The following is a 144,179-nucleotide window of genomic DNA, read 5'->3' on the forward strand; positions in this document are numbered from 1 at the left end:
GTTACACTCCAAGGTGTTCCCCAGGTTGCCTTTCCTGAGCTTCGATCTTCCGGCTCTCGTTTAGTAGTTGTTGGAAACTACGCTGCATTAGGCCTTCAAATTGGGTATGGGGTGTAGCGAGAGGGTGTGTTACACTCCAAGGTGTTCCCCAGGTTGCCTTTCCTGAGCTTCGATCTTCCGGCTCTCGTTTAGTAGTTCTTGGAAACTACACTGCATTAGACCTTCAAATTGGGTATGGGGTGTAGAGAGAGGGTGTGTTACACTCTAAGGTGTTCCCCAGGTTTCCTTGCCATTGCTTCGGTCTTCCGACTCTCGTTTAGTAGTTGTAGAAAAGTACACTGCATTAGGCCATACAAAATGGGTATGGGGTGGAGAGAGATGGTGTGTTACACTCCAAGGTGTTCCCCAGGTTGCCTTTCCTGAGCTTCTATCTTCAGGCTCTCATTAAATTGTGGTTAAATGGAACAACTGCATTTGGCGTACTAGTTGGTTTGGGGCCTACTATCGGTGTCTGCCACTCCTTGCTGTTCTCCTCCACTGAACAAAGCTGTGCCGCCTGTTTACTACGGTTGCCAATTTTGAACTGCATTTCGACTACTTACTGATTTGGCCCTACTCTCTGTGTCAGCCTCTCATTCCAGTTGTCCTCCACTGCAATGCCCCCTGGTTATTCCTGTGTTACCAATTTTGAACTGCATTTAGCCCACTTTCTTCTTTGGGCCTATATCTGTGTTTCCACTTCATCGTGCCCATTGCCCAGCCAGTGATAGATGAGTCTGCTGGTACATTGACCCATAACGCAACATTCCCCGTGCACGCTACACAACAACATTGTGACCCTGCTGAAAGTCAGGTTGCTCTTCCCGCATACCATACCACCTTACACGGGGACAAAGAGGAAGGTGCAGATGAAAGTGCAGGTTCCTTCATCAGGTGGGGGGAGGAATACTAGTTGGCGACGTCACTGGCACAGGGCCTCTCATAGTACGCAAAAGTGTTGCTGCCGGTGGGAGGCGCCCCCGCCGTGCAAACACACCGCTGTACTTTGAGGGGCCCTGTGCCAGTGCCAATGCCAACGAGTGGGCCCCCCCTGCTTGCTCAGGTTCACAGCACTTGCAAAGTTGAAATACTTACCTCTCCCTGCTCCACTGCCGTGACGTGGTCCAGATTTCCTGGGCCCACTAATTACTTGAACCAGCCCTACCCCCCACAACTTTAGCCAAATGACCCCCAATTTCAAATGCCTTCCAATTATTATAAGGTAAATTACGCTTGACAAGCTTCATTAAGAAGAATGGATGGTTTTGACATTAAAATGGCCACTCTAGGTGTTTTCCTGGCCCCCACTCACTGCCGACTATGCTGCCCCATTGACTTGCATTGGGTTTCGTGTTTCGGTCGATCCCGACTTTACGTCATAATCGGCCGATTTCACTCGACCCGACTTTGGACATAGTCGGGTTTCGCAAAACCCGGCTCGACTCTAAAAAGGTCAAGGTCGCTCAACTCTAGCGGCGGGGGCATGTCAGAATAATTGTTAGAAAATATATTAAGAAATATAAATACAGAAAAAATAATATATATAATATAATAAATGATATCATAATTGTCAAAATTAATAATAACATATAATAAATGTCACATGACTGGAATGAAAAACTATTTAAAAATATATATTAAACAGTAAAAATCCACTACATATTTCATATAAAGATAAAAATGCAAATGACAATAGTACATTAAAGGTATATATTAACAGCCAAATATGTTCAGCGCTCCATATAAAAAAACAAAAACCAATCTTTAGCGTATAATGATAAATATAACCAAAAGAGGAAAGTGAATAATGCTATGAAAAAATGGTATTACGCAAAATAGGGTGTATTACTGTGCAGAGAAGATAACAACATATTAAAGTGCAATGGCAATAGTGCAATAAAGGTATAAATTGGCAGCCAAAAACATTCAGTATTCCATATATAGACAAAATCCAATCTAAAAAGTTCAATTGAAAAAAATAAAAATAAAAGTAGTGCTGTGCAAAAAGTAATAATAAACAAAAAAATAATACTGTGAAATTTATATATAAATATTACAGGAGTAAATGTGATAGATTATAAACAATACATATAATACCATTTTTTCATAGCATTATTCAGTTTCCTCTTTTGGTTATCATTATACGCTAAAGATTTTTTTTTGTTTTTTTATATGGAGCACTGAATATATTTGGCTGTTAATATATACCTTTATTGTACTATTGTCATTTGCATTTGTATCTTTATATGAAATATTTAGTGGATTTTTACTGTTTAATATATATTTTTAAATATTTTTTCATTCCAGTCATGTGACATTTATTATATTTTATTATTAATTTTGACAGTTATTATATCATTTACTATATTATATATATTATTTTTTCTGTATTTATATTTCTTAATATATTTTCTACCAATTATACTGAGGTGGCCCGCCCCCCACATACTGAATTTATTCCATTGTTATTAAATTTTATATTTTTAATAAAATATTGTTTTTCAATTTGTGTATTGTGTCATATTGGCCTTTTATGTTAATAAAGTAATATAATATAATTGATTGATTCATTTATTTAGTAAATTTTTTGGGGGTATATATTTATTGGTAATATTTACTATTGGTTATTTATTAAATATTATTTGGTATTTCTTTTCTATATAGGATTTTTTTTCGATTTAGAGAAATGGCTGTCTCAACTGAATCTGGAGCCAAGGATGGCTGTGTTTGATAACATGGCAAATCTGGAGGTGGTCCTACGCCGGGGCAACATCAGACATGTGCCGTGCATGGCTCACATCCTCAACCTAGTAGTATAGCAATTTCTCCCGGCCACTGTGTATGCTCACTTCAGACAATCGCACCCCGCAGGTTATCAACTTGCATCGCTATAGAGGTTTTACGGCCTACCGGTTAACCGTTTGATTTGCGATGGTATGATTCGTGTGTGATAGCAAAAGACTTTAAGATACATCTAAAAGTGACCAATGATTAATTATGTAGGATTGGAAGTTGCTTTCTCATTTTCTTCTACTAATATTTAATCTTCTTGGTTTATTTGGCTTCAGCGGATTGTCAGGCCATTGATGTTAGGAGTTAAATTCCCGCCACTGCACAGGGGGAATCTCGAACCATGTCTGCTGCAGTCTCTCATTCTGCATCAGCTGCAGTGGAGCCTGCTCAGTGGCGACGTGTGTCCCAGCGTCTTGCTCTATTTGATTTTGTGCAAAGGGTTACTGCTGACTTTCCAGGCTCTGCCATTGTAGCTTGTACTAATCAGCGGCGAGCAGACGTCTCTGGGACTAAGTCCTGTTTTTCCACTTCTGAGCATGCCCAAAGGAAGACCTCTCAGTGGAGGTCTGGGGTCACATGCTCAGGTACTGCAGTAGCTCCTGTTGGTCCTCTAGGAAGGTCCTGAAGTTGCGTAGTTCCTGTAGCAGTTCTCATTGGTCCTCTAGGAAGGTCCTGAACTTGCTGCAGCTATAAAAGGTTTGTATGGCCGCACGGCCATGCGCTAGTATACACTTGTTTATGTGTGTCTGTTGTGAGTGAAAGTCGATGTTAATCATCCCCTCCCTTGTGTTTGTATGCTCGCATTAGGATGATGATTGTAATCTAGCGCCCGACTTGTTACCAACACTGGTACACAAACAGCATCTATTACCGTGGCCGCCAGTGCTGCGCCGTGCGCTATCACCGCACTTTCCAAACCCAGGTCTGGGTGGTTAGTGGCATCCGCCAGTGCGGCACCGCATGCACTCTCATGCTACTTAATTCTTATTTCTGTCACGTGCGGTACTGCAGCCCTGTGACGCAACAGGGTTCACTTCTTTCACACAGGGAGAAGCTAACCCGTGTGTGTATCCTCATTGTACCGCTATATAGTCCGTCATTGCTTAGCAGCAGGTTCCATCTCTGCACGGTGGACCCCGGGCTGCGAACGCACCTTATTCCTTTTCTCTAATTATTTGGTGCATTCTGCTTGTTAGGGACTGGCGGAACGCACCAAGTATAAGAAGATATGAAACTAGGTGCGTTCGCAGTCCGAGGTCCACCGTGCAGGTAAAAACCCTGCTGCTAGTATAGACGGACTATATGGCGGTACTATAAGAATACACACATGGGTTAACCTCACCCTGTGTGAAGGAAGCGACCCTGTTGCATCACAGGACCGCGGTACCGCACATAGAGCGCAAGCAAGAAGTCAGCGAACACAACCCCAAGACTCAGGATTGAAGTCCGATTAGACCACTTGCTGGCACAACACCGCAACTGGGTGTATAAGGTAACTATAATAAATAATATAAAGGCACAAGAGTGCGTGCGGTGCCGCACTGACGGACGCCACTAACCACCCAGACTTGGGTCAGGAAAGCGCAGAGCAAGCGCACGGCGCCGTACTGGCGGACACAGCAACTGGTAGCTGTAATGTGTGTTACGTGCTGTTGGATAAGTCGGGCGCTAGATAGCAAACAAACACCTTCCGCGAACAGTCATCCAGTAGGGAGGGTTATTTAAAGAGTGACTTTCACTCACAACACACACACATATTTACAAGACAATACTAGCGCATTGCCGTGCGGCCATGCGAGGCTTAAATAGTTGTAGCATGTTTAGGACCTTCCAAAGAAGGAACAATGGAGTGCTGCAGCACCTGAGCATGTGACCCTGGATCTCCACTGAGAGATCTCGCCCTGGGCATGCTCAGAGTGCAAAGCAGGATTTAGTCCTAGCAGCTACAAGGACCTTAGCTGCAGTATCTGATCATGTGACCCTCGATCTCCACTGAGAGATCTTACTCTGGGCATGCTCAGAATGTGAAAAGCAGGACTTAGCCCCAGAAACGTCCGCTCGCCGCTGCCCAGCACTGACTTCAATGGGAGAAGCAGGAAACGCAGCAGTAACTCTAAGCACAGAGTCAGACTGAGCGAGACGCTAGGATCGACGTCTCTGCTGAGCAAGCTCCACTGCGGCAGGAGAAGAATTGGAGACCGCAGCGGAGATGGCCCGAGATTCCCCCTGTGCAGAGGCAGGAACTCGACCTCTAACATTACCCCCCCCCTAGGGCCCCCCCTCCTTGGGCCTCACTACGTTCGAAGGCAGCAATGAGCTGCGGAGCCCGAATGTGCTCAGCAGGCTCCCAGGACCTGTCCTCAGGGCCATAACCCTTCCAATCCACCAAATAGAATTTTTTACCACGTACCACCTTGTACCCCAAAATAGCGTTCACCTCGTAATCATCCGTAGACGAACCCGATGTCCCGGCAGATGACTCAGAAAACCGGGACATGTATACGGGCTTAAGGAGGGACACATGAAAGGTGTCGGTGATACCAAGGCGTGGAGGAAGGGCCAGACGGTAGACCACAGGATTAACCTGTTCGAGGACCTTGAAGGGACCCAAGTAGCGAGGTGCAAACTTAGAGGACTCTACACGCAGCCTGATGTTACGGGCGGAGAGCCACACTAAATCGCCAGGAGCAAAGGTCGGGGCACGGCGCCGATGTGCATCGGCGGAGGACCTCATTCTCTCCTTTGAGGCCCGAATGGCATCCTGAGTGCGGTCCCAAATATCCCGTGCCTCCACTGCCCAGTCTGCCACCCTGGAGTCAGCAGAGGACACGGGCATAGGCACAGGAACCCTCGGATGCTGGCCGTAATTAAGGAGGAAAGGTGTCTGACCAGTGGAGTCGGCTACAGCGTTATTAAGGGCGAACTCTGCCCATGGTAATAAAGATGCCCAGTCATCCTGCCTGGCAGAAACAACATGTCGTAGATATGTGACCAGAGTCTGATTAGCCCTCTCTACCAACCCATTCGTCTCGGGATGATATGCGGAAGAGAGATTTAACTCAATGCTGAGAAGACGACAAAGCTCTCTCCAGAACCGAGACGCAAACTGGGGACCCCGGTCACTGACAATTTTGTCTGGCATGCCGTGTAGGCGGAAGATGTGTCTTATGAACAACGCTGCCAAGGCCCGTGCAGAAGGTAACCATGGTAGCGGCACCAAATGCACCATTTTCGAGAAATGATCGGTAATGACCCAAATGACGGTACAGCTGCGATACTTGAGCAAACCCACTACAAAGTCCATCCCGACCATCTCCCAGGGCCTGTCTGCCACCGGCAAGGGATAGAGTAACCCAGACGGCCGTTGTCGAGGAGACTTATTTTTGGCGCATGAGACACATGCCAGAACGTAATCTCTGACATCTTGGAGCATATGCGGCCACCAGTACGTCCTCGCCAGCAGCTCAGATGTCCTTTTTGTCCCAAAGTGTCCACCCACCCTGGAGGAATGAGCCCAAGAGAGAACCTCCGGTCGCAAATTTATGGGCACAAAAGTCTTGCTCGGAGGCACAGACTCAAGCGACATCGGAGCCACGGTTCTCAAGCTCTTAGAAGGAACAATAAGCCGAGGCTCTCCTTCCTCCTCCTTAGATGACACAACAGAGCGAGAAAGGGCATCAGCTCGAATATTTGTCTCCCCAGCGAGATAATGGAGGGTGAAGTGGAATCGGGAGAAGAATAAGGACCATCTGGCCTGGCGAGAATTTAGCCGCTGGGCTGTTTGCAAATATAGCAAATTTTTGTGGTCCGTGAAAACTTGAAAGGGAAAACGAGCCTCCTCCAAGAGATGTCTCCACTCTGAGAAAGCCAATTTCATCGCTAGCAACTCCCTGTCCCCGATGGAATAATTCCTCTCCGCTGGTGTGAAGGTCTTGGAGAAGAAGAAGCACGGATGCTTCCGACCTTGAGCATCCTTTTGGAAGAGGACTGCTCCAGCACCAACGGAAGAGGCATCCACCTCCATTATAAACGGCTTATCGACATCGGGACGATGTAGGATGGGAGCGCTAGCAAAATGAGACTTAGTAGAAGAAAAGGCCCTGGAGACCTCTTCAGACCACACTTTGGGATTTGCTCCCTTCTTGGTGAGGGCTACCAAGGGAGCTACCAGAGTTGAGAAGTGGGGAATGAACTGGCGGTAATAATTAATGAACCCCATAAAGCGCTGCACCGCCTTAAGAGAATGGGGCTCTTGCCAGTCCATCACAGCCTGTAGTTTGGCAGGATCCATAGCCAATCCCTGGGCGGAGATGATATAGCCCAGGAACGGTAAAGACTCCTGCTCAAACATACACTTCTCCAACTTTGCATAAATAGAGTTTGCCCGTAGGAGGTTGAAGACTCTGCCAACATCTCTCCGGTGGGAGTCAATATCTGGAGAAAAGATGAGAATATCATCCAGATAGACTACAACCGAGGTGGAAAGCATATCCCGGAAGATGTCGTTGACAAAGTCTTGGAAAACGGCTGGGGCATTACAGAGCCCGAAGGGCATCACCAGATACTCATAGTGCCCATCTCTGGTGTTAAACACCGTTTTCCATTCGTCCCCCTCACGGATGCGAATCAGGTTGTAAGCACCCCGCAGATCTAGTTTGGTAAACACCCTTGCTCCCCGAAGCCTATCGAAAAGCTCAGATATCAAGGGCAAAGGATACTTGTTCTTAACGGTGATGGCGTTAAGACCCCTGTAGTCTATGCATGGACGTAGTTCCCCATTCTTCTTCTGCACGAAAAAGAACCCTGCCCCAGTAGGTGAATTTGACTTCCTGATGAACCCTCTTGCCAGATTCTCTTGAATGTACTGAGACATTGCCTCCATCTCCAGGAGAGATAATGGATAGACTCGACCCCGGGGAGGCTCAGCACCAGGCAAGAGATCAATAGGACAGTCATAGGGGCGATGGGGCGGAAGGGTCTCCGCCGCCTTTTTGGAGAACACGTCTGCATACGACCAATATTGCTTGGGGAGAGAGGATAGATCTGCGGGTACCTCTGTAGTAGCAACCTGAACACACTCTCGGTGACACCTACCCCCACATGATTCACCCCATCCCAGAATTCTGCCTGAGGACCACTCGATGTGAGGAGAGTGGTACCGTAACCAAGGTATCCCCAACAGGACCTCATCAATCCCCTCAGGAATGATGAGCAGAGATATAATCTCCTGATGGGATGGTGACATGGACAAAGTAAAAGGAATAGTCTGATGTGTTATCTGTGCGGGCAGTGTCGACCCATTCACCACTCGTACCGTTACTGGTTGAGGTAGCATAACCAGGGGTATTGCGTGACGTTGGGCGAAGGCAGAAGACATAAAATTGCCCTCCGCCCCAGAATCCACGCAGAGGTCTACCGAGTGGGAGGATGAGCCTAATGTTATTGTCCCCTTAAAGGACAATTTGGAGGCAAACGTCGCCGTGTCTAGTGCACCTCCACCTACTACCACTAGACGCTGACGTCTCCTCGACCGCTGGAGACATCTGGTGGCAAGATGTCCTGACTGTTGGCAAACATGACAAACCTGGAGTGCACGAGCGGTCCGGGACTTAGATCCCGCTCGTGACACTACCATAGGCTCATGGAACTCAGGAGCCTGGACTGGAGATTCCAAAGGTTTGGCGAAGGTGGGAGCCAGCCGAAACCTCTGCCTACACTGGGCTCGCTCTAACCTCCGCTCGTGAAAACGGAGGTCAGTACGAGTGGATACTGGTTTTAATTCCTCCAGTGTGGCGGGAATCTCCCTAGTGGCCAGGGCGTCCTTAACGTGGTCAGCCAGCCCCCTCCAAAATATAGGAATAAGGGCCTTATCCGACCACTCCAGCTCAGATGCTAGGGTGCGGAAGTGGATGGCAAACTGGCTGACCAAGGACGAGCCCTGAGTCAATGCCAACAGTTGGAGCGCCGTATCATGGGTGACACGAGGTCCTAAAAAGACCTGTTTCAGAGTGCTCAAGAATAACGGAGCACTCTGCACCACATGATCGCCACGCTCCCACAGCGGCGTAGCCCACTGCAACGCCCTGTCCGACAATAAAGATACGATAAAGCCCACCTTAGCCCGCTCTGTAGGGAAACGAGAGGCCAGAAGCTCGAGATGTATTGAGCACTGACTCACGAAACCCCTACAGGACTTACTGTCACCAGAAAATTTCTCTGGTAGCGGGAGGCGAGATAGCGTCGGTACAGGGGCGGCAGTGGACAAGGTAGCTGCAGCCACACTTGCAGCCTGAACAGCGACAGCAGTAACATCCACAGCTGAGGTTGAACGCTCAAGAGCCGCCAACCTTCCCTCCAGCTGCTGGATGTACCGCTGTAAACGCTGATCGTCCGTCATTACTAGCCAGACCTTGGCGCTAGTATTATGTTAGGGACTGGCGGAACGCACCAAGTATAAGAAGATATGAAACTAGGTGCGTTCGCAGTCCGAGGTCCACCATGCAGGTAAAAACCCTGCTGCTAGTATAGACGGACTATATGGCGGTACTATAAGAATACACACATGGGTTAACCTCACCCTGTGTGAAGGAAGCGACCCTGTTGCATCACAGGACCGCGGTACCGCACATAGAGCGCAAGCAAGAAGTCAGCGAACACAACCCCAACACAGGATTGAAGTCCGATTAGACCACTTGCTGGCACAACACCGCAACTGGGTGTAGAAGGTAACTATAATAAATAATATAAAGGCACAAGAGTGCGTGCGGTGCCGCACTGACGGACGCCACTAACCACCCAGACTTGGGTCAGGAAAGCGCAGAGCAAGCGCACGGCACCGTACTGGCGGACACAGCAACTGGTAGCTGTAATGTGTGTTACGTGCTGTTGGATAAGTCGGGCGCTAGATAGCAAACATACACCTTCCGCGAACAGTCATCCAGTAGGGAGGGTTATTTAAAGAGCGACTTTCACTCACAACACACACACATATTTACAAGACAATACTAGCGCATGGCCATGCGGCCATGCGAGGCTTAAATAGTTGCAGCATGTTTAGGACCTTCCAAAGAAGGACCAATGGAGTGCTGCAGCACCTGAGCATGTGACCCTGGATCTCCACTGAGAGATCTCGCCCTGGGCATGCTCAGAGTGCATAGCAGGATTTAGTCCTAGCAGCTACAAGGACCTTAGCTGCAGTATCTGATCATGTGACCCTCGATCTCCACTGAGAGATCTTACTCTGGGCATGCTCAGAATGTGAAAAGCAGGACTTAGCCCCAGAAACGTCCGCTCACTGCTGCCCAGCACTGACTTCAATGGGAGAAGCAGGAAACGCAGCAGTAACTCTAAGCACAGAGTTAGACTGAGTGAGACGCTGGGATCGACGTCTCTGCTGAGCAAGCTCCACTGCGGCAGGAGAAGAATGGGAGACCGCAGCGGAGATGGCCCAAGATTCCCCCTGTGCAGAGGCAGGAACTTGACCCCTAACAATTGGTATAAGTCTGCAGACATGATAATCCTCACAGTGCAGTGTGCGTGCTGTCAGGATTTTTTGCTGCCAGCACTGGGAACTGGCCATCATGCATTGTGATTTGCAGTCATGTAGTAGATGTGAGCGGACTAACTCAGTACAAGTGAATTGAGCAAGGCCAGATACGTCTAGTTGAAATGTGACTAGAAGTATGCAAATCTATTACTTGTGGTCACATGACTGCCTGCTCCCAAGTCAGCACAAGAGAATTCTGACAGTGTGCACAATGCCCACCGTGAGAATTGACAAGTTTGCAGTCACATTAAATGTGCTTGATTGGTCAACAAACTTTTCTGACCTTAACTCCATAGAGAATACATGGGGTATTGTCACGAGGAAGATGAGTGACACCAGACCCCAAAATGAAGACGAACTGAGGGCTTTACAGAGAAAATTGCGCGGGAACCTGGCTTTACTACTCTGGCGGAGAAAACTGCGCGGGAGCCCACGCCAATTTTTTCAGCGATTTAACCCTTAAATTGCCTTTAACCCTTAAATTTGATAGCTTTCAGCAATTTAAGGGTTAAATCGCTGAAAAAATTGGCGTGGGCTCCCGCGCAGTTTTCTCCACCAGAGTAGTAAAGCCAGTGACTGAGGGCAGATATTAATAGCCTAGAGAGGATCCACGGTTTTTGTCCCCCCCTGGCTAAAAACATCTGCCCCCAGCCACCCCAGAAAAGGCACATCTGGAAGATGCGCCTATTTTGGCACTTGGCCACTCTCTTCCCATTCCCGTGTAGCGGTGGGATATGGGGTAATGAAGGGTTAATGTCACCTTGCTATTGTAAGGTGACATTAAGCCAGATTAATAATGGAGAGGCGTCAATTCTGACACCTATCCATTATTAATCCATTTGCATTAAATGGTTAAAAAACACACACACACATTATTAAAAAGTATTTTAATGAAATAAAAACACAGGTTGTTTTAATATTTTATTGTACGCTCAATCCACTCGCTGAAGACCCTCGCTCTGTAACAAATAAAAAATAATAAACCAACAATATCCATACCTTCCGTAGATCTGCAACGTCCCACGTTGTAAATCCATCTGAAGGGGTTAAAATATTTTACAGCCACAAGCTCTGCTAATGCAGCTGTGCTTGTGGCTTTAAACCCCATGTAGGTCAATGACCTGTAGTTACCTTCATTCGCGGTGATGTGCCCCCTGCTGGATGTCGTCATATGACCTCGAGCCTGGGAACTTTTCCCACTCTCCAGGGACATCCAGCAGGGGGCGCATCACCGCGAATGAAGGTAACTACAGGTCATTGCCTACATTACCTTCATTCGCTGGGGTTTACAGCCACGAGCAGCGCTGCATTAGCAGAGCTCCTGGCTGTAAAATATTTTAACCCATTCAGATGGATTTACAACGTGGGACGTTACAGATCTACGGAAGGTATGGATATTGTTGGTTTATTATTTTTTATTTGTTACAGAGCGAGGGTCTTCAGCCAGTGGATTGAGTGTGCAATAAAATATTACAACAAACGGTGTGTTTATTTCATTAAAATACTTTTTAATATCGTGTGTGTGTTTTTTTAACTCTTTCATACAATTGGATTAATAATGGATAGGTGTCATAATTGATGCCTCTCCATTATTAATCTGGCTTAATGTCACCTTACAATAGCAAGGTGGCATTAACCCTTTATTACCCCATATCCCACCGCTACACGGGAATGGTAAGAGAGTGGCCAAGTGCCAGAATAGGCGCATCTTCCAGATGTGCCTTTTCTGGGGTGGCTGGGGGCAGATGTTTTTAGCCAGGGGGGGGGCCAATAACCGTGGACCCTCTCCAGGCTATTAATATCTGCCCTCAGTCACTGGCTTTACTTCTCTGGCGGAGAAAATTGCGCGGGAGCCCACGCCAATTCTTTCTGCAATTTAACCCTTAAATTTAAGTGCTAGAGCGCTGAAATTTTGCACATACACACTACTAACATTAGTAGTGTGGAATATGCAAAAAAAAGTGGATATGACATGGTTTACTGTGTATAAACCATGTCTCAAATCATGTCGGGTTTTGGCAGGAGAAATGTAAAGCCGGTAATTGAATTACCGGCTTTTCTGCTATATCGCGCTGAAGTTAATATATATATATATATATATAAAACGAAACCTGACTTTTAAGTAGAGATCGCCGACCGCCGACCCGATCCCAGAGTGGGATCGGGTCGGGTTTCACGAAACCCGACTTTGCTAAAAGTCAGCGACTTTTGAAAAGTGCCGATCTGTTTCGCTCAACCCTAGTTTGCAGCCTTCTTAAGGTATATCAAGGTGCAGAAATTTCAGGTTGCTTGTAGGTAAAATTTTATTCAAACTGATAATAGCTATATACACAACATTTTTCGGCTATTTGCAGCCTTCTTCAGGTATATCAGGTGTCTTCCTCATCACATTTGCCCATCTAATTTGGATCTTCATTGCCTATTAGCAGCGCGGATAAACCACATTTGACTCCTTTTTTTTCTCTTTCCTGGTTGGAAGACCCATGGGTCTTCAGCAGTGGTTTTAATGCGTATTCATGGTTGTTGTGTCACACAACCTTATCTGGTTAGCATATCCTTTATTTGCATAATTTTCATTCTCCGAGAAGACCCTATCTGTGCTTTTTTGCTCCTAGTTTCTACTATATATCATAGAAGGTGGAAATACCATGCAGAGAAAAACCTCTGTGCTAGACAAATGTATCAGAAAAGTCATTAAGTGTCAAACAAGAAAAGCGAAAAAAAAAAAACCATATACAGTACCTAAGGAAAACAAGGAGACAGCCATATACAGCTCTAGCAAAAATTAAGATACCACTGCAAAATGTTCAGTTTGTCTGATTTTTCTCTTTTTATGTATATTTTTGAGTAAGATGTAAATTTTTCATTTATTCTATAAACTTCTGACAACATGTCTTCGAATTTCAAAGCAATAAATTTTGTTGTTTTTTTCTGAAAAGGAGAAATGGTCAAAATTAAAAAAAAGTGCTTTCAGATCTCAAATAATGCAAAGAAAACAAGTTCATAATCATTTAGAAACAACAATACTAATGTTTTAGAAATCAACATTTTGTGGAATAACCATGATTTTTAATCACAGCTTTCATGTGTCTTGGCATGCATTCCACCAGCTTTTGGGTGACCTTATGCCACTCCTGGTACAAAAATGTAAGCAGTTCTTTTTGATGGCTTGTGACTATCCATCATCCTCTTGATTACATTCCAGAGATTTTCAATGGGGTTCAGGTCTGGAGATTGGGCTGCCCATGACAGGGATTTGATGTGGTGGTCTCTTAATTTTTGTCAGCGCTGTACACGTACTATAACTCAAAAGTTACATGGATGAAAACCAAGGTCCAACCAAGAGACCTTTAAATGATTAAGGCACGTTTAAGATATTTATTTTATTTTTCTAAACGAGTTGTCTAAGTTAGAACTATTTGACATATGCACAGAATTGGTAATAAATGTGGATCTTGGAACTTCCGGATGATGCGACCCCCTTTTGCTGTCAGAAAAGAGGTGGTCAGAGACATGCATCTCCGTCTTTTAATTTTGTGCTTGTCAAAAACTCTACAATCTATCAAAGATAACATTTTGTAATGTAAATCTGAAATTTCATTTTAAGACCAATTGTTTCCACAAGTTAATAAATAATAATTTCAAAGCAAATTAACTTACAGTACCTACAATTTTTCAAAAACTTTTGCATTTTTTACAATTTGAATTTGAATTCTCTGCGTTTTGATTTCCTTGAATCCAGTAAAGTTGCAGTCCACATTTTTTTTATCAAAAATTCAAAAGGGCCAGGAAAAATTAAAATAAATAAATAAAAAACTCATTGGACCTTCAAATATCTTTCTTGGTCTGGTCACTAGTGTTGAGCGATACCGTCCGATATTTGAAAGTATCGGTATCGGATGGGATCAGCCGATATCCGAAAAATATCGGATATCGCCGATACCGATATCCGATACCAATACAAGTCAATGGGACACAAATATCGGAAGGTATCCTCTATGGTTCCCAGGGTCTGAAGGAGAGGAAACTCTCCTTCAGGCCCTGGGATCCATATTCATGTGTAAAATAAAGAATAAAAATAAAAAATATTGATATACTTACCCTCGGACGCGCCCTGGTTGTAACCGCTGCAACCCCCATGATTCCCTTCCTAAGAATGAGCGCGTAAAGGACCTTCGATGACGTCGCGGCTTGTGATTGGTCGCGTGACCGCTCATGTGACCGCTCACGCGACCAATCACAAGCCGCGACGTCATCGAAGGTCCTTCACGCGCTCATTCTTAGGAACAGAAGCATGGCGGTTGCAGCGGTTACAACCAGGGCGCGTCCGAGGGTAAGTATATCAATATTTTTTATTTTTATTCTTTATTTTACACATCAATCTTCATCCCGATACCGATTCCCGATATCATAAAAATATCGGAACTCGGTATCGGAATTCCGATACCGCAAATATCGGCCGATACTTGCGGTATCGGAGTGCTCAACACTACTGGTCACCAGTGTGATCTTTACTGAGTTATCTTTGTCACCTGCCCTAGTCTATGGTGCATGCCATGCAATGTCATGATGTGCATCACATGCCTTCAGAACATCATGGCCTAGTCAGCGTAGGAGACACTGAAGATGCTGAGTCTTTAAGAAGATGCTAAAGATGGTCCATTGAAGACTGTATCGGTGACTGGACAGAAGAATATGACATGAGTAATGACCAAAATATGTTTGTGCAGCAGTACAGATAAGAGTCTGGTGACCGTAAATTTTTTTTATCTCTTTTCTTTACATATGTATATTACGCTCTGGGGTCTGGATCCTTATAACATAACAATTTATAGGACAATTGATTCAAATTGAAAAAAATTAACGCAAATGGAATTTTCAGGTCAAATTCAAGCTGAATTCAAATTTTATCAAATTTTCAGATTTTCTCATCACTACCACTTGTGCCTGGCATAGAGAGAATTATTAATAGTGATGATGAGATTACACTTATATTTTATTTTGAAGTCTGAAAATGATTTATTAGCTTTTCTTTTAAAAATGTTACTATGAAGGATGGCACTGGAGAGATCACACAAAATCCCACCTCTGCCACGACATGTGAGGAACCCGTACCTTGCCACCCCGCCTGATGTCACCATTACGTCCGAGGAATCATGTAGTACACCCTCATCACTTGTACCAAGTGACGGTCCACACTCCTTGGGAACACATAAGGTGAGCTTGGCTCAGTTTTACCCAGACACCTCTCTGTTCACAAGAGCCCAGGAAGGCACAGGGATTGAGAGAATGTGGCCCATCACATGATAACACACTAGCTCACAACCTTGACAGGTCCATTTCACTTGCACCAGGGAAACAGTGCCTGGTCAGCCTGATAGGACTGCCACCAGTTCCTCATTATATATAGGCCTGGTCTGTTAATGGGATTATATAGGGCCAGAAACCAGCCCCGGTAGTATGTAAGGTAAGTCAAAATCATGGACCTATGAATTCGTGGATCGAGCTGAAAGAGCAACCCAAGGTTAAATTATATATTTAATCGCCTTAAGGGCACACTAGACAAAACACTATGCACACAATGGTCATATAGTACATATACAGTGGTCAGATATGCAATTAAAATAGTGGCTGGACAAAGTATGTGGAATATAAGAGTAAGCTACCAGTCAGATAAAAGGCCTGGTTTGCGGAGCTGGGGATGTCACATGGGAGGTTGGTGGTCCCCTCTGTTCCTTGACTTCTCCCCACATGATATGTCATTGTGCCCAGAGAAAAGCAATAGGCCATGCTTTATATCAGCATTTAACCCCTTTGGGTGACTCCCCTCCTCCCCCTGGGCTAAACCCCCTTGCAGCAAAAAACTCTAAAATCTAAGATGGGTCATAACTCCTTAAGGGAAGTGGTTTGGCATCATTGGATCTGGCTGGACACCTGCAATGCGTTGAGACCAAACACAGCTTTGCTTCCCACTCTGGGGTTCTAAAACAGATCAAGACCGTGGAAGGCGATCAACCTGTTCCAGAGATATGATATCAAAAATTTAACTGGTGTGTGGCTTGGATGTACAATAAGTCCATATTCTCCTTATGAAATTCTAGCTGTCTGAACAAAGCAGACACACTGCATGGACTTCATAATGCAAACAAGTCTTTTCTCCTGAGCTTAGCTGTGTGAGATCTATCACTCACAGTTTTTTTTAGGCTTGACCACCTGTAGAGCTAGGTGTCCTGTTACAACTGTACAAATGAAGTAGGTTTATAATCCCATGCCAAATAGGATACAAATGATTGACATGAAATTATATCTCTGATATTCTTCACAGTTTATTCTGCACTAGACAGTATGAATCCCTTGCTATAAAGCATGCTATGCCAACTTCATCCTAATGTGATTCATAGGAATGTCATCTATTACAGGACACATTTCCATCTCTTCTCATCCTCTGGAGTCCGGACTGATGACAGTTGCATAGACGATATGTTCTTCCTGATTTTGGTATGAAGCTGGATTTCTTGATTGCAGCTTGGTCTTGTTTAGTTCAGTATAGAGAATGTTCTCCTAGGAGGAAAAGTTCATATATGTTTATATTTCTACTAAACAGTAATAAATCAAGAAAATAAAGAAATATGCCCACGCACATTCTTATGAATGTTAAAATGTAGCAATCAGTTCACATGTCCAGGTGCACTGCAAAATAGTCGAGTAATAGCAACAGTCTAAATGATACCCGGCACTCACATTTTCTTAAAAGAATTGCCTTATTAATCCAGTTGCATAAAAGGCATGAAAATGGTTGAGCATAGCAGGACAATAATTAAAAAGTCAGAAAATAAATATCTGCTGTGCTCCCAGGTAAAATGTTTCAGACCTACTTGGTCCTTTGTCAAGCCTTACAAAGGACTATGTAGGTCTGAAACATGTTGCCTGGGAGCACAGCAGATCTTTTTCTTTTCTGCCTTTTTAATTTTTGGGCTGTTGTGTTCAACCATTTTTTGTGCCTTTTATACAACTGGGTTATTAAAGCAATTCTTCTAAGAAGATGTAAGTGCTGGCTATCATTTAGACTGTTGACATTCTTATAAATGTATTGTTTGTCTTTTTTAAGCTAAAGCTATATTTTTAGGAACTTAAAAGAGGCAGGAGAGCACTGCAAGTAGGAAGCTGGAAGACAGAATATTATAAGTAACATAAATATTATAAATAATATAAAACAGAGCTATTCAGAAGCAATACATTTATACCAATATACCATTATCTACATAAATCATATAAGAATTGATATTCTCCTAATATTTTCTCTAAAAAAAAGAAACATCTTGGAGACTTTAAACCATTTGCTAAAGTATGAAATGGTGATAAGAAAGGAAAACTGAATTGGAAGCTAATTTAAGTATAAAAAACAAGCACAAAATTTACTTACACTAGTTATATACATGTAAGGGGGTTACCTTCTCTGCTCCGTGCCTGGAACCACTTAGCTGTGCAGCAGGTTTCCCTGGGGGCAGACTTAGTCTACGTTCACATTAGCGTTGCGTGCCGGTGCGTCGGCGACGCAACGGCGACGCAACGCACGATGCACAAAAAACGCGCGCAAACGCACGCAAAAACGCTGCATTTTGCGACGCGTGCGTCGTTTTTTGACGAAAATCGGACGCAAGAAAAATGCAACTTGTTGCATTTTCTTGCGTCCGACGCTAGCGTCAAAAACGACGCACGTGTCGGAAAACGCAACGCGAAAAACGCATGCGTCCCCCATGTTAAACATAGGGGCGAATGACGCGTGCGTCGCCGCTGCGTTTCCCGACGCAGCATCGGGAAACGCTAATGTGAACGTAGCCTTAGAGGCCGGGACAGGAAGGAAGCCGGGCTGAGAGAGAAAAGAGGCGCACTTTCCAGGGCTAGAGCAGCGTGCACAGCAGGGAGAGCAGAGTGTGCAGCAGAGAGAGCAGAGAGAGAGCTCCCGGTCGGAGGACTGAGACAGGAAGATTGTCCATAAAGACTGCATCTTGTGAGTACATGAAAGCTGACTCTGATGTGACTGAAGAGGTGCGCCCTGACGCTCGTGCAAAGACATTGACCCGTGCAAAGACAGTGACCCGTGCCGAGACAGTGGCCCCTAGCACCCATGGCATTAGTGCAGATCCCCTGATTCCTGTTGGTAGACCCAATAATAGACTGAGCATCGTTCTACTGAGATAGGCTGCACTGTTGAGGCAGAAGACTCAGAGCACAGGGGACCCCGTTTGCTAGCTTCGCCTCTGCTCACCACAGTAACCCCTCAAACCCCAGGTTGCGGGTTCCCAGAGACTACACAGCACACGGATGACAGAGGGACAAGTGCCACTGTTTCCCGGTGCCTACGTTGGAGAAGACGACCCTACAAGCAAGTCCTCATCAGACTGATAAGTTTTTTTTCCAAGAACTTCCGTTTACTTCTGTTATACTGCCTCCCATATATTTTGCACCATTATTTCTGCAGTTTATATTCTACTGTTTTCTCCCTGCGAGGAGAAAATCGCCCCTGTTACTAAACCCCCCTCAACAGTTGGTCTGTCTTTTCCGTGGTGACATAGTCTACCCTGCACTCTATTACACATCGGCAGGATGTCACACGGTAGCGCAGATAGGGAAGACCAAGCAGTTGGGGAAGCTCCCAGGTCTAGCATTTCCCTGGGAGCCATGTTGAATAATTTGTCAAAGTTCACTGGGAGCAATGTGATGCTGTGGAGCTGAACGGAGCGTATCCGTGGAAGGATGCAGATGCACCCCATGACACCTGCCCTGGAGACAGAATTGCATTGATGGCCCTGGAGGTGGAGGCGGGGGATTCTGTCTTGCATAGGTCTCCACAGGAGAGAGATACCCTAGACAAAGTGCTGCGCATACTGGAGGAGACGCATGGGGACCCCACTGTGATGTAGGGGAACATCACATGCGATTGTTTCACCGGGTACAAAGAGAGGGGGAGACCATGACCCAATTCATGAATGCCCTACAAGAGCTCCACACTGCTATTAGATGGAAAGACGGTGTAGGTGTAGGGCCAGTTGATGTGGTGCTTAGGGATCAGCTGGTGACGGGACTGCGTGACACAATGATGAAACAGGGGCTGCGAGAGCGCATGCGGGTGAAGCCAGACATGACTTTCTCCAAAGTTGGCAGCGAAGCACGTGTGCAAGAACAAGAGCAGGGAGTAACAGGGCCAGTGGGGAGGGTACGGAGCGGGGAGGTAACCACCACCGCAGACAATATCCCTCAAAGGGTGGAGGACCTGAGAATGGAGATTAAGCAGGTCCATGAAGAAATGGCAGCCTCAAGAAGAACTCTGGCAGTAGGGTCTGGCCCATTGGTGCGAGGCGGAGAAGCTGCCCCCCGAAAGGAGGGTGAAGCTACCAGGAGGAGAAGCCCTCTTACATGCTACACCTGTGGAGAGCCCGGCCACACCGCCCAGTGGTGTCCCCGCCGGAGCCGACCATCCCGCACCCTCCTTTAAACTAGGTGGCTCCGAGCTTGAGGGATGTCGCTCGGAGTGTGGAGAACAGAAGAGAAGTAGTAAAAGTCCCCCCAGCCTTGTTTCCACGTGCTCCCTGGTCTGGGTAGAAATCAATGGAAGAGCAGTGCGGTGCCTAGTGGACACAGGCTCACAAGTGACCACCATGCCTGAGGGATATTTCCGCCGTCACTTCAAGGAGGCGCTACGGCCCGAATGGGGCCTTGTGATCAAACTCATGACGGCCAATCACTTGCCCATCCCGATCGCAGGGGTGGTATGGATATTTCCGCCGTCACTTCACGGAGGCACTACGGCCCGAATGGGGTCTTGTGATCAAACTCATGATGGCCAATCACTTGCCCATCCGGATCGCAGGGGTGGTATGGATGAACATAGAGGTCTGTGGTAAAGATGTTGGGAGAAGAGGAGTAGTATTGGTGGATGGAGAAGTAGCTAAAGACCATACCATGACCCTTAGCATGAATGTATTAAAAGACTTCAGGAGCCTTCTTTTCAATGAGTCCCTGGAACAGTTCCTACAACAATGGAGCGACCAAACACCCCAGAAAAGGGTTTTTCAACAGCTGATATGGACAGCCCAGGTCTGGGAAGCCTACAGCTATGGAAAGAAACTCGGCAAAGTCATCATCCCCGCCTCTGTCAATCGAGTGTTGCCCCCTGGACAGATGGTCCTTCCCCTGCCTATACGAACTGGTATCCCGCTAGAAGGGGTGGAAGTCCAGATTGAAACAAAAAGAGAAATCCAGCTCACCATAGTGAAGATCCCAGGAGGCTCGGGGCACGGAAACGCTGTGTCAAGGCGTGAGAGAACCAGAAAATGAAAAGGAATTCCTGCTCAACGAGACAGTGAAAAGTAAAAACTTGGTACTTTATTCACTTCATATAGGAAGCAGAGGATAAAACATCAGCACAATGAAGATAAAAAACACACTATCTACGCGTTTCAGGTGACAAGGCACCCTTAGTCATGATATCTATCAGCACAATGAAGATAAAAAACACACTATCTACGCGTTTCAGGTGACAAGGCACCCTTAGTCATGATATCTAGCTAGATATCATGATGACTAAGGGTGCCTTGTTACCTGAAACGCGTAGATAGTGTGTTTTTTATCTTCATTGTGCTGATGTTTTATCCTCTGCTTCCTATATGAAGTGAATAAAGTACCAAGTTTTTACTTTTCACGGCCTCGTTGAGCTGGAATTCCTTTTCATTTTCAAGTCCAGATTGAGCCCAGCAGAGTCGACTAGCTGCCGTCAGGAATATTGGTCGCGCGGTCCTTGGCTACCGTGCGGAACGGTACTGTCCTTGTGTGCTGCATGAATTTGGGGGAGACAGATGCAACTTTACCCCCCAGGAGTGAAGTCACCCAAGTCCTGGGCCTCCCAGACGAGCTGGTCCCATCAGAAATGGTGCAGCTGACCGCTAGGCCAGAAGATCCATGGCTGGTGACGGTCAAAGTGGAGGCAGCTCTGGACCCCAGACTGCTGAAAGAAGGGAAACAGATATGGGAATGCTTGAGGGTGGAGCTGTGGAACTTACCCCACAGCAGGTACCTAAGGTGGAAGCCTTATTGGGGAAATATTGGGAGGTGTTCGCCAGAGACGAAGATGACTTTGGACGTACCCCGGCCATCACCCATGAGATACCCACTGGGGATGCTGCCCTAATCTGGGACCTGTACCGCCAAATACCCCCACAGATGTACCAGGAGGTGAAGGGAATGCTGTCACATATGTTGAAGAAGGGAGTCATACGTGAGAGTCAGAGCCTGTGGGCTGCCCCTATAGTCTTGGTGAGGAAGAAGGACGGGTCCTTGCGGTTCTGTGTGGACTATCGCCAGCTCAATGCTTGCACTGTGCGGGACTCATGCCCACTGCCCAGGATAGAGGAGTCCCTGTTGGCACTTGGGAATGCCAGGTATTTCTCCACGTAAGACTTGGCCAGCGGCTACTGGCAAGTGCCCATGTCCAAGCGAGACCGAGCCAAGACGGCTTTCATTCTTACGATGGGACCATATGCGTTTGACCGGATGCCCTTTGGCCTAGCCAACGCCCCTGGAACATTTCAGCGACTCATGGAGAGATGTCTGGGAGACTTGAACTTTGAAGCCACTTTGATTTACTTGGATGATATCATCGTCTTTGCCCCCACCTTTGAGGAGCATCTACCGAGACTGGGGCAAATTCTGAGTCAGCTACAGAAGTATGGCTTGAAAGTGAAACCCCAGAAATGTCACCTCTTCCGGACTGAGATTGAATTCCTGGGGCACATTGTCTCCGCTGAGGGGGTGAGGCCTTCCCAGGAGAAGATTGCTGTGGTACAAGAGTGGCCAACTCCAAAAACTGTGAAAGATGTGCGTGCGTTCCTGGGACTCACAGGATACTTCAGACGCTTCGTAAAAGACTTTGCTCGCCTTGCTAATCCACTCCAGGAGTTGTTGAGGGGAGTGCCCTCCTGCGCCAAAAACAGGAACATACAGTGGTGGAAGCATCAGGAAGAGGCATTCTTGGATCTGAAGAAGGCTTTGACGGAGGCCCCTGTGCTGGCCTACGCCTACTTCATGCAGTCATCCATCTTGCACACTGATGGGAGCCTGCAGGTCCTTGGGGCAGTACTATGGCAGATGCAGGACAGAAAAGAGCACGTCATCGCATACGCCAGTCGGTCTTTGCATGACTCGGAAAGGATTCCCGAAAACTACAGTTTGGTTAAGCTGGAGTTGTTGGCGCTGGTGTGGGCAATGATTGAGAAGTTCACGGAATATCTTGCTGGCTCAGAAGTTCATGTAGGTGTAGTGTAGTGACGTTCACACGGGACCAGACTGCCGAATCTGCTGCTCACGCAATCTGCAAAAACTTCATACAGGTGTACGGGTGACCAAAGCGCATCCATTCTGATCAGGGGGCCTGCTTCCTCAGAAGAGTGATTGAGGAACTGCATCAGCTGTACAAGATCGATAAGCCACGGACCACTTCTTACCATCCGCAGGGGAATGGGGCTTGTGAAAGATTTAACCGCACTCTGATTCAAATGTTGAGGACACTGGAAGAGAACCAGAAGGCGAGGTGGACGAAGTCCGTCCCTGAATTGGTGTGGGTGTATAACAATCGGAAACACAGCACCACCGGATTCACTCCCTACTCTTTGTTCTTTGGCCGACCCGGGAAGGGGCTGGCAGAGCTGGAGCTGGAGCCTGAGGAGGACTGCCCATGGATGGGGGTGTACTTCTGGGTTCAAGAACACCGTCGTCAGCTGCGGACCATTCAATGGCTAGTGCAGAACCATCTACAAGAATTGGAACACCCCCAGGTAGCTCCTCAAAGGACGACAACCATGCGGCCTGGAGACCGAGTCTTAGTGAGGGAAAAGTGCCAACACAACAAATTGGGGTACCAGTGGGAGAAGAGGCCATACTGAGTAAAGTGGTGGCTCAGGAGCGGGAGTCCCGTTTATGAGGTTCAGCCCGAAACAGAAGAGGGGATCCCAACCCGCACACTTCACAGGTATATGTTGTGTCCATGTTTGACTCGAAATCCTGAATTGGTTCAATTGGCCCCAGCACCCTCACCGTCTGCGCCAGTGATCAATATTGATGTGGAAGACTAGGAAGACCCCAATTTCTCCCATGGAACCCGGAAACAGAGCTGGTTCCTGGAATTACCAATGTATCAGAGGAGACATTGACCCCCACTCCTCCTACAGCAGTTGACATCACCGCCCCTGCTGATTTGAGATGCTCTGAAGGTTCAACCGCTGGTGTACCCCCATTTCGCTACAATCAGGACGAGTTCATCTGGCAGCAGATTGTGCAAGGACTGGAAGATTGCCAACTGGAAATTCGGGAACTCTTGCCCATGGAATGGCGAGAAAAAAGAGGGGGGAATGGAAGGGGGTTACCTTCTCTGCTCCGCGCCTGGAACAATTTAGCTGTGCAGCAGGTTTCCCTGGGGGCAGACTTAGAAGACAGGACAGGAAGGAAGCCGGGCTGAGGGAGAAAAGAGGCGCGCTTTCCAGGGCTAGAGCAGCGTGCACAGCAGGGAGAGCAGCGTGTGCAGCAGAGAGAGCAGCGTGTGCAGCAGAGAGAGCAGCGGATACAGCGGACAGAACAGCATGCAGCTGCGCTTCGGGGAGGAGAGAGAGAGGGCTCCCGGTCGGAGGACTGAGACAGGAAGATTTTCCAGAAAGACTGCATCTTGTGAGTACGTGAAAGTGGACTCTGCTGTGACTGGGACTAGAGAGGTGCACCCTGACGCTCATGTAATGATATTGACCCATGCAAAGACAGTGACCCGTGCAAAGACAGTGGCCCCTAGCATCCATGGCATTAGTGCAGAGCCCCTGATTCCTGTTGGGAGACCCAATAATAAAATGAGCATCGTTCTCCCGAGATAGGCTGCACTGTTGAGGCAGAAGACTCAGAGCACAGGGGATCCCATTTGCCTAGCCTCCCCTCTGCTCACCACAGTAACCCCTCAAACCCCAGGTTGCAGGTTCCCAGAGACTACACAGCTCACGGATAACAGAGGGAAGACAAGTCCCACTGTTTCCCGGTGCCTACGTTGGAGAAGACAACCCTACAAGCAAGTCCGCATCAGACTGATAAGTGTTTTTCATATTTTGCACCGTTATTTCTGCAGTTTATATTCTACTGTTTTTTCCCTGCGAGAATATCGCCCCTGCTAATAAACCCCCCTCAACAGTTGGTCTGTCTGTTCCGTGGTGACATAGTCTACCCTGCACTCTATTACATACATTGACCCTTTTTCCTGGTTATTCAGAATTACTTGTTACTCCACAGCCAACTCCCAACACGTAAAACATTTGTAGATCTATGCTAAACTCAGACATCTGTGAAACAGTCTGAGTACAGACTCATGTACAGATTGGCCGTGGATATTCTGTAACTAGACAGCTTCATCACTGTTAAATTTGGGTTAGGAGACCTGCATTTTATCCCTAATAAAATGAATGAATGAATGAATGCAACAATGGATGGAATACTAATGCACCTGTGTTTTAACCCCTTAATGACAATTGATGTAAGTTTACGATCAGGAGGCGATTCCCACAAAATGATACAAATTTTATATCAAGGCGATCATGCGGACACAGGTGCTGGGTCCGCACACAATTGCCGCCCCATGTTACTTATAGCCAAGCTCTGGCTGTCACGGACATAAGCATGCATGCACTGCCACAGTCCATTTAATCCTGTAAATGCCATGATTAATAGCCACCATACAGCTCCATCAGCAGAGAAATAAAAAAGGTATAACTCTCAGAATATAGCACTGCAAAAACAATTCTTGGCTTTTGTTCATTCTGCCTGTCAAAGCTCAAAATGAAAAGAAAAAAAAAAAGATATGTGTTCGAAAGAGGTACCAATAAAAACATCAACTCGTCCCGCAAAAAACAAGCTCTCACATGACTATCAGCAGAAATATGTTAAAATGATAGCTCTCAGAATATGGCGATTTAAAAACTGTTTTTTTGCAAACAAAAGGAATTTAGTGTATAAAAGCAGCCAAACATTCATTTGGCATCGCTCCAATCGCACCGACCTGAAGAATAAAGCTGTCTAATCACTTACACATCATCAGGAATGGTGTAAAAATAAATAAAACTAATTATTGACCTGCTGTTGATTTGTTCTTTCTGCCTCTCAAAAATCATAGAAAGGCTCAGTGTACATTTATCCCGTGCTCTACGCTGAGCGCTTACACCATGGTTTCTGTGTAAATCTCTGAAATACGTGATTCCGACAGAACCCCCGACTGAAGATACCCTATAATGAGGCAGATTGATCTGGCAGTGTATGTTTTATTAAGCATGCAAAAATAGCGCGGGCCGCCACAGTTTTAAGCACCTTTGAAAAATAGTACAACACTGAATAATGGCCAGATGGATTCCATAGTTTCTCTGCTGACTTATTATAGTGAATGGACCTTTCAAGGGTTTCATCTGAATCATATCATTTGGGTACTTAGAAGGAAGTGCTCAGCTTGGAGCACAGAATAAATGTGATCCAAAATGTTATGTAACATGTTCCCAATAAAAGCTTTCACTCAATTCACTAAAAAAGCAAGTCACTACTCTGGTTGGTCATTTGTCAATGGAAATATGTGGGGGTTCCACTTTACTGGTAGTACAAAAGCATGGGAAAAGAAAAATGGCTCCTTGCAGCCAAAATCTACTGATGCTTGTTTCTGGAAGACATGCATGGAGTCAAAATCATGACTTAGCTAAATTCCCAGAGGGGTGTAAATTAAAAATGGGGTTACACGAGGAAAGATTCTGCTGTTTGGGCACTTAAGGGCACTTTATATGGAGTCCGCAAACTATTCTAGGAAAATCTGTGCTCCAGGAGGCAAATAGTGCTCCGTCCCTCCCGAGTCTTGCCATATGGCTAAGCAGTACTGCACAGCCACATAAGGGGTATTACCTTGTTTAGCAGAAATTGTGGGACAAATTTTGGTGCCATTTTTACCCACTTGCTAATGTGAAAATGTAATACAATATTTGGTATAGTGTAAAATGAGGTTATTTAAAGAGGATTTATGCTTCTGGCACCTCAGGGGCTATCCCAGTGGGTCATGGCACCTGCAAACCACAACAGCAAAGTGTCCACTGTAATCTGGCGCTCCTTGCCTTCTGAGCTTAACACTGTGCCTGAAAATTAATTCCTGATTACATGTAGGGTATGGGGTATTGCAGAACAAACTACTTAGGTCCATTACATTTTTGTTTTTTTGTTTGTTTCTTTTATATCTCCTGTACCTTACGTTTTGTATTTATCAGTCCACAAAGCCATACGAGGGCTTTTTTTTGCAGAATGACTGGTTGTATTGAATGACATCATTCATTTTACCATATAATGTACTAGAAAATGGGAATAAAAATCCAAGTGTGATGAAACGGTAAAAAATTAGAATTATAGCCATTCATTTTATGGTAAAAACAATCTGCCAACATGATTTTCCAGGTCTGTACGATTATAGTGACACCAAACTTGTCCATTTAAAAAAAAAAAAAAAATTCTTTTAAGTAGTAACATTTTCTGGGAAATTTCTAAAAACAATTATTTTAGGCTAGGTTCACATTCCGTTAACAGCAGCCCGTTCAACACATGCGTTAACAGGCTGCTGTTAACGCAAGTGCCGACATGACAGTGACGGACCTGGAAACGCTGCATCCCGCGTCTCGGGTTCGTCACTCAATGACGGCACATCGCTAGCGCACGCCCATTGTGGGCGTGCGCTAGCGATGCGTCTGACACTGGACTTAATGGCGGCGTTAACGGAATGTGTTACTCTGTGTTATGCCGCGGTGTAACGTAGTCCATCTAACGGACGCCTAAAATGCAGTATGAACCCAGCCTTATTTGGTTTGTGTCGCCATTTTTTGTGGGACCTGAGCTTTTTCCATTTTCCAGTGATTAAGCTGTGTGGGGGCTTGTGTTTGTGGGGTAAGCTGATTTGTTTAATGGTGGAGTATATGTGTTGTTTTGATTACTTTATATTTATTTTTTATTTTGCAGAGGTCCAACAACTAAAAAAAGGCAGTTATTGCAATAATTTATATTTTGTGTATGGCATTAATTGCATGACTTAACATAGATTGTATTTTGATAGATCAGACATTTACGGACAACGAGATAACAAATATTACCATTGTTACCCTGAAATCACACCGTGGAGGGCCAAGAAGCTCAACTCTCTTCGCTTCTGTTAAGGTACCGTCACATTTAGCAACGCTGCAGCGATCTAGACAACGATCCCGATCGCTGCAGCGTCGCTGTGTGGTCGCTGGAGAGCTGTCACACAGACCGCTCTCCAGCGACCAACGATGCCGAAGTCCCCTGGTAACCAGGGTAAACATCGGGTTACTAAGCGCAGGGCCCGATGTTAACCCTGGTTACCAGCGTAAACGTAAATAAAACCCAAACACTACATACTTACATTCCGGTGTCTGTCCCCCGGCGCTGTGCTTCTCTGCACTGACTGTGAGCGCCAGCCGGAAAGCACAGCGGTGACGTCACCGCTGTGCTCTGCTTTACGGCTGGCCGGCGCTCACAGTGCAGAGAAGCACAGCGCTGGGGGACAGACACCGGAATGTAAGTATGTAGTGTTTTTTTTTTTTTTTCCGTTTACGCTGGTAACCAGGGTAAACGTCAGGTTACTAAGCGCGGCCCTGCGCTTAGGAACCCGATGTTTACCCTGGTTACCAGTGAAGACATCGCTGAATCGGCGTCACACACGATTCAGCAATGTCTGCGGGAGATCCAGCGACGAAATAAAGTTCAGGACTTTCTGTTCCGACCAACGATGTCACAGCAGGATCCAGATCGCTGCTGCATGTCAAACACAACGATATCGCTATCCAGGATGCTGCAACGTCACGGATCGCTAGCGATATCGTTCAGTGTCACGGTACCTTTACTGGCAGGTTCTGGGTGTATTACAATACTCAAAGCAAATTGCTCTTCTCCAGGTATAGTGATCAAACACAGCATAATTATCTGTATATGAAGAATTAGAGGAGTGGACCTGTAGACAGGTCCATTGTAGACTCAATCTGCTGCTACTTACAGTTTCTTCCTCATCTACTTCTCTTTCCATCTCCTTTTCCTTTGCACTCTCTTTGACCTCCTCTGCTTGGCTATATTTTGTGTTCTAAAAATGAATGAAATGAATTATATCTGCCCTCCTCAACATTGAAATTGCAGCACAAAGAAAGGAAAGTGGTGGAATTATGGAAATCACAGGAAGGATAGACATGTTAATGATATGCAAGTGATGAAAAAATGGAAACTAAATTTTTCAAAACAAATCGATGTATTGAGTGCAGAAATCTTGGCACTTACAGCCTCAGCTACTATCGATGAGGTTAATAGTGGTCATCAGAGGAAGGTTCTGCTATGTTGTATGAACGTGAACACACAAATCATCAAGATCCACTGCCGGCAGCACCCTATACAATTGTTGACCAATTACAGGTCCTTCTCAAAAAATTAGCATATAGTGTTAAATTTCATTATTTACCATAATGTAATGATTACAATTAAACTTTCATATATTATAGATTCATTATCCACCAACTGAAATTTGTCAGGTCTTTTATTGTTTTAATACTGATGATTTTGGCATACAACTCCTGATAACCCAAAAAACCTGTCTCAATAAATTAGCATATCAAGAAAAGGTTCTCTAAACGACCTATTACCCTAATCTTCTGAATCAACTAATTAACTCTAAACACATGCAAAAGATACCTGAGGCTTTTATAAACTCCCTGCCTGGTTCATTACTCAAAACCCCCATCATGGGTAAGACTAGCGACCTGACAGATGTCAAGAAGGCCATCATTGACACCCTCAAGCAAGAGGGTAAGACCCGGAAAGAAATTTCTCAACAAATAGGCTGTTCCCAGAGTGCTGTATCAAGGCACCTCAATGGTAAGTCTGTTGGAAGGAAACAATGTGGCAGAAAACGCTGTACAACGAGAAGAGGAGACCGGACCCTGAGGAAGATTGTGGAGAAGGACCGATTCCAGACCTTGGGGAACCTGAGGAAGCAGTGGACTGAGTCTGGTGTGGAAACATCCAGAGCCACCGTGCACAGGCGTGTGCAGGAAATGGGCTACAGGTGCCGCATTCCCCAGGTAAAGCCACTTTTGAACCATAAACAGCGGCAGAGGCGCCTGACCTGGGCTACAGAGAAGCAGCACTGGACTGATGCTAAGTGGTCCCAAGTACTTTTTTCTGATGAAAGCAAATTTTGCATGTCATTCGGAAATCAAAGTGCCAGAGTCTGGAGGAAGACTGGGGAGAAGGAAATGCCAAAATGCCTGAAGTCCAGTGTCAAGTACCCACAGTCAGTGATGGTGTGGGGTGCCATGTCAGCTGCTGGTGTTGGTCCACTGTGTTTCATCAAGGGCAGGGTCAATGCAGCTAGCTATCAGGAGATTTTGGAGCACTTCATGCTTCCATCGGCTGAAATGCTTTATGGAGATGAAGATTTCATTTTTCAGCACGACCTGGCACCTGCTCACAGTGCCAAAACCACTGGTAAATGGTTTACTGACCATGGTATTACTGTGCTCAATTGGCCTGCCAACTCTCCTGACCTGAACCCCATAGAGAATCTGTGGGATATTGTGAAGAGAAAGTTGAGAGACGCAAGACCCAACACTCTGGATGAGCTTAAGGCCGCTATTGAAGCATCCTGGGCCTCCATAACATCTCAGCAGTGTCACAGGCTGATTGCCTCCATGCCACGCCGCATTGAAGCAGTCATTTCTGCCAAAGGATTCCCGACCAAGTATTGAGTGCATAACTGAACATTATTATTTGTTGGTTTTTTTGTTTGTTATTAAAAAACACTTTTATTTGATTGGATGGGTGAAATATGCTAATTTATTGAGACAGGTTTTTTGGGTTATCAGGAGTTGTATGCCAAAATCATCAGTATTAAAACAATAAAAGACCTGACAAATTTCAGTTGGTGGATAATGAATCTATAATATATGAAAGTTTAATTGTAATCATTACATTATGGTAAATAATGAAATTTAACACTAAATGCTAATTTTTTGAGAAGGACCTGTATATCCCAGATGTGATAATGGGAAATAAGTCTGGAGATGCTGCCGCTGCCATTCTCCATGTAATGACTAGGGTTGAGCGAAACGGGTCGTTCATTTTCAAAAGTCGCCGACTTTTGGCAAAGTCGGGTTTCATGAAACCCGATCCGACCCCTGTGCGGGGTCGGCCATGCGGTACGCGACTTTCGCATCAAAGTCGCGTTTCAATGACACGAAAAGCGCCATTTCTCAGCCAATGAAGGTAAACGCAGAGTGTGGGCAGCGTGATGACATAGGTCCTGGTCCCCACCATCTTAGAGAAGGGCATTGCAGTGATTGGCTTGCTGTCTGCGGCGTCACAGGGGCTATAAAGGGGCGTTCCCGCCGACCGCCATCTTACTGCTGCTGATCTGAGCTTAGGGAGAGGTTGCTGCCGCTTCGTCAGAAGCAGGGATAGCGTTAGGCAGGGTCCATTAACCACCAAACCGCTTGTGCTGTAGCGATTTCCACTGCCCAACACCACCTTCGGTGTGCAGGGACAGTGGAAGCTACATTTTTTTTTTTTTCCCCCTCAGCGCTGTAGCTCATTGGGCTGCCCTAGAAGGCTCCCTGATAGCTGCATTGCTGTGTGTACGCCGCTGTGCAAACCAACTGCTTATTTCAAAGCACAAATCCTCTTGTTCCTTCCTTTCTGCACAGCTACCTTGTTTGTTTGTCCACACTTTTTATTTAATTTGTGCATCAGTCCACTCCTTATTGCTGCCTGCCATACCTGGCTGAGATTACTGCAGGGAGATAGTAATTGAAGGACAGTTCCTTTTTTTTTTTTTTGTGGGAGATTAAGATTGACATTTCTGCTAGAGTGCCATCCCTGTCTGTGTCATCTCTCACTCAGTGGGCCATAGAAAGCCTATTTATTTTTTTGCTTGATTTGGGTTCCAAAATCTACCTGAAAAAATCACAACATCAATCAGTGGGAGAAAAATATTGGCCTCAGGGCTTGTGTGCCACTCCTTACTCCTGTGTGTGCCATCTCTCACTCAGTGGGCCATAGAAAGCCTATTAATTTTTTTGCTTGATTTGGGTTCTAAATTCTACCTGAAAAAATCAATAAATCAATCAGTGGGAGATTAATATTGGCCTTTGGGCTTGTGTGCCAGTCCTAAGCGTGCCATCTCTCTCTCTCAGATAGTGGGCCATAGAAAGCCTATTTATTATTTTTTTTATTGGGTTTATAAATTTTCCCTGGAAAAAAAAAAAAAAGTGGGAGATTAATATTGGCCTCTGGGCTTGTGTGCCAGTCCTGAGCGTGCCGTCTCTCTCACAAATAGTGGGCCATAGAAAGCCTATTTATTTTTTGGGTTGATTTGGGTTCTAAATTCTACCTGAAAAAATCAATAAATCAATCAGTGGGAGATAAATATTGGCCTCTGGGCTTGTGTGCCACTCCTGACTCCTGTGTGCGTCCTCTTTCACTCAGTGGGCCCTACAAAGCCTATTTTTTGTTTTATTTGTTTTCTAAATTCTCCCTGAAAAAATCATTTTATTTTATTTGGTTTCTAAATTATTCCTGAAAAAATCATTTTTTTTTTTTTTTTTTTCTAAAGTCTCCCTGAAAAAAAAAAAAAAAATCAAATCAGTGGGAGATTAATATTGCCCTTTCTGCTTGTGTGCCAGTCTTGACTCCTGGGTGTGCCATCTCTCTCTCTCTCTCCAATTGTGGGCCATAGAAAGCCTATTTATTTTTTTGCTTGATTTGGGTTCCAAAATCTACCTGAAAAAATCACTAAATCAATCAGTGGGAGATAAATATTGGCCTCTGGGCTTGTGTGCCACTCCTGACTCCTGTGTGCGTCCTCTCTCACTCAGTGGGCCCTACAAAGCCTATTTTTTTTTTTTATTTGTTTTCTAAATTCTCCCTGAAACAATCATTTTATTTTATTTTGTTTCTAAATTCTTCCTGAAAAATTCATTTTTTTGTATTTTTTTTTTCTAAAGTCTCCCTGAAAAAAAAAAAAAAATCAAATCAGTGGGAGATTAATATTGCCCTTTCTGCTTGTGTGCCAGTCTTGACTCCTGGGTGTGCCATCTCTCTCTCTCCAATTGTGGGCCATAGAAAGCCTATTTATTTTTTTGCTTGATTTGGGTTCCAAAATCTACCTGAAAAAATCACTAAATCAATCAGTGGGAGATAAATATTGGCCTCTGGGCTTGTGTGCCACTCCTGACTCCTGTGTGCGTCCTCTCTCACTCAGTGGGCCATAGAAAGCCTATTTTTTTTTTATTTGTTTTCTGAATTCTCCCTGAAACAATCATTTCATTTTATTTGGTTTATAAATTCTTCCTTAAAAAAATCATTTTTTTTAATTATTTTTTTTTTCTAAAGTCTCCCTGTTAAAAAAACAAAAACAAATCAGTGGGAGATTAATATTTACATTTGCGCTTCAGTGACAGTCCTGCGTGTGTGGCATCTCTCTCATTTGTTGCCACCAACAACAGAGTGTGTAACATTGTGCCTGATTTTCGTTGTGGTCTCACCCACCTGTAAAGGGGTAGCTAAATCATACTGAAGTTATAGCTCACCGTGTAAGTTGTGTGACAGCAACAAATACCGTTAGTTTGGTAACGTTTTTAAAACAATGAGGAAGTCTGGTGGAAGAGGTCGTGGCCGGGGGCGTTCATTGTCAGCTGGTAATGAGGGTAGTGGTAGTGGTGGAGCATCAGGTGGTCGTGGGAAAAAAAATATTGCACCTAAGTCTGGAGCTGTGGAGCCAGGTTCGTCGTCTGGCTACACAAGGCCTCGAACGCTCCCTTTTCTGGGAGTAGGAAAACCGCTTTTAAAGCCGGAGCAGCAAGAGCAAGTTTTGGCTTATCTTGCTGACTCAGCCTCTAGCTCTTTTGCCTCCTCTCGTGAAACTGGTAAAAGTAAAAGCAGCGCGTCGTTAGTGGATGTTCACGGTCAGGGACAAGTCGCTTCCTTGTCCTCTTCAGCAAAAACAACAACAGAGAAGAATGCAGCAGGCGACACAACGGGTTACTCCATGGAGCTCTTTACACATACCGTCCCTGGCTTAGAAAGTGAAGCAGTTAACAGTCCATGCCCATTACAAGTTGAATCTGACATGGAGTGCACTGATGCACAGCCACAGCCAGACTACTATGCTGGTCCTTTGACTCAGACCACAACATTGCCCTCGCAGGGTGCTGATCAAGAATCAGACCCTGATGAGACTATGTTGCCCCATCACGAACGCTATACCACCGACCGACACGGTGACACAGACGAAGTTGCACACGAGCTACAAGAAGAGGTAATAGATGACCCAGTTCTTGACCCCGATTGGCAGCCATTGGGGGAACAGGGTGCAGGCGGCAGCAGTTCTGAAGCGGAGGAGGAGGGGCCGCAGCAGGCATCAACATCGCAACAGGTTCCATCTGCCGGGCCCGTATCTTGCCCAAAACGCGTGGCAAAGTCAAAACCTGTTGGAGTACAGCGTGGCCATCCGGTTAAAGCTCAGTCTGCAATGCCTGAAAAGGTATCCGATGCTAGAAAGAGTGCAGTCTGGCATTTTTTTAAACAACATCCAATTGATCAGCGCAAAGTCATCTGTCAAAAATGTTCAACTACCTTAAGCAGATGGCAGAATCTGAAAAGTCTCAATACAAGTTGCATGCATAGACATTTAACCACCATGCATTTGCAAGCTTGGACTAACTACCAAACGTCCCTTAAGGTTGTAGCACCCTCGGCCAATGAAGCTAGTCATCAACGCAACATCCCTTACGGCAGTGTAGGGCCACCATTTTCTGCACCACCTGCAGTATCTGTGCAGGTTTCTTTGCCAGGCCAAAGCAGTCAGGGTCAGGGAATCACCAGTTTCGTAGTAGGAAACACTGCATCTAGGGCACCGGCGGCAACAATACCATCTCCCACCGTCTCTCAGTCTGCCATGTCCACCGGCACCCCCGCTAGTTCCACGATCTCCAGCTCTCCAGTCCAGCTCACCCTACATGAGACTATGGTTAGAAAAAGGAAGTACTTAGCCTCGCATCCACGTACACAGGGTTTGAACGCCCACATAGCTAGACTAATCTCGTTAGAGATGATGCCCTACCGGTTAGTTGAAAGCGAAGCTTTCAAAGCCCTGATGGACTACGCTGTACCACGCTACGAGCTACCCAGTCAACACTTTTTTTCCAGAAAAGCCATCCCAGCCCTCCACCAGCATGTTAAAGAGCGCATCGTCCATGCACTCAGGCAATCTGTGAGCACAAAGGTGCACCTGACAACAGATGCATGGACCAGTAGGCATGGCCAGGGACGTTACGTGTCCATCACGGCACACTGGGTAAATGTGGTGGATGCAGGGTCCACAGGGGACAGCAAGTTTGGGACAGTTCTGCCTAGCCCACGGTCTAGGAAACAGTTGGCTGTAGCCGTTCGCACCCCCTCCTCCTCCTCCTCGTCCTCCTGCAGAAGCGAGACCTCGTCCACAGACCGCAGTCGCACAACCACTCCATCCGCAGCTGCCACTGTTGCACACCAGGTCTCCCATTATGGGGCAGCTACTGGCAAACGTCAGCAGGCTGTATTGGCTATGAAGTGTTTGGGCGACAACAGACACACCGCTGAAGTTCTGTCCGAGTTCTTGCAGAAAGAAACGCAGTCGTGGCTGGGCACTGTAGATCTTGAGGCAGGCAAGGTAGTGAGTGATAACGGAAGGAATTTCATGGCTGCCATCTCCCTTTCCCAACTGAAACACATTCCTTGCCTGGCTCACACCTTAAACCTGGTGGTGCAGTGCTTCCTGAAAAGTTATCCGGGGTTATCCGACCTGCTCCTCAAAGTGCGTGGACTTTGCTCACATATCCGCCGTTCGCCCGTACACTCCAGCCGTATGCAGACCTATCAGCGTTCTTTGAACCTTCCCCAGCATCGCCTAATCATAGACGTTGCAACAAGGTGGAACTCAACACTGCACATGCTTCAGAGACTGTGCGAACAGAGGCGGGCTGTTATGTTTTTGTGGGAGGATACACATACACGGGCAGGCAGTAGGATGGCAGACATGGAGTTGTCAGGTGTGCAGTGGTCGAAGATTCAAGACATGTGTCAAGTCCTTCAGTGTTTTGAGGAATGCACACGGCTGGTTAGTGCAGACAACGCCATAATAAGCATGAGCATCCCCCTAATGCGTCTGCTGATGCAAAGTTTGACGCACATAAAGGATCAGGCGTCTGCAGCTGAGGAAGAGGAAAGCCTTGATGACAGTCAGCCATTGTCTGGCCAGGGCAGTGTACAGGACGAGGTAGCGGGCGAACAGGAGGAGGAGGACGAGGAGGATGATGGGGATGATTATATTTTTAATGAGGAAGCTTTTCCGGGGCCAGTGGAAATTGTTGGCGCGGCAAGGCCGGGTTCTGGTTTTTGGAGGGACACAAGTGACGTGGATTTGCCTGAAACTGCCCCTCAACCAAGCACAACCACAGATTTGAGAACTGGAACTTTGGGCCACCTGGCGGATTATGCCTTACGTATCCTCAAAAGGGACACACGCATAACAAAAATGATGAACAATAACGATTACTGGTTGGCCTGCCTCCTTGATCCTCGCTATAAAGGCAAATTGCAAAATATAATGCCACATGAGAACTTGGAACTAATATTAGTAACCAAACAATCAACTCTTGTTGACCATTTGCTTCAGGCATTCCCAGCACACAGCGCCCGTGATCGTTCTCACACGAGCTGCAGGGGCCAGCAGACCAGAGGTGTTAGAGGGGCAGAAATCAGAAGTGGCGTTGGCCAGAGGGGTTTTCTGACCAGGTTGTGGAGTGATTTTGCTATGACCGCAGACAGGACAGGTACTGCAGCATCAATTCAAAGTGACAGGAGACAACATTTGTCCAGTATGGTTACTAACTATTTTTCATCCCTTATCGACGTTCTCCCTCAACCGTCATTCCCATTTGATTACTGGGCATCAAAATTAGACACCTGGCCAGAATTGGCAGAATATGCATTGCAGGAGCTTGCTTGCCCGGCAGCTAGTGTCCTATCAGAAAGAGTATTCAGTGCTGCAGGTTCAATACTAACAGAAAAAAGGACTCGTCTGGCTACCCAAAATGTAGATGATCTAACCTTCATTAAAATGAACCACAACTGGATATCGAAATCTTTTGCCCCACCTTGCCCGGCTGACACCTAGCTTTCCTATGTAAAGGTCTTGCCTGTGGACTATTCTGAACGACTTTTCCAATCTCGTAATTTGCAGCACCTGATTGTCCAGCATCCGACATGTTAACACCTCCCTAAATGGCCAAAGTCCCCACAGGGGGCCGTGGTATCGCCACTTGGCGCCAGCACCTTTGAGAGTACTGTTTGTCTGAAGAGGTGTGTGTGCCCGCTTTTGGTCGACGGCACTGCCACTAGGTCCCTCATAGTACAATAAAGTGTCTGGCGGTGGTGGTGCGCACCCAACGTCAGACACACCGTTGTAATATGAGGGGCCCTGGGCCTGTACCGCCGGCCACAAGACAGTCCCCCCCCCAGGTCAAACAGTGCTCTACCACTTGCAAAATTTTCTCTCACAGCTCCACCAATGTTTAGTCTATGCGCTGACATCCTTCAATGCCTGGCACTGTCAATACCATTGTATTGACATTTTTCTTATGTTAGGCCTTCGAAGCCTGTCTGCGGTCACTCCTTCCACTAGGCCTCCACTGACCTGTCTACTGCTGCCCGGGTTCCCCTGGAACCAATTTTAAATTGCCTACAGCCAGCCCAATTTATTATGTTAGGGCTTCAAAGCCTGTCTGCGGTCCCTCCTTCCACTAGGCCTCCACTGACCTGTCTACTGCTGTCCGTGTTCCCCTGGAACCAATTGTAAATTGCCTACATCCCAATTTTTGTTATGTTAGGCCTTCGAAGCCTGTCTGCGGCCCATTCTTTCCACTACTACTACACTGACCAGGCCACTGCTGCCCGTGTTCCCCTGGAACCAATTTTAAATTGCCTACAGCCAGCCCAATTTATTATGTTAGGGCTTCGAAGCCTGTCTGCGGTCCCTCCTTCCACTAGGCCTCCACTGACCTGTCTACTGCCGCCCGTGTTCCCCTGGAACCAATTTTAAATTGCCTACAGCCAGCCCAATTTATTATGTTAGGGCTTCGAAGCCTGTCTGCGGTCCCTCCTTCCACTAGGCCTCCACTGACCTGTCTACTGCTGCCCGGGTTCCCCTGGAACCAATTTTAAATTGCCTACAGCCAGCCCAATTTATTATGTTAGGGCTTCGAAGCCTGTCTGCGGTCCCTCCTTCCACTAGGCCTCCACTGACCTGTCTACTGCTGTCCGTGTTCCCCTGGAACCAATTGTAAATTGCCTACATCCCAATTTTTGTTATGTTAGGCCTTCGAAGCCTGTCTGCGGCCCGTTCTTTCCACTACTACTACACTGACCAGGCCACTGCTGCCCGTGTTCCCCTGGAACCAATTTTAAATTGCCTACAGCCAGCCCAATTTATTATGTTAGGCCTTCAAAGCCTGTCTGCGGTCCCTCCTTCCACTAGGCCTCCACTGACCTGTCTACTGCTGCCCGTGTTCCCCTGGAACCAATTTTAAATTGCCTACAGCCAGCCCAATTTATTATGTTAGGGCTTCGAAGCCTGTCTGTGGTCCCTCCTTCCACTAGGCCTCCACTGACCTGTCTACTGCCGCCCGAGTTCCCCTGGAACCAATTTTAAATTGCCTACAGCCAGCCCAATTTATTATGTTAGGGCTTCGAAGCCTGTCTGCGGTCCCTCCTTCCACTAGGCCTCCACTGACCTGTCTACTGCTGTCCGTGTTCCCCTGGAACCAATTGTAAATTGCCTACATCCCAATTTTTGTTATGTTAGGCCTTCGAAGCCTGTCTGCGGCCCGTTCTTTCCACTACTACTACACTGACCAGGCCACTGCTGCCCGTGTTCCCCTGGAACCAATTTTAAATTGCCTACAGCCAGCCCAATTTATTATGTTAGGCCTTCAAAGCCTGTCTGCGGTCCCTCCTTCCACTAGGCCTCCACTGACCTGTCTACTGCTGCCCGTGTTCCCCTGGAACCAATTTTAAATTGCCTACAGCCAGCCCAATTTATTATGTTAGGGCTTCGTAGCCTGTCTGCGGTCCCTCCTTCCACTAGGCCTCCACTGACCTGTCTACTGCTGCCCGTGTACCCCTTGAACCAACATCAGAAAATATAAAAATAAGTATTTTGCTTATAAAAAAGAAAATACTGGAGAGATATCAAATGCAGACATTTTAACATTAAAAACAAACACATACAACAAAAATCTGGTACAGTACTAAAAATGGCCACCAGCTACAATAACTTTCTCCTGCAAGTAGTTAACTGAAAGTTTTTTTCAATTTAAAACACAGATATGGCATCCACCGAGTGTTGTCCTGTCGCGTCTTCTTTATATTATTGCCAAGAAGATGCAAAACAATGAAAATAATAAAATCATTATTTACCAAAAAAATAGAGTAAGTCAAAACCACATTGCAAATAAACATTCATTACAAATAAAGAAGCAGGGCGCGTCCGAGGGTGAGTATATACCTAATAAGAATATAATCACCCTCGGACGCGCCTTGCTTCTTTCCGACAGCCTTCCTTCCTAAGAATCAGCCCTTCCGTGGTGTAGAGAGAGGGTGTGTTACACTCCAAGGTGTTCCCCAGGTTGCCTTTCCTGAGCTTCGATCTTCATGCTCTCGTTTAGTAGTTGTCGGAAAGTTGGCTGCATTAGGCCTACAAATTGGGTATGGGGTGGAGAGAGATGGTGTGTTACACTCCAAGGTGTTCCCCAGGTTTCCTTGCCATTGCTTTGGTCTTCCGACTCTCGTTTAGTAGTTGTAGAAAACTACACTGCATTAGGCCTACAAAATGGGTATCGGGTGGAGAGAGATGGTGTGTTACACTCCAAGGTGTTCCCCAGGTTTCCTTGCCATTGCTTCGGTCTTCCGACTCTCGTTTAGTAGTTGTAGAAAACTACACTGCATTAGGCCTACAAAATGGGTATCGGGTGGAGAGAGATGGTGTGTTACACTCCAAGGTGTTCCCCAGGTTTCCTTGCCATTGCTTCGGTCTTCCGACTCTCGTTTAGTAGTTGTAGAAAACTACACTGCATTAGGCCTATAAATTGGGTATCGGGTGGAGAGAGATGGTGTGTTACACTCCAAGGTGTTCCCCAGATTTCCTTGCCATTGCTTCGGTCTTCCGACTCTCGTTTAGTAGTTGTAGAAAACTACACTGCATTAGGCCTACAAAATGGGTATCGGGTGGAGAGAGATGGTGTGTTACACTCCAAGGTGTTCCCCAGGTTTCCTTGCCATTGCTTCGGGCTTCCGACTCTCGTTTAGTAGTTGTAGAAAACTACACTGCATTAGGCCTACAAATTGGGTATCGGGTGGAGAGAGATGGTGTGTTACACTCCAAGGTGTTCCCCAGGTTTCCTTGCCATTGCTTCGGTCTTCCGACTCTCGTCTAGTAGTTGTAGAAAACTACACTGCATTAGGCCTACAAAATGGGTATCGGGTGGAGAGAGATGGTGTGTTACACTCCAAGGTGTTCCCCAGGTTTCTTTGCCATTGCTTCGGTCTTCCGACTCTCGTTTAGTAGTTGTAGAAAACTACACTGCATTAGGCCTACAAATTGGGTATCGGGTGGAGAGAGATGGTGTGTTACACTCCAAGGTGTTCCCCAGGTTTCCTTGCCATTGCTTCGGTCTTCCGACTCTCGTTTAGTAGTTGTAGAAAACTACACTGCATTAGGCCTACAAAATGGGTATCGGGTGGAGAGAGATGGTGTGTTACACTCCAAGGTGTTCCCCAGGTTTCCTTGCCATTGCTTCGGTCTTCCGACTCTCGTTTAGTAGTTGTAGAAAACTACACTGCATTAGGCCTACAAATTGGGTATCGGGTGGAGAGAGATGGTGTGTTACACTCCAAGGTGTTCCCCAGGTTTCCTTGCCATTGCTTCAGTCTTCCGACTCTCGTTTAGTAGTTGTAGAAAACTACACTGCATTAGGCCTACAAAATGGGTATCGGGTGGAGAGAGATGGTGTGTTACGCTCCAAGGTGTTCCCCAGGTTTCCTTGCCATTGCTTCGGTCTTCCGACTCTCGTTTAGTAGTTGTAGAAAGCTACACTGCATTAGGCCTACAAATTGGGTATCGGGTGGAGAGAGATGGTGTGTTACACTCCAAGGTGTTCCCCAGGTTTCCTTGCCATTGCTTCGGTCTTCCGACTCTCGTTTAGTAGTTGTAGAAAACTACACTGCATTAGGCCTACAAAATGGGTATCGGGTGGAGAGAGATGGTGTGTTACACTCCAAGGTGTTCCCCAGGTTTCCTTGCCATTGCTTCGGTCTTCCGACTCTCGTTTAGTAGTTGTAGAAAACTACACTGCATTAGGCCTACAAATTGGGTATCGGGTGGAGAGAGATGGTGTGTTACACTCCAAGGTGTTCCCCAGGTTTCCTTGCCATTGCTTCGGTCTTCAGACTCTCGTTTAGTAGTTGTAGAAAACTACACTGCATTAGGCCTACAAAATGGGTATCGGGTGGAGAGAGATGGTGTGTTACACTCCAAGGTGTTCCCCAGGTTTCCTTGCCATTGCTTCGGTCTTCCGACTCTCGTTTAGTAGTTGTAGAAAACTACACTGCATTAGGCCTACAAATTGGGTATCGGGTGGAGAGAGATGGTGTGTTACACTCCAAGGTGTTCCCCAGGTTTCCTTGCCATTGCTTCGGTCTTCCGACTCTCGTTTAGTAGTTGTAGAAAACTACACTGCATTAGGCCTACAAATTGGGTATCGGGTGGAGAGAGATGGTGTGTTACACTCCAAGGTGTTCCCCAGGTTTCCTTGCCATTGCTTCGGTCTTCCGACTCTCGTTTAGTAGTTGTAGAAAACTACACTGCATTAGGCCTACAAAATGGGTATGGGGTGGAGAGAGATGGTGTGTTCCACTCCAAGGTGTTCTCCAGGTTGCCTTTCCTGAGCTTCTATCTTCAGGCTCTCGTTAAATTGTGGTTAAATGGAACAACTGCATTTGGCGTACTAGTTGGTTTGGGGCCTACTAACAGTGTCTGCCGCTCCTTGCTGTTCTCCTGGTTTCCTGTCCTGAAATTCCGTTTTCAGGCGCTCATTAAGTAGTTGTTAATGTTAGACTGCATTTGGCCTACTAGTTGGGTTGGGGCCTACTATCGGTGTCTGCCACTCCTTGCTGTTCTCCTCCACTGAACAAAGCTGTGCCGCCTGTTTACTACAGTTGCCAATTTTGAACTGCATTTCGACTACTTACTGATTTGGGCCTACTCTCTGTGTCAGCCTCTCATTCCAGTTGTCCTCCACTGCAATGCCCCCTGGTTATTCCTGTGTTACCAATTTTGAACTGCATTTAGCCAACTTTATTCTTTGGGCCTATATCTGTGTTTCCTCCTCATCCTGCCCATTGCCCAGCCAGTGATAGATGAGTCTGCTGGTACATTGACCCATAATGCAACATTCCCCGTGCACGCTACACAACAACATTGTGACCCTGCTGAAAGTCAGGTTGCTCTTCCCGCATACCATACCACCTTACACGGGGACAAACAGGAAGGTGCAGATGAAAGTGCAGGTTCCTTCATCAGGTGGGGGGAGGAATACTAGTTGGCGACGTCACTGGCACAGGGCCTCTCATGGTACGCAAAAGTGTTGCTGCCGGTGGGAGGCGCCCCCGCCGTGCAAACACACCGCTGTACTTTGAGGGGCCCTGTGCCAGTGCCAATGCCAACGAGTGGCCCCCCCTGCTTGCTCAGGTTCACAGCACTTGCAAAGTTGAAATACTTACCTCTCCCTGCTCCACTGCCGTGACGTGGTCCAGATTTCCTGGGCCCACTAATTACTTGAACCAGCCCTACCCACCACAACTTTAGCCAAATGACCCCCAATTTCAAATGCCTTTCAATTATTATAAGGTAAATTACGCTTGACAAGCTTCATTAAGAAGAATGGATGGTTTTGACATTAAAATGGGCACTCTAGGTGTTTTCCTGGCCCCCACTCACTGCCGACTATGCTGCCCCATTGACTTGCATTGGGTTTCGTGTTTGGGTCGATCCCGACTTTACGTCATAATCGGCCGATTTCACTCGACCCGACTTTTGAGATAGTCGGGTTTCGCGAAACCCGGCTCGACTCTAAAAAGGTCAAGGTCGCTCAACTCTAGTAATGACTCATTGTCTTTTGTTGGGGATCTACATGAAAAAGCATTTGACCAATTTTTTTTGTGGATCATTTATGTAATTGAACAAATTAATCATGTCCCCCGCCTTAGACATCTTGTCTCATGACTAATTGTGTTTATTTTAATCTATCCAAATAGCTAAGATCATCCATGTACCTTATCAGTTTTCTGACTCCTCTTTTTAACTTTTCTAACTCCAGGGCCTCCTTTCTATGAACTGGTGCCCAGAACTTATCTGCATATTTCAACGCTTTGTAGAGTAATAGTATTACGTTCCTGTCCAGTGAGTCCATACTGTACCTAATTTAGTATATGACAATATCCTGTTGCCTTTAGAAGTGTCTTATTGACATTCTATGCTGTTACTTAGTTTGTAATCTACAAGAGCACCCAGATCCTTCCCTACAAGTGACTCTCCCAGTTTTACTCCCCGTAGAACATATAGTGCCCATGTGCATAGTTTTACAATTTTTCATTCCCAAGCTCATCTGCCAAGTCGATGCCTAAACACTTAGTTTCTCCAAAGTCAGGTTCTAACTTACTAAGATCCTCCTTAGACTACATTATATATTTTAGTGTCATCTGCAAAAATAAAAACACCACTATGAATACCATTTTATATATCAATAATAAATTGAACAAAATTGGACCAGAACTTAACCTTGTGGTCACCACTTATAATTAATTCACATCTAATACAATTCCAAGCTGAATTTCAGTGATTGTGACACAATCCAATTTTGCCATATTCGCACAACCTTTCTGAAACCTAGATACAAATAAACCCCTGCGAAAACCAAAGAGTGCCAGAATCCCAAAATTCATAACAGATTCTTCAAATGTAGGCAGTCACAGAATCTAAAAGATCTGTCGCCTACTTTTTCGTATATAAGCTTTGGCCACCGGCATCAGGGGCTTATCTACAGCATTCTGTAATGCTGTAGATAAGCCCCCGATGTATCCTGAAAGATAAGAAAAGCAAGTTATATTATACTCACCCAGGGGCGGTCCGGGTCCGATGGGCGTTGCGGGTCCGGGTCCAGCACCTCCCATCTTCATTGAATGCCGTCCTCTTCCTTGCTTCCTGTCGCGGCTCCAGCACAGACATACTTTATCTGCCCTGTTGAGGGCAGCATAAAGTACTGCAGTGCGCAGGCGCCGGGAAAGGTCTGAGAAGCCCAGCGCCTGCGCATTGCAGTACTTTGCGCTGCCCTCAACAGGGCAGATAAAGTACGCCTGTGCTGGAGCCGCGACAGGAAGCAAGGAAGAGGACGGCATTCAATGAAGATAGATGGGAGGCGCCGGACCGCGACGCCCATCAGACCAGACCGCACTCCCCTTCCCCAGGTGAGTGTCATCTAACCTCTTTTTCTCAGCTTTCAGATGACATCGGGGGCTTATATACAGCATTACAGAATGTTGTCGATAAGCCCCTGATGGTGGTGGCAGCTGCTTATATACGAAAAAGTAGGTGATAGATTCCCTTTAACTTATTTAGGGTAATTGAGATTCTCACCATTGTAGAAATTTCACAATATGGCCTTTCTTCCAAAGGTAACTCTTCTGGAAATTAAACGAAAGCAGAAATTTAGTTATGTAAGAAAAAAAATCCTGAAATAGAAACAAATGCAATCCGTAATATTTAAGTAAAAGGCTGAAGTTTCAGCCTCAGTTCTTTATGACTCTATTCTCACCCAAAAACATTTCACTTTAACTTTCAACTGCATTGTTCAAATTACGGGAGACATTAAAGGTGGAAAATGTTCTAAAATTATTTTATATTCATTACTGTAATGAGCGGTACCATGTGACCGCTCACTACAGGAAGAAGATGCAGTGCTGGAAGAAGCAGGGACCTGCAGGGACCGCGCCAGGAGTAGGTGAGTATAATTAGACAGGCCCCGCTCCCCCTCCCTTGCCGACCCCCGAGTATGACTCGAGTATAAGCCAAGAGGGGGACTTTCAGCCCCCAAAAATGGGCTGAAAATCTCTGCTTATACTCGAGTATATACGGTATATGTATATTGCAGCTATTGTTTTACGACAACACTCTGACCTAAGTGTATGTATTTCCTTGGACAGTCACTGTTCTTGGACAGGTTATCTACTTGTGAAACAAGATGAAAAGCAAAACATTATTATGAATTCTAGAAATGAATGTGTTTATTCTTTTTATGTTTTTTTGGAGGTTGGCATTTTCTGCCTAACACAACCTTAGAGAGTTTCCGTTCTGAAAACTCAGCGAAAAACCCCTCAGAGTGGACACACCTAAGGCTATTTGCAAAAGGCGTGGTTTAGACTCCAGCGCTACTGCCGAGTTTTGCCAGGCAAAGCCACTTCAAGAAAACACTGTCCTACGTTGGCTTTCTCAGAAGTTTTGCCATCGCTCTTGTGGTGGCTCTCGCTCTACACTGAGAGGTATGAAGAATGGAAGCCGCCCAAAGAATGAGCATGTCATGTTTACTGCATCTTATGGGGTACCTTTGTAATGCTTGGTCAGGCAGATTCTGCACGAAATCTGCCTGAAAAGAAGTGTTCACAATTAGAAAACTGGGGAGCGTTTCCATAAATCTATAATTGAAAACTAGAACTTTGCCTATAGAAACATCGTATTGTTTGAGAACACATTATCAATTGTTATCTCTACGAAGTATTTCAAACAGTTTAAGAGAATTTGATTTTATTTCAGATTTTTAATAAAAAAAAGTAATCTTCAAAAGGTAACGGTCATACATGTCACATTTATAATTACCCTCTTCTGCATTCTCCATGGTCTTCATTTGCCTAGGTATATGAAAAAAAATTGAAAAATTTAATGTGCGAGCAGGCCAATTTCTTCTTGTGCATTACCATATACGGGAGTGATCTGGCCACATGAGTGGTCATTCTTTCAAGAGAATCGGATGGATTATGCTCATGACACCTAGTGTCAGCTTAGTGTGGTCCGATTTTTTGGATGAGAAATTGGGGAGCAAAATTTCTCCATCTACTCCATTCTCTGAGTCCACGGAAATCGGACAGCACACAGATGTTATCCGAGTGAAGTCTGATGATTTCCACACACCCATAGACTTGAATAGCCAAGCGCGATCTGATTTAGCCTGCAGTTTTTTTTCCTCATGCTGAATCGGTATGAGAGAAAAACGTAAATCTGTAGCAATTCCTAGAAAACAGCCCCTGGGCAGGGTCAGTGAGGAGGAGTGAGTTGGAGGTTAGGTGTGAGGACAGTAAGCTCAAGTGATATCATGAATTAATCTTAATGAAAAGTGACAGATTTGATTGAATAGTCACAGCAAGGGGAGACAAAAACTACTGGTGCCACAGTATTAAACCAAAGAACAAAAAGGGAGCTGGTTCAGCCATGAGAAGAGACAAGAGTTGGACAGATAACAGTTTGGGTTAGTGGGGACCCTGAGACCGCAAAGAGAAGCAAGGACAGTTTAGTCAATTCGTAGAAATTTTGGTGACGAAATACCGGGCTTGTCATGCTGGATTACTTAGATACTGTACTGAAGCTGGGTCATGGAAAGCAAAGAAAGTATAAGAAGACTGAATGGACCAAGTGTACGGTGTATTAAAAATATAATGGTAAACTCAAGTATTATACTACCACCGAAAACCAACAAAGCTTGAAGATCTGGTAACGGCGGTAAATGTATTCACTGTGTTGTTCCTGTTGGCATCTGAAATGTTAATCAACTTCTATAATCAGGAAATATTTATTGTTATAATCTAGGGTCTCCATGTTCCTAAGGTAAATGAGGGGTCCCAAGTTTTATGTCAGTTGGAAGAATTCAGCCGCTAAGGAAACAACCTGTTTCCACTGTTTTTTTGGGGTCACTGATGTGATCCTTGGCCATTGCAACCCTTAGAATCAGGTATTTTTTATTTTTTTAGAAGATGGGTTATTATAGGGTTTTGCCACCCACTACACAGGTAACCCCTTCTTAGAAAACACAATCCTCAATGTAAAATAAAAACACATTATACTCACCTTCCATGCTAGCACCATTCCAGCAATGTGTGCACATGGTCTCCCGAGCCTCCCACGACAATGTTATATCATGTGAGTCCTGCAGTCAATCAGTGGCTGCTATTGAGCTGCTTGGCCCTCATTTTCTCTGAACAAACCTTGGACGTCAAGTGAAAGTGTGAGTGCAGCCACCTATTAAACATTACTGATTGGCTGATTGGCCTCATGCATGACCCCATGACTGAAAACCGTTGGCTCCTGGGAGGAAATAAATTCATTTTCTGCCGATAAAGGCACTCTCAGTAAGGAGGCCGGGCAGCGTTGTAGTGCTGTGTACCTGCAGATTACTCATACATTCCTATTTCCAAGATGAGATGTTGCCTTTAATGAAGACTATTTAGAAATTTACATAGCTTTATATTTAAGAAGCAAATGAACAATGAAATAATATGTGCAAAGTTGTGCATAACCCTAAGTTAGGAGCAATATTATATGAATATTTATGTTTTTATTTCAGTGAATAAAATGATGTGGCCAATGCCCTTGTGCTGAAGGGAACAATCGGTACTAGATATTTATTGCTTAGGATGGGATCGTGATACTTACACATTTTTCTTTTTACAAATGACTCCTAAAAAATATAAGCAGAATTAGCCAAAAGAATAGATTTCTACATCTAGTTTTGTATTATGTCTGGCACTGAAAGTAAATACAGAGTAAAGTAAATGAACCCAACAGCAAAAAGATGGGTTCTTGGCAAGGGCAGAACAAACCATACACTGTTGTTTCATGTTCCGGTTTTATCCTCGGGAAATCAAACTCCTCTAGAGCAGACCTGGGCAAGATGCGGCCTGCGGGCCGCTTAAAATCATCAAGCGGGCCGGATACGGCCCGCAGGCAGCATCTTGCCCAGATCTGCTCTAGAGGAGTTTGATTTCTGACAGCAGCCCCCGGCACCGCTCGTCCAGCTGTCAGCCGCTTCTGAGGACCACTGGTGGCTGGAGTGAAGGCCAGGTTGATTACCTGTTTATCGGTGGCGGTGGCCATCTTCCAGAGGCCGCGCGTGCGCAGATGGAGTGCTCTGCTTCACGGGGCTTCAGGAAAATGGCCGTGAGAGGCCGCACATGCGCAGATGGAGATCGCGGCGGCCATTTTCCTGAAGCCGAGTTTGCAGATTTAGATCTCGGCTTCAGGAAAACTGCCACCGCGATCTCCATCTGTGCATGCACGGCCTCCCTCGGCCATTTTTCTGAAGCCCCGTGAAGCAGAGTACTTCATCTGCGCAGGCGTGGCCTCGGGAAGATGGCCGCCGCCACCGATATTCAACCCGGGTCTGCTGCTCACATTGCATTCCGGGCCGCTGCGTCACCTCACCGGTGGAAGGGACCCTGCGCACGCCATACCGCACCTCTGCCGCCGCACCACCACTGCTGCAACCCCCCCATGGACACCAGGCCATGGCGTCACCCACCTACGCAGAAAGGGACCCTGCTCAGGTGCACGCCACACCGCATCACCCCACCTCTGCCGACACCATGCCTCCTGTGACCTTACTCTGCCACCGCCATCAATCAGGTAAGAATCTTACCGTAAGATACTGGAAATTCGGACAATAAGACGGACCCCCATCTTATAAAAAATCTTTTTTTCGGCAATTTTCACCCCAAATTTGGGGTGCTCCTTATGGTCCGGTGCGTCTTATAGTCCGAAAAATATGGTAATTATATTAGTTCGGCCCTCTAAAACCATCCCACTTTCTCATGCGGCCCCATGGCAAAATTAATTGCCCACCCCTGCTCTAGAGTCTTAACAAAACTGTTTTTGGGGGGATTTCTGCAAATTCCAAGAGAAAAAAAATCCTCATTCCAAATTCTGTTATTAAAGGGAACCTGTCACCCCGTTTTTTGAGATTGAGCTATAAATACTGTTAAATAGGGCCTGCGCTGTGTGTTCCTATAGTGTATGTAGTGTACCCCAATTCCCCATGTATGCTGAGAAATAACTTACCAAAGTCGCCGTTTTCGCCTGTCAATCAGGCTGGTCAGGTCGGGAGGGCGTGGTGACATCGGTGGTTCTTCCTCAGCTTTACGTTGGTGGCGTAGTGGCGTAGTGGTGAACAAGCAGCGCGCGATCTGCGCTGTAATCCCTTGCATCGGTGGGGGCGGCCATCTTCCTGGGGCCGCGCGTGCGCAGATCGAGTGCTCTGCTGCACGGGGCTTCAGGAAAATGGCCGCGGGATGCCGCGCGTGCGCATTAGAGATCGCGGCGGCCATTTTCCCAAAGCCGAGATGCAAACTCGGCTTTGGGAAAATGGCCGCCGCGATCTCTAATGCGCACGCGCGGCATCCCGCGGCCATTTTCCTGAAGCCCCGTGCAGCAGAGCACTCGATCTGCGCAGGCGCGGCCCCAGGAAGATGGCCGCCCCCACCGATGCAAGGGATTACAGCGCAGATCGCGCGCTGCTTGTTCACCACTACGCCACTACGCCACTAACGTAAAGCTGAGGAAGAACCACCGATGTCACCACGCCCTCCCGACCTGACCAGCCTGATTGACAGGCGAAAACGGCGACTTTGGTAAGTTATTTCTCAGCATACATGGGGAATTGGGGTACACTACATACACTATAGGAACACACAGCGCAGGCCCTATTTAACAGTATTTATAGCTCAATCTCAAAAAACGGGGTGACAGGTTCCCTTTAAAGGCTTGGTTTGGTAAAGTGGGGCCAAATTGACGAGTATGGGTCTCATCTACTGACACAGTAGAGTGCAAGACAAATGAGGATTTGGTGCATGAGAAGAAAAATAAAGCTGGAAGACCCGTGAAAACATCAGCTGAAACCCTAACGCTCAACACAACTTCCTTGAAATGTTCATGCATGAAGACTCTATACTATAAACATTAAGATGGAAGGCTGTCCTGGAACTGAGCACATAATTCTCCTACCTTTGGTTTTCAAGATAATCAATATCACACACAGAACCAACAGGACCGCCACAGAGATGGAAAAGATGATCACTAGTTGGTAGTCACCAAGGCCATTCTCAGTTTCTGTAGAAGAATGAATCACAAGAATGAGAGATTGTACATGAATCATGGAGGCCACCTTCATAATATATCTATAATGTACAATATGTATACACAATGATTATTTTTGTGATCAGCTTCTATATAATGCTTTTTTAGAGCTTTAACCCTGTTGTTTTGTTTGCATTTACTATACACTTGTAGTGTTCCGGGTCACTATGACCCGGCTTATTAAACCTTGATTTTAGACACTCTGACTCCATTTTTTTTATACTTTTTGCTTACTAGACTGTTTGTGAACATGTTTGGTAGTAAAAAAGAAAGAAAAATGAACTAGAAATCTTTTTTTTTTGTTTTTATTCAGAAAAAACAGATCCATTAAATGAGCAAAACGAAAATAGAAAACTACACATATTTTGTAAAAAAACAAAAAACAAAACAATCAAATCAAACATTTTGTGATAAAAAATTAAAAATAATAAACATTACAATGTGAATATATTTACATGATCATATAAATTTACGGATTCTTGCATGAAAAACAATACACATGATTTTTGCATAGAAATGTTTTACAGCCAGAACATGTTATACTCGTCTTGTTGTCACAAGTAGAAGGGCAATAGCTGCATCTTTTTCTTTTGATGCCGGAAGAGGCCATGGGGGTAGAGGCACACAGCTGCTCTCCAAAGAAACTGAAAGGTAACATGTCTGGGCTAGCATATGTGTACTGATAAGAGCAGAGAAGATAAGAACCCTTCAAGCAGATAAGCCAGGAAGACAGACTTACTTAGCAAAAAAAAATTATTTGCAAGACTTTACAGCTCAGCTTTACAAAAAAAAAATGTCTTAGACAGCGCGTTCTGAGCAGTCCGTTCTGCGCATAATATGCACGTGTAGTGCACACCTAGTGATCTCTCCGGATGCACTCTACATTTTAGAATAGACTGCGCACCAAAAATAATCAATATAAAGCCATTTTTATGGTGCGCAATTGATATACAATAGTAGATGCAATAAATAGACCCAACTGAGGTTATAACTCCTTTATTTCACTGAAAATATGGCCTCACAGCTGTAAAAAACGATGTCGGGTCACTATGACCCGAACATAACAAGTGTAACTTTTTGCGTGTAGCAAAAAGTAAACAAAAAAAAAAATACTCATAGGTAGGTCCCCCAAAATGAGGAAAAGTCAAGGAGTCTCAAGTTTTAGAGATTTACAGAAAAAAATCTAAAGGGCCGCAAAAAGTCTGTTCGGGTCACTGTGACCCGAACAGAACAGCAGGGTTAAAGGGTTTCTCCACTGAAGTCATTAAACACACGATAGTTGATAAATGAGTAACCTTTGACTCAAGTACGTCCACTCATCAACACTGGCATGTACATACTGTCCTATAATATTGTCACATTAATCACCCACAAGTAGAGGTACCAAGGAGATTGGAAGGGCACATGTGCAGATGTGAGGTGGAATGCCAGGAGCTCATTAGATGAGTATTTGTTTTTTTTTTTAAAACCACAATAAACTCACTGTTAAAAATGTAGTGAACAAGACAGTTAGTGGCAGGAAACACTACTTTTTTACACCAAGGTCAAACACTGATTACAGCCCTCGTCATGTATACATTGTTGCCCAAAGCTCTTTGTCCTAGAAGTGCCCCACTTCAAAAGATAGAGTATTTTGTGTGGGAAGACTGCCCAATGCAGTCTTCTGGTCTTCAATAAAATGGTGCCGGAGTCGGACCATGCTCAGATCAAGATCTCTGCTTGCATTTTATTGAAGACCTGAAGAGCAGATGTGGAATCTCACACTGCACACGCATTGTCTACCCAATGATGGAAGCAGCTCGAAATCTCAGAATGGAGACAGGTTACTAAATAATGACCTGTAGAAACACAAGAGGCAGGCAGAGGGACGGAGCTGAAGAAGATTCAGCTACTCCAACCGCCCTGATGCACAGGCATCATCCAAAGAAAATGTAAAACTATGATAAAAAATACCTCTGATCAGATTCTTTCTACAAAAAGTATCAATTTAATCAGTGTAATAGCACCATTATGGCCATATCTTTATGTTATATTGAAAAATCCTCAAGACAGGTTCCCCTTAAGAGTGAGAGACTATTGATTTCAGAAAATAGGCTATGTGAGGGCTGAAGCATTCCAGATAAGCTACAGCAGAGCATGTCTACCAAGAGACGGAAGTTTACGTTCTGATTGAGTCACACAGAGTCTCCCAGTGAGAATGAGATATTTCCGAGAAGAGTGCCAGCAAATGAACTGTTGTGAATGCAAAACTTTCTGCCTTGGTTCAAGATATTTCCATTTGTGAGATTGTGTGGAACCACCAAGTTTTCATTTGAGATACTATGTAACCTTCAAGCTCATTGCCTTTTGTGAGTAAAGCTGTTTTTGAACTCTCTCCAGGGAATATGTTCCTGCTAATTCGGTCTTTCCTACTAGTGATGGCCTACCTTATGTTATTTACACTGTGTGCAGAATTATTAGGCAAGTTGTATTTTTGATCACATTATACTTTTTATACATGTTGTCCTACTCCAAGCTGAACAGGCTTGAGAGCCAACTACCAATTAAGTAAATCAGGTGATGTGCATCTCTGTAATGAGTTGGGGTGTTGTCTAATGACACCAAAACCCTATATAAGGTGTGCTTAATTATTAGGCAACTTCCTTTCCTTTTGCAAAATGGGCCAGAAGAGAGATTTGACGGGCTCTGAAAAGTCCAAAATTGTGAGATGTCTTGCAGAGGGATGCAGCAGTCTTGAAATTGCCAAACTTTTGAAGCTTGATCACCGAACAAACAAGCGTTTCATGGCAAATAGCCAACAGGGTCGCAAGAAGCGTGTTGGGCAAAAAAGGCGCAAAATAACTGCCCATGAATTGAGGAAAATCAAGCGTGAAGCTGCCAAGATGCCATTTACCACCAGTTTTACCATATATCAGAGCTGCAACGTTACTGGAGCAACAAAAAGCACAAGGTGTGTGATACTCATGGACATGGCCAAGGTAAGGAAGCCTGAAAATGACCACCTTTGTACAAGAAACATAAGATAAAATGTCAAGACTGGGCCAAGAAATATCTTAAGACTGACTTTTCAAAGGTTTTATGGACTGAAATGAGAGTGACTCTTGATGGGCCAGATGGATGGGCCAGAGGCCGGATCAGTAAAGGGCAGAGAGCTCCACCCCGACTCAGACGCCAGCAAGGTGGAGGTGGGGTACTGGTATGGGCTGGAATCATCAAAGATGAACTTGTGGGACCTTTTCGGGTTGAGGATGGAGTGAAGCTCAACTCCCAGACCTACTGCCAGTTCCTGGAAGACAACTTCTTCAAGCAGTGGTACAGGAAGAAGTCGGTATCGTTCCAGAAAAACATGATTTTCATGCAGGACAATGCTCCATCACATGCCTCCAACTACTCCACAGCGTGGCTGGCCAGTAAAGGTCTCAAAGAAGAAAAAATAATGACATGGCCCCCTTGTTCACCTGATCTGAGCCCCATAGAAAACCTGTGGTCCCTCATAAAATGTGAGATCTACAGGGAGGGAAAACAGTCCACCTCTCGGAGCAGTGTCTGGGAGGCTGTGGTGGCCGCTGCACGCAATGTTGGTCGTAAACAGATCAAGCAACTGACAGAATCTATGGATGGAGGCTGATGAGTGACATTATAAAGAAAGGGGGCTATATTGGTCACTAATTTTTTTGTGTTTTTTTGCATGTCAGAAATGTTTATTTCTAAATTTTGTGCAGTTATTTGGTTTTTACCTGGTGAAAATAAACAAGTGCAATGGGAATATATTTGGTTTATATTAAGTTGCCTAATAATTCTGCACAGTAATAGTTACCTGCACAAACAGATATCCTCCTAAGATAGCCAAATCTAAAAAAAAAAACACTCCAACTTCCAAAAATATTAAGCTTTGATATTTATGAGTCTTTTGGGTTTATTGAGAACATAGTTGTTGATCAATAATAAAAATAATCCTCTAAAATACAACTTGCCTAATAATTCTGCACACAGTGTAGTGTGTATGTCAAAGCTGGAAAGTGATTTACCAAAGGAGTTTATTTTATGTTCCATTTTTAATATTTATTGTTCTTTCAGCTGTTTAGTTTGATGACATTACAATATTTGTATATGTGTAGGGTAAAATTCAATACTTAAAGGTTTATAAACAATGTTTTTTACCTTTCACAATTAGCCTGGTTCCTTCTCCATGCTGAATTATTCTTTTGTATTCACTATTTCCAGTGCACAGTTTGAGCATCACAAAGCAGTAATACATGGAATCGTCTGACGTCTGAAGCCCCCGTATGTGGAGATCCGCTGCTCCTTTCATTTCTATTCTGTCTTTATAACTGGAATGAACCATTTCTTTGTAGGGGTGGTAGACATAAGGGCCACTTTTATTGCCCGCTCTCCAGTAAATATTAACCCAGAGGACGTCATTTTCTTGGTATTGGCTGTGGTGAGAGCAGGTGAGAGTTATAGAGTCTCCTTCGCGACCTGTGATATTACGTGGTTGCATTACAGTAAATGGCGCAGAGGACCGAGAACCTAGAAAAACACAATGAATAAAAATATTCCAATTTTAAAAAGTGATTCATTAGACTATGAAGATATACTACAGACTCTCAGGGTTCATACTCTACACGTTAATCCACATATACTTATTTACCAATTTGTTTAAGAATTATTGATCAATCTTTGCAAAGTTCCATTCCATTTTCTTATCTTGCTTCTTTTTCTCCCAAACCCCATGTCGTAAGGCCTGTATGAGCTCATTCATTCAACTTAGGGTCACTGATTTGAAATTAAGGTTTCTCAGATATCTGCATTCATGTCCCCCTCTTCCAAGATTAGATTAGTTAGTTATTTGGGCTGTGCATCTGGTCTATACAGCTTTCTACAGACAGATACAAAACAGTAAGGTCTGGGTCCTGCCCTGCCCCATCTATTTTGAGGTCTGCGGACACGTTGCGAGGGAAACTACAGGGTGGGCCATGTATATAGATACACCTCAATAAAATGGGAATGTGTTGTGAATTCTGTGGCTGAATTCACTCCTGTGGTCACAAGTGGTACTGCGGCTTCTGAGCTTCCTCCCTCAGGTGTTCTGGTGAGCTCGTTGGCTGCTTTGTTATTTAACTCCGCCTGATTCTGTCTTCCTTGCTCCTGGTCAATGTTCCAGTGTTGGATCTGAGCTTCTGGATATTTCCTGTGACCTGCTGCTCTGCTTAGATAAGTGCTTCTTTGCTTTTGTTGCTATTTTTTCTGTCCAGCTTGTCTATTCGTTTTGCTGGAAGCTCTGAGACGCAAAGGGTGTACCGCCGTGCCGTTAGTTCGGCACGGTGGGTCTTTTTGCCCCCTTTGCGTGGTTTTTTGCTTTAGGGTTTTTTGTAGACTGCAAAGTTCTCTTTGCTATCCTCGCTCTATCTAGAATATCGGGCCTCACTTTGCTGACTCACAGTCATTATATGTGGGGGGCTGCCTTTTCCTTTGGGGTATTTCTCTGAGGCAAGCCAGGCTTGTTTTTCTATCTTCGGGCTAGTCAGTTTCTCAGGCTGTGCCGAGTTGCATAGGTAGTGTCAGGCGCAATCCACAGCTGCCTTTAGTTGTGTTTAGGATAGGTTCAGGTATTGCGGTCTACAGAGATTCCACGTCTCAGAGCTCGTTCTATTGTTTTTGGGTATTGTCTGATCACTGTATGTGCTCTGATTTCTGGTACACTGTGTCACTGGATTGCACTCATAACAGGAATGGTGGGTGATATCAACTTCCTGTTTGTGGCAAACTTTTCAAGATGGGTGGTGACCATGGCGGCCATTTTGAAGTCGGCCATTTTGGATCCAACTTTATTTTTTCCAATGGGAAGAGGGTCATGTGACACATCAAACTTATTGAGAATTTTACAAGAAAAACAATGTGTGCTTGGTTTTAGCGTAACTTTATTCTTTCATGAGTTATTTATACGTTTTTCTTTGTTTACAGCCATTGACGTGTCGCAGAGGTTAACAAGTGAGGAGCGGATAGAAATTGTGTTGATGTCTGGTGAGCGCAGTACCCGGGTCATTGCAGCAGATTTCAATGCAAGACACCCTACGCAAGAAAACTGTCACCATTCCCATATTATTTAGGTGTATCCACATAAATGGCCCACCCAAAATAGTTTGCCTCATCACTGAACACAATGCTCTGTGTAAACTGAGGATCCTTTTCCAATTTTTGTTTTGCCCATTTTGCAAATTCAGTGCGCCAATCTGGGTCATCCTCATGAGATGCTGCAGCACCTGGATTTTGTAAGGCTGCCATTTGTGAGTAGCTAATATCCACCGAAGGAATATTTGACTGATGCCAGATCGGCAGAATGGGCAAAACAAAAATTGGAACAGGATCCTCAGTTTACACAGAGCATTATGTTCAGTGATGAGGCAAACTTTTTTGGGTGGGCCATTTATATGGATACACCTAAATAACATGGGAATGGTGACAATTTTCTTGCGTAGGGTGTCTTCATTGAAATCTGCTGCAGTAACTGGGTACTGCGTTCACCAGACATCAACACAATTTCTATCTGCTCCTCACGTGTTAACTAGTGATGAGCAAGTATACTCGTTGCTCGGGTTTTCCCGAGCACGCTCGGCTGGTCTCCCAGTATTTATGACTGCCCTTCCTTGCCGCAGCTGGATGATTTGCGGCTACTAGACAGCTTGATTACATGTGGGGATACTCTAGCAACCAGGCAACCCCTCATGTACTCAGGCTGGCTAGTAGCCGTAAATCATTCAGCTGTGGCGATGAAAACTAAATCTCCGAACACTAACAAAAACTCGGCGGTCACCCTAGCATGCTCGGGAAAACCCGAGCAACAAGTATATTCGCACATCACTAGTGTTAACATCGGGAACAAGTCAATGGCTGTAAACAAAGAGAAACTTGTAAATAACTCATGAAAGAATAAAGTTACATTAAACCAAGCAAACCATTGTTTTTCTTGTGAAATTCTCAATAAGTATAATGTGTCACATGACCCCCTCCCATTGGAAAAAATAAAGTTGGATCCAAAATGGCCAACTTCAAAATGGCCGCCATGGTCACCACTCATCTTGAAAAGTTTTCCCCCTCCCATATACTAATGTGCCACAAAAAGGAAGTTGATATCACCAACCATTCCCATTTTATTTAGGTGCATTCATATACATGGCCCACCCTGAACAAGAGTTGGGGTCCATTGCGATTGCATGCACTTTGCTGTGGTGGGAAGGCTTTTATGATTTTTTGAAAAAATTGCGTTAACTCAGTCCACCATGTTACTTCCATGTACTATTGCTATTTACTTACTGTAGGGTATTTTCTCATTTTCTCTTTATCCCAAGTTCTTTCTGTTAATGGTTGTGAATGTGCACCTACACATTACACTTATACCAACATGTGTTCCGGCTCATTCTTATGTTTTTAGTTTCGTTTTTTTGTATTTTGTACATACATGTCCATGGCTCTCTCTTTTTGGGCACTGCATTAAGTCTATATAGTTTTACACGGACAGGTGCAAAACACGTAGGACTGGTTCTTGTCCTGCCCCATCGATTTTGAGATGGATACATAATGAGCTAAACTACAAGAGTTCGCGTCCATCCTGGTTGAGTACACCTTATCGCGTGGGATGACTTTGACACTCTTTTGACCAAACCAGTGTTAATTAAATCCCCAATGTTATTACATGTATTATTTACTTATTTACTTATTGCAGTATATTTGATCATCTTGTTTTTATCATCTTTAAATATACCGTATTTTCCAGTTGTTAAGATGACTTTTTAACCCCTGAAAATCTTCTCAAAAGTCGGGAGTGGTCTTATATGCCGGGTGTCGTCTTATATGGTGGGTGAGGAGCAATCTGTGGTCGCCGTATATAGTGGGAGGAGCGGTCGGGATGACGAGGTGAGGGGGCGCCTCAACGGGAAGGTGTAAGTGAAGCAAGCATGACCCAGGCCTAGGAAACTTGCTGATCATGCCCAGTTCATGACGAGCAAGTTTCTCTGTCAGTGCAGTGCTGACAGTTTATACTGCATGGGGATGCAGCTAAGTCCCTATGCTGTAGAAGCAATCATCCTGCAAAAAATATTGTATCTCTAAATAAATATTTGAATAAAAAAATAAACAATGAAAGTACACATATTTGGTATCACTGCGTCCGCAACATCCTGACCTATAAAATTGTCCCACTAGCTAACCCCTTTAGTGAACACCATAAAAAAATTAAAAAGAAGGCAAAAAACAACGCTTTATCTTCATACCGCCGAACAAAAAGTGGAATAAAACGCGATAAAAAAGACGGATATAAATAAACATGGTACCGCTGAAAACGTCATCTTGTCCTGCAAAAAACACGCCCTGATACAGTTCCATCAGCGTAAAAATAATAAAGTTATAACTCTCAGAATAAAGCGATTAAAAAATAATTACTTTTTCTATAAAAATGGTTTTTATTGTATAAAAGTGCCAAAGCATAAAAAAGATATAAATGAGGTATCGCTGTAATCATACTGACCTGAAGAATAAAACTACCTTATCAATTTTCCCACACAGGGAATGGCATAACCCCCCCAAAAGAAATTCCTGAATTGCTGGTTTCTGTTCATTCTGCCTCCCAAAAATTGGAATAGGAAGCGATCAAAAAATGTCATGCCTGAAAATGATACCAATAAAAACATCAACTCATCCCGCAAAAAAAACAAGTCCTCACATGACACTGTGGGCCAAAATATGGAAAAATTATAGGTCTCAAAATGTGGTGATGCAAAAACTATTTTTTGCAATAAAATGCGTCCTTTAGGGTGTGACAGCTGCCAATCATAAAAACCTGATATAAATCTGGTATTGCTGTAATTGCACGGACCAAAGAATACAGTCGCTTAATCACTTGTACCTCACGAGGAACGGCATAAACAATAAATAAAAGCAATTCTTCACATGCTGTTGATTTTTTCATTCTACCTCCCAAAGATTGCAGTAAGGCTTGGTGCACATTTATCCTGCGCTCTGTGCTGAGCGCTTACACCGGGGTTTGCATGTAAATCTCTGAAATATGTGAATCAGACATAACCCCACAGAAGATTCCCTATAATGAGGCAGATGGAGGCACTGTGGACGCCGTCTGACCTTCGATCCGGTGGTGTAGGTCTTTTTAGGATTGCATAAAAGTGCCGTCGGCCACAGTTTTGTGCACTTCTGAAAAGAAGGACATTGTTGAACAGAGGCCAGAAGGAGTACAGAGTAACTCTGTTGCCTCATTATAGTGGATGGATCTCTTAGGGGATTCATCTTAATCAAGTCACTCAGAGATTTAGATAGAAACCACAAAGTAAGTGGTCATCAGAGAGCACCGTATAAATGTTACATAGTTACATAGTTATTAAGGTTGAAGGAAGACTTTAAGTCCATCGAGTTCAACCCAAAGCCTAACCTAACATACCCTAACATGTTGATCCAGAGGAAGGCAAAAAACCCATGTGGCAAAGAGTAAGCTCCACATTGGGGAAAAAAATTCCTTCCCGACTCTACATATGGCAATCAGACTAGTTCCCTGGATCAATGCCCTATCAAGGAATCTAGTGTATATACCCTGTAACATTATACTTTTCAAGAAAGGCATCCAGTCCCCTCTTAAATTTAAGTAATGAATCACTGATTACAACATCATACGGCAGAGAGTCCCACAGTCTCACTGCTCTTACAGTAAAGAACCCGCGTCTGTTATTATGCTTAAACCTTCTTTCCTCCAGACGCAGAGGATGCCCCCTTGTCCCTGTCTCAGGTCTATGATTAAAAAGATCATCAGAAAGGTCTTTGTACTGTCCCCTCATATATTTATACATTAACATAAGATCACCCCTTAGCCTTCCTTTTTCCAAACTAAATAGCCCCAAGTGTCATAACCTATCTTGGTATTGCAGATCCCCCCCGTCCTCTAATAACCTTGGTCGCTCTTCTCTGCACCCGTTCCAGTTCAGCTATGTCTTTCTTATACACCGGAGACCAGAACTGTGCACAGTATTCTAAGTGTGGTCGAACTAGTGACTTGTATAGAGGTAAAATTATGTTCTCCTCATGAGCATCTATGCCTCTTTTAATGCATCCCATTATTTTATTTGCCTTTGTAGCAGTTGCCTGACACTGGCCACTGAATATGAGTTTGTCATCCATCCATACTCCCAGGTCTTTTTCATTGACGGTTTTGCCCAGAGATTTAGAATTAAGCGCATAGTTATACATAGGCTTGAGCGAAACGGGTCGGCCATTTTCAGAAGTCGACGACTTTTAGCAAAGTCAGGTTTCATGAAACCCGACCCCTGTGTGGGGTCGGCCATGAGGTCGGCGATCTTCTGATCTGGTATCGGGATTCCGATACCGAGTTCCGATATGTTTAAGATATCGGGAATCGGTATCGGAATCCATATTTAAGTGTAAAATAAAGAATAAAAAAAAAAATTATTGATATACTCACCCTCGGACGCGCACTGGTTCTCACCGGCAGCCTTCCTTCCTAAGAATGAGCGCCTGAAGGACCTTCGATGACGTCGCGGCTTGTGATTGGTCGCGTGAGCGGTCACATGGGCGGTCACGCAACCAATCACAAGCCGCGACGTCATCTAAGGTCCTTCAGGCGCTCATTCTTAGGAAGGAAGCATCCAAGGGTGCGTCCGAGGGTGAGTATATTCCTAGTAGGAATATACTCACCCTCGGACGTGCCCTGGTTCTAACTGGCAGCCTTCCTTCCTAAGAATCAGCGCCTGAAGGACCTTAGATGACGTCGCGGCTTGTGATTGGTCGCGTGACCGCCCATGTGACCGCTCACGCGACCAATCACAAGCCGCGACGTCATCGAAGGTCCTTCAGGCGCTCATTCTTAGAAGGCTGCCGGTGAGAACCAGGGCGCGTCCGAGGGTAAGTATATCAATATTTTTTATTTTGATTCTTTATTTTACACTTAAATATGGATCCCAGGGCCTGAAGGAGAGTTTCCTCTCTTTCAGACCCTGGGAATCATTAGTATCCCAATGCACTGCATTGGGTTTCGTGTTTCGGCCGACCCCGACTTTTCTATAGGATCGGCTGATTTCACTCGACCCGACTTTTGAGAAAGTCAGGTTTCGTGAAACCCGACCCGATCCTATAAAAAGAAAAGTCGCTCAACCCTAGTTATACATCTTATTACTTCTACCCAAGTGCATGACCTTACATTTATCCCCATTAAAGCTCATTTGCCATTTATCAGCCCAAGCTTCTAGTTTACATAAATCATCCTGTAATTTAAACTTGTCCTCCCCTGTATTGATTACCCTGCAGAGTTTAGTGTCATCTGCAAATATTGAAATTCTACTCTGAATGCCCCCTACAAGGTCATTAATAAATATGTTAAAAAGAAGAGGGCCCAATACTGACCCCTGTGGTACCCCACTGCTAACCGCGACCCAGTCCGAGTGTGTTCCATTACCACCCTTTGTTTCCTATCCCTGAGCCAGCTCTCAACCCACTTACACATATTTTCCCCTATCCCCATTATTCTCATTTTATGTATCAACCTTTTGTGTGGCACCGTATCAAAAGCTTTTGAAAAGTCTATATACACTACATCTACTGGGTTCCCTTGGTCCAGTCCAGAACTTACCTCTTCATAGAAACTGATCAAATTAGTCTGACATGAACGGTCCCTAGTAAACCCGTGCTGATACTGGGTCATGAGGTTATTCCTCTTCAGATACTCCAGCATAGCGTCCCTTAGAATGCCCTCCAGGATTTTACCCACAGTAGAGGTTAAGCTTACTGGCCTATAATTACCGAGTTCAGTTTTTGTCCCCTTTTTGAATATTGGCACCACATTTGCTATACGCCAGTCCTGTGGCACAGACCCTGTTATTATGGAGTCTTTAAAGATTAAAAATAATGGTCTATCAATGGCTGTACTTAATTCCTGCAGTACTCGGGGGTGTATCCCATCCGGGCCCCGAGATTTGTCAATTCTAGTGATTTTTAGACGCCGACATACTTCCTGCTGGGTTAAGCAGGTGACACTTAATGTGGAATTTTTGTTATCACTGATCCTATTGTCTGCCATGGAATTTTCTTTTGCAAATACTGATGAAAAAAAGTAATTTAGCATATGTTAAGGACTGGCGGAACGCACCAAGTATAAGATGATATGGAACTAGGTGCGTTCGCAGTCCGAGGTCCACCGTGCAGGTAAAAACCCTGCTGCTAGTAAAGACGGACTATATGGCGGTACTATAAGAATACACTCATGGGTTAACTTCACCCTGTGTGAAGGAAGCGACCCTGTTGCGTCACAGGATCGCGGTACCGCACATAGAGCGCAAGCAAGGAGTCTCTAATCTCAAACCCGAGACTGAGGATTTGAGTTCAGAAGACCTCATGCGCTCGACACCGCAACTGGGGTGTCAGAGAAACATAAATAATAATATATAAAGGCACGAGAGTGCGTGCGGTGCCGCATTGACCGACGCCACTAACCACCCAGGCTTGGGTCAGGAAAGCGCAGAGAAAGCGCACGGCGCCGTACTGGCGGACACAGCAACTGGTAGCTGTAATGTGTGTTACGTGCTGATGGCTAGTCGGGCGCTAGATAGCTACCTCCATTCACAAACAGACAACAACACTAGGAATGGGATATTTAGGAGCTTTCATCCTTCGACATACATCCATCTACACACACACAATATCAAAACAATACTAGCGCATGGCCGTGCGGTCATGCGCAGTTTATATAGTTGCAGCACAGGAAGCTGCTACCGAAGTTTTGCCCTTTCAGGACCTTCCTGGAGGACCAATGGGATGTGCTGCAGTACCTGAGCATGTAACCCTCGACCTCCAACGGGAGATCTTGCCCTGGGCATGCTCAGTGTGTGTAAATAAGGACTTAGTCCCAGAGAAGCCCGCTCGCCGCAGATCAGTGCAGGGTACCATAGGAAAGCCAGAAAAGGCAGTAGTGACCTTATGCACAGAATCAGCCTCTGCGAGACGCTGGGAGCGACGTCTCCGCTGAGCAGAGCCCACTGCGGCCGATGCAGAATGGGAGACCGCAGCAGACACGGATCGAGATTCCCCCTGTGCAGCAGAGGAAACTCGACTCCTAACAGCATATTGGCTTTTTCCTCATCCTCATCCACCATTTCACCCAGACTATTTTTAAGGGGGACAACACTATCATTTTTTAGTTTCTTACTATTTATGTAGTTAAAGAATATTTTAAGATTATTTTTACTCTCTCTGGCAACGAGTCTCTCTGTCTCAATCTTTGCTGCCTTGATTTGCTTTTTACAGACTTTATTTAATTTTCTGTATTTATTTAATGCCTCCTCACTACCTACTTCCTTTAATTCTCTAAATGCTTTCTTTTTGTCACTTATTGCGCCCCTTACAGCTCTATTTAGCCATATTGGTTTCCTCTTATTTCTAGTATATTTATTCCCATACGGTATATACTGTGCACAGGTCCTATCCAGGATGCTAATAAACATCTCCCATTTTCTTTGTGTATTTTTATGTCTCAGGATATCATAGTAACATAGTAACATAGTAACATAGTTAGTAAGGCCGAAAAAAGACATTTGTCCATCCAGTTCAGCCTATATTCCATCATAATAAATCCCCAGATCTACGTCCTTCTACAGAACCTAATAATTGTATGATACAATATTGTTCTGCTCCAGGAAGACATCCAGGCCTCTCTTGAACCCCTCGACTGAGTTCGCCATCACCACCTCCTCAGGCAAGCAATTCCAGATTCTCACTGCCCTAACAGTAAAGAATCCTCTTCTATGTTGGTGGAAAAACCTTCTCTCCTCCAGACGCAAAGAATGCCCCCTTGTGCCCGTCACCTTCCTTGGTATAAACAGATCCTCAGCGAGATATTTGTATTGTCCCCTTATATACTTATACATGGTTATTAGATCGCCCCTCAGTCGTCTTTTTTCTAGACTAAATAATCCTAATTTCGCTAATCTATCTGGGTATTGTAGTTCTCCCATCCCCTTTATTAATTTTGTTGCCCTCCTTTGTACTCTCTCTAGTTCCATTATATCCTTCCTGAGCACCGGTGCCCAAAACTGGACACAGTACTCCATGTGCGGTCTAACTAGGGATTTGTACAGAGGCAGTATAATGCTCTCATCATGTGTATCCAGACCTCTTTTAATGCACCCCATGATCCTGTTTGCCTTGGCAGCTGCTGCCTGGCACTGGCTGCTCCAGGTAAGTTTATCATTAACTAGGATCCCCAAGTCCTTCTCCCTGTCAGATTTACCCAGTGGTTTCCCGTTCAGTGTGTAATGGTGATATTGATTCCCTCTTCCCATGTGTATAACCTTACATTTATCATTGTTAAACCTCATCTGCCACCTTTCAGCCCAAGTTTCCAACTTATCCAGATCCATCTGTAGCAGAATACTATCTTCTCTTGCATTAACTGCTTTACATAGTTTTGTATCATCTGCAAATATCGATATTTTACTGTGTAAACCTTCTACCAGATCATTAATGAATATGTTGAAGAGAACAGGTCCCAATACTGACCCCTGCGGTACCCCACTGGTCACAGCGACCCAGTTAGAGACTATACCATTTATAACCACCCTCTGCTTTCTATCACTTAGCCAGTTACTAACACATTTACACACATTTTCCCCCAGACCAAGCATTCTCATTTTGTGTACCAACCTCTTGTGCGGCACGGTATCAAACGCTTTGGAAAAATCGAGATATACCACGTCCAATGACTCACCGTGGTCCAGCCTATAGCTTACCTCTTCATAAAAACTGATTAGATTGGTTTGACAGGAGCGATTTCTCATAAACCCATGCTGATATGGAGTTAAACAGTTATTCTCATTGAGATAATCCAGAATAACATCCCTCAGAAACCCTTCAAATATTTTACCAACAATAGAGGTTAGACTTACTGGCCTATAATTTCCAGGTTCACTTTTAGAGCCCTTTTTGAATATTGGCACCACATTTGCTATGCGCCAGTCCTGCGGAACAGACCCTGTCGCTATAGAGTCACTAAAAATAAGAAATAATGGTTTATCTATTACATTACTTAGTTCTCTTAGTACTCGTGGGTGTATGCCATCCGGACCCGGAGATTTATCTATTTTAATCTTATTTAGCCGGTTTCGCACCTCTTCTTTCGACCCAGTTAATTGCACCAAGATCATCTCTCATCCGTTGGAAATTTGTCCTCCTGAAGTTTAGTGTCCATGTAACTCCTCTACTACATATCTTATTAAAGGATACATGGAAACTTATTATTTTGTGATCACTATTCCCCAAGTGACCCCCAACCCTTATATTTGTTATGCGGTCTGGCCTGTTGGTTAATATAAGGTTTAGCAGTGCCCCCCTTCTTGTTGGGTCCTGAACCAGTTGTAAAAGGTAATTGTCTCTCATAGTTGTCAAAAACCGATTACGTTTGCTTGAACTGCAGGTTTCTGTTCCCCAATCTATTTCAGGGTAGTTGAAGTCCCCCATAATAATGACTTCTCCTTGAGTCGCAGCTTCATCTATTTGCTTTATGAGGATATTCTCCATTGCTTCCATTATTTTTGGAGATTTATAACAAATCCCTATCAGTAATTTATTATTTTTTTCCCTTCCTTTTATCTCCACCCACAGGGACTCTACATTTTCATTAAATTCACCTATATTATCACGCCGGATGGGTTTTAAGGACGATTTTACATATAGACACACCCCTCCCCCTCGCTTATCTGTACGGTCATTTCTGAACAGGCTATAGCCCTGCAAGTTAACAGCCCAGTCATGGCTCTCATCCAGCCATGTTTCAGTTATCCCCACCATGTCATAATTATGCTCCAACAACATTAATACTAATTCGTCCATTTTGTTGGCGAGGCTTCTGGCATTAGTATACATGCACTTTATGTTCCTCTCTGTACCTCTATTCTTTCTTACATTATTAACTGTTATGACCCCACCCTCCGTGCCACCGCCACCCCCAACTTCCTTATTTGTGCCCAGGTCTCTGTCTGCACTATCTTCCCCTCCTATGAAATGAATACCCTCCCCCACATTCCCTAGTTTAAACACTCCTCCAACCTTCTAGCCATTCTCTCCCCCAGCACAGCTGCACCTTCCCCATTGAGGTGCAGCCCGTCCCTAGCGTAGAACCTGTAGCCAACTGAGAAGTCGGCCCAGTTCTGCAGGAACCCAAACCCCTCCTTCCTACACCAATTCTTGAGCCACTTATTAACCTCCCTAATCTCCCATTGCCTCTCTGGTGTGGCACGTGGTACAGGCAGTATTTCGGAAACCACCACGTTGGAGGTCCTTGCTTTCAGCTTGCGGCCTAATTCCCTGAAATCATCTTTAAGGACCTTCCACCTACCTCTAACTTTGTCATTTGTGCCAATGTGCACCATGACCGCTGGGTCCTCACCAGCCCCTCCCAATAATCTGTCCACCCGATCAGTGATGTGTCGGACTCGAGCACCAGGTAGGCAGCACACCGTTCGACGATCCCTGTCTTTGTGACAGATTGCCCTATCTGTTCCCCCAATAATTGAGTCTCCCACCACCAGCACCTGTCTGGCCTGCCCTGCTCTCCTATTTCCCTCCTTACTGGAGCAGTCACTCCTCCGGCTTTCAGAGGACATGCCTGGCTGCAGCAGTGCTACCCCTGTACTGGCACCCCCCTCATCTGCCAACTTAGCAAACTTATTGGGGTGTGCCAGGTCAGGACTAGCCTCCCTGGCACTCTTCCCTCTACCCCGCTTCCTAACTGTCACCCAGCTTGCTACTCCATTATCCTGCAGCTACATCCTACCATCCCCCCCTCATCTATCCCATTGAGCGTCTGCTCAGTGAGCAGAAGACTCCTCTCCATATTGTCTATGGATCTCAGTGTTGCCAGCTGCACATTTAGATCCAGAATCTGGGCTTCCAAATGCTCAACGAGCTCCCATCTCGCACAGCAGTATGCACCCTCGACCGGCTGATCAAGGACTGCATACATGTGGCAAGATGTGCACTGGATGGCATTAACAAGAGTGGAGCACATTTTCTAATCGGGATTGCACCAGACAAAAGCGTTAAATAAAAATAAATACAAAGTATTAATAAAAAACAGACAGCAATTCAATAATTCCTCCCTTCGAAACTCCCTGACTCCAAAGTCACTGAATCACAAGTCACACTTACCGCCGTTCACACTTACACTCAGGTCACACTCAGCTTACTCACAGATTATTTTTTTTTCTTTTTCCCCTCAGCTGCAATCCACCTTGCTGCTCAAGGCACTTCCAAAAAGGAAGTGATCCCAAACGTTATGTAAAATGTTCCCAATAAAAGCTTCAACTCAATCCACAGAAAAGCAAGTCCCCACTCAGGTCTGTCATCTGTTCACGGAAACATAGGGGGCTTCCTTGTTTCTAGTAGCACAAAGGCTCTGGAAAAGCAAAATGGCTCCTCACCCACCAAAAGAAATTCAGCAAATTCTGTGCTCCCAAATGCAAATGCCCTCACTCCATTCTGAGCCCCATAGTGTACCTAAACCACATATTGCATCCACGTTTGGCATTTCTGAAGAAATGAGAGTCCACCTAACTTATGGATGCATGCCTCCAGAAGCACGGGTTGGGCAAAATGTACTGGTGACTGCAATGTACTGGTCACTACAACGGCAGTTTGCAATTTTCACTCGGTAACATTCATTGCTGTTTGTTTATGGAGAATACCCATGGAGTCAAAATCGTCTCGACACTTATAGATAAATTCCCCAAGGGGCATAGCTTCCCAAATGGGGTCACTTGAGGGGGGATTCTGCTCTTCTAGCAATTAGGGGCTCTGTATATGGAGTTCGCAAACTGTTCTTGGAAAATCTGTGCTCAGGAGACAAATAGTGCTCTGTTCCTCCTGAGTCTCTCTCTGTATCGCTAAGTAGCACTGTACAGCCACATATGGGGTATTGCCACGTTCAGTAGAAATTGTGGGAAATTGTGGGACAAATTTTGATGCGATTTTGTACCCACTTCTTGTGTGAAAATGTAAAATCTGGGGCTAAATTTTGCTGGTAAAAATGTAGTTATTTTGTATTCACTGCCCAATGTTATAAAATTCTGTGACACACCAATGGTGTCAATACAATCACTGCATCCCTAGATTAATTCACTCAGAGGTGTAGTTTGTAAAATGAGGTCACTTATGGGGGTTTCTGATGTTCTGGCACCTCATGGGCTCTCCCAGTGGATCATGGCATGTGCAAACCATGACAGTAAAATCTGGCGCTCTTTGTCTTCAGAGCTTTGCACTGTGCCTGAAAAATATTTCCTGATTACATGAAACTCAGTCATGGCTGGGCAGTGTACATCTTGAGGCAGGCAAGTTAGTCAGTGATAACGGAAGGAAATTTATGGCTGCCATAGCCCTTTCAGAACTGAAACACATACCTTGCCTGGCTTACACCTTGAACCTGGTGGTGCAGTGCTTCCTGAAAAGTTATCCGGAGTTACCAGTCCTGCTCCTGAAGGTGTGAAGACTTTGCTCGCATATCCGACAGTCGCCCATACACTCCAGCCGTATGCAGAACCATCAGCGATCGCTGAATCTTCCCCAGCACCGCCTAATAATCGACGTTGCAACAAGGTGGTACTCCACACTGCACATGCTTCAGAGACTGTGCGAACAGAGGCGTGCTGTCATTTATTTTTGGGAGGATACACATACACGGGCAGGCAGTAGGATGGCAGACATGGAGTTGTCTGGTGTGCAGTGGTCGAAGCTACAAGACCTCTGTCGTCCTTCAGTGTTTTGAGGAATGCACACGGCTGGTTAGTGCAAACAACGCCATCCTAAGCATGAGCATCCCCCTAATGCGTCTGATGATGTAAAGTTTGACGCACATTAAGGAGCAGTCGTCTGCAGCCGAGGAAGAGGGAAGCCTTGATGACAGTCAGCCATTGTCTGCTCAGGGAACTCTCCTGGACGAGGTGGCGGATGAAGAGGAGGAGGATGATGGGGATGAATATTTATGGGAGGAGGATGCTTCTCAGGGGGCAATAGAAACTGGTGGCGTTGCAAGGTCAGGTACAGGGTTTTTGCAGGCCACAAGTGATGTTGATTTGCAAGAAAGTGCTCCTCAACCCAGCACAAGCAGTGAATTGACACCTGGAACATTGGCCCACATGGCGGAGTATGCCTTGCGTATCCTAAAAAGGGACACACGCATTATCAAAATGATGACTGATGACTAGGGTTGAGCAAAACGGGTCAGCCAGATTCAGAAGTCGCCGACTTTTGGCAAAGTCGGGTTTCATGAAAACCGACCCGACCCCTGTGTGGGGTCGGCCATGAGGTCGGCGATCTTCTGAACTGGAATTGGAATTCCGATACCGATTCCCGATATGTTTAAGATATCGGGAATCGGTATCGGAATTCATATTAATGTGTAAAATAAAGAATCAAAATAAAAAATATTGATATACTTACCCTCGGACGCGCCCTGGTTGTAACCAGGAGCCTTCCTTCCTAAGAATGAGCGCCTGAAGGGCCTTCGATGACGTCGCGGCTTGTGATTGGTCGCGTGAGCGGTCACATGGGCGTCACGCGACCAATCACAAGCCGCGACGTCATCGAAGGTCCTTCAAGCGCTGATTCTTAGGAAGGAAGGCTGCGGGTTAGAACCAGGGCGCGTCCGAGGGTAAGTATTTCAATATTTTTTATTTTGATTCTTTATTTTACACATTAATATTTATCCCAGGGCTCGAAGGAGAGTTTCCTCTCCTTCAGACCCTGGGAATCATTAGAAACCCAATGCACTGCATTTGGTTTCGTGTTTTGGCCGACCCCGACCCCGACTTTTCTATAGGATCGGCCGATTTCACTCGACCCGACTTTTGAAAAAGTCGGGTTTCGTGAAATCCGACCCGATCCTATAAAAACAAAAGTCGCTCAACCCTGCCGATGACGATTACTGGTTGGCCTGCCTCCTGGTTCCATGATATAAAGGAAAATTACAAAATATCATGCCACATGAGAACCTTGAGCAAATATTGGCTACCAAACAAGCAACTCTTGTAGACCGTTTAGTTCAGGCATTCCCAACACACAGCGCCGGTGATGGTCCTCACACGAGCCGTAGGGGGCAACATGGCAGAGGTGTTAGAGGTGCACAAATCCGAAGTGGCGTTGGACAGAGGGCTTTTATGACCAGGTTGTGGAGTGATTACGCAATGACCGCTGACACGACAGGTACTGCTGCATCAATTCAAAGTGACAGGAGACAGCATTTGTGCAGTATGGTTACGAACTATTTTTCCTCCCTTACCGATGTTCTCCCTCACAGGTCATTCCCCTTTGAGTACTGGGCATCTAAAATAGACACCTGGCCTGAAATGGCAGAATATGCATTACAGGAGCTCGCTTGCCCAGCTGCTAGTGTCCTATCAGAAAGAGTCTTCAGTGCTGCTGGTTCAATAATGACTGAAAAATGTTGACAGAAATGTTGATGATCTAACCTTCATTAAAATGAACCAATCATGGATTTCAAATTATTTTGCCCCACCTTCTCCTGTTGACACATAGCTTGCCTGAATAATGTCTTGCTTTTGGCCTCCTCTTACTGACTGCTCCAATTCCTCCATTTGCAGCTGCTGAATGTCCACCATAGGCCATTTTTATACCTCCCTAAATGGGCTGACTTCCCCCACAGGGCCGTGGTCACCACTTGGCGCAAGCACCCGTGTGAGTGCCGTTTGCCTGGACAGGTGGGTGTGCCCACTATTGGGCGACAGCACTGGTACAGGGTCCCTCCTAGTACAATGAAGTGTCTCTGACGGTGGTGGTGCACAACTAACGTCAGACACACCGTCGTAATATGAGGGGCCCTGTGCCAGTACTGCCGCCCACGACAGAGTGTTCCCCACCTGCTCGAACAGTTCTCTACCACTTGCAAAACTTACCTCTCCCTGCTCCACCACTGTGTAGTCTGTGCTGTTAAATCCTTCAATGACACTGCCAATACAAATTTGTTGAAATGATAGATGATAGTAAAAATATACAGGGGCCCTGGCCTCCATTTAGACCAGTTAATACTTTGCGCCAACTACCACTGTCTGCTACTCAGCAGAGGAGCCCACCCTTGTACCTAGCTATGCCACCTGTTTATTTATGAACAATTTTTTGGCAGACATTTAGCCCACTTTATTATTTTGGCCTACTAACTGTGTAAGCCACTCCTTACAGTTGTCCTCCACTGAACAAAGCTAGGCCACCTGTTTAGTCCTGTTACCAATTTTGAACAGCATTTAGCCTACTTTTTTATTTTAGGCCTACTAAGTCTGTCTGAGCCACTCATTACAGTTGTCCTCCTCCACTGAACAAAACAATGCCTCCTGTGTACTCCTGTTACCAATTTTGAACTGCATTTAGACTACTGACTTATTTGGGCCTAGTAACTGTGTCAGTCTCTCATTACAGTTGTCCTATACTGAACAAAGCAATGCCGCCTGTGTACTCCTGTTACCAATTTTGAACTGCATTTAGCCTACTTACTTATTTGGGCCTAGTAACTGTGTTTGCCTCTCATTACAGTTGTCCTCCGCTGAACAAAGCAATGCCGCCTGTGTACTCGTGTTACCAATTTTGAACTGCATTTAGCCTACTTTTTTATTTTAGGCCTACTAAGTCTGTCTGAGCCACTTATTACAGTTGTCCTACACTGAACAAAGCAATGCCGCCTGTGTACTCCTGTTACCAATTTTGAACTGCATTTAGCCTACTTACTTATTTGGGCCTAGTAACTGTGTCAGCCACTCATTACAGTTGTCCTCCACTGAACAAAGCTATGCCGCCTGGTTAGTACAGTTACCAATTTTAAATTGCTTTTTGCCTACTTTTTGTTTTGAGCCTATATCTGTGCTTCCTCCTCATCCTGCCCATTGCCCAGCCAGTGCTAGATGAGTCTGCAAAAGTGTCTACGCCAAAGTGTCTCTGGCAGTGGGAGGCGCCGCCCGCCGTCAAACACACCGCCGTACTATGAGGGGCCCTGTGCCAGTGCCAACTAGTGGGCCCCCCCTGCTTGCTCCGGATCAGAGCACTTGCAAAGTTGAAATACTTACCTCTCCCTGCTCCACCGCCGTGATGTATTTCACGTTTACTGACCCACGAAAATCTTGAGCCAGACCTACCCCCCCACAACTTTAGCCAAATGATCCCCTGTTTTCAATGCCTAACTATTATTATAAAGTAAATAAAGATTGACAAGCTTCAGTAATATAAATTGATGTTTTTGGCATTAAAATGGGCACTGTAGGTGTTTTCCTGTCCTCCACTCACTGCCGACTTTCATTCCCCATTGACTTGCATTGGGTTTTGTGTTTCAGTCGGCCCCCGACTTTTCGCAATAATCAGCTGATTTCACCCGACCCGACTTTTGACAAAGTTGGGTTTCGCGAAACCCGACTCGATCCTAAAAAAGTAAAAGTCGCTCAACTCTAAGCTCTACTGAGAAGTCTAAAGGGCAAAAAGAATACAAAAATGCCAATGCTCCTTTTCCAACAAGATTATATTTCTTTACCTGCTATGATCAGCTTGGTACCATATCTGCTTTTTATGACTTCATTGTTGATGGTTACTTGGCAGCAAAAATGGTGGTATTCACTATCCTGGACAGTGCGTATACGCAGAGCGACATCTTCTGGAAAGTTCACCAGTGAATATCTCTTGTTATTGTCCGTTTTTCCCCAGGTGTAAATTCTATTCTCATTATAGGAACATAGATCATTTTCTCCAGTATACCAGGTCACTTCTTGGGCCATCCCGAGCTTCTCCACTGGGTAATAGCACGGGATGATCAACTCTTCTCCTGGGACAGCGATTAATTCCTCCATCTGAGACACTTGTTCCTCACCTATAAACAGAAGCCAGGGGAATAAATATTATATATTAACTCCTCAACATTGAAATTTCAACATCAGGTAGGAAAAGTCATGGAATCAAAGCAATGACAGGATGGATAGACATGTTAATGATATGCAAATGGTGAAAAAATGGAAATAACATTTTCAAAATATTTCAAGTTATTTTTAATTGATCATGAGCCATGTGCAGAAATCCCGGCACTTCCAGCCTCAGCTGAGGTCACAGGGGTTATTAATGGTCATCTGAGGAAGGTTCTGCCTCTGAAAGCACTTGGGGAAACATCAAGATCTTCTGCTGGCTCACCAATCCTTGCTTCAGTCTATGCAACGTGAATTGAGACTCCACGTAGGACGCAAGATCAACGATAGTTACAATCTCCTGTCTGCTGCTCTCAGACTCAGACAGCTCCATGTTCCACCCTTGTATTCTACAGTATATTTATCTTGACGATGCAGATACCACTGAAATTGTGATTCTGAGAGGATTCTCGGTTAGGGGAAAGATTGGGGCAATAGCGGTTACATGGTTGCTGCTAATTCTTGTACGCCTATGATTATAGCTCTATATAGAACAAGCGCAAAAAATAATTGCAGTATTAAGTCCCCTGAGTTGAAGTCAAGAGGGAAATATAAAATAAAAAAGCTTGCAACGATATCAAAGGAAAACATAACAATTCAAGTCATTCCCCATTTTTCCCTTTAGAAATAGAGAAATAAAAAATATATGTATATATATATATATATATACACATTATCCCATTGACACCTAAAAAATGCAATAAAAAGCATTCAAAATATTATGCAATGCAAATCAATAAAACCATCAGCTCAACACACACATATTGAGCCCTCGTACATTGATGCAAAAATGAAACCATTATAGGTCTCAGAAAACGCTGGTTAAAAACCATTTTTTATTTTTTCAAAGTTCTAAATTGTATTTCACCATTTAAATTAACAAAACAAATTGAACGTTTTCTATGGCACTAATGATACCGACCTGAAGATCACACTGCACGTTCTCTGTACTGATCATTACTGCACAGTGAAAACCATAAAAACAAAACCCCTAAGGCTATGTGCACACGATGCGGATTTTCTTGTGGATCCACAGCGTTTTTTTTCTGGCGGAATTGCACCAAATCCGCAAAGGATTGCTCAAGCAAGGTTAATCAATGGGAATCCAAAACTGTTGAGCACATGCTGCAGACAATTCCTTCCTGATACGCAGTGTTTTATTTTCCGCAGCATGTCAATTCGTTTTGCAGATCTGCAGCGTTTCACCACCATTGACTTCCATTGAGTCAGTCAAATCTGAACCAAAAAATGCAGGTGTAAAAAGGTTTGCAAATTTGCTATGGATTTTCTGTTATAAACGCTGCACAAAGGAAATGATGTCAGAAGGAGGAAGAGTGTGTGGGCGGAGAATATGTGTGAGCTGAGAAAATGTGCGTGTCTGTCTGTTTCTGTCTGAGAGTGTGTGTGTGTCTGTCTGCGGGTGTGTGTGTGTCTGTCTGCGGGTGTGTGTGTGTCTGTCTGCGGGTGTGTGTGTCTATCTGCCGGTGTGTGTGTCTGTCTGTGGGTGTGTGTGTCTGTCTGCCAGTGTGTGTGTCTGTCTGCAGGTGTGTGTGTCTGTCTGCAGGTGTGTGTGTCTGTCTGCGGGTGTGTGTGTCTGTCTGCGGGTGTGTGTGTGTCTGTCTGCGGGTGTCTGTGTCTGTCTGCGGGTGTCTGTGTGTCTGTCTGCGGGTGTGTGTGTTTCTGTCTGCGGGTGTGTGTGTGTGTCTGTCTGCGGGTGTGTGTGTGTGTCTGTCTGCAGGTGTGTGTGTCTGTCTGCGGGTGTGTGTGTGTCTGTCTGCAGGTGTGTGTGTGTCTGTCTGCGGGTGTGTGTGTGCCTGTCTGCGGGTGTCTGTGTGTGTCTGTCTGCGGGTGTGTGTGTGTCTGTCTGAGGGTGTGTGTGTCTGTCTGCGGGTGTGTGTGTCTGTCTGCGGGTGTCTGTGTGTGTCTGTCTGCGGATGTTTGTGTGTCTGTCTGCGGGTGTGTGTGTTTCTGTCTGCGGGTGTGTGTGTGTCTGTCTGCGGGTGTGTGTGTGTCTGTCTGCGGGTGTGTGTGTTGGTCTGCGGGTGTGTGTGTGTCTGTCTGCGGGTGTGTGTGTGTCTGTCTGCGGATATGTGTGTGTCTGTCTGCGGGTGTGTGTGTGTCTGTCTGCGGGTGTGTGTGTCTGTCTGTGGGTGTGTGTGTGCCTGTCTGCGGGTGTCTGTGTGTGTCTGTCTGTCTGCGGGTGTGTGTGTTTCTGTCTGCGGGTGTGTGTGTGTCTGTCTGCGGGTGTGTGTCTGTCTGTCTGCGGGTGTGTGTGTGTCTGTCTGCGGGTGTGTGTGTGCCTGTCTGCGGGTGTCTGTGTGTGTCTGTCTGCGGGTGTGTGTGTGTCTGTCTGCGGGTGTGTGTGTGTCTGTCTGCGGGTGTGTGTGTTTCTGTCTGCGGGTGTGTGTGTGTCTGTCTGCGGGTGTGTGTGTGTCTGTCTGCGGGTGTGTGTGTGTCTGTCTGCGGGTGTGTGTGTGTCTGTCTGCGGGTGTGTGTGTTTCTGTCTGCGGGTGTGTGTGTGTCTGTCTGCGGGTGTGTGTGTGCCTGTCTGCGGGTGTCTCTGTGTGTCTGTCTGCGGGTGTCTCTGTGTGTCTGTCTGCGGGTGTCTGTGTCTGTCTGTCTGCGGGTGTCTGTGTGTGTGTGCGTGTCTGTCTGCAGGTGTGTGTGTCTGTCTGCGGGTGTCTGTGTGTGTCTGTCTGCAGGTGTGTGTGTCTGTCTGTGGGTGTCTGTGTGCGTCTGTCTGCGGGTGTCTGTGTGTGTCTGTCTGCGGGTATCTGTGTGTCTGTCTGTGGGTATCTGTGTGTGTGTGCACCCAGACATTGTCTTATGGAACTACTACTCACATCCGGCTATGTCTGCTGTCGCATATAACAGAGACTGCTTGAGCCTATGATGGGAAAGTATTCCCATCATCCTGTGCCTGTGTTCAATTGTGAAAAAAAACAAAACATTTACATAATTGCATAAATATTCACATACAAAGTACATACTCGCCAAACACCTAATCCCCGATGGCCGAGTCTCCTGCAAACAATCAAAAATAATAAACCAACAAATACTACTTGTTTGCCGTAGTCCATTTAATACTGAGTGTCCCACGACGATCTCATGTGTGGAACAGTCACATCGGGAGATGTAACCGCCCTACCCGGTCTCCGTCGATATTCTGATAGGAGGTAATCGCTCCCACAGTATATAACTGAGTTGCCATGAAAGTTCACCAGAGTTCATCAGCTCCGGTGCTCTCACTTACGGCACTACCGCCGTGTGAGAACTTTCCCATGCAGAGGTGCCGTAAGTGAAAGCACCAGAGCTGATGAACTCTGGTCAACTCTCACGGCAGCTTAGTAATACAATGCGGAAGCGATTACCTCCTGTTAGTGTTTCACCGGAGGCCAGGAAGAGCGGTCACATCTACCAATGCGACTGTTTTACACATGAGATTGTCGTGGGACACTCGGTATTAAATGGACTATGTTGGACAGGGAGTATTATATGTTGGTGTATTAGTTTATTTTTGTTGCAGGAGTCAAGGGCGTCTGGGATTAGGCATTCAGTAAGTATGGTAAATTTAGATTCAATAAATGAGTCTGTGTGATTATATCAAATAAAGGACTTTACTCTGGCTGTGTCTTTATTTACCATGTAACTATGGGGTTAGTATTGGATAGGTGTCTTATACATGCCTCTTCATTACTAACCTGTGGGCTTGATGTCACCTGACAATACAAAGGTGACATCAACCCCACAAATATGAACCTAACTTGCGACCGCTACAGGGCAAGTGGGAAGAGCGAGGCTAAGTGCCAGAATTGGCGAATCTATAAGATACGCCATTTCTGGGACGGGTGAGAGCTGATATTTTTAGCCTGGGGGGTGCCAATATCCATGGCCCCTTCCCAGGCTATTAATATCAGCCCGCAGCTGTCTGCCTAGCCTTTGCTGGTTTGATTTTATAGGGGGACCCCATGTCAATTTTTTTCTGGGGTTCCCCTGTAAACTAGCTAGTAAAGGCTGATATCAATAGCCTTGGAACCTTTATGGCTATTGGCTCCTTCCAAAGAATATTAACATCTGCCCTCAGCCACCGGCTTTCCCTTTGCTGGTTATTAAAATTGAGCGGGAGCCCACGCAATTTTTCTTAAAATGCTTTAAAAAAATAAACAGGAATTGCATTTCACGCAGATTTCTGACAGTTACTTTTTTGCTACAGCATATGTAGGTTAATTATGTTAATGCTCATAAATAGGCTGGTGTGTGTGTGTTTGTCTCTTTATCTAATATTAATGAGGGTTAAATGCCTGAAGAGGTTGAACAAGGAAATTACTTCACAATTCTTTTTTTTTTTAATAATATATCGTTATTTAACTCCATGGATTTACAAAAATGCATCAAATCTGCATTAAAAAAGCATGGAATTTCCACTGCGTTTTCTCCCAAGAGATGCTGAAACTGCGCAGAAATTTCCCCAAGCAAATAGCCTAAAACAGTTTTTCACCATTGCACTACAAGAAAAGCTACTTCTTATACTTCATTTGATAGTTTTATATAAAATGTTTCTACCTGCAAAGTATAGAGAGGTCCCAAACTTATCATAAAATGTAAAGGAATCCTGACTTCCAGTACAGCAGAACGTGATTCCATCTGAAGCTTTCACTTCTCGGATTATGAGATACTCGGTCCGGTTGTTACCAGGAGGTTTTACTATAGAGATCCGGTCTTTATACTCATCTATAATATTCCCAGAATGGTCCGTGATGGGATTCTTGGTACGGTGGCAGAACAGTCCATCACTCTCCCCCCATTTTACTCTAATCTGTGAATCCTTGATGTACTCAGGGTAGATGTATGAACACGGGATGGAGAGTGAATTTCCCTCTATCACGGAAATAAATTTTGGTTGGTAAACACAGTAACGAGATGTCCAGCAAGTTCCTGTAATAAACCACAAGGGTCAATTAGAGAAGAATTATAAAATCATTTTAACAGTTCATATAACAGTGTTACAGAGGGAAAAGGCAATCCAAAGTAAGCAGTAGGGTATGAGTAAGAAGTAGCACTTCGAAACGTATCAACATTGATTGTCTTTTTTGGGACGTTTTCCTCTGATTGATTATGACATTTTTTGTCACATGATTTCAACTGGATATTAGTAATAATCGAGCGTGCTCACCACTGCTCGATACTCGAGCATTGGGGTGGATACCCTGGTACATTCCTTACTCAATTGAGTATCGTGAGTGTTCGAGCACCATGCTTGAGTTCCAACCCTGCATGACTTGTGGTCTTTAGACAGCCAATAAAACTGTGGGGATTGCCTGCCATGCACAATAATGCCGTAGCCATGTTGGCGAGTGGCTTTACTGTGTTGACCGGCCGCATCGAGTCTTATATAAGACCCTGTGACGTGATGCTCAGCATATTGTCCTCTGAAAGCAGTTCAGGTAGAGTTTATCTAGAATAGAGAGCTTACAATAAGTTAGAGCAGGCATGTAGGCAATGTTTATGTAAACCTATAAAATTGTCCCCATGGCCAAATGGGACATCCCCTCTAAGCCTAAACAACCAAATCGAAACAATACGGATCTATGAATATTTAAGTATGTCTGGAAGATCTAAATATAAATGTAAATGTAAAGATATTTAACCCAAGCTCCAATAAAACAAGGGGATTAATACAAATCAATATAAATTTTATTGCACAAAAATAGAAAGAAAAAGCTAAAAAGTCCGGTGCTGACCAGAATTTATAAATGGATATAATAAAGCACCGGGAAAAGAAACAGATGTCTCACTACAGAGACACCCACACAGGGCCACATACAAGAGAATTAAATGTCCACAAGAAATATAATAACACCGGCTCCCAATGGCTAGCCTGCACATGCCCCAGTACGGGGCCTAAAAAAGTCATGTGCCGATTAATATCATTAAAGTGTAGGCTACAAGATCAATGACCACATGCTAGCAACAGAGGCATGATAATCCCGAACATGAAAATGCTTAAATAAAGAAAAAATGAGAATTAGAATTACCTTGGGACATGATGTGAGCCACATACGAGGGCTAAGAGTGGGACACGCTAAAGCCTCGACGCGCGTTTCACCACCCACGGCTTCGTCAGGAGGCCATATATATATATATATATATATATATATATATATATGGCCTCCTGATATATATATATATAGTAGCATGGCTAAAGGTTGGGTAGTCGACGGGAGGTATGTATCCCAGAGAAGGCTTGTCGCTGTGATGTGACCCGGAGTGTTTTCTGTAATGCACATAAAGCAATAAGGAATTGTTTAGTATATTTGGGTCCGGGTTACGGGTAGCTATGAGAGATGGGAGGGTCTGGCTACCCATATACCTCACCCCTGGGTAAGGGGCATAACCGTGCCTATCTATGTTTGTTTCAGGACCTGTGGTGATGTCAGAACCACATGTTTAATCATGTGATGGGTTCCTGGGTGTGGTTACACCTATGTAAAGAGGTGTGTGTAGCACATGGAGAGAGTGTGTTTGGGAGTCTGCAAGAGTGGACAGACTTCCATGTGTCCTGGCTGGACACTGCAGAGTGGCCTGTGTGTTGGACGGTTCCAAGTGGCGACAGACGTCCTGAACAGCACACAGAGATCATATTTAGGCTGGAGAGCCTACGTGCTGGACATGGCACAGCCTGTATGCCTACAGGTCTGAGAGAGAGCGGAGCTCTAATATGGACATTGAGGATTCAACTGTCTGATGTAAGACTGTTTACCTGTTGTTCCTGTGGCTATGTGGTTTATGGAGCAATAAACCTGTGAACTTTTAATGAAACGTGCCTCCAGAGTGTCATCCGCCGCACCTGAGCGAGTACAATCCCTACAATATATATATATGTATAGGCAATGTTTAACTGCTATTGCAATACTTATACACTGCTGCTGCACCATTAAAACAACAGTCCTATTCAGGGCTTCATACCATCCATTCTCTTTTAAAGCCAATGTTACCTGCATTCAGTGTAGGGATAGCTGGTGGAGGAGGGATAGTTTTGGATTAGATGTATATAGGCAGAGTTTAAAGCTTTAGATTCCTTCTACAGGTATTCAGCTGCTGCAGTTCTTTTCAGGGCTACATATTTTTTTCCCTATTAATACCGAAAAGCTTGCAGGCATGTAGTATATACCTAATTTATAATAGGCAAGGCATGCGGTTAGGGATAGTGAAGTGGACGTGCTGCTGATGGTGACTGATGGAATTGTGCCGGCTGTGGAAGCACAAGAAACATGCTAATCCACAAGACCTAGCTTCCTGTCCCACTTTGCAGGGGAGTCTGGAACACCACTTTTGAAGCCAGAACAGTGCCTGCTTATTACAGGGTCATCACGTTATTTGAGCTAATAGATTCTGATGTGAGTTGCTTCAAACGCATTTTCTCTTTCTAATTCATCCGGTGAGGCTTATATTGTTGGCGGAATACATCCCCACCATTAGATGCACAAAGCTGCCACAGATCAGGATTGTTTTTCCATCACAATTGCTGTAATAGGATGAGGTTCCCTATGGTAGGGTATTGGACATAAATCCTAGTCCTCTACTTTACCCAATTAGAGGTATTGGAGTCTTTGCACTTCACGTCTAGGACGCTGTATGTAAATACTTTTAAAAAGATGTCTACATGTTGCTTGTTGTTTATTTTAATTGATAACGTTAAAAGTTATATTTTAATTTCATAACATAGCATTACGCTATAAAGATTTATAGTGATGTTTGAAAATATACCAAATTGCTAATATACACTGTTCAAAAAAATAAAGGGAACACTTAAACAACAGAATATAACTCCAAGTAAATCGAACTTCTGTGAAATCAAACTGTCCACTTAGGAAGCAGCACTCTTTGACAATCAATTTCACATGCTGCTGTGCAAATGGAATAGACAACAGATGGAAATTATTGGCAATTATCAAGACACACTCAATAAAGGAGTGGTTCTGCAGGTGGGGACCACAGACCACATCTCAGTACGAATGCTTTCTGGCTGATGTTTTGGTCACTTTTGAAGGTTGGTTGTGCTTTCACACTCGTGATATCATGAGACAGACACTACAACCCACACAAGTGGCTCAGGTAGTGCAGCTCATCCAGGATGGCACATCAATGCGAGCTGTGGCAAGAAGGTGTTAGGACGCACCAAACAATAATTAGAGATGATATAAGGTGCGTCCGCAGTGGATGGAAAGAGAACAGTATGTTAGGGTTGGCGGAAAGCACCAAATATATAATTTATTAAATGGAATTGGTGCGTTCGCAACCCGGGATCCACCGTGCAGGAAAGCACCTGCTGCTAAATAATGGCGGCTCTATATGGCGGTATATACCAACTCTGTTAGCTTCACAGAGTAACCGCGAGAGGAAAGCTCTGTGCCCTGTTAGACTTTCACAGAGGCACAGGCCAACTACCCAGATGTGAGCAGTGAGTGGTCATGCATGCATACAAAACTCCTCACGGTGCCAGCATTCTAGGGGCTTATTTCAGCCGGGTCCCTGAACACACTTAAACACAATCTCCTCGCCGGAGGTGCCAGCATTCTAGGGCCTTATTTCAGCCGGGTCCCTGAACACATTCAAACACATGACCACATTGGCGCAAAGCATATAGCATAAGACGATACTAGCGCATGGCCGTGCGGTCATGCGCAGTTTATATAGTTGCAGCACAGGAAGCTGCTACTGAAGTTTTTGCCGTTTCAGGACCTTCCAGAAGGACCAATGGAAAGTGCTGCAGTACCTGAGCATGTTTTGCCCTTTCAGGACCTTCCAGAAGGACCAATGGAATGTACTGCAGCACCTGAGCATGTGACCGAACATGTGGCCCTCGACCTCCAATGGGAGACCCTGCCCTGGGCATGCTCAGTGTGAGTAAACAAGGACTTAGTCCCAGAGAGGCTCGCTCGCCGCAGATCAGTGCAGGGTACCATAGGAAAGCCAGAAAAGGCAGTAGTGACCCTATGCACCGAATCAGCCCCAGCGAGACGCTGGGAGCGACGTCTCCGCTGAGCAGAGCCCACTGCGGCCGATACCGAATGGGAGACCGCAGCAGACACGGATCTAGATTCCCCCTGTGCAGCAGAGGAAACTCGACTCCTAACATTACCCCCCCTCCTAGGGCCCCCCTCCTTGAGCCTCACTACGCTCAAAAGCTGCGATAAGCAGCGGAGGCTGAATGTGCTCCACAGGCTCCCAGGTTCTATCCTCTGGGCCGTGACCCTTCCAGTCCACCAGATAAAATTTCTTGCCACGTACCACCTTGCACCCCACAATAGCATTCACCTCAAACTCATCCGTGGATGAACCTGATGTCCCAGCAGATGACTCGGAAAACCGGGACATATGAACGGGCTTTAAGAGGGAAACGTGGAAAGTATCGGTGATACCAAGGCGTGGAGGAATAGCCAAACGGTAGACCACAGGGTTGACCTGTTCCAGAACCTTAAACGGGCCAATGTAGTGAGGAGCAAACTTAGTGGACTCAACTCGCAGCCTGATTTTACGGGCGGGGCGCCGGTGTGTATCAGCCGAAACCCTCATTCTCTCCTTGGAGGCCCGGATGGCATCCTGTGTGCGGTCCCAGATGTCACGTGCCTCCACCGCCCAGTCTGCCACCCTAGAATCGGTGGATGACACGGGCATGGGCACAGGGACACGCGGATGCTCACCGTAATTAAGGAGAAAAGGAGTTTGACCAGTGGAATCGGCTACGGCGTTGTTCAGGGCAAATTCCGCCCAAGGTAGCAAAGATGCCCAGTCATCCTGCCTAGCAGAGACGAAATGTCGCAAATATGTCACCAGAGTCTGGTTGGTTCTCTCCACCAACCCATTCGTCTCGGGATGGTATGCAGAGGAGAGGTTTAACTCTATGCTGAGTAAACGGCAGAGCTCTCTCCAAAACCGAGATGCGAACTGGGGACCCCGATCGCTGACAATCTTATCAGGCATACCATACAAACGGAAAACGTGTTTAATGAACAACACCGCCAAGGCCCATGCTGAGGGTAACCGAGGAAGCGGCACCAAATGCACCATCTTGGAGAAATGGTCGGTGACAACCCAAATAATGGAGCAGCCACACGACTTGGGTAGACCCACCACAAAGTCCATCCCGACCATCTCCCAGGGCCTGTCTGCCACCGGTAGAGGGTAAAGCAACCCAGCAGGCCGTTGCCGAGGAGACCGATTCTGGGTGCAAGAAACGCATGCCTGAATATAGTCCTTGACATCTCGGGCCATATGCGGCCACCAGTATGTTCTCGCCAGAAGCTCAGATGTCCTCTTGGTCCCAAAATGCCCACCCACTCTGGAGGAGTGAGCCCAAGAGAGAACCTCCGGTCGCAAGTTAGCTGGTACGAAAGTCTTGCCCGGGGGCACAGACTCTAGCGAAACCGGAGCTACAGTTCTCAGGCTCTCAGAAGGGACAATAAGCCGAGGCTCCTCCTCCTCCGATGACACCACGGAGCGGGAGAGAGCGTCAGCACGAACGTTCTTCTCCCCGGAGAGGAAATGGAGAGTAAAATGGAACCGGGAGAAGAACAGGGACCATCTAGCCTGGCGAGAATTCAGCCGCTGGGCCGTTTGCAGATACACCAAGTTCTTGTGGTCAGTGAAGACTTGGAAGGGAAAGCGAGCACCCTCCAAGAGATGTCTCCACTCCGAAAAAGCCAACTTCATGGCCAGCAACTCCCTGTCCCCGATGGAATAATTCCTCTCCGCTGGTGTGAAGGTCTTGGAGAAGAAGAAGCAAGGATGCTTCCGACCTTGAGCATCCTTTTGGAAAAGGACTGCTCCAGCACCAACGGATGAGGCATCCACCTCCAAGATAAATGGCTTATCAACATCGGGCGATGTAGGATGGGAGCGCTAGCGAAGTGTGACTTGATCGAGAGAAAGGCTTTGGAGACCTCCTCTGACCACAACTTGGGATTTGCTCCCTTCTTGGTGAGGGCAACCAAGGGAGCTACCAAAGTTGAGAAGTGTGGAATGAACTGGCGATAGTAATTAATGAACCCCATAAAGCGCTGCACCGCTTTAGGAGAATGGGGTTCCTGCCAGTCCATTACAGCCTGTAGCTTGGCAGGATCCATAGCCAAACCCTGGGCAGAGATGATATAACCAAGGAAAGGCAAGGACTCCTGCTCAAACACACACTTCTCCAACTTGGTGTAGAGGGAGTTTGCCCGTAAGAGGTCGAAGACTTTGCGAACATCTCTCCGATGGGAGTCAATATCTGGAGAGAAGATGAGAATATCATCCAGATAGACTACGACCGAGGTGGTGAGCATATCCCGGAAGATGTCATTCACAAAGTCTTGGAAAACGGCTGGGGCATTACAGAGCCCGAAGGGCATCACCAGATATTCATAGTGCCCATTCCTGGTGTTAAAAGCCGTCTTCCATTCATCCCCCTCACGGATGCGAATCAGGTTGTAAGCACCCCGCAGATCTAACTTTGTAAATACCCTCGCTCCCCGTAGCCTATCAAACAGCTCAGATATCAGGGGTAGTGGGTACTTGTTCTTAACGGTGATGGCGTTAAGACCCCTGTAGTCTATGCATGGACGTAAGTCTCCAGGCTTCTTCTGTACGAAGAAGAACCCTGCCCCTGCCGGTGACACTGACTTCCTAATGAATCCTCTTGCCAGATTCTCCTGGATGTACTGGGACATTGCCTCCGTCTCCGGGAGAGATAACGGATAGACTCGACCCCGGGGAGGCTCAGCACCAGGCAAGAGGTCAATAGGACAGTCATAGGGGCGGTGAGGCGGAAGGGTCTCCGCAGCTCTTTTGGAGAACACATCTGCATAGGGCCAATAGTGCTTGGGGAGAGAGGAAAGATCTGCGGGTACCTGTGTAGTAGCAACCTGAACGCACTCCCTCAGACATCTACCCTCGCAAGATTTACTCCAACCCAAAATTCTCCCAGAGGACCACTCAATATGAGGAGAATGGTAGCGAAGCCATGGTATCCCCAACAGGACCTCATCAATTCCCTCAGGAATGACTAATAGGGAGATTATCTCCTGATGTGATGGAGACACAGATAGCGTGAAAGGAATGGTTTGGTGGGTAATCTGTGAAGGTAGTGTTGACCCATTTGCCACTCGAACGGTTACCGGCTTGGCGAGCATCACCAAGGGTATTGCGTGACGCTGGGCAAAAGCAGAAGACATAAAGTTACCCTCTGCCCCAGATTCCACGCATAGCTCGACCATAAGAGTGGATGGGCCTATGGTAATTGTCGCCTTGAAGGACAACTTTGAGGCAAACGTCGCCGTGTCTAGTGTACCTCCTCCAACTGCCACTAGACGCTGACGTTTTCCCGACCGCTGAGGACCCTTGGAGGCAAGGTGTCCTGACTGCTGGCAAACATGACGGACCTTATGTGCACGGGCAGACTGAGACTTGGATCCCGCTCGTGTCACCTCTAAGGCCTCATGTGACTCGGATGCCTGGACTAGAGATTCCAAAAGTTTGGCGAAGGTGGGAGCCAGCCGAAACCTCTGCCTACACTGGGCTCGCTCCAACCTCCGCTCGTTAAAACGGAGGTCAATACGAGTAGATACGGCTATGAGCTCCTCCAGTGTGGCGGGAATCTCCCTAGTGGCCAAAGCGTCCTTCACATGGTCAGCCAGCCCCCTCCAAAATACGGGAATGAGGGTTTTATCTGGCCATTCCAACTCAGACGCTAATGTCAGGAAGTGAACAGCAAAACGGCTGACCATGGTTGAACCCTGAGTCAAAGCCAGCAGTTGGAGCGCTGTATCATGGGTGACTTGAGGTCCTAAAAAGACCTGTTTCAGAGTGTCCAGAAACCTAGGAACACTCCGCACCACATGATCGTTGTGCTCCCACAGCGGCGTAGCCCACTCCAACGCTCTGTCCGACAGGAGAGAGATTATGAATCCCACCTTTGCCCGCTCAGTAGGGAAACGTGCAGCCAGAAGCTCGAGGTGTATACCACATTGGCTCACGAAACCCCTACAGGACTTACTGTTCCCAGAGTATCTCTCAGGCAAAGGAAGGTGAGATAGGGTCGGAACAGAGGTGGCAGTGGGTAAAGCTGCTGCAGCCACGCTAGCAGCCTGAACAGCTATTGCGGTAACATCCACCGCCGAGGTTGCACGCTCAAGAGACGCCAACCGGCCCTCCAGCAGCTGGATGTACCCCTGCAATCGCTGTTCATCCGCCATTACTTAGCCAGATCCTGGCGCTAGTATACTGTTAGGGTTGGCGGAAAGCACCAAATATATAATTTATTAAATGGAATTGGTGCGTTCGCAACCAGGGATCCACTGTGCAGGAAAGCACCTGCTGCTAAATAATGGCGGCTCTATATGGTGGTATATACCAACTCTGTTAGCTTCACAGAGTAACCGTGAGAGGAAATCTCTGTGCCCTGTTGGACTTTCACAGAGGCACAGGCCAACTACCCAGATGTGAGCAGTGAGTGGTCATGCATGCATACAAAACTCCTCGCTGGAGATGCCAGCATTCTAGGGGCTTATTTCAGCCGGGTCCCTGAACACAATCTCCTCGCCGGAGGTGCCAGCATTCTAGGGGCTTATTTCAGCCGGGTCCCTGAACACATTCAAACACATGACCACATTGGCGCAAAGCATATAGCATAAGACGATACTAGCGCATGGCCGTGCGGTCATGCGCAGTTTATATAGTTGCAGCACAGGAAGCTGCTACTGAAGTTTTTGCCCTTTCAGGACCTTCCAGAAGGACCAATGGAAAGTGCTGCAGTACCTGAGCATGTTTTGCCCTTTCAGGACCTTCCAGAAGGACCAATGGAATGTACTGCAGCACCTGAGCATGTAAGAAAAGAAGCTGCGGAGACACCATCACGTGTTTCTCGACGCAAGCAGTGAATAGCCAGGCCTTTCCCCGGGAAGGAACAACCACGGGAAGGGCAGCATCCTATGAAGGAAAGCCACCTATGCCAAGCATGGTATCCATCCACAGACAGCTGTTTCGGGGTTTTTGCCACTCATCAGTGTGGAGTAGGAATCTGGCTATTAGGAGCAGTGCCTAGTAAAAAAGGCTATAAAGGCACAGATGATTGGCCTCGGGGAGACCAAAACATCCAACACCGCGGAGACACCATCACGTGTTTCTCAACGCAGTGATTCCAGAACACTGCCCCCATCCCTTATGGGAAATATGCAGATGCAAGAAAAGAAGCTGCGGAGACACCATCACGTGTTTCTCGACGCAAGCAGTGAATAGCCAGGCCTTTCCCCGGGAAGGAACAACCACGGGAAGGGCAGCATCCTATGAAGGAAAGCCACCTATGCGAAGCATGGTATCCATCCACAGACAGCTGTTTTGTTTGTGTTTTTACACTCAATATCGGACATTTTTGGTAGTTGTGTCCGTTTATTTGCAGCAGGAGGATTACCAATATAATACCTTTTGTGCAGCGCCCTTAGTCGCTTTTATATTTTATATTTGATACTAGCGCATGGCCGTGCAGTCATGAGAACCTTTTATAGTTGTAGCACCTACAGGACCTTCCAAGAAGAACCAATGGAAGTTGCTGCAGTACCGGAGCATGTGACCCTAGATCTCCACTGAGAGATCTTGCCCTGGGCATGCTCAGTGTGCACAAAGCAGGACTTAGTCCTAGCACCTACAGGACCTTCCAAGAAGGACCAATGGAAGTTGCTGCAGTACCTGAGCATGTGACCCTAGATCTCCACTGAGAGATCTTACCCTGGGCATGCTCAGTGTGTGCAAAGCAAGCCTTAGTCCCAGAAAAGCACGCTCGCCGCAGAACAGTGCAGGGTACAATAGTAAAGCCTGGAGAGGCAGCAGTAACCCTTCGCACAGTATCAGATTTAGTGAGATGCTGGGACCGACGTCTCCGCTTAGCAGGCTCCACTGCGGCTGATGCAGAATGGGAGACCGCAGCAGACATGGTTCGAGATTCCCCCTGTGCAGCGGCGGGAACTCGACTCCTAACATTACACCCCTCCTAGGGCCCCCCTCCTTGAGCCTTGCTACGCTCAAAAGCTGCAATGAGCAGCGGAGCCCAAATGTGCTCCACAGGTTCCCAGGTTCTATCTTCTGGACCGTGACCCTTCCAGTCACGAGATAAAATTTCTTGCCACGTACCCCCTTGCACCCCACGATAGCATTCACCTCAAACTCATCCGTGGATGAACCCGATGTCCCAGCAGATGACTCAGAAAACTGGGACATATGAACGGCCTTTAAGATGGAAACCTGAAAAGTGTCGGTGATACCAAGGCATGGAGGAATAGCCAAACGGTAGACCACAAGGTTGACCTGTTCCAGAACCTTGAATGGGCCAATGTAGCGAGGCGCAAACTTAGTGGACTCAACTAGCAGCCTGATGTTACGGGCAGAGAGCCACACTAAGTCGCCAGGAGCAAAGACCGGAGCGGGGCGCCGGTGTGTATCAGCCAAAACCCTCATTCTCTCCTTGGAGGCCCGGATGGCATTCTGTGTGCGGTCCCAGATGTCACGTGCCTCCACCGCCCAGTCTGCCACCCTAGAATCGGTGGATGACACGGGCATGGGCACAGGGACACGCGGATGCTCACCGTAATTAAGGAGAAAAGGAGTTTGACCAGTGGAATCGGCTACGGCGTTGTTCAGGGCAAATTCCGCCCAAGGTAGCAAAGATGCCCAGTCATCCTGCCTAGCAGAGACAAAATGCCGCAAGTATGTCACCAGAGTCTGGTTGGTCCTCTCTACCAACCCATTCGTCTCGGGATGGTATGCAGAGGAGAGATTCAACTCTATGCTGAGTAAACGGCAGAGGTTTCTCCAAAACCGAGATGCGAACTGGGGACCCCGGTCGCTGAAAATTTTATCAGGCATTCCATGTAAATGGAAAATATGTTTTATGAACAACACTGCCAAGGCCCGTGCAGAAGGTAACCGTGGAAGCGGCACCAAGTGCACCATTTTAGAGAAATGATCGGTGACAACCCAGATAATGGTGCTGCTATGAGACTTGGGTAAGCTCACCATGAAGTCCATCCTGACCATTTCCCAGGGCCTGTTTGCCACTGGTAGGGGGTAAAGCAACCCAGCAGGCCGTTGCCGAGGAGACCGATTCTGGGCGCAGGAAACGCACGCCCGAATATAGTCCCCGACATCACGGGCCTTATGCCTCTGACCACAACTTGGGATTTGCTCCCTTCTTGGTGAGGGCAACCAAGCGAGCTACCAAAGTTGAGAATTGTAGGATCAACTGACGATAGTAATTAATGAACCCCATAAAGCGCTGCACCCCTTTAAGTGAATTGGGTTCCTGCCAGTCCATCACAGCCGGTAGGTTGGAAGGATCCATAGCCAAACCCTGGGCAGAGATGATATAACCAAGGAAAGGCAAGGACTCCTGCTCAAACACACACTCCTCCAACTTGGCGTAGAGGGAGTTTGCCCGTAAGAGGTCGAAGACTTTGCAAATATCTCTCCAATGGGAGTCAATATCTGCAGAGTAGATGAGAATATCATCCAGATAGACTACGACCGAGGTGGTGAGCATATCCCGGAAGATGTCATTCACAAAGTCTTGGAAAATGGCTGGGGCATTACAGAGCCCGAAGGGCATCACCAGATATTCATAGTGCCCATCCCTGGTGTTAAAAGTCGTCTTCCATTTGTTCCCCTCATGGATGCGAATCAGGTTGTAAGCACCCCGCAGATTTAATTTTGTAAATACCTTTGCTCCCCGTAGCCTATCAGAAAGCTCAGATATCAGGGGTAATGGGTACTTGTTCTGAACGGTGATTGCATTAAGACCCCTGCAGTCTATGCATGGACGTACGTCTCCACTCTTCTTCTGCACGAAGAAGAACCCAGCCCCTGCAGGTGACACTGACTTCCTAATGAATCCTCTTGCCAGATTGTCTTGGATGTACTGAGACATTGCCTCCGTCTCCGGGAGAGATAGCGGATAGAATCTACCTCGGGGAGGCTCAGCACCAGGCAAGAGGTCAATAGTACAGTCATAGGGGTGGTGAGGCGTAAGGGTCTCCACAGCCCTTTTGGAGAACACGTCCGCATAGGGCCAATAGTGTTTGCGGAGAGAGGAAAGATCTGCGGGTACCTCTGTTGTAGCAACCTGAACGCACTCCCTCTGACATCTACTCCATCCCAAAATTCTCCCTGAGGACCACTCTATATGAGGAGAATGATAGCGTAGCCATGGTATCCCAAACAGGACCTCATCAATTCCCTCAGGAATGACTAATAGAGAGATAATCCCGTGATGTGATGGAGACACTGATAGAGTGAAAGGAATGGTTTGGTGGGTAATCTGTGAGGGTTGTGTTGACTCATTTAGCACTCGAACGGTTACAGGTTTGGCGAGCATCACCAGGGGTATTGCGTGACGCTGGGCGAAAGCGGATGACATAAAATTACCCTCCGCCCCAGAGTCCACGCATAGCTCTACCATAAGAGTGGATGGGCCTATGGTAATTGTCCCCTTGATGGACAAATTAGAGGCAAACGTCGCCGTATCTAGTGTACCTCCTCCAACTGCCACTAGATGCTGACGTTTCCCCGATCGCTGAGGACACTTGGAGGCAAGATGTCCTGACTGCCCGCAAACATGACAGACCTTAAGTGCAAGAGTGGACTGGGACTTGGATCCCGCTCGTGTCACCTCTATGGCCTCATGTGACTCGAACGCCTGGACTGGAGATTCCAAAGGTCTGGCGAAGGTGGGAGCCAGCCGAAACCTCTGCCTACACTGGGCTCGCTCCAACCTTCGCTCGTGAAAACGAAGGTCTATGCGAGTTGATACAGCTATGAGCTCCTCCAGTGTGACGGGAATCTCCCTAGTGGCCAAAGCGTCCTTCACATGGTCAGCCAGCCCCCTTCAAAATACAGGAATGAGGGTTTTATCTGACCATTCCAACTCAGACGCTAATTTCCAGAAGTAGACGGCAAAATGGCTGACTATGGTTGAACCCTGAGTCAAAGCCAGCAGTTGGAGCGCTGTATCATGAGTGACTTGAGGTCCCACAAAGACCTGTTTCAGAGTGTCCAGGAACCGAGGAACACTCCGCACCTCATGATCGTTGTGCTCCCACAGCGGCGTAGCCCACTCCAACGCCCTGTCCTACAAGAGAGATATTATGAATCCCACCTGTGGGAAAATGTGCAGCCAGGAGCTCGAGGTGTATACCACACTGGCTCACGAAACTCCTACAGGACTTATTGTCCCCAGAGTATTTCTCAGGCAAAGGGAGGTGAGAGAGAGTCGGAACAGGGGTGGCAGTGGGTAAAGCTGCTGCAGCCATGCTAGCAGCCTGAACAGCAATTACAGTAACATCGACCGCCGAGGTTGCACGCTCAAGAGACGCCAACCGGCCCTCCAGCAGCTGGATGTACCCCTGCAATCGCTGTTCATCCGCCATTACTTAGCCAGATCCCGGCGCTAGTATACTGTTAGGGTTGGCGGAACGCACCGGATATATTTATTAATGAGATAGGTGCGTTCGCAACCCGGGATCCACTGTGCAGGAAAGAACCTGCTGCTAAGTAAGGCGGTGAAGTAAATTAGAATAAACGAACTCTGTTACTTCACAGAGCCCGTAGTAAAGAGAACGCTGTGCCATGTTTAGCTCACAGGGAACACGGCTACTGTGTAGAACTGACAGTGGTCATGCAATCCCAACCAAACACGCTGCTCCTCTCCGGTGGAGCCGGAATTCTAATGGCTATTAGCCAGCCCTGAATTCACTCATGAGAAACTCCTCGCCGGAGGTGCCAGCATTCTAGGGGCTTATTTCAGCCGGGTCCCTGACCACACTGGCGCTGAGCTCATACATATTTGATACTAGTACATGGCCGTGCGGTCATAGTTTTTCTCATTTTACTGTAATAATTTTCAGATTTTGGGTTCAAACAGATTAATTTCTCCTACCCAAAAGGACTCTGTAGCAACAAATGCCAGTAGGCATTTGTCCTAAAAATGTATTTAAATAATGCTACTTCTTAGTATGAAACACAACAAATATTCAACTGTGATTTAACAGTGGACATAGACGAAGAGAACCATAGGATTCAATAAAAAGATAAACCTTTTATTAATAATCACTAAAATATCAATACAGGACAATTTGACACAGAAATACCCAGTAGGGGGTATCCGGACACACTACTTCTTCCTCATAGACCTCTAGCTCTCATTGCTGGCTCACTCAGCCGTTTCTCCCTACGTTATTGCTGAAGGTCCCGATTTGGGACCGAAACGTCTACTACACATTGAGATCAATAAATCTACTCCTAATATTTCACCGCTAAGTTGAGTGCTGGGTTATATTTCATTTACAGAAAATGTTTGACCTCTGTCATTGCCAACAAAGGATATATAACAAAATATTGAGATGAACTTTTGTTGATGACCAAATACTTATTTTCCATCATATTTTGCAAAAAAAAATCTTGCAAAACCAGACAAAGTGATTGTCAGGGTTTGTTTTCCCATTTTGACTCTCATAGTTGTGGTCTACCCATGACGTCAATTACAGGCCTCTCTCATCTTTTTAAGTGGGAGAACTTGCACAATTGGTGGCTGACTAAATACTTCCCCCCCACTGCATGCTATCCCTGTACGGTAACATCACTGTGTATCTTACTCCTGTACTGTGAAATCACTGTGTATACTACCCCTGTACTGTGACATCACTGTGTATATGACCCGTGTACTGTGACATCACTGTGTATATAACCCCTTTACTGTGACATCACTGTGTATATTATCCCTGTACTGTGACATCACTGTGTATATTACTCCTGTACTGTGATATCACTGTGTATACTACCCCTGTACTGAGACATCACTGTGTATATTACCCCTGTACTGTGACATCACTGTATATATAACCCCTGTTGTTATGATTAGGTAATTCAGTACCACAATGGACATAGAAGTCAGAGCACATACAGTGACCTGACAATAACCCAAAAACATAGAACGAGCTCTGAGACGTGGGAACTCTGCTGACCGCAATCCCTAATCCTCTCCAACCACACTAGAGGCAGCCGTGGATTGCGCCTAACGCTCCCTATGCAACTCGGCACAGCCTGAGAAACTAGCTAGCCTGAAGATAGAAAGTAAGCCTACCTTGCCTCAGAGAAATACCCCAAAGGAAAAGGCAGCCCCCACATATAATGACTGTGAGTTAAGATGAAAAGACAAACGTAGAGATGAAATAGATTTAGCAAAGTGAGGCCCGACTTTCTGAACAGAGTGAGGATAGGAAAGGTAACTTTGCGGTCAACACAAAACCCTACAAACAACCACGCAAAGGGGGCAAAAAGACCCTCCGTACCGACTAACGGCACGGAGGTACACCCTCTGCGTCCCAGAGCTTCCAGCAAGCAAGAAAAACCAAATAAGCAAGCTGGACAGAAAAAAAACAGCAAACAAAATAACAAAAGCGGAACTTAGCTATGCAGAGCAGCAGGCCACAGGAACGATCCAGGAGGAAGCAAGTCCAATACTAGAACATTGACTGGAGGCCAGGATCAAAGCACTAGGTGGAGTTAAATAGAGCAGCACCTAACGACTTCACCACATCACCTGAGGAAGGAAACTTAGAAGCCGCAGTACCACTCTCCTCCACCAACGGAAGCTCATAGAGAGAATCAGCCGAAGTACCACTTGTGACCACAGGAGGGAGCTCTGCCACAGAATTCACAACAGTACCCCCCCCTTGAGGAGGGGTCACCGAACCCTCACCAGAGCCCCCAGGACAACCAGGATGAGCCATATAAAAGGCACGAACAAGATCGGGAGCATGGACATCAGAGGCAAAGACCCAGGAATTATCTTCCTGAGCATAACCCTTCCACTTAACCAGATACTGGAGTTTCCGTCTTGAAACACGAGAATCCAAAATCTTCTCCACAATATACTCCAACTCCCCCTCCACCAAAACCGGGGCAGGAGGATCAACAGATGGAACCATAGGTGCCACGTATCTCCGCAACAATGACCTATGGAATACGTTATGGATGGAAAAAGAATCTGGAAGGGTCAAACGAAAAGACACAGGATTAAGAACCTCAGAAATCCTATACGGACCAATGAAACGAGGTTTAAACTTAGGAGAGGAAACCTTCATAGGAATATGACGAGAAGACAACCAAACCAAATCCCCAACACGAAGTTGGGGACCCACACAGCATCTGCGATTAGCGAAACGTTGAGCCTTCTCCTGGGACAAGGTCAAATTGTCCACCACATGAGTCCAAATCTGCTGCAACCTGTCCACCACAGTATCCACACCAGGACAGTCCGAAGACTCAACCTGCCCTGAAGAGAAACGAGGATGGAACCCAGAGTTGCAGAAAAACGGCAAAACCAAGGTAGCCAAGCTGGCCTGATTATTAAGGGCGAACTCAGCCAAAGGCAAAAAGGACACCCAGTCATCCTGATCAGCAGAAACAAAGCATCTCAGATATGTTTCCAAGGTCTGATTGGTTCGTTCGGTCTGGCCATTAGTCTGAGGATGGAAAGCCGAGGAAAAAGACAAGTCAATGCCCATCCTTGCACAAAAGGCTCGCCAAAACCTCGAAACAAACTGGGAACCTCTGTCAGAAACGATATTCTCTGGAATGCCATGTAAACGAACCACATGCTGGAAGAACAATGGCACCAAATCAGAGGAGGAAGGTAATTTAGACAAGGGTACCAAATGGACCATCTTAGAGAAGCGATCACAAACCACCCAAATGACTGACATTTTTTGAGAGACGGGAAGATCTGAAATAAAATCCATAGAGGTATGTGTCCAAGGCCTGTTCGGGACCGGCAAGGGCAAAAGCAACCCACTGGCACGAGAACAGCAGGGCTTAGCCCGAGCACAAATCCCACAGGACTGCACAAAAGAACGCACATCCCGCGACAGAGATGGCCACCAAAAGGATCTAGCCACTAACTCTCTGGTACCAAAGATTCCAGGATGACCAGCCAACACCGAACAATGAACCTCAGAGATAACTTTATTCGTCCACCTATCAGGGACAAACAGTTTCTCCGCTGGGCAACGATCAGGTTTATTAGCCTGAAATTTTTGCAGCACCCGCCGCAAATCAGGGGAGATGGCAGACACAATTACTCCCTCTTTGAGAATACCCGCCGGCTCAGATAAACCCGGAGAGTCGGGCACAAAATTCCTAGATAGGGCATCCGCCTTCACATTTTTAGAGCCCGAAAGGTACGAAACCACAAAGCCAAAACGGGCAAAAAACAGCGACCAACGAGCCTGCCTAGGATTCAACCGCTTGGCAGACTCGAGATAAGTCAAGTTCTTATGATCAGTCAAGACCACCACGTGATGCATAGCTCCTTCAAGCCAATGACGCCGCTCCTCGAATGCCCACTTCATGGCCAGCAACTCTCGATTGCCAACATCATAATTTCGCTCAGCAGGCGAAAACTTCCTGGAAAAGAAGGCGCATGGTTTCATCACCGAGCAATCAGAACTTCTCTGCGACAAAACAGCCCCTGCTCCAATCTCAGAAGCATCAACCTCGACCTGGAATGGAAGTGAAACATCTGGTTGACACAACACAGGGGCAGAAGAAAAACGACGCTTCAACTCTTGAAAAGCTTCCACCGCAGCAGATGACCAATTGACCACATCAGCACCCTTCTTGGTCAAATCGGTCAATGGTTTAGCAATACTAGAAAAATTGCAGATGAAGCGACGATAAAAATTAGCAAAGCCCAGGAACTTTTGCAGACTTTTCAGAGATGTCGGCTGAGTCCAATCATGGATGGCTTGGACCTTAACAGGGTCCATCTCGATAGTAGAAGGGGAAAAAATGAACCCCAAAATGAAACCTTCTGAACACCAAAGAGACACTTTGATCCCTTCACAAACAAAGAGTTAGCACGCAGGACCTGAAACACTGTTCTGACCTGCTTCACATGAGACTCCCAATCATCCGAGAAGATCAAAATATCATCCAAGTATACAATCAGGAATTTATCCAGGTACTCTCGGAAGATATCATGCATAAAGGACTGAAACACTGATGGAGCATTGGCAAGTCCGAATGGCATTACTAGGTACTCAAAATGGCCCTCGGGTGTATTAAATGCAGTTTTCCATACATCGCCTCGCTTAATACGCACAAGATTATACGCACCACGAAGATCTATCTTGGTGAACCAACTAGCCCCCTTAATCCGAGCAAACAAATCAGATAACAGCAGCAAGGGGTACTGAAATTTAACCGTGATCTTATTTAGAAGGCGGTAATCTATACAAGGTCTCAGCGAACCATCCTTCTTGGCCACAAAAAAGAACCCCGCTCCTAATGGCGACGATGACGGGCGAATATGCCCCTTCTCCAAGGACTCCTTCACGTAACTCCGCATAGCGGCGTGCTCAGGCACAGATAAATTAAACAGTCGACCTTTTGGGAATTTACTACCAGGAATCAAATTGATAGCACAATCACAATCCCTATGCGGAGGTAGGGTATCCGACTTGGGCTCATCAAATACATCCCGGTAATCAGACAAGAACTCTGGAACCTCAGAGGGGGTGGATGACGAAATAGACAGAAATGGGACATCACCATGTACCGCCTGACAACCCCAGCTGGACACAGACATGGATTTCCAATCTAACACTGGATTATGGACTTGTAGCCATGGTAACCCCAACAGGACCACATCATGCAGATTATGCAACACCAGAAAGCGAATAACCTCCTGATGTGCAGGAGCCATGCACATGGTCAGCTGGGTCCAGTACTGAGGCTTATTCTTGGCCAAAGGCGTAGCATCAATTCCTCTCAATGGAATAGGACACTGCAAGGGCTCCAAGAAAAACCCACAACGCCTAGCATACTCCAAGTCCATCAAATTCAGGGCAGCGCCTGAATCCACAAATGATATGACAGAATAAGATGACAAAGAGCAGATCAAGGTAACGGACAAAAGAAATTTTGATTGTACTGTACCAATGGTGGCAGACCTAGCGAACCGCTTAGTGCGCTTAGGACAATCAGAGATAGCATGAGTGGAATCACCACAGTAGAAACACAGCCCATTCTGACGTCTGTGTTCTTGCCGTTCAACTCTGGTCAAAGTCCTATCGCACTGCATAGGCTCAGGTTTATGCTCAGATAATACCGCCAAATGGTGCACAGATTTACGCTCACGCAAGCGTCGACCGATCTGAATGGCCAAAGACATAGACTCATTCAGACCAGCAGGCATAGGAAATCCCACCATGACATCCTTAAGGGCTTCAGAGAGACCCTTTCTGAAAATAGCTGCGAGCGCACCTTCATTCCATTGAGTGAGTACGGACCACTTTCTAAATTTCTGACAATATACCTCTATCTCATCCTGACCCTGACACAGAGCCAGCAAATTTTTCTCTGCCTGATCCACTGAATTAAGTTCATCGTACAGCAATCCGAGCGCCAGGAAAAACGCATCAATATTACTTAATGCAGGATCTCCTGGCGCAAGAGAAAATGCCCAGTCCTGAGGGTCGCCACGTAAAAAAGAAATAATGATCCTAACTTGTTGAACTGGGTCACCAGAGGAGCGAGGTTTCAAAGCCAGAAATAGTTTACAATTATTTTTGAAACTCAGAAATTTAGTTCTATCTCCAAAAAACAAATCAGGAATAGGAATTCTTGGTTCTAACATAGAATTCTGAACCACAAAGTCTTGAATATTTTGTACTCTTGCCGTGAGCTGATCCACACATGAAGACAGACCTTTAATGTCCATCGCTACACCTGTGTCCTGAACCACCCAAATGTCTAGGGGAAAAAAAGGAAAAACACAGTGCAGAGAAAAAAAAATGGTCTCAGAACTTCTTTTTTCCCTCTATTGAGAATCATTAGTACTTTGGGCCTCCAGTACTGTTATGATAGGTAATTCAGTACCACAATGGACATAGAGGTCAGCGCACATACAGTGACCTGGCAATAACCCAAAAACATAGAACGAGCTCTGAGACGTGGGAACTCTGCTGGCCGCAATCCCTAATCCTCTCCATCCACACTAGAGGCAGCCGTGGATTGCGCCTAACGCTCCCTATGCAACTCGGCACAGCCTGAGAAACTAGCTAGCCTGAAGATAGAAAATAAGCCTACCTTGCCTCAGAGAAATACCCCAAAGGAAAAGGCAGCCCCCACATATAATGACTGTGAGTTAAGATGAAAAGACAAACATAGAGATGAAATAGATTTAGCAAAGTGAGGCCCGACTTTCTGAACAGAGCGAGGATAGGAAAGGTAACTTTGTGGTCAACACAAAACCCTACAAACAACCACGCAAAGGGGGCAAAAAGACCCTCCGTACCGACTAACGGCACGGAGGTACACCCTCTGCGTCCCAGAGCTTCCAGAAAAACCAAATAAGCAAGCTGGACAGAAAAAAAACAGCAAACAAAATAACAAAAGCGGAACTTAGCTATGCAGAGCAGCAGGCCACAGGAACGATCCAGGAGGAAGCAAGTCCAATACTAGGACATTGACTGGAGGCCAGGATCAAAGCACTAGGTGGAGTTAAATAGAGCAGCACCTAATGACTTCACCACATCACCTGAGGAAGGAAACTCAGAAGCCGCAGTACCACTCTCCTCTACCAACGGAAGCTCACAGAGAGAATCAGCCGAAGTACCACTTGTGACCACAGGAGGGAGCTCTGCCACAGAATTCACAACACCCTGTACTGTGACATCACTGTATATATAACCCCTGTACTGTGACATCACTGTGTATATAACCCCTATACTGTGACATCACTGTGTTTATTATCCCTTTACTGTGACATCGCTGTGTATACTACCCCTGTACTGTGACATCACTGTGTATATTACCCCTGTACTGTGACATCACTGTGTATACTACCCCTGTACTGTGACATCACTGTATATATGACCCGTGTACTGTGACATCACTGTGTATATAACCCCTTTACTGCGACATCACTGTGTATATAACCCCTGTACTGTGACATCACTGTGTATATTACTCCTGTACTGTGATATCACTGTGTATACTACCCCTGCACTGTGACATCACTGTGTATATTACCCCTGTACTGTGACATCACTGTGTATTTTATCCCTGTACTGTGATATCACTGTGTATACTACCCCTGTACTGTGACATCACTGTATATATGACACCTGTACTGTGACATCACTGTGTATATAACCCCTTTACTGTGACATCACTGTGTATCTTACTCCTGTACTCTGATATCACTGTCTATACTACCCCTGTACTGTGACATCACTGTATATATGACCCCTGTACTGTGACATCACTGTGTATATAACCCCTTTACTGTGACATCACTGTGTATATAACCCCTTTACTGTGACATCACTGTCTATACTAGTCCTATACTGTGACATCACTGTATATATGACCCCTGTACTGTGACATCACTGTGTATATAACCCCTGTACTGTGACATCACTGTGTATATTACTCCTGTACTGTGAAATCACTGTGTATACTACCACTGTACTGTGACATCACTGTATATATGACCCCTGTACTGTGACATCACTGTGTATATTACCCCTGTACTGTGACATCACTGTGTATATTACCCCTGTACTGTGACATCACTGTGTATATTAGCCCTGTACTGTGACATCACTGTATATATAAAGGCACAGATGATTGGCCTCGGGGAGACCAAAACATCCAACACTGCGGAGACACCATCACGTGTTTCTCAACGCAGTGATTCCAGAACACTGCCCCCATCCCTTATGGGAAATATGCAAATGCAAGTAAAGAAGCTGCGGAGACACCATCACGTGTTTCTCGACGCAAGCAATGAATAGCCAGGCCTTTCCCCGGTAAGGAACAACCACGGGAAGGGCAGCATCCTAAGAAGGAAAGCCACCTATGCCAAGCATGGTATCCATCCACAGACAGCTGTTTCGGGGTTTTTGCCCCTCATCAGTGTGGAGTAGGAATCTGGCTATTAGGAGCAGTGCCTAGTAAAAAGGCTATAAAGGCACAGATGATTGGCCTCGGGGAGACACTGATGAGGGGCAAAAACCCCGAAACAGCTGTCTGTGGATGGATACCATGCTTGGCATAGGTGGCTTTCCTTCTTAGGATGCTGCCCTTCCCGTGGTTGTTCCTTCCCGGGGAAAGGCCTGGCTATTCATTGCTTGCGTCGAGAAACACGTGATGGTGTCTCCGCAGCTTCTTTACTTGCATTTGCATATTTCCCATAAGGGATGGGGGCAGTGTTCTGGAATCACTGCGTTGAGAAACACGTGATGGTGTCTCCGCAGTGTTGGATGTTTTGGTCTCCCCGAGGCCAATCATCTGTGCCTTTATAGCCTTTTTACTAGGCACTGCTCCTAATAGCCAGATTCCTACTCCACACTGATGAGGGGCAAAAACCCCGAAACAGCTGTCTGTGGATGGATACCATGCTTGGCATAGGTGGCTTTCCTTCTTAGGATGCTGCCCTTCCCGTGGTTGTTCCTTCCCGGGGAAAGGCCTGGCTATTCATTGCTTGCGTCGAGAAACACGTGATGGTGTCTCCGCAGCTTCTTTACTTGCAATCACTGTATATATGACCCCTGTACTCTGACATCACTGTATATATAACCCCTTTACTGTGACATCACTGTGTATATTACTCCTGTACTGTGCCATCACTGTGTATATAACCCCTGTACTGTGACATCACTGTGTATATTATCCCTGTACTGTGACATCACTGTGTATATTACTCCTGTACTGTGACATCACTGTGTATATTACCCCTGTACTGTGACATCACTGTGTATATTACCCCTGTACTGTGACATCACTGTGTATACTACCCCTGTACTGTGACATCACTGTGTATACTACCCCTGTACTGTGACATCACTGTGTATATTACCCCTGTACTGTGACATCACTGTGTATTATCTCTGTACTGTGACATCACTGTGTATATTACCCCTGTACTGTGACATCACTGTGTTTATCATCTCTGTACTGTGACATCACTGTGTGTATTATCCCTGTACTGTGACATCACTGTGTATATTACCACTGTACTGTGACATTACTGTGTTTATTATCCCTGTACTGTGACATCACTGTGTTTATTATCCCTGTACTGTGACATCACTGTGTGTATTATCACTGTACTGTGAAATCACTGTGTGTATTATCACTGTACTGTGACATCACTGTGTATATTACCCCTGTACTGTGACATCACTGTGTATATTACCCCTGTACTGTGACATCACTGTGTATATTACCCCTGTACTGTGACATCACTGTGTATATAACCCCTGTACTGTGACATCACTGTGTATATTACTCCTGTACTGTGACATCACTGTATATATTACCCCTGTACTGTGACATCACTGTGTATATTACCCCTGTACTGTGACATCACTGTGTATATTACTCCTGTACTGTGACATCACTGTGTATATAACCCCTGTACTGTGACATCACTGTGTATATTACTCCTGTACTGTGACATCACTGTATATATTACCCCTGTACTGTGACATCACTGTGTATATTACCCCTGTACTGTGACATCACTGTGTATATTACCCCTGTACTGTGACATCACTGTGTATATTAATACTCTACTGTGACATCACTGTGTATATTACCCCTGTACTGTGACATCACTGTGTGTATTATCTCTGTACTGTGACATCACTGTGTATATTACTCCTGTACTGTGACATCACTGTGTATATTAATACTCTACTGTGACATCACTGTGTATACTACCCCTGTACTGTGACATCACTGTGTATATTACTCCTGTACTGTGACATCACTGTGTATATTAATACTCTACTGTGACATCACTGTGTATACTACCCCTGTACTATGACATCACTGTGTTTATTATCTCTGTACTGTGACATCACTGTGTGTATTATCCCTGTACTGTGACATCACTGTGTTTATTACCCCTGTACTGTGACATCACTGTGTGGATTGTCCCTATTCTGTGACATCACTGTGTGTATTACCCCTGTATTGTGACATCACTGTGTATATTATCCCTGTGCTGTGACATCACTGTGTGTATTATCCCTGTACTGTGACATCACTGTGTGTATTATCCCTGTACTGTGACATCACTGTGTATACTACCCCTGTACTGTGACATCACTGTGTATATTACCCCTGTACTGTGACATCACTGTGTATATTATCCCTGTGCTGTGACATCACTGTGTGTATTATCCCTGTACTGTGACATCACTGTGTGTATTATCCCTGTACTGTGACATCACTGTGTATATTACCCCAGCACTGTGACATCACTGTGTATATTATCCCTGTGCTGTGACATCACTGTGTATATTACTCCTGTACTGTGACATCACTGTGTATATTATCCCTGTACTGTGACATCACTGTGTATATTACTCCTGTACTGTGACATCACTGTGTATATTATCCCTGTACTGTGACATCACTGTGTGTATTACCCCTGTACTGTGACATCACTGTGTGGATTGTCCCTATTCTGTGACATCACTGTGTGTATTACCCCTGTATTGTGACATCACTGTGTATATTATCCCTGTGCTGTGACATCACTGTGTGTATTATCCCTGTACTGTGACATTACTGTGTATACTACCCCTGTACTGTGACATCACTGTGTATATTACCCCTGTACTGTGACATCACTGTGTATATTATCCCTGTGCTGTGACATCACTGTGTGTATTATCCCTGTACTGTGACATCACTGTGTATATTACTCCTGTACTGTGACATCACTATGTATATTACTCCTGTACTGTGACATCACTGTGTATATTATCCCTGTGCTGTGACATCACTGTGTGTATTATCCCTGTACTGTGACATCACTGTGAATACTACCCCTGTACTGTGACATCACTGTGTATATAACCCCTGTACTGTGACATCACTGTGTATATTATCCCTGTACTGTGACATCACTGTGTATATTACCCCTGTACTGTGACATCACTGTGTATATTACCCCTGTACTGTGACATCACTGTGTATATTAATACTCTACTGTGACATCACTGTGTATACTACCGCTGTACTGTGACATCACTGTGTATATGACCCCTGTACTGTGACATCACTGTGTATATTACCCCTGTACTGTGACATCACTGTGTGTATTATCTCTGTACTGTGACATCAGTGTGTGTATTACCCCTGCACTGTGACATCACTGTGTGTATTATCTCTGTACTGTGACATCACTGTGTATATTAATACTCTACTGTGACATCACTGTGTATATTACCCCTGTACTGTGACATTACTGTGTATATTACCCTTGTACTGTGACATCACTGTGTGTATTATCTCTGTACTGTGACATCACTGTGTATATTAATACTCTACTGTGACATCACTGTGTATATTACCCCTGTACTGTGACATCACTGTGTATACTACCCCTGTACTGTGACATCACTGTGTATATTACCCCTGTACTGTGACATCACTGTGTGTATTATCCCTGTACTGTGACATCACTGTGTATATTACCCCTGCACTGTGACATCACTGTGTGTATTACCCCTGTACTGTGACATCACTGTGTGTATTATCCCTGTACTGACATCACTGTGTACACTACCCCTGTACTGTGACATCACTGTATATATTACCCCTGTACTGTGACATCACTGTGTATTACCCCTGTACTGTGACATCACTGTGTACACTACCCCTGTACTGTGACATCACTGTGTGTATTATCTCTGTACTGTGACATCACTGTGTTTATTATCCCTGTACTGTGACATCACTGTGTGTATTATCACTGTACTGTGACATCACATCCTAAATAGGCAGTGTAAGCGGTTTATACCTTGTGGGAATAAAAGGACTAGAAATAGGAAAAACCCAATGTGGCTAAACAAAGAAGTAAGACAGGCAATTAACAGTAAAAAGAAAGCATTTGCACTACTAAAGCAGGATGGCACCATTGAAGCTCTAAAAAACTATAGGGAGAAAAATACTTTATCTAAAAAACTAATTAAAGCTGCCAAAAAGGAAACAGAGAAGCACATTGCTAAGGAGAGTAAAACTAATCCCAAACTGTTCTTCAACTATATCAATAGTAAAAGAATAAAAACTGAAAATGTAGGCCCCTTAAAAAATAGTGAGGAAAGAATGGTTGTAGATGACGAGGAAAAAGCTAACATATTAAACACCTTCTTCTCCACGGTATTCACGGTGGAAAATGAAATGCTAGGTGAAATCCCAAGAAACAATGAAAACCCTATATTAAGGGTCACCAATCTAACCCAAGAAGAGGTGCGAAACCGGCTAAATAAGATTAAAATAGATAAATCTCCGGGTCCGGATGGCATACACCCACGAGTACTAAGAGAACTAAGTAATGTAATAGATAAACCATTATTTCTTATTTTTAGGGACTCTATAGTGACAGGGTCTGTTCCGCAGGATTGGCGCATAGCAAATGTGGTGCCAATATTCAAAAAGGGCTCTAAAAGTGACCCTGGAAATTATAGGCCAGTAAGTCTAACCTCTATTGTTGGTAAAGTATTTGAAGGGTTTCTGAGGGATGTTATTCTGGATTATCTCAATGAGAATAACTGTTTAACTCCATATCAGCATGGGTTTATGAGAAATCGCTCCTGTCAAACCAATCTAATCAGTTTTTATGAAGAGGTAAGCTATAGGCTGGACCACGGTGAGTCATTGGACGTGGTATATCTCGATTTTTCCCAAGCGTTTGATACCGTGCCGCACAAGAGGTTGGTACACAAAATGAGAATGCTTGGTCTGGGGGAAAATGTGTGTAAATGGGTTAGTAACTGGCTTAGTGATAGAAAGCAGAGGGTGGTTATAAATGGTATAGTCTCTAACTGGGTCGCTGTGACCAGTGGGGTACCGCAGGGGTCAGTATTGGGACCTGTTCTCTTCAACATATTCATTAATGATCTGGTAGAAGGTTTACACAGTAAAATATCGATATTTGCAGATGATACAAAACTATGTAAAGCAGTTAATACAAGAGAAGATAGTATTCTGCTACAGATGGATCTGGATAAGTTGGAAACTTGGGCTGAAAGGTGGCAGATGAGGTTTAACAATGATAAATGTAAGGTTATACACATGGGAAGAGGGAATCAATATCACCATTACACACTGAACGGGAAACCACTGGGTAAATCTGACAGGGAGAAGGACTTGGGGATCCTAGTTAATGATAAACTTACCTGGAGCAGCCAGTGCCAGGCAGCAGCTGCCAAGGCAAATAGGATCATGGGGTGCATTAAAAGAGGTCTGGATACACATGATGAGAGCATTATACTGCCTCTGTACAAATCCCTAGTTAGACCGCACATGGAGTACTGTGTCCAGTTTTGGGCACCGGTGCTCAGGAAGGATATAATGGAACTAGAGAGAGTACAAAGGAGGGCAACAAAATTAATAAAGGGGATGGGAGAACTACAATACCCAGATAGATTAGCGAAATTAGGATTATTTACTCTAGAAAAAAGACGACTGAGGGGCGATCTAATAACCATGTATAAGTATATAAGGGGACAATACAAATATCTCGCTGAGGATCTGTTTATACCAAGGAAGGTGACGGGCACAAGGGGCATTCTTTGCGTCTGGAGGAGAGAAGGTTTTTCCACCAACATAGAAGAGGATTCTTTACTGTTAGGGCAGTGAGAATCTGGAATTGCTTGCCTGAGGAGGTGGTGATGGCGAACTCAGTCGAGGGGTTCAAGAGAGGCCTGGATGTCTTCCTGGAGCAGAACAATATTGTATCATACAATTATTAGGTTCTGTAGAAGGACGTAGATCTGGGGATTTATTATGATGGAATATAGGCTGAACTGGATGGACAAATGTCTTTTTTCGGCCTTACTAACTATGTTACTATGTTACTATCACTGTGTATATTACCCCTGTACTGTGATATCACTGTGTATATTACCCCTGTACTGTGACATCACTGTGTATATTACCCCTGTACTGTGACATCACTGTGTATATTATCCCTGTACTGTGACATCACTGTGTATATTACCCCTGTACTGTGACATCACTGTGTATATTACCCTTGTACTGTGACATCACTGTGTATATTACCCCTGTACTGTGACATCACTGTGTATATTACCCCTGTACTGTGACATCACTGTGTATATTACCCTTGTACTCTGACATCACTGTGTATATTACCCCTGTACTGTGACATCACTGTGTTTATTATCTCTGTACTGTGACATCACTGTGTGTATTATCCCTGTACTGTGACATCACTGTGTATTATCCCTGTACTGTGACATCACTGTGTTTACTACCCCTGTACTGTGACATCACTGTGTATATTATCCCTGTACTGTGACATCACTGTGTATACTACCCCTGTACTGTGACATCACTGTGTATACTACCCCTGTACTGTGACATCACTGTGTATACTACCCCTGTACTGTGACATCACTGTGTATACTACCCCTGTACTGTGACATCACTGTGTGTATTATCCCTGTACTGTGACATCACTGTGTATTATCCCTGTACTGTGACATCACTGTGTTTATTACCCCTGTACTGTGACATCACTGTGTGTATTATCTCTGTACTGTGACATCACTGTGTATATTATCCCTGTACTGTGACATCACTGTGTATACTACCCCTGTACTGTGACATCACTGTGTATATTATCCCTGTGCTGTGACATCACAGTGTGTATTATCCCTGTACTGTGACATCACTGTGTTTATTATCCCTGTACTGTGACATCACTGTGTATATTACCCCTGTAATGTGACATCACTGTGTGTATTATCCCTGTACTGTGACATCACTGTGTATATTACCCCTGTACTGTGACATCACTGTGTGTATTATCCCTGTACTGTGACATCACTGTGTGTATTATCCCTGTACTGTGACATCTCTGTGTGTATTATCCCTGTACTGTGACATCCCTGTGTGTATTATTTCTGTACTGTGACATCACTGTGTATATTACTCCTGTACTGTGACATCACTGTGTGTATTATCCCTGTACTGTGACATCACTGTGTATATTACTCCTGTACTGTGACATCACTCTGGGTATTATCCCTGTACTGTGACATCACTGTGTATATTACTTTTGTACTGTGACATCACTGTGTGTATTATCCCTGTACTGTGACATCACTGTGTCTAATATCCCTGTACTGTGACATCACTGTGTGTATTATCCCTGTACTGTGACATCACTGTGTGTATTATCCCTGTACTGTGACATCACTGTGTGTATTATCCCTGTACTGTGACATCACTGTGTGTATTATCGCTGTACTGTGACATCACTGTGTGTATTATCCCTGTACTGTGACATCACTGTGTGTATTATCCCTGTACTGTGACATCACTGTGTGTATTATCCCTGTACTGTGACATCACTGTGTGTATTATCCCTGTACTGTGACAACACTGTGTCCATTATTCCTGTACTGTGACATCACTGTGTGTATTATCCCTGTACTGTGACATAACTGTGTCTATTATCCCTGTACTGTGACATCACTGTGTATATTACCCCTGTACTGTGACATCACTGTGTGTATTATCCCTGTACTGTGACATCACTGTGTGTATTATCCCTGTACTGTGACATCACTGTGTGTATTATCGCTGTACTGTGACATCACTGTGTGTATTATCCCTGTACTGTGACATCACTGTGTGTATTATCCCTGTACTGTGACATCACTGTGTGTATTATCCCTGTACTGTGACATCACTGTGTGTATTATCCCTGTACTGTGACAACACTGTGTCCATTATTCCTGTACTGTGACATCACTGTGTGTATTATCCCTGTACTGTGACATAACTGTGTCTATTATTCCTGTACTGTGACATCACTGTGTGTATTATCCCTGTACTGTGACATCACTGTGTGTATTACCCCTATACTGTGACATCACTGTGTATATTACCCCTGCACTATGACATCGCTGTGTACACTACCCCTATACTGTGACATCACTGTGTTTTACCCCTGTACTGTGACATCACTGTGTATATTACCCCTGTACTGTGACATCACTGTTTATTATCTCTGTACTGTGACATCACTGTGTATATTAACTCTGCACTGTGACATCACTCTGTGTATTATCCCTGTACTGTGACATCACTGTGTGTATTATCCCTGTACTGTGACATCACTGTGTACATTACCCCTGTACTGTGACATCACTGTGTGTATTATCCCTGTACTGTGACATCACTGTGTGTATTACCCCTGTACTGTGACATCACTGTGTATATTACCCCTGTACTGTGACATCACTGTGTTTATTACCCTTGTACTGTGACATCACTGTGTACACTACCCCTGTACTGTGACATCACTGTGTATATTACCCCTGTACTGTGACATCACTGTGTGTATTATCCCTGTACTGTGACATCACTGTGTATATTACCCCTGTACTGTGACATCACTGTGTGTATTATCCCTGTACTGACATCACTGTGTACACTACCCCTGTACTGTGACATCACTGTGTATATTACCCCTGTACTGTGACATCACTGTGTATATTACCCCTGTACTGTGACATCACTGTGTACATTACCCCTGTACTGTGACATTACTGTGTATATTACCCTTGTACTGTGACATCACTGTGTACACTACCCCTGTACTGTGACATCACTGTGTGTATTACCCTTATACTGTGACATCACTGTGTATATTACCCCTGCACTGTGACATCGCTGTGTACACTACCCCTGTACTGTGACATCACTGTGTTTTACCCCTGTACTGTGACATCACTGTGTATATTACCCCTGTACTGTGACATCACTGTGTATTATCTCTGTACTGTAACATCACTGTGTATATTACCCCTGTACTGTGACATCACTGTGTACACTACCCCTATACTGTGACATCACTGTGTATATTACCCCTGCACTATGACATCACTCTGTGTATTATCCCTGTACTGTGACATCACTGTGAATACTACCCCTGTACTGTGACATCACTGTGTGTATTACCCCTGTACTGTGACATCACTGTGTATATTACCCCTGTACTGTGACATCACTGTGTATACTACCCCTGTACTGTGACATCGCTGTGTATATTATCCCTGTACTGTGACATCACTGTGTATATTACCCCTGTACTGTGACATCACTGTGTATATTACCCCTGTACTGTGACATCACTGTGTATATTACCCCTGTACTGTGACATCACTGTGTATATTACCCCTGTACTGTGACATCACTGTGTATATTACCCCTGTACTGTGACATCACTGTGTATATTACCCCTGTACTGTGACATCACTGTGTATACTACCCCTGTACTGTGACATCACTGTGTATATTACCCCTGTACTGTGACATCACTGTGTGTATTACCCCTGTACTGTGACATCACTGTGTATATTACCCCTGTACTGTGACATCACTGTGTATACTACCCCTGTACTGTGACATCACTGTGTGTATTACCCCTGTACTGTGACATCACTGTGTATATTACCCCTGTACTGTGACATCACTGTGTATATTACCCCTGTACTGTGACATCACTGTGTATACTACCCCTGTACTGTGACATCACTGTGTTTATTACCCCTGTACTGTGACATCACTGTGTTTATTATCCCTGTACTGTGACATCACTGTGTATATTACCCCTGTACTGTGACATCACTGTGTACCCTACCCCTGTACTGTGACATCACTGTGTATATGACCCCTGTCCTGTGACATTACTGTGTATATTACCCCTGCACTGTGACATCACTGTGTATTATCCCTGTACTGTGACATCACTGTGTATTATCCCTTTACTGTGACATCACTGTGTATTATCCCTGTACTGTGACATCACTGTGAATACTACCCCTGTACTGTGACATCACTGTGTGTACTACCCCGGTATCTCTAGACAGTCGGATATTATCTACCAGAACACTCTTATAATTGAAGATTCTTCATCTGCACAATAATTATGTCTCCCTCATAGTTTGTAAAGTGATAATCTCGTGACTTACCCTGGAAGCAACAGAAGATCAGGATTGAAAACCTCATTGTAGGTCTGCGGTGAACTGCTGGTCCGCAATCATCTATCTGCATCACTATTTCATATGTTTTACTTTTAAGAAACAAGAGGAAGAGGCCAGAAGAGGAAGTTCGACGTACGACCTGCGGTGGTTCCTTTTTTTTGAGGTAAGAGACTCAAAGGAAAAAAACTTTGTATTTTTATAAAAAGAAGAAAGGAGAAAAGAGCAGCAAAGTTTATTTTCTGTTATAAATCCTATAATTTGTGGTTAATGAAGAGGAACGGTGTGTGTGGCAGGATGAGGTGAGGCAGGTTACACCTCATGTAATGGAGACCGCACTGCCCTTCATCTGGTGTGGACGAACGATCTTCTTTGGAAACTAAAATCCCCACTTCTCTTGATCAACATTGACGAGAGGCCGAGAATAAGAAGAGGTCAAAATTCCTACACGATACGGAAGATTACCAGCACAGTAGGATATAAAATGTCAGGATTCATATACCGAACATTACTGCAGTTACTAGAGTCTACAGATCCTTCATTCTCCAGTTCTGACAACGAATGATGTGGACAAGCAGCTCAATTTTTAGCCTCTGACAGGAGACAATTCAGTAGAAGAAAACAAGAAGAGGGGCAAGTGCAGGAGGAGCCTCCGACACAATGAGAGTGACACGTTCCAAGGAACACTTCACTGGTCATGACTGTGCCCTCAAAATCTCTAAGCATTGCTGAATTATCCTTGCTACAAAAGGATCTGTCTTTTTGTCCTGCATGTAGTCATGGCCGAAAGAGTTTTGTTATACACGTTTATTATCTTTTTATGTATTGAACAGCACACACAAAAAATAGAGAACAATAGGCAAATTTGACATAAATTGGGCAAAATTGTTGGCACCGTCAACGGAATACTTGACTGCCCACCTTTTGGAATAAATACCCGCAATCAATCGCTTCCTATAGTCATCAAGCTTCTTACACCTATCAGCAGAGATGTTGGACCTCTCTTGTTTTGTAAACTGCCTCAGGTCTCTCATATTTGAAAGATGCCTTCTAACATCAGCAATTTTAAGATCTCTCCACAGGTGATCAATGGGATTTAGATACGGACTCATTGCTGGCCACTTCAGAACTCTCCACAGCACTTTGTTTCCATCCATTCCTCGTTGCTTCTTGAAGCATGTCTGGGGTCATTGTCATACTGAAAGACCTATGATCTAGGATGAAAAAACAGTTTTGTGGCACTTGACACTATCTTTTGACCCCAAATCCTTTGGTAATCTTCATATCTCATGATGCCATACACATAGTCAAGGCATCCAGTGACAGTCAGCAAAACAACCCAAAACATCTTTGAATCTCCACCATATTTGACTGTAGGTATTGTGTCCTTTTCTTTGTAGGTCTCATTCCATTTTAGATAAATAGTAGAAAGATGTGATTTACCAAAAGCTCTATCTTGGTTTCATCTGTCCACAAGACGGGTTACCAGAAGGATTTTGGCTTACTCGTACATTTTGGCAAACTGCAGTCTAGCTTAATTATTAGTGATGAGCGAGTATACTCGTTGCTCGGATTTTCCTGAGCATGCTCGGGTGATCTCCGAGTATTTGTGACTGCTCAGAGATTTAGCTTTTGCTGACGCAGCTGCATGATTTACGGCTGCTAGCCAGCCTGAGTACATGTGGGGGTTGCCTTATTGCTAGGGAATCCTCACATGTAATCTAGCTGCCTAACAGTCGCAAATCATGCAACTGTGGCAAGGAAAACTAAATCTCTGAGCAGTCACAAATTCTCGGAGATCACCCAAACGTGCTTGGGAAAACCCGGGCAACGAGTATACTTGCTCATCACTATTTATTATGTCTCTGTGTCAGCAGTGTTGTCCTCTTGTGTCTCCTGCCATAGCATTTCGCTTCATTTCATTTCATTCAAATATAGATGCATAGTTTGCGCTTACACTGAAGCATCCTCAGCCTGCAGGATAGTTTGAATTTCTTTCGAACTTGATTGGGGTTACTTATCTGCCATCTGGACCATATTGTGTTACAGTTTTTTGTACATTTTTCTCTGCAGTCCACCTATAAGGAGATTAGCTGCAGTGCCTTAAGCTGTAAAATTGTTGATTATGTTGCGCACCGTGGACAACGGAACATCAGGATTTCTGAAGATGGACTTGAAACCTTGATATTGTTCATATTGTTCAACAACTGTAGTTCTTAAATCCCATTGAGTCAACCTGATAGGAGTTTGTTATAAATCTCCAAAAATAATGGAAGCTATGGAGAATATCCTCGTAAAGCAAATAGATGAAGCTGCGACTCAAGGAGAAGTGATTATTATGGGGGACTTCAACTACCCTGAAATAGATTGGGGAACAGAAACCTGCAGTTCCAGCAAAGGTAATCGGTTTTTGACAACTATGAGAGACAATTACCTTTTACAACTGGTTCAGGACCCAACAAGAAGGGGGGCACTGCTAGACCTAATATTAACCAACAGGCCAGACCGCATATCAAATATAAGGGTTGAGGGTCACTTGGGGATAAGTGATCACAAAATAATAAGTTTTCATGTATCCTTTAATAAAATGTGTAGTAGAGGGGTTACATGGACACTAAACTTCAGGAGGGCAAATTTCCAACGGATGAGAGATGATCTTGGTGCTATTAACTGGGACGATATCCTGAGACATAAAAATACACAAAGAAAATGGGAGACGTTTATTAGCATCCTGGATAGGACCTGTGCACAGTATATACCGTATGGGAAAAAACATACTAGGAATAGGAGGAAACCAATATGGCTAAATAGAGCTGTAAGGGGCGCAATAAGTGACAAAAAGATAGCATTTAGAGAATCAAAAGAAGTAGGTAGTGATGAGGCATTAAATAAATACAAAAAATTAAATAAATTCTGTAAAAAGCAAATCAAGGCAGCAAAGATTGAGACAGAGAGACTCATTGCTAGAGAGAGTAAAAATAATCCTAAAATAGTCTTTAACTACATAAATAGTAAGAAACTAAAAAATGATAGTGTTGGCCCCCTTAAAAATAGTCTGGGTGAAATGGTGGATGAGGATGAGGAAAAAGCCAATATGCTAAATGACTTTTTTTCATCAGTATTTACAAAAGAAAATCCCATGGCAGACAATATGATCAGTGATAACAAAAATTCCACATTAAGTGTCACCTGCTTAACCCAGCAGGAAGTATGGTGACGTCTAAAAATCACTAAAATTGACAAATCTCCGGGCCCGGATGGGATACACCCCCAAGTACTGCAGGAATTAAGTACAGTCATTGATAGACCATTATTTTTAATCTTTAAAGGCTCCATAATAACAGGGTCTGTACCACAGGACTGGCGTATAGCAAATGTGGTGCCAATATTCAAAAAGGGGACAAAAACTGAACTCGGAAATTATAGGCCAGTAAGCTTAACCTCTACTGTGGGTAAAATCCTGGAGAGCATTCTAAGGGATGCTATACTGGAGTATCTGAAGAGGAATAACCTCATGACCCAGTATCAGTACGGGTTTACTAGGGACCTTTCATGTCAGACTAATCTGATCAGCTTCTATGAAGAGGTAAGTTCCAGATTGGACAAAGGGAACCCAGTGGATGTAGTGCATATGGACTTTTCAAAAGCTTTTGATACGGTGGCACACAAAAGGTGGATACATAAAATGAGAATAATGGGGATAGGGGAAAATATGTGTAAGTGGGATAAGAGCTGGCTCAGGGATAGGAAACAAAGGATGGTTATTAATGGAGCACACTCGGACTGGGTAGCGGTTAGCAGTGGGGTACCACAGGGGTCAGTATTGGGCCCTCTTCTTTTTAACATATTTATTAATGACCTTGTAGGGGGCATTCAGAGTAGAATTTCAATATTTGCAGATGACACTAAACTCTGCAGGGTAATCAATACAGTGGAGGACAAGTTTATATTACAGGATGATTTATGTAAACTAGAAGCTTGGGCTGATAAATGGCAAATGAGCTTTAATGGGGATAAATGTAAGGTCATGCACTTGGGTAGAAGTAATAAGATGTATAACTATGTGCTTAATTCTAAAACTCTGGGCAAAACCATCAATGAAAAAGACCTGGGTGTATGGGTGGATGACAAACTCATATTCAGTGGCCAGTGTCAGGCAGCTGCTACAAAGGCAAATAAAATAATGGGATGCATTAAAAGAGGCATAGATGCTCATGAGGAGAATATAATTTTACCTCTATACAAGTCACTTGTTCGACCACACTTAGAATACTGTGCACAGTTCTGGTCTCCGGTGTACAAGAAAGACATATCTGAACTGGAGCGGGTGCAGAGAAGAGCGACCAAGGTTATTAGAGGACTGGGGGGTCTGCAATACCAAGATAGGTTATTACACTTGGGGCTATTTAGCTTGGAAAAATGAAGACTAAGGGGTGATCTTATTTTAATGTATAAATATATGAGGGGACAGTAGAAAGACCTTTCTGATGATCTTTTTAATCATAGACCTGAGACAGGGACAAGGCGGCATCTTCTATGTCTGGAGGAAAGAAGGTTTAAGCATAATAACAGACGCGGATTCTTTACTGTAAGAGCAGTGAGACTATGGAACTCTCTGCCGTATGATGTTGTAATGAGTGATTCACTACTTAAATTTAAGAGGGGACTGGATACATTTCTGGAAAAGTATAATGTTACAGGGTATATACACTAGATTCCTTGATAGGGCGTTGATCCAGGGAACTAGTCTGATTGCCGAATGTGGGGTCTGGAAGGAATTTTTTTCCCCAATGTGGAGCTTACTATTTTCCACATGGGTTTTTTGCCTTCCTCTGGATCAACATGTTAGGGCATGTTAGGTTAGGCTATGGGTTGAACTAGATAGACTTAAAGCCTTCCTTCAACCTTAACAACTATGTAACTATGTAACCTCTCCCCTTTTATCGGGTTTCAGGTGTGATTTTCATATTGCGCACACCTGTTAATTGCCACAGGTGACTTTGAATGAGCATCACATGCTTGAAACAAAGTGGTTTACCCACAATTTTGAAAAGGTGCCAATAATTTTATGCTGCCCATTTTTGGTATTTTGTGTGAAGTTATGTCCAATTTGACTGTTTTTTCTCTGTTTTTTTGTGTTGTTCCAATACACAAAGGAAATTAACACGTGTATTAAAAACACATGCAATTGCAATAATTTTCTGAGATAAATACTTAATTTTCTGGAACAATTACAAGGGTGCCAACACTATTGACCATGACTCTAAATGTAACTTGTTTAATCTACAGATGGATTTTGTAACGCTCATGCCCTTACTGGGTGGCATGAGTGAGGAATTGTGACCCCACTGTGCCACAAACCAGACTACCCTAGAGAGGGCGTGACTAAGCAGCTACCTTGGTATTCACTGGAGCCTCTGATGATGAGGTCAGGCTTTTGCGGCAGGTAGCTGCTAGGTACCATGCCAGGGCGGTGTCCCACTGTAGCATCTGATCCCACTGAGGGACTTGACACTAATAACAAGTGCAGGAAGTAAAGACGGGCTCGACTGGTACTCTGGTGGGCATGGCTGGCACTCTTGGCAGGCAGGCAGGCATGGCTGGACTGGAGGAACCGGAACTGTAATGGGTAGGGAACGAACACAGACAGGTATGAGTAAGGTAGGGGAGCAGGTAGGGACCAGAGCAGAACTGCAAGGTGTGGAATGAGAGTGGAGCAGAATCGCTGGTTGCAGAGCAGAGAGCAGAGCAGAGCCGCAGGGGGTGGAACGGAGAGCAGAGCAGACCCGCAGGGTGCGGAGCAGAGAGCAGAGCGGAGCCGTAGGGTGCTGAGCAGGGCAAAGTCGCTGAGGCTAAGAGAGAACAGAACCAAAAAACACAAGTACTTGCAGTGAAGTACAAAGTGAACACCAGGGACTCTATCGCTGTGCAGCAACAATCAGATACAGGAAGGTACTAGTACGGCACCTGCAAGCAAGAGGAGTAGAAACAAGGATAGACACAGCAGGGGAAGGAAGGCCAAAGACAAGAATACAAATAGGTTCGGGTATAGGACGAAGTTCAGACAAGGACAGACACGGAACGAGTACAGGATACAGGACAAAGATTCAGGTCTGAGTATGCAGCCTTCAGGGAGGCGGAATATAGCCATGTGTCTGGGTATGCAGCCCCCAGAAAGGCGGAAAACAGGACATGACCTGGCAACTCAGCAACAAAGTACAGACTGACAGAGTTTGTTGCTCAGGCATCCCCCTATGGGTAGGGATGCCTCAAGTACCTGAGGCCTCTTGGCAATTGGCTGAGGACACCTTAGGAAGGTGTACATTGTCTCTATAAGAACCAGGAAGTGCCAGGGCCGACACCCTAAGCATACAACCAGGAAGTACGCAGAAAGCAAGGACATGAGGCCCAGAGCATGGAGCCGGCAGAGGACAGAACTCACAGCATGGCCTGGAGTGCAAAGTAAGATGGGAGATGCGAAGCCATGCAGTGATGCCGGCAGGATTTACTTAGTATTGAAGAGGTGATAATTAGGGTTGAGCGACTTTTCATTTTTTCAGGTCGAGTCGGGTTTCGTGAAACCCGACTTTCTGAAAAGTCGGGTCGAGTGAAATCGGCCGATCTTATTGAAAAGTCGGGGTCGGGGATCGGCCGAAACATGAAACCCAATGCAAAGTCAATGGGAATTTTTATTTATTTATATTTACTGCAGCGCGATATAGCAGAAAAGCCGGTAATTCAATTACTGGCTTTTCATTTCTCCTGCCTAAACCCGACATGATATGAGACAAGGTTTACATACAGTAAACCATGTCATATCCCCTTTTTTTTTTTGCATATTACACACTACTAATGTTAGTAGTGTGTATGTGCAAAATTTTGGCGCTCTAGCTATTAAATTTAAGGGTTAAATCGCGGAAAAAATTGGCGTGGGCTCCTGCATAATTTTCTCCGCCAGAGTAGTAAAGCCAGTGACTGAGGGCAGATATTAATAGCCTGGAGAGGGACCATGGTTATTGCCCCCCTGGCTAAAAACATCTGCCCCCAGCCACCCCAGAAAAGGCACATCTGGAAGATGCGCCTATTCTTGCACTTGGCCACTCTCTTCCCATTCCCGTGTAGCGGTGGGATGTGGGGTAATGAAGGGTTAATGCCACCTTGCAATTGTAAGGTGACATTAAGCCAGATTAATAATGGAGAGGCGTCAATTCTGACACCTATCCATTATTAATCCAATTCTATGAAAGGGTTAAAAAAACACACACACATTATTAAAAAGTATTTTAATGAAATAAACACACAGGTTGTTTTAATATTTTATTGCTCTCTCAATCCACCTGAAGACCCTCGTTCCGTAACAAATTAAAAATAATAAACCAACAATATACATACATTCCATTGATATGTAACGTCCCACGCTGTAAATCCATCTGAAGGGGTTAAAATATTTTACAGGCAGGAGCTCTGCTAATGTAGCTGTGCTCATGGCTGTAAAACCCCAGGGAATGAAGGTAATGTAGGTCAATGACCTATAGTTTCCTTCATTCGTGGTGATGCGCCCTCTGCTGGATGTCCTCATATGAACTCGAGCCTGGGAACTTGTCTGATTTTTTCCCACGCTCGAAGGACATCCAGCAGAGGGCGCATCACCGGGACTGAAGGTAACTATAGGTCATTGACCTACATTACCTTCATTCCCTGGGGTTTTACAGGCACGAGCACAGCTGCATTATAACAGAGCTCCTGCCTGTAAAATATTTTAACTCCTTCAGATGGATTTACATCGTGGGACGTGACAGATCATCGGAAGGTATGTATATTGTTGTTTTTTTATTTTTCCTTTGTTACAGAGCAAGGGTCTTCAGGTGGATTGAGAGTACAATAAAATATTACAACAACCTGTGTGCTTATTTAATTAAAATACTTTTTAATAATGTGTGTGTGTTTTTTTAACCCTTTCATACAATTGGATTAATAATGGATAGGTGTCAGAATTGACGCCTCTCCATTATTAATCTGGCTTAGCAAGGTGGCATTAACCCTTCATTACCCCATATCCCACCACTACACGGGAATGGGAAGAGAGTGGCCAAGTGCCAGAACAAACGCATCTTCCAGATGTGCCTTTTCTGGGGTGGCTGGGGGCAGATGTTTTTAGCCGGGGGGGGGGGTCAAAAACCGTGGACCCTCTCCAGGCTATTAATATCTGCCCTCAGTCACTGGCTTTACTACTCTGGCGGAGAAAATTGCACGGGAGCCCACGCCAATTTTTTCAGCGATTTAACCCTTAAATTGCCTGTAGCTATTAGATTAAAGGCAATTGAAGGGTTAAATCACGGAAAAAATTGGCGTGGGCTCATCTGTAGGAAAGAACTGTAGCATTGGAAATAAAGAACTTTTAGCTATTAAAATCGCCTTTGCTGAATGGAGATATCTTTTGGAAGGGGTCAGTCATCCGGTAAGTGTTGATACTGACCACAAAAATTTAGAATTTATCCGTACAGTTGGCTACGTTCACATTTGAGTTGTGCGGTGCTGCATCGGCGACGCAATGCACAACGCAAACAAAAAACGCATGCAAAATGCATTGTTTTGTGACGCATGCGTCCTTTATTGGCATGATTTTGGACGCAAAAAAAAAGCAACTTGCTGCGTCCTCTGTGCCCTGACGCTTGCGCCAAAAAAGACGCATGCATCACAAAACGCAAGACAACGCATATCCATGCGCCCCCATGTTAAATATAGGGGCGCATGATGCATGCGCCCGAAGCAGCCCTGCAAAACGCTAATGTGAACGTAGCCTAAGAGGCTGTCTGCAAGACAAGTACATTGAGCCTTATTTTTCTCCAGGTTTAATTTTATAATTTCTTATGGACCTGGTTCAAGAAATAGCAAGGCTGATGCTCTTTCCAGGATATTTACTGAATCTGGACCTCAGGAGAGGACTAACACTGGCTGTACCATTCTACGTTGAAAACATTTTTTGGGAATACTAGACTCCAAAGTATTTTTGATGAAAATTAAAGATGGATACCAAACTGACTTTTTTCTTAACCATCCTTCTAAAGACATCAATCTTTCTTTTAAGGAGGGATTTTGGATGCAGAACCACCAAATATATGTTGCCATATCAGCTCGACTTGAAGTCCTCAAACGTGTCCTTGATTATAGACTTGTAGGACACCCTGGAGTAATGAAACTGCAAGAACTACTGTTTAATTCTATCGGTGGACTAACTGTAGAAAGTATATGAGAAAATATGTTTCCTCCTGTTTAACATTTGCACAGAGCAAGGAGCCATGATCTTCTCCTCTAAGGCTGCTTTCACATCAGTTTTTTGCCATCAGTCGCAATCCGTCGAATTTTGAAAAAAAAACAATCTGTCACAGATTGTGAAAAACTGATGTGATGGATCCGTCTTTTCACCAGATTCGACTAGCTGATCCAGCTAATTGGATCCTAAAAAAAATTGGAGCATGTTCAGTTAAAAAAAATAGATTCCGTCATTTGACGGATCCGGCGCCATAGGCTTCCATTCTAGCAAACGACGGACAATGATGGATTCATTGCTGTCCATTTTTTCGACGGACACAAAAAGCATTATGTTTTCTCCGGCCGCCGGATAAACAATTTTCAATGGATCTGGCGAAAAACGGATGAAACGTGAGGCCATCCGTCGCAATATAAGTCTATGAGAAAAAATGGATCCGGCTGCAACTTTTGCCGGATCCGTTTTTTTAAAAATTCGCCGATGTGTGAAAGCAGGCTAAGACTCCTTCAACATCTTCCAGTTCCATCCAGGATTTGTGGATAAATCTCAGTGGATTTTATCATGGACTTACCTCCATCTAAATTAATGACTGCTAATCTTGTTGTGGAGGATTGGCTCGCAAGATGGTCCATTTTATTCCAATTAAAGGGATTCCTCCCACTGAACAAAATGCAGAATTAGTGGTCCATTTATGCTAAATGGAATTCCTAACAATGTAATTTCTGATAGAGGTGTTCAGTGTTTTTCCACTAGAGATGAGTGAATATGTTTTGGGAAACGATCACCAAAAATAAATTTGGCATGAATATGGTACATTTGGATTCCCATTAGCTGACACCAGTGACCGGAGGTAAACTTTATACCGCCAATCACAGCTGAGCGCTCACACTGTCTTCTGACAGTGTGGGAACTGTGGCTCTCTGACCGGCTCTCTTTTTCATTTCAAAGCTTGGGGTAGTGACAGCTGGACACTGTCCTGGAACAAGGATTTGGAAGTGCCTGATGATGGTGCCTCAGAATGTGCAAAGACAGGTGCAGGGCGAGAGGCATCTGTGCCAGTGTTAGGCTTGGTTCACACTGTGTTGCAGGCATCCATTAGACGGACTACGTTACACCACGGCATAACGCGGTGTAACGCAATCCGTTAATGCCACCATTGAGTCCAATGTCAGACACATCATTGAGTGATGGATCCTGGGATGCGTGCTGCAGCATTTCCGAGTTCGTCACTGCTAGCGCAGATAGAGCTTCTGCTAGCTCTATCTGCGTTAGCCCGATGGAATGTCGGCACTTGCGTTAACAGCAGCCCGTTAACGCATGTGTTGAACGGGCTGCTGTTAATGCAATGCGAACCTAGCCTTATGGAGAGGGGATTGGTAACAACCTAGCACAGTGGAAGAGGCAGTGGTGTCACCAGCTGGCATCAATCATGGACCCAGGCTTTCGCCCCCCAAGTCAGGTGCTTAGACAACATATGCCTAATTTATTTATCTGAAACAGGATTACCAAGAAGGGATTATGTGTTTCATTATATATTAAGAAAACGAATATCTCCACAGAGATCCAAGCTTCACAGACTGGTAGCTTTGTAGAAACTGTTTGGGTAAGAATACAAGGAGAGAAGAACAGAAAGGACACTCTTGTAGGTATTTACTATAATCCGCTTAGACAGACTGAAGATATGGATTAACTCTTTTTCTGTTCTCAAAAGAGTAAGACATAGTGATCATGGGAGATTTTAACTATCCAGATATTTGTTGGGAATCTCTCTCAGGCAAAAGCACAGGGTCCAGAAAATTCTTATCTTCTCTTGCTGACAATTTTATTTTTCAAAAGGCAGGAGAGAGAACAAGAGGATCTGCAATGTTGGACCTAATTCTTACCAACAGGGAGGAAATGGTTGAGGAAGTGAACGTGGCTAGGAATTTAGGAAGCAGTGATCATGCTATCCTCGAATTTTGGATTACAAGAGTAGAAAGACCAGCCAGGACTCAGACCTTAAGGTTGAACTTCAGGAAGACAGATTTTAATGGACTCAGAAAGAAGGAAAGCTCCAATGGCTGGATCTTCTAAAGGACAGAAATGTACAAGAAGGATGGGAGATTTTGCTAAATTGCTAAATGAAATTCTTACTGCACAGTCAGTAACAATCCTGAAAAGAAGGAAGAATTGGAAGCATTTAAAGAGACCAGGATGGATGAACACATAATTTAATCAGTTGTTATAAAGGAAAAAAGAAATGTATATCAAACGAAAAGAGAGGGGCATATCTAAAGAAGAATAAAATGCTGTCTATAAGGAATGTATGGCAAGAGTTAGAAAATCTAAAGCCAGTAATGAAGTGAAACTTGCAAGGGAAACAAAAAGCAGCAAAAAAGAATTTTGTGATATGTTAAAAGAAAAAGTTAAGTCAAAATTGCAATAGGATTTTTACAGGATGAAAAGGGTGAAGTGGTCAAGAATGATGTCAAGAAGGTCGAACTTTTAAATTCCTATTTTGCATCTGTGTTCTCTAATAAAGCAATTGTAACATCAACCGATCTGCACAGTGTTATAAAAATAATCTACACTATCTATAAACAGAGAGATGGTGAGGGAACACTTACCTAATTTACATGAATTTAAATCTCCTGGTCCAGATGAATTACATCTAGGGTACTGAAAGAGTTAGCAGAGAAAATTGCAGAACCACTAGCCAGAATCTTTGAAAAATCCTGGAAAACAGAAGTCCCAGAAGATTGGAGAAAGGAAATGTTGTCTCTATCTTCAAAACAGGAAAGAAAATGGAGCCAGAAAATTTCAGGACAGTGGGCCTTACTTCAATACCAAGAAAGATATTTGAACAAATTATTACACAGCATGTATGTAAGTACTTGGATAAGAATACAGTAATTAACCAGAGCCAGCATGGGTTTGTAGCAGGAACCTATGTGTCGTGAATGGACGTGTTTTTTTGTGGTGCTCCATCAACAGGTGTAGTCGCACCTGCCTCACATTCTCAGCATCTGCGTGCACCATCATCAGCACTTCCACTTCCCCACCCTTAACATATGCTTAATACATTTTGTAATTGCAAGGCCTCATGAAGCAAAGTTTAGTTTTAAGAAAAGAAAAGAAAAATGGTCAGTTGCAGCAATCAAACAATTTTGGGGAGTTTACTTCACCATAAAGAAACAGAAAGAACTCAAAAGTTTTTGGATGACAATCAAATTCAATCCATAAAAAGGTTTCAATGCTTTTTTTCAGTTTTAGAGATCGCAGAAATTTTCACAGACCCACAGACCATGTAACACTGTATAGCTGAGAAATGGAAGCCTAACATTTTTTTTACAAGCTTTTGATCGGTTTTACAGATAACAGAAATCTTCACAGGCCACATAATGTGGCTGAGAAATGGAACTCTAATAAAATTGTAACAGCCTTTTCTTAGTTTTAGAGAACACAGAAATGTTCACAGACCACTAAACACTGTATGGCTGAGAAATGGAACCCCTCAACATGTTTAACAGTTCATCCACTAATCAAACATTCAAATCTATAGTAAGTGTACAAGGTACCGCTGTACTCTTAATAGGTTGGCATAGCCCGTCATTTCCCAATTTTTTATATCCACAACAGAAGCTCAAACTTCTTTGAGCAAAAGCTTAGCTGTTTATAATACGCAGCATCATCCATTGGTCATGTGATAATAACCATACTACTTGCTAAATACACAGTATCTTCATGGATGCAATTCATAGAAATATCGGCATTGGTTATCCCTGTTGCAGTCAAAAAAGGTGCAGTGCCCTAATAAGGTCAATAACGAGATATCTGGAAAGTGTCGTCACTATACCAAGGCCATATTTATTATGGCTTGATGCTGTCAATACTTGCACTATGCCTGCCAATACGAGTGCACTATGATTTAGGCATGATACTTTTTCTTTAGCACCTCCCAAATACCCAAAACCTGTGTCTCATTTATTCAATGCTGTATATAGCATGTTATACTAGAATACACTATTGCCTGGGGCACTGTACCTTTTTTTTGACTGCCAAAACCTTGGGCACTGACGGGCTATGTCAGCCTATTAAGAGCGCAGCTGTATCCTATACACTTAGCATAGATTTGAATGTTTGATTAGTGGAACAGACTGAACACCCCGTTCTATCACCACCATGCTTTTTGATTTCTCGATCACTACCAGCTATTAGCAAAGGGTGATTTGGCGTTATTGATATACCAAACCATTTACTTGTTTTCTTCTCTATGCAAATTGCGCTTTTGTTTTTTGTATGTTCTATTGATTTTAAGAAGAACCATATTAAAAGTAAATTTTAACCCTATATTGCTATTATCAGTAGAATTGTAACTGATGGGTTACCACACCTTCTGCTATTTATACTAGTCTCTGAAATGCAACAAGGTGTCAGAGAAAAACTTGCTTTTAAGGCCGGCGTCACACGTTCTGTTATTTTCGATACTGGAAAATGCGGTACCGGAGATATCAGTGTCCGTGTGTCTGTGTGTGTACTACATGCGGCACACATGTGGCAACCGTGTGCCGCCTGTGTGCCGTATCAGAAGCACACGGACGTCCGCCGGAGAATTAGCGCTACTGTAAGCGCTGTTCCCCTGTGTGTAGTGCTGAACGCTGCTGTCATCCGTTCTCCCCTGCTCAGCCGGTGAGCAGGGGAAAATGAATGAATGAGATGCAGAGGGCACAAGCTCAGCAACTAGCGCTGACGTCAATGAGTCTGTTCGCTGCCGGCATGAACTCCTGTGACCTCAGGACCGTGTGAGAATGCAGGTGATAAGGTCATGGCAGTTCAGCTCTGTCACAGTGACCTCATCACTTGCATTCTCCCAGGGTCCTAAGGTCACAGGAGTTCATGCCGGTGAGCAAGCACAGACTCAGTGACGTCACCGCTAGTTACTGAGCCTGCGCCCGCTGCGTATCATTCATTCCCCAATAGTTTACAGCTGGGTCGGTCGCATTAGCACCGCTCCCGGTTGTAAACTGTCGGTTGGATTATCAGTATAATAAAGATGGAAAAACTGTGTGGTGTATGATTTCATTAAAAGTTTTTATTCTGACTGTGTGATGTGTTTAATTAACCCTTTACCAACTACAGGATTAGTAATGGAGAGGTGTCTTATTGACACCTCTACATTACTAAGCTGGTTTATTAATGTCACCTTACAATAGGAAGGTGACATTAACCCCTCTTTACCCCACTTGCCACCACTACAGAGCAAGTGGCAAGAAGTGGGCAAAGCTCCAGAATTGGCACATCTAATAGATGTGCCTTTTCTGGGCTGATGCGGGCTGCTGTTTTTAGGCTGGGGGCGCAATATCCATGACCCCTTACCAGCCTGAGAATAGCAGCCCGCACCTGTGAGTTTTGCCGGGTTGGTTTAACAACATTAGGGGGACCCCACATTAGGTTCTTCAGTCTTTCATTGTCCCCTGCTTGCAATGCTCGCTGGCAGAGCAGGGGAGAAGGGATGAAAGCCGTGCTCAGCACCACAAGCAGGGGAACAGCTCTTACATTAGCGCTACTTCCCGGGCGGCCGTCCGTGCACACAGAGGATAGTGTGCACTCTTATCCATGTGCTCGTGTGTAGCACATTTTGAGGCCCATGTTTCCGGTTAAAAATGGACATGTCTGCGTGTTTTGCACATGGACGCATGGATTGTGAAAACGTGCTGACATGTGCATAGACCCATACATTTGAATAGGTCTACGCGTGTCAGTGTCTCTGATACGTGAGAAATCTGTCACCACACATACCAGAGACACTGATGTGTGAAACCGGCCTAATAGCCGCCAGGGACCGAGCCTCGCTGCTGTATATTGTATAGGAGGGTCACTGGTGGCTTTACCCTGCCTGCTGACAGTGATGAACAAGCCTCTGCCTTTTCACACTCAGGAACAGACTTACATGTATCAGACAATATCAGGAGAATCTGCCGGGGACCCACCTATATGACTAGTGCACAGTGCAGCTCAGTCCCCTGCAGCTTTAACAATGTCTCGTCCTGGCCCCTTTGTTAACACCTTCATGACTGGAGGTATTTTCGGTTTTGCCTTTCCATTTTTTGCTCCCCTTCTTCCCTGAGCCATAACTTCTTTATTTTTCTCTCAAAATTGCCATTTGAGGGCTTGTTTTTTGCGGGATGAGTTGTACTTTTGAAAGAAACCATTCGTTTTAACATATTATGTACTGGAAGTGCAGAAAAATTGCAAAAAATGTGAAATCCCACAGTTGTTTCTTTTGTTTTGCTTTATTACTAGGTTCGCTAAATGCTAAAACTGACCTGCCATTATGATTCTCAAGGTCATTACAAGATCATAGACACCAAACATGTCTAGGTTCTTTTTTATCTAAGTGACGAAAAAAGTTCCAAACTTTATTAAATAAAAAAAGGTGCCATTTTCCGATACCCGTAGCGTCTCCATTTTTTCTGATCTGGGGTCGGGTGAGGGCTTATTTTTGTGTGTCGAGCTGATGTTTTTATTGATACCATTTTGGTGCAGATACGTTCTTTTGATTGCCCGTTATTGCGTTTTAATACAATGTCGTGGCGTACAAAAAAAGTAATTCTGGTGTTTTGACTTTTTTTTCTCACTATGCCGTTTAGCGATCAGGATAGTCTTTTTTTATTGATAGATTGGGCGATTCTGAATGCGACGATACCAAATATGTGTAGGTTAGGTTTTTATTTGAATGGGGCAAAAGGGGGGGTGATTTGAACTTTTTTACTTTTGGCATGCCTCAATGGTCTCCATGGGAGACTAGAAGCTGCCATAACCCTATCGGCTCTGCCACATACAGGCGATGATCAGTTCGCCTGTATGTAGCTGAATTTCTCACTTGCTTGCTGGCCTTGACAACCATAGAGGTCTCCAGGAGACCTCTGGTTGTCATGCCAACCCATCGGTGACCCGCGATCAAGTGAGGGGGGTCATTGATGGGCGGATTTCCGGCATGATTGCTGGAAGCGCAGGTTAAATGCCGCCATCAATGCTCAAAACAGCTGACATGTGCCGGGAAAGATGTGGGCTCACATCAGCGTACTATTACACCCAATATTGGAAAGAGGTTAAATAATGTTCCAGATGTTGGCGTCTTTTCCAAGACAGTAAAAAAAAATGTTTCTTTTTTCTTCTATCTGCTCCCATAATGTGCGGTGTTTCGTCCTCCAGAGCAGGCGCAAGGTGACTGGCACGCCAACATCAGCTGCTGACCTCTGAGAGAGAACCTTACTGACTATAAGATTTCACACTCTACTCTATTGAAGAAAGAAAAAGAGGACCCCGCTAACGACAAGAGCTTATACTCTAGAGAAGAGCAAGACTTACCCAGTGACTCTTGAGATAGAAAATTATACAAGCTGTGCCCCATTGGGAACTTCAGATCTGTGATGACCCAGGTACTGACTACCACTGTTCACTGCACAAGGTATAATGATCTGCTAGATGGATAGCTACAGGGCATTAATATACTTAGTATGGGGTGGGCTGACAAGGATGGTTAGTGGTGTATACCACAGTCATGGTGTTAAGATGATGTTTTAGGCGACTCTATCATATAAATATATAGGAAGGCATTTTTACTTTCTTCAAGGGTTCTTCCCAACAGTAGAAGTTATAACTTGTTGATGGGTCCAACCAAGAATGTAGCTTTGAAATGTCCCCTCAGAATGGAACAGTGGTCATGCATGCATTGTGCATGGGACTTCTGGAGAAAGCCAAGTTTCTCTAGCATAGAAAAGAAATATTTAAGGTGCACATGTGCGGCATCAGTGGGTCTCAGCAGTTAAGCTCCCACCGATCAGCTGATTGAGATAGGCGATAACCTAAAATGTTGTGAAAATTCCGTTTATCACAAGATCTTCACAATTTTTTTTCTTTTCATGAATTTTCTCAATTTATGGAGCCTTTTAAACTATTGCTCATTTTCTTACTCAATCTCAGTTCCAGCTAAGAACAGCTAATGTCGACAACTTCTTGAATTGCATCAAACTTCTGTTTTCTAACAAACACCACCGCATTTTGTGTAAAAATACAGTACAGATCAAAAGTTTGGACACACCTTCTCAATTAAAGATTTTTCTGTATTTTCATGACTATGAAAATTTTACATTCACACTGAAGGCATCAAAACTTTGAATTAACACATGTGAAATTATATACTTAACAAAAAAGTGTGAAACAACTTAAATTATGTCTTTCTAGATGGTGGCCCGATTCTAACACATCGGGTATTCTAGAAGTTTATTTATGAAGATTTAAGAATAATGCAATGAATACACAGGATTCGGCCGGCTGGGCGTGACCAATCAGCAAAGCATGGTTCAAATCCCACGCCAATTCGCGACCGGACTGCGCCTGTCGCTAATTGATTGGTCGCGCCTGGCCGGGCGCGACCAATCAGTGAGGCCAGGGCCGGATCCAGATTTTTGAGGGCCCCGAGCGAAAAAGTGTCAGTGGGCCCCCCTTTTAACACACAGCATGATTCATGATGCACAGATACAGCAGAGAAATATAGCACAGCCACGTAGCATATAACACAGCCCACATAGAATACAACACAGCCACGTAGCATATAGTACAGCCACTTAGCATATAACACAGCCACGTAATATATTGCATAGCCCACATAGCAAATAACACAGCCCACATTGTATATAACACAGCCCACGTGGTATATAACACAGCCACGTAGTATTTTGCACAGCCACATAGTATATTGCACAGCCACGCAGTATATAGCACAACCCACGTAGTATATAACACAGCCCACGTAGCACATAACAGAGTACGTAGCATATAACACAGCCACGAAGTTTATAGCACAGCCACGTAGTATATAACACAGCCCACGTAGTGTATTGCACAGCCATGTAGTATATTACACAGCCACTTAGTATATTGCACAGCCTTGTAGTATATAGCATAGCCCACGTAGTATATAACACAGCCCATGTAACATATTACATAGCCCACGTAGCATATAACACAGCCCACATAGTACATAACACAGCCCACATAGTATATAACACAGCCCACGTAGTATATAACACAGCCCACGTAGCATATAACACAGCCCACATAGTACATAACACAGCCCACATAGTACATAACACAGCCCACGTAGTACATAGCACAGCCCACGTAGTATATAACACAGCCCACATAGTATATAGCACAGCCATGTAGTATATAGCACAGTCACATAGTATATTGAACAGCCACATAGTATATTGAACAGCCATGTAGTATATTGCACAGCCCACATAGTACATAACACAGCCCACGTAGTACATAGCACAGCCCACGTAGAATATAACACAGCCCACGTAGTATATAGCACAGCCACATAGTATATAGCACAGCCACATAGCATATTGAACAGCCATGTAGTATATTGCACAGCCCACATAGTACATAACACAGCCCATATAGTACATAGCACAGCCCACGTAGTATATAACACAGCCCACGTAGTATATAGCACAGCCACATAGTATATAGCACAGCCACATAGCATATTGAACAGCCATGTAGTATATTGCACAGCCCACATAGTACATAACACAGCCCATGTAGTACATAGCACAGCCCACGTAGTATATAACACAGCCCACGTAGTAAATAACACAGCCCACATAGTACATAACATAGCCCGCATAGTATATAGCACAGCCCACGTAGTATACAGCACAGCCCATGCAGTATATAGCACAGCCATGTAGTACACAGCACAGCCCATGTAGTATATAGCACAGCCCACGTAGTATATAACACAGCCCACATAGTATATAACACAGCCCACGTAGTATATAGCACAGTCCACGCAGTATATGGCACAGCCCATGTAGTATATAACATAGCCCACGTAGTATATAGCACAGCCCATGTTGTATATAACACAGCCCATGTAGTATATAGCACAGCCCATGTAGTATATATCACAGCCCACGCAGTATATGACACAGTCCACGTAGTATATAACAATGCCACATAGTATATACCAGTGTGGGCACCGTATCCCTGTTAAAAAAAGAATTAAAATAAAAAATAGTTATATTCTAACCTTCCGGCGGCCCCCGGATCTAGCCCAGGCCTTTAGCGATGCTCCTGCCAGGTCTGTTCCAGTGATGATTTGCGGCAATAACCCGTGATGACGCAGACCGCTACATCATCTGGGGTCATTACCGCAAAGCATTACTGGGACCGGAGCATTGCAAGCAGCGGGAAAAGCTGCTGGGGACGCTGGAAGGTGAGAATATCACAATTTTTTTTTTTAATTATTTTTAACATTATATGTTTTTACTATTGGTGCTGCTTAAGCAGCATCAATTGAAAAAAGTTGGTCACACTTGTCAAAAGCAGTGACGGACCTGGAAATGCTGTAGGCAGTGTTTCCGAGTCCGTCACAGAATGACGGCACATCGCTAGCGCTTGCCCAGTATGGCATGTGTTGTCGATGCGCCCGGTAACAGGATTAATGGTAGTGTTAACGGACTGCATTACACCACATTATGCCATGGTGTAATGCAGTCCATTTAAGGGACTGCTAAAACGCTATGTGGGTGCTGTCTGGAGGGGAGTATGGAGGGGGAACTGACTGGTGAGGAGTAGGGAGGGGCCAATTCGCAGCCAGACTGTGCCTGTCGCTAATTGGTCGCGGCCGGCTTGGCGCGACCAATCAGCGATGCGGGATTTCCGTGACAGACAAATAGACAACAAACAGACGGAAGTGGATCTTAGACAATTATATATATAGATATTCTAGGTTCTTCAAAGTAGCCACCTTTTGCTTTGATGACTGCTTTGCACACTCTTGGCATTTTCTTGATGAGCTTCAGGAGGTAGTTACCGGGAATGGTTTTCACTTCACAGGTGTGCCCTCTCAGGTTTAATAAGTGGGATTTCTTGCCTTATAAATGGGGTTGGGAACATTAGTTCATTACTTGCATTACTTGCATAATTACTTGCATAATTTGCATTACTTGCATAATTTGCATATTCCAGGTGCCTTCTGGGAGAAGCGAAGTCTCCCTAAGCTAGAAGATCGTTGGGTACAGCCGGGACCAGCTGCTTCGAAAGCATCACCAAACCAGGGATTCAAGCTTCAGGAGGCTAATTTGGATATTCCAGGTGCCTTCTGGGAGAAGCGAAGTCTCCCTAAGCTAGAAGATCGTTGGGTACAGCCGGGACCAGCTGCTTCGAAAGCATCACCAAACCAGGGATTCAAGCTTCAGGAGGCTAATTTGCATATTCCAGGTGCCTTCTGGGAGAAGCGAAGTCTCCCTAAGCTAGAAGATCGTTGGGTACAGCCGGGACCAGCTGCTTCGAAAGCATCACCAAACCAGGGATTCAAGCTTCAGGAGGCTAATTTGCATATTCCAGGTGCCTTCTGGGAGAAGCGAAGTCTCCCTAAGCTAGAAGATCGTTGGGTACAGCCGGGACCAGCTGCTTCGAAAGCATCACCAAACCAGGGATTCAAGCTTCAGGAGGCTAATTTGCATATTCCAGGTGCCTTCTGGGAGAAGCGAAGTCTCCCTAAGCTAGAAGATCGTTGGGTACAGCCGGGACCAGCTGCTTCGAAAGCATCACCAAACCAGGGATTCAAGCTTCAGGAGGCTAATTTGCATATTCCAGGTGCCTTCTGGGAGAAGCGAAGTCTCCCTAAGCTAGAAGATCGTTGGGTACAGCCGGGACCAGCTGCTTCGAAAGCATCACCAAACCAGGGATTCAAGCTTCAGGAGGCTAATTTGCATATTCCAGGTGCCTTCTGGGAGAAGCAAAGTCTCCCTAAGCTAGAAGATCGTTGGGTACAGCCGGGACCAGCTGCTTCGAAAGCATCACCAAACCAGGGATTCAAGCTTCAGGAGGCTAATTTGGATATTCCAGGTGCCTTCTGGGAGAAGCGAAGTCTCCCTAAGCTAGAAGATCGTTGGGTACAGCCGGGACCAGCTGCTTCGAAAGCATCACCAAACCAGGGATTCAAGCTTCAGGAGGCTAATTTGCATATTCCAGGTGCCTTCTGGGAGAAGCGAAGTCTCCCTAAGCTAGAAGATCGTTGGGTACAGCCGGGACCAGCTGCTTCGAAAGCATCACCAAACCAGGGATTCAAGCTTCAGGAGGCTAATTTGCATATTCCAGGTGCCTTCTGGGAGAAGCGAAGTCTCCCTAAGCTAGAAGATCGTTGGGTACAGCCGGGACCAGCTGCTTCGAAAGCATCACCAAACCAGGGATTCAAGCTTCAGGAGGCTAATTTGCATATTCCAGGTGCCTTCTGGGAGAAGCGAAGTCTCCCTAAGCTAGAAGATCGTTGGGTACAGCCGGGACCAGCTGCTTCGAAAGCATCACCAAACCAGGGATTCAAGCTTCAGGAGGCTAATTTGCATATTCCAGGTGCCTTCTGGGAGAAGCGAAGTCTCCCTAAGCTAGAAGATCGTTGGGTACAGCCGGGACCAGCTGCTTCGAAAGCATCACCAAACCAGGGATTCAAGCTTCAGGAGGCTAATTTGCATATTCCAGGTGCCTTCTGGGAGAAGCGAAGTCTCCCTAAGCTAGAAGATCGTTGGGTACAGCCGGGACCAGCTGCTTCGAAAGCATCACCAAACCAGGGATTCAAGCTTCAGGAGGCTAATTTGCATATTCCAGGTGCCTTCTGGGAGAAGCGAAGTCTCCCTAAGCTAGAAGATCGTTGGGTACAGCCGGGACCAGCTGCTTCGAAAGCATCACCAAACCAGGGATTCAAGCTTCAGGAGGCTAATTTGCATATTCCAGGTGCCTTCTGGGAGAAGCGAAGTCTCCCTAAGCTAGAAGATCGTTGGGTACAGCCGGGACCAGCTGCTTCGAAAGCATCACCAAACCAGGGATTCAAGCTTCAGGAGGCTAATTTGCATATTCCAGGTGCCTTCTGGGAGAAGCGAAGTCTCCCTAAGCTAGAAGATCGTTGGGTACAGCCGGGACCAGCTGCTTCGAAAGCATCACCAAACCAGGGATTCAAGCTTCAGGAGGCTAATTTGCATATTCCAGGTGCCTTCTGGGAGAAGCGAAGTCTCCCTAAGCTAGAAGATCGTTGGGTACAGCCGGGACCAGCTGCTTCGAAAGCATCACCAAACCAGGGATTCAAGCTTCAGGAGGCTAATTTGCATATTCCAGGTGCCTTCTGGGAGAAGCGAAGTCTCCCTAAGCTAGAAGATCGTTGGGTACAGCCGGGACCAGCTGCTTCGAAAGCATCACCAAACCAGGGATTCAAGCTTCAGGAGGCTAATTTGCATATTCCAGGTGCCTTCTGGGAGAAGCGAAGTCTCCCTAAGCTAGAAGATCGTTGGGTACAGCCGGGACCAGCTGCTTCGAAAGCATCACCAAACCAGGGATTCAAGCTTCAGGAGGCTAATTTGCATATTCCAGGTGCCTTCTGGGAGAAGCGAAGTCTCCCTAAGCTAGAAGATCGTTGGGTACAGCCGGGACCAGCTGCTTCGAAAGCATCACCAAACCAGGGATTCAAGCTTCAGGAGGCTAATTTGCATATTCCAGGTGCCTTCTGGGAGAAGCGAAGTCTCCCTAAGCTAGAAGATCGTTGGGTACAGCCGGGACCAGCTGCTTCGAAAGCATCACCAAACCAGGGATTCAAGCTTCAGGAGGCTAATTTGCATATTCCAGGTGCCTTCTGGGAGAAGCGAAGTCTCCCTAAGCTAGAAGATCGTTGGGTACAGCCGGGACCAGCTGCTTCGAAAGCATCACCAAACCAGGGATTCAAGCTTCAGGAGGCTAATTTGCATATTCCAGGTGCCTTCTGGGAGAAGCGAAGTCTCCCTAAGCTAGAAGATCGTTGGGTACAGCCGGGACCAGCTGCTTCGAAAGCATCACCAAACCAGGGATTCAAGCTTCAGGAGGCTAATTTGCATATTCCAGGTGCCTTCTGGGAGAAGCGAAGTCTCCCTAAGCTAGAAGATCGTTGGGTACAGCCGGGACCAGCTGCTTCGAAAGCATCACCAAACCAGGGATTCAAGCTTCAGGAGGCTAATTTGCATATTCCAGGTGCCTTCTGGGAGAAGCGAAGTCTCCCTAAGCTAGAAGATCGTTGGGTACAGCCGGGACCAGCTGCTTCGAAAGCATCACCAAACCAGGGATTCAAGCTTCAGGAGGCTAATTTGCATATTCCAGGTGCCTTCTGGGAGAAGCGAAGTCTCCCTAAGCTAGAAGATCGTTGGGTACAGCCGGGACCAGCTGCTTCGAAAGCATCACCAAACCAGGGATTCAAGCTTCAGGAGGCTAATTTGCATATTCCAGGTGCCTTCTGGGAGAAGCGAAGTCTCCCTAAGCTAGAAGATCGTTGGGTACAGCCGGGACCAGCTGCTTCGAAAGCATCACCAAACCAGGGATTCAAGCTTCAGGAGGCTAATTTGCATATTCCAGGTGCCTTCTGGGAGAAGCGAAGTCTCCCTAAGCTAGAAGATCGTTGGGTACAGCCGGGACCAGCTGCTTCGAAAGCATCACCAAACCAGGGATTCAAGCTTCAGGAGGCTAATTTGCATATTCCAGGTGCCTTCTGGGAGAAGCGAAGTCTCCCTAAGCTAGAAGATCGTTGGGTACAGCCGGGACCAGCTGCTTCGAAAGCATCACCAAACCAGGGATTCAAGCTTCAGGAGGCTAATTTGCATATTCCAGGTGCCTTCTGGGAGAAGCGAAGTCTCCCTAAGCTAGAAGATCGTTGGGTACAGCCGGGACCAGCTGCTTCGAAAGCATCACCAAACCAGGGATTCAAGCTTCAGGAGGCTAATTTGCATATTCCAGGTGCCTTCTGGGAGAAGCGAAGTCTCCCTAAGCTAGAAGATCGTTGGGTACAGCCGGGACCAGCTGCTTCGAAAGCATCACCAAACCAGGGATTCAAGCTTCAGGAGGCTAATTTGCATATTCCAGGTGCCTTCTGGGAGAAGCGAAGTCTCCCTAAGCTAGAAGATCGTTGGGTACAGCCGGGACCAGCTGCTTCGAAAGCATCACCAAACCAGGGATTCAAGCTTCAGGAGGCTAATTTGCATATTCCAGGTGCCTTCTGGGAGAAGCGAAGTCTCCCTAAGCTAGAAGATCGTTGGGTACAGCCGGGACCAGCTGCTTCGAAAGCATCACCAAACCAGGGATTCAAGCTTCAGGAGGCTAATTTGCATATTCCAGGTGCCTTCTGGGAGAAGCGAAGTCTCCCTAAGCTAGAAGATCGTTGGGTACAGCCGGGACCAGCTGCTTCGAAAGCATCACCAAACCAGGGATTCAAGCTTCAGGAGGCTAATTTGCATATTCCAGGTGCCTTCTGGGAGAAGCGAAGTCTCCCTAAGCTAGAAGATCGTTGGGTACAGCCGGGACCAGCTGCTTCGAAAGCATCACCAAACCAGGGATTCAAGCTTCAGGAGGCTAATTTGCATATTCCAGGTGCCTTCTGGGAGAAGCGAAGTCTCCCTAAGCTAGAAGATCGTTGGGTACAGCCGGGACCAGCTGCTTCGAAAGCATCACCAAACCAGGGATTCAAGCTTCAGGAGGCTAATTTGCATATTCCAGGTGCCTTCTGGGAGAAGCGAAGTCTCCCTAAGCTAGAAGATCGTTGGGTACAGCCGGGACCAGCTGCTTCGAAAGCATCACCAAACCAGGGATTCAAGCTTCAGGAGGCTAATTTGCATATTCCAGGTGCCTTCTGGGAGAAGCGAAGTCTCCCTAAGCTAGAAGATCGTTGGGTACAGCCGGGACCAGCTGCTTCGAAAGCATCACCAAACCAGGGATTCAAGCTTCAGGAGGCTAATTTGCATATTCCAGGTGCCTTCTGGGAGAAGCGAAGTCTCCCTAAGCTAGAAGATCGTTGGGTACAGCCGGGACCAGCTGCTTCGAAAGCATCACCAAACCAGGGATTCAAGCTTCAGGAGGCTAATTTGCATATTCCAGGTGCCTTCTGGGAGAAGCGAAGTCTCCCTAAGCTAGAAGATCGTTGGGTACAGCCGGGACCAGCTGCTTCGAAAGCATCACCAAACCAGGGATTCAAGCTTCAGGAGGCTAATTTGCATATTCCAGGTGCCTTCTGGGAGAAGCGAAGTCTCCCTAAGCTAGAAGATCGTTGGGTACAGCCGGGACCAGCTGCTTCGAAAGCATCACCAAACCAGGGATTCAAGCTTCAGGAGGCTAATTTGCATATTCCAGGTGCCTTCTGGGAGAAGCGAAGTCTCCCTAAGCTAGAAGATCGTTGGGTACAGCCGGGACCAGCTGCTTCGAAAGCATCACCAAACCAGGGATTCAAGCTTCAGGAGGCTAATTTGCATATTCCAGGTGCCTTCTGGGAGAAGCGAAGTCTCCCTAAGCTAGAAGATCGTTGGGTACAGCCGGGACCAGCTGCTTCGAAAGCATCACCAAACCAGGGATTCAAGCTTCAGGAGGCTAATTTGCATATTCCAGGTGCCTTCTGGGAGAAGCGAAGTCTCCCTAAGCTAGAAGATCGTTGGGTACAGCCGGGACCAGCTGCTTCGAAAGCATCACCAAACCAGGGATTCAAGCTTCAGGAGGCTAATTTGCATATTCCAGGTGCCTTCTGGGAGAAGCGAAGTCTCCCTAAGCTAGAAGATCGTTGGGTACAGCCGGGACCAGCTGCTTCGAAAGCATCACCAAACCAGGGATTCAAGCTTCAGGAGGCTAATTTGCATATTCCAGGTGCCTTCTGGGAGAAGCGAAGTCTCCCTAAGCTAGAAGATCGTTGGGTACAGCCGGGACCAGCTGCTTCGAAAGCATCACCAAACCAGGGATTCAAGCTTCAGGAGGCTAATTTGCATATTCCAGGTGCCTTCTGGGAGAAGCGAAGTCTCCCTAAGCTAGAAGATCGTTGGGTACAGCCGGGACCAGCTGCTTCGAAAGCATCACCAAACCAGGGATTCAAGCTTCAGGAGGCTAATTTGCATATTCCAGGTGCCTTCTGGGAGAAGCGAAGTCTCCCTAAGCTAGAAGATCGTTGGGTACAGCCGGGACCAGCTGCTTCGAAAGCATCACCAAACCAGGGATTCAAGCTTCAGGAGGCTAATTTGCATATTCCAGGTGCCTTCTGGGAGAAGCGAAGTCTCCCTAAGCTAGAAGATCGTTGGGTACAGCCGGGACCAGCTGCTTCGAAAGCATCACCAAACCAGGGATTCAAGCTTCAGGAGGCTAATTTGCATATTCCAGGTGCCTTCTGGGAGAAGCGAAGTCTCCCTAAGCTAGAAGATCGTTGGGTACAGCCGGGACCAGCTGCTTCGAAAGCATCACCAAACCAGGGATTCAAGCTTCAGGAGGCTAATTTGCATATTCCAGGTGCCTTCTGGGAGAAGCGAAGTCTCCCTAAGCTAGAAGATCGTTGGGTACAGCCGGGACCAGCTGCTTCGAAAGCATCACCAAACCAGGGATTCAAGCTTCAGGAGGCTAATTTGCATATTCCAGGTGCCTTCTGGGAGAAGCGAAGTCTCCCTAAGCTAGAAGATCGTTGGGTACAGCCGGGACCAGCTGCTTCGAAAGCATCACCAAACCAGGGATTCAAGCTTCAGGAGGCTAATTTGCATATTCCAGGTGCCTTCTGGGAGAAGCGAAGTCTCCCTAAGCTAGAAGATCGTTGGGTACAGCCGGGACCAGCTGCTTCGAAAGCATCACCAAACCAGGGATTCAAGCTTCAGGAGGCTAATTTGCATATTCCAGGTGCCTTCTGGGAGAAGCGAAGTCTCCCTAAGCTAGAAGATCGTTGGGTACAGCCGGGACCAGCTGCTTCGAAAGCATCACCAAACCAGGGATTCAAGCTTCAGGAGGCTAATTTGCATATTCCAGGTGCCTTCTGGGAGAAGCGAAGTCTCCCTAAGCTAGAAGATCGTTGGGTACAGCCGGGACCAGCTGCTTCGAAAGCATCACCAAACCAGGGATTCAAGCTTCAGGAGGCTAATTTGCATATTCCAGGTGCCTTCTGGGAGAAGCGAAGTCTCCCTAAGCTAGAAGATCGTTGGGTACAGCCGGGACCAGCTGCTTCGAAAGCATCACCAAACCAGGGATTCAAGCTTCAGGAGGCTAATTTGCATATTCCAGGTGCCTTCTGGGAGAAGCGAAGTCTCCCTAAGCTAGAAGATCGTTGGGTACAGCCGGGACCAGCTGCTTCGAAAGCATCACCAAACCAGGGATTCAAGCTTCAGGAGGCTAATTTGCATATTCCAGGTGCCTTCTGGGAGAAGCGAAGTCTCCCTAAGCTAGAAGATCGTTGGGTACAGCCGGGACCAGCTGCTTCGAAAGCATCACCAAACCAGGGATTCAAGCTTCAGGAGGCTAATTTGCATATTCCAGGTGCCTTCTGGGAGAAGCGAAGTCTCCCTAAGCTAGAAGATCGTTGGGTACAGCCGGGACCAGCTGCTTCGAAAGCATCACCAAACCAGGGATTCAAGCTTCAGGAGGCTAATTTGCATATTCCAGGTGCCTTCTGGGAGAAGCGAAGTCTCCCTAAGCTAGAAGATCGTTGGGTACAGCCGGGACCAGCTGCTTCGAAAGCATCACCAAACCAGGGATTCAAGCTTCAGGAGGCTAATTTGCATATTCCAGGTGCCTTCTGGGAGAAGCGAAGTCTCCCTAAGCTAGAAGATCGTTGGGTACAGCCGGGACCAGCTGCTTCGAAAGCATCACCAAACCAGGGATTCAAGCTTCAGGAGGCTAATTTGCATATTCCAGGTGCCTTCTGGGAGAAGCGAAGTCTCCCTAAGCTAGAAGATCGTTGGGTACAGCCGGGACCAGCTGCTTCGAAAGCATCACCAAACCAGGGATTCAAGCTTCAGGAGGCTAATTTGCATATTCCAGGTGCCTTCTGGGAGAAGCGAAGTCTCCCTAAGCTAGAAGATCGTTGGGTACAGCCGGGACCAGCTGCTTCGAAAGCATCACCAAACCAGGGATTCAAGCTTCAGGAGGCTAATTTGCATATTCCAGGTGCCTTCTGGGAGAAGCGAAGTCTCCCTAAGCTAGAAGATCGTTGGGTACAGCCGGGACCAGCTGCTTCGAAAGCATCACCAAACCAGGGATTCAAGCTTCAGGAGGCTAATTTGCATATTCCAGGTGCCTTCTGGGAGAAGCGAAGTCTCCCTAAGCTAGAAGATCGTTGGGTACAGCCGGGACCAGCTGCTTCGAAAGCATCACCAAACCAGGGATTCAAGCTTCAGGAGGCTAATTTGCATATTCCAGGTGCCTTCTGGGAGAAGCGAAGTCTCCCTAAGCTAGAAGATCGTTGGGTACAGCCGGGACCAGCTGCTTCGAAAGCATCACCAAACCAGGGATTCAAGCTTCAGGAGGCTAATTTGCATATTCCAGGTGCCTTCTGGGAGAAGCGAAGTCTCCCTAAGCTAGAAGATCGTTGGGTACAGCCGGGACCAGCTGCTTCGAAAGCATCACCAAACCAGGGATTCAAGCTTCAGGAGGCTAATTTGCATATTCCAGGTGCCTTCTGGGAGAAGCGAAGTCTCCCTAAGCTAGAAGATCGTTGGGTACAGCCGGGACCAGCTGCTTCGAAAGCATCACCAAACCAGGGATTCAAGCTTCAGGAGGCTAATTTGCATATTCCAGGTGCCTTCTGGGAGAAGCGAAGTCTCCCTAAGCTAGAAGATCGTTGGGTACAGCCGGGACCAGCTGCTTCGAAAGCATCACCAAACCAGGGATTCAAGCTTCAGGAGGCTAATTTGCATATTCCAGGTGCCTTCTGGGAGAAGCGAAGTCTCCCTAAGCTAGAAGATCGTTGGGTACAGCCGGGACCAGCTGCTTCGAAAGCATCACCAAACCAGGGATTCAAGCTTCAGGAGGCTAATTTGCATATTCCAGGTGCCTTCTGGGAGAAGCGAAGTCTCCCTAAGCTAGAAGATCGTTGGGTACAGCCGGGACCAGCTGCTTCGAAAGCATCACCAAACCAGGGATTCAAGCTTCAGGAGGCTAATTTGCATATTCCAGGTGCCTTCTGGGAGAAGAGCTCAGATGATCGTTGGGTACAGCCGTAGGGAAAACAGCTGCTTCGGAAAGCATCACCAAACCAGGGAGTCAAGCTTCATGGAGGCTAATTTGCGGTATTCCAGGTGCCCTTCTGGGAGAAGCGAAGTCTCCCTAAGCTAGAAGATTCGTTGGGTACAGCCGGGGACCAGCTCTTCGAAAGCATCACCAAACCAGGGATTCAAGCTTCAGGAGGCTAATTTGCGTATTCCAGGTGCCTTCTGGGAGAAGCGAAGTCTCCCTAAGCTAGAAGATCGTTGGGTACAGCCGGGACCAGCTGGCTTCGAAAGCATCACCAAACCAGGGATTCAAGCTTCAGGAGGCTAATTTGCGTATTCCAGGTGCCTTCTGGGAGAAGCGAAGTCTCCCTAAGCTAGAAGATCGTTGGGTACAGCCGGGACCAGCTGCTTCGAAAGCATCACCAAACCAGGGATTCAAGCTTCAGGAGGCTAATTTGCGTATTCCAGGTGCCTTCTGGGAGAAGCGAAGTTCTTCCCTAAGCTAGAAGATCGTTGGGTACAGCCGGGACCAGCTGCTTCGAAAGCATCACCAAACCAGGGATTCAAGCTTCAGGAGGCTAATTTGCATATTCCAGGTGCCTTCTGGGAGAAGCGAAGTCTCCCTAAGCTAGAAGATCGTTGGGTACAGCCGGGACCAGCTGCTTCGAAAGCATCACCAAACCAGGGATTCAAGCTTCAGGAGGCTAATTTGCATATTCCAGGTGCCTTCTGGGAGAAGCGAAGTCTCCCTAAGCTAGAAGATCGTGGGTACAGCCGGGACCAGCTGCTTCGAAAGCATCACCAAACCAGGGATTCAAGCTTCAGGAGGCTAATTTGCATATTCCAGGTGCCTTCTGGGAGAAGCGAAGTCTCCCTAAGCTAGAAGATCGTTGGGTACAGCCGGGACCAGCTGCTTCGAAAGCATCACCAAACCAGGGATTCAAGCTTCAGGAGGCTAATTTGCATATTCCAGGTGCCTTCTGGGAGAAGCGAAGTCTCCCTAAGCTAGAAGATCGTTGGGTACAGCCGGGACCAGCTGCTTCGAAAGCATCGACCAAACCTGGGATTCAAGCTTCAGGAGGCTAATTTGCGTATTCCAGGTGCCTTCTGGGAGAAGCGAAGTCTCCCTAAGCTAGAAGATCGTTGGGTACAGCCGGGACCAGCTGCTTCGAAAGCATCACCAAACCAGGGATTCAAGCTTCAGGAGGCTAATTTGCGTATTCCAGGTGCCTTCTGGGAGAAGCGAAGTCTCCCTAAGCTAGAAGATCGTTGGGTACAGCCGGACCAGCTGCTTCGAAAGCATCACCAAACCAGGGGATTCAAGCTTCAGGAGGCTAATTTGCGTATTCCAGGTGCCTTCTGGGAGAAGCGAAGTCTCCCTAAGCTAGAAGATCGTTGGGTACAGCCGGGACCAGCTGCTTCGAAAGCATCACCAAACCAGGGATTCAAGCTTCAGGAGGCTAATTTGCGTATTCCAGGTGCCTTCTGGGAGAAGCGAAGTCTCCCTAAGCTAGAAGATCGTTGGGTACAGCCGGGACCAGCTGCTTCGAAAGCATCACCAAACCAGGGATTCAAGCTTCAGGAGGCTAATTTGCGTATTCCAGGTGCCTTCTGGGAGAAGCGAAGTCTCCCTAAGCTAGAAGATCGTTGGGTACAGCCGGGACCAGCTGCTTCGAAAGCATCACCAAACCAGGGATTCAAGCTTCAGGAGGCTAATTTGCATATTCCAGGTGCCTTCTGGGAGAAGCGAAGTCTCCCTAAGCTAGAAGATCGTTGGGTACAGCCGGGACCAGCTGCTTCGAAAGCATCACCAAACCAGGGATTCAAGCTTCAGGAGGCTAATTTGCATATTCCAGGTGCCTTCTGGGAGAAGCGAAGTCTCCCTAAGCTAGAAGATTCGTTGGGTACAGCCGGGACCAGCTGCTTCGAAAGCATCACCAAACCAGGGATTCAAGCTTCAGGAGGCTAATTTGCATATTCCAGGTGCCTTCTGGGAGAAGCGAAGTCTCCCTAAGCTAGAAGATCGTTGGGTACAGCCGGGACCAGCTGCTTCGAAAGCATCACCAAACCAGGGATTCAAGCTTCAGGAGGCTAATTTGCATATTCCAGGTGCCTTCTGGGAGAAGCGAAGTCTCCCTAAGCTAGAAGATCGTTGGGTACAGCCGGGACCAGCTGCTTCGAAAGCATCACCAAACCAGGGATTCAAGCTTCAGGAGGCTAATTTGCATATTCCAGGTGCCTTCTGGGAGAAGCGAAGTCTCCCTAAGCTAGAAGATCGTTGGGTACAGCCGGGACCAGCTGCTTCGAAAGCATCACCAAACCAGGGATTCAAGCTTCAGGAGGCTAATTTGCATATTCCAGGTGCCTTCTGGGAGAAGCGAAGTCTCCCTAAGCTAGAAGATCGTTGGGTACAGCCGGGACCAGCTGCTTCGAAAGCATCACCAAACCAGGGATTCAAGCTTCAGGAGGCTAATTTGCATATTCCAGGTGCCTTCTGGGAGAAGCGAAGTCTCCCTAAGCTAGAAGATCGTTGGGTACAGCCGGGACCAGCTGCTTCGAAAGCATCACCAAACCAGGGATTCAAGCTTCAGGAGGCTAATTTGCATATTCCAGGTGCCTTCTGGGAGAAGCGAAGTCTCCCTAAGCTAGAAGATCGTTGGGTACAGCCGGGACCAGCTGCTTCGAAAGCATCACCAAACCAGGGATTCAAGCTTCAGGAGGCTAATTTGCATATTCCAGGTGCCTTCTGGGAGAAGCGAAGTCTCCCTAAGCTAGAAGATCGTTGGGTACAGCCGGGACCAGCTGCTTCGAAAGCATCACCAAACCAGGGATTCAAGCTTCAGGAGGCTAATTTGCATATTCCAGGTGCCTTCTGGGAGAAGCGAAGTCTCCCTAAGCTAGAAGATCGTTGGGTACAGCCGGGACCAGCTGCTTCGAAAGCATCACCAAACCAGGGATTCAAGCTTCAGGAGGCTAATTTGCATATTCCAGGTGCCTTCTGGGAGAAGCGAAGTCTCCCTAAGCTAGAAGATCGTTGGGTACAGCCGGGACCAGCTGCTTCGAAAGCATCACCAAACCAGGGATTCAAGCTTCAGGAGGCTAATTTGCATATTCCAGGTGCCTTCTGGGAGAAGCGAAGTCTCCCTAAGCTAGAAGATCGTTGGGTACAGCCGGGACCAGCTGCTTCGAAAGCATCACCAAACCAGGGATTCAAGCTTCAGGAGGCTAATTTGCATATTCCAGGTGCCTTCTGGGAGAAGCGAAGTCTCCCTAAGCTAGAAGATCGTTGGGTACAGCCGGGACCAGCTGCTTCGAAAGCATCACCAAACCAGGGATTCAAGCTTCAGGAGGCTAATTTGCATATTCCAGGTGCCTTCTGGGAGAAGCGAAGTCTCCCTAAGCTAGAAGATCGTTGGGTACAGCCGGGACCAGCTGCTTCGAAAGCATCACCAAACCAGGGATTCAAGCTTCAGGAGGCTAATTTGCATATTCCAGGTGCCTTCTGGGAGAAGCGAAGTCTCCCTAAGCTAGAAGATCGTTGGGTACAGCCGGGACCAGCTGCTTCGAAAGCATCACCAAACCAGGGATTCAAGCTTCAGGAGGCTAATTTGCATATTCCAGGTGCCTTCTGGGAGAAGCGAAGTCTCCCTAAGCTAGAAGATCGTTGGGTACAGCCGGGACCAGCTGCTTCGAAAGCATCACCAAACCAGGGATTCAAGCTTCAGGAGGCTAATTTGCATATTCCAGGTGCCTTCTGGGAGAAGCGAAGTCTCCCTAAGCTAGAAGATCGTTGGGTACAGCCGGGACCAGCTGCTTCGAAAGCATCACCAAACCAGGGATTCAAGCTTCAGGAGGCTAATTTGCATATTCCAGGTGCCTTCTGGGAGAAGCGAAGTCTCCCTAAGCTAGAAGATCGTTGGGTACAGCCGGGACCAGCTGCTTCGAAAGCATCACCAAACCAGGGATTCAAGCTTCAGGAGGCTAATTTGCGTATTCCAGGTGCCTTCTGGGAGAAGCGAAGTCTCCCTAAGCTAGAAGATCGTTGGGTACAGCCGGGACCAGCTGCTTCGAAAGCATCACCAAACCAGGGATTCAAGCTTCAGGAGGCTAATTTGCGTATTCCAGGTGCCTTCTGGGAGAAGCGAAGTCTCCCTAAGCTAGAAGATCGTTGGGTACAGCCGGGACCAGCTGCTTCGAAAGCATCACCAAACCAGGGATTCAAGCTTCAGGAGGCTAATTTGCGTATTCCAGGTGCCTTCTGGGAGAAGCGAAGTCTCCCTAAGCTAGAAGATCGTTGGGTACAGCCGGGACCAGCTGCTTCGAAAGCATCACCAAACCAGGGATTCAAGCTTCAGGAGGCTAATTTGCGTATTCCAGGTGCCTTCTGGGAGAAGCGAAGTCTCCCTAAGCTAGAAGATCGTTGGGTACAGCCGGGACCAGCTGCTTCGAAAGCATCACCAAACCAGGGATTCAAGCTTCAGGAGGCTAATTTGCGTATTCCAGGTGCCTTCTGGGAGAAGCGAAGTCTCCCTAAGCTAGAAGATCGTTGGGTACAGCCGGGACCAGCTGCTTCGAAAGCATCACCAAACCAGGGATTCAAGCTTCAGGAGGCTAATTTGCGTATTCCAGGTGCCTTCTGGGAGAAGCGAAGTCTCCCTAAGCTAGAAGATCGTTGGGTACAGCCGGGACCAGCTGCTTCGAAAGCATCACCAAACCAGGGATTCAAGCTTCAGGAGGCTAATTTGCATATTCCAGGTGCCTTCTGGGAGAAGCGAAGTCTCCCTAAGCTAGAAGATCGTTGGGTACAGCCGGGACCAGCTGCTTCGAAAGCATCACCAAACCAGGGATTCAAGCTTCAGGAGGCTAATTTGCATATTCCAGGTGCCTTCTGGGAGAAGCGAAGTCTCCCTAAGCTAGAAGATCGTTGGGTACAGCCGGGACCAGCTGCTTCGAAAGCATCACCAAACCAGGGA

General features: G+C 45.6%; 1 protein-coding gene across 2 annotated transcripts; it reads right to left on the bottom strand.

Moving 5' to 3' along the window:
• Window positions 1-15,357: 15,357 nt before the first annotated feature.
• Window positions 15,358-110,017, bottom strand: LOC138677353 (uncharacterized). 2 transcript variants are annotated; one of them, XM_069767410.1, is made up of 10 exons: window positions 109,918-110,017; window positions 77,369-77,740; window positions 72,385-72,717; window positions 53,961-54,329; window positions 49,668-49,772; window positions 47,325-47,349; window positions 45,498-45,529; window positions 44,262-44,308; window positions 28,488-28,571; window positions 15,358-16,939 (listed from the first exon to the last, which is right to left on the bottom strand). In XM_069767410.1, exons 1-10 carry the CDS (start codon window positions 109,997-109,999, stop codon window positions 16,817-16,819), a joined length of 1,572 nt encoding a protein of 523 aa, XP_069623511.1. In that variant the 5' UTR covers window positions 110,000-110,017; the 3' UTR covers window positions 15,358-16,816. The 2 variants fall into 2 exon arrangements, with proteins under 2 accessions (XP_069623511.1, XP_069623512.1); XM_069767411.1 differs by lacking the exon at window positions 28,488-28,571 and having other exon boundaries at window positions 16,692-16,939.
• Between the last annotated feature and the right edge of the window lie 34,162 nt (window positions 110,018-144,179).

Source organism: Ranitomeya imitator, chromosome 4 (assembly GCF_032444005.1).
Source record: "Ranitomeya imitator isolate aRanImi1 chromosome 4, aRanImi1.pri, whole genome shotgun sequence".
Classification (NCBI taxonomy): Eukaryota; Metazoa; Chordata; class Amphibia; order Anura; family Dendrobatidae; genus Ranitomeya; species Ranitomeya imitator.

Coding starts and splice junctions, on each gene's coding strand:
- LOC138677353 (XM_069767410.1), bottom strand. CDS start 109,999: ATGCAGATAGATGATTGCGGACCAGCAGTTCACCGCAGACCTACAATG. Junction 54,330..72,384: donor TACCAAGCTGATCATAGCAG/GTAAAGAAATAT, acceptor GTGTTTTTCTAG/GTTCTCGGTCCTCTGCGCCA. Junction 47,350..49,667: donor GATTATCTTGAAAACCAAAG/GTAGGAGAATTA, acceptor TATATTTTTTAG/GAGTCATTTGTAAAAAGAAA.